The sequence below is a fragment of the Ursus arctos genome, unplaced genomic scaffold (genome assembly GCF_023065955.2).
Source record: "Ursus arctos isolate Adak ecotype North America unplaced genomic scaffold, UrsArc2.0 scaffold_31, whole genome shotgun sequence".
NCBI lineage: Eukaryota > Metazoa > Chordata > Mammalia > Carnivora > Ursidae > Ursus > Ursus arctos.
In genome coordinates, this window is record NW_026622997.1 from 34,518,882 (window position 1) to 34,652,383 (window position 133,502).

The following is a 133,502-nucleotide window of genomic DNA, read 5'->3' on the forward strand; positions in this document are numbered from 1 at the left end:
GACCCGCGGCGCCCCTAGCGGCCCAGGTGGGGACAGTGCGGCAGGGTGAGTCGGGCTCTGGGGCTCTGAGTCACCAATCCCCAGCATTGCAGAGCCAGGCCGCTTGGGATGTCCCCTCAGGGCCGACCTAGGGTTTTGGTTAGCTGCCAGGAGCCCGGCAGGCCCTATCCACCGGCTCTGAAGCAAGCGGTGGGGTGGGCCTAGGTGAGGGCGCTGGCGAGCAGGATCCTGGGAGCCAACGTTTTTGCGCGGGGAGCCTTCAAAGGTCAGCGTGGGCTCGGAGGGCCCTGCCCGATCTCTTGCCCTGATTGACCGGCGGGGCCTCTAGTGGCTCGGGTGGCTGAAGGGCAGCAGGGTGAGTGCGGCACATGAGCTCGGGGTCCCCATCCCCAGCGTTGCGACGCCAGGCCCCTTGGGAAGTGCCCCTCGGTGGCCGACCTATGGTTAGGGTTAGCCTCCAGGAGCCCCGCAGGCCCGATACACCGCCTGTGCGTCGAGCGGAGAGTTGGGCCGAGGCGAGGGTGCTGGTGAACATGAGGCTGGGCCCAAGCGTTTTGGTTCGGTGCGCCTTCGAAGGTCGGCAGGGGTTCGGAGGGCCCTGCCAGTTCTCCCACCCTGAATGAATGGCGGCGCCCCTAGCGGCCTGTGTGGGTTGGGGTGGCAGCGTGCATCCGGCGCTGGGGCTTGGGGGCCCCCAATCCCTGGCGTTGCGGCGCCAGGCCCCTTAGGAAGGGACCTTCAGGGGCTGTCCTAGGGTTAGGGTTAGCTCCCAGGAGGCCGGCAGGCCCGAGTCGCTGGCTCTGCGAAGAGCGGAGGTGCGGGCCGAGTTGAGGGTGATGCAGAGCGGGAGCGTGGTCCCCAGCGTTTTGGGGCCCTGGGCCTTCGACTGTTGCCATGGCTCAAAGGGCCCTGCCCGTTCTCCTGCCCTGAAGAACCAGCGGCGCCCTTAGCAGCTCCCTTGGCGGTGGAGCGGCAGGGTGAGTCCATGCTGCGGCTCGGGGATCCCCAATCCCCAGCGTTGCGGGGCCAGGCCTCTTGGGAGGGGCTCCTCGTGGGCGGACCTAGGTTTAGAGTTAGCACCCAGGAGGCCAGCAGGCCCAATCCTCTGGCTGGGCGGCGAGAGGTGGGCGGCCCGAGGTAAAGGCGCTGGCGAGCGGGAGCGTGGGCCCCTGCATTTTGGCGCAGGAGGCTTCAAATATCGCCGGTTTCTCCAGGGCCCTGTCCCTTCTCCCGCCCTGAATGACGGGCGGCGCCACTAGCGGCCCGGGTGGCGACGTTGCGGCAGGGTGAGTCTGGCTCTGGGTCTTGGGGTCCCTGATCCCCAGTGTAGCGGCACCAGGACCCTTGGGAGGGGCCCCTGGGTGGTTGACCTAGGGTTAGGGTTAGCCCCCAGGAGGCCGGCAGGTGGGATCCGGCCACTGTCCGGGGAGCGGAGGGCGGGGCCGAGGTGAGGGCGTTGGGGAGCGGGAGCGTGGGCACCAGCGTTTTGGCACGGGGAGCCTTTGAAGGCCACCGGGGGCTCGGATGGCCCTGCCCCTTCTCTCGCCCTGAATGACCCGCAGTGCTCCTAGCGGCCCGGGTGGCGGCGTTGCGCTAGGGTGAGTGTGGCTCTGGGGCTTGAGGTTCCCGATCCCCGGCGAAGCGGCACCAGGACCCTTGGGAGGGGCCCCTGGGTGGCCGACCTAGGGTTAGGGTTAGCACCCGGGAGGCCGGCAGGCGGGATCCGCCCGCTGTGCGTGGAGCGGAGGGGCGGGCCGAGGTGAGGGCGCTGGCGAGCAAGAGCCTGGGCCCAAGCGTTTTGGCACCGGGGGCCTTCGAATGTCTCCGGGGACTCGGCGGGCCCTGCCCATTCTCCTCCCTGAATGACCGGCGGCGCCCCTAGCAGCCCAGGTGGCGGCGGGGCGGCATGTAAGTCCGGGCATAGGGCTCGGGGGTCCCCAGTCCACCGCGTTGCGGCGCCAGGCCCCTTGGGAGGGGCCCCTCGGAGGCTGACCTAGGGCTAGGTTTAGCCCCTAGGATGCCGGCAGGCCCTATTCGCCAGCTGTGTGGAGACTGGAGTGGCGGACTGAGGTGAGGGCACTGGTGAGCGGGAGCGTGGGCCCGGGTGTTTTGGCGCGGGGGGGCCTTTGAAGGTCACCGTGTCTTGGAGGGCCCTGCCCGTGCTCCCGCCCTGAATGAACGGCACCACCCCAAGCCCCCGGGTGGCGGCTGGGTGGCAGGGTGAGTCCAGTGCTGAGGCTCGGGGGTCCCCAATCCCCAGCGTTGCGGCGCCAGATCCCTTGGGAGGGGCCCCTCGGGGGTCGATCTAGGGTTCCGGTTAGCCCCCAGGAGGCCGGTGGACCCGATCAGCGGCTGTGCGGCACGCGGAGGGTTGGGCCGAGGTGAGGGCGCTGGCGAGACTGAGCGTGAGCCCAGGCGTTTTAGTGCGGGGGGCCTTCGAAGGTCGGTGGGGGCTCGGAGGGACCTGCCCGTTCTCCCGCTCTGAATGACCGGCGGGGCCCCTAGAGGCTCCGGTGCCTGAAGGGCAGCAGGGTGAGTCCGGCACTTGGGTTGGGGTCCCCATTGCCGGCGTTGTGGCGCCAGGCCACTTGGGAAGGGCCCCTCCGTGGCCGACCTACAGTTAGGGTTAGCCCCCAAGAGGCCAGCAGGCCCGATACACCGCCTGTGCGTCGAGCGGAGAGTTGGGCCGAGGTGAGGGTGCTGGTGAACATGAGCCTGGGCCCAAGCGTTTTGGTTCGGGGCGCCTTCGAAGGTCGGCGGGGCTTTGAAGGGCCCTGCCCGTTCTCCCACCCTGAATGAATGGCGGCGCCCCTAGCGGCACGTGTGGGGCGGGGCGGCAGGGTGCATCCAGCGCTGGGGCTTGGGGGTTCCCAATCCCCGGCGTTGCGGCGCCAGGCCCCTTAGGAAGCGACCCTCGGGGCCGTCCTAGGGTTAGGGTTAGCGCCCAGGAGGCCGGCAGGCCCGATCCGCCGGCTGTGCGAGGAGTGGAGATGCAGGCCGAGTTGAGGGCGATGGCGAGCGGGAGCGTGGGCCCCAGGGTTTTGGCGTCCTGGGCCTTTGAATGTTGCCATGGCTCGGAGGGCCCTGCCCTTTCTCCTGCCCTGAATAACCAGCAACGCCCCTAGCGGCTCCGTTGGCGGTGGGGCGGCAGGGTGAATCCCAGGCTGCGGCTCGGGGATCCCCAATCCCCGGCGTTGTGGTGCCAGGCCCCTTGGGAGGGGCTCCTCGTGGGCCGACCCAGGGTTAGAGTTAGCCCCCATAAGGCCGGCAGGCCAGATCCTCTGGCTGGGCGGTGAGAGGTGGGCGGGCCGAGGTAAAGGCGCTGGGGTGCGGGATTGTGGGCCCCCGCATTTTGGGGTGGGAGGCTTCAAATGTCGCCGGTTTCTCCAGGGCCCTGTCAGTTCTCCCGCCCGGAATGACCGGCGGCGCCCCTCGCGGCCCGGGTGGCAGCGTTGTGGGAGGGTGAGTCTGGCTTTGGGGCTTGGGGTTCCAGATCCCTGGCGTAGTGGCACCAAAACCCGTCGGAGGGGGCCCTGGGGGGCCGACCCAGGGTTAGGGTTAGCCCCCAGGAGACCGTCAGGCCCAACCGCACACTGTGCGGCGAGCCGAGGTGCGGCCCGAGGTGAAGGCGCTGGGGAGCGGGAGCGTGGGCCCCAGCGTTTTGGCACGGGGAGCCTTTGAAGGTCACCGGGCACTCAGAAGGCCCTGCCCTTCTCTCGCCCTCTATGACCCGCGGCGCCCCTAGCGGCCCAGGTGGGGACAGTGCGGCAGGGTGAGTCGGGCTCTGGGGCTCTGAGTCACCAATCCCCAGCATTGCAGAGCCAGGCCGCTTGGGATGTCCCCTCAGGGCCGACCTAGGGTTTTGGTTAGCTGCCAGGAGCCCGGCAGGCCCTATCCACCGGCTCTGAAGCAAGCGGTGGGGTGGGCCTAGGTGAGGGCGCTGGCGAGCAGGATCCTGGGAGCCAACGTTTTTGCGCGGGGAGCCTTCAAAGGTCAGCGTGGGCTCGGAGGGCCCTGCCCGATCTCTTGCCCTGATTGACCGGCGGGGCCTCTAGTGGCTCGGGTGGCTGAAGGGCAGCAGGGTGAGTGCGGCACATGAGCTCGGGGTCCCCATCCCCAGCGTTGCGACGCCAGGCCCCTTGGGAAGTGCCCCTCGGTGGCCGACCTATGGTTAGGGTTAGCCTCCAGGAGCCCCGCAGGCCCGATACACCGCCTGTGCGTCGAGCGGAGAGTTGGGCCGAGGCGAGGGTGCTGGTGAACATGAGGCTGGGCCCAAGCGTTTTGGTTCGGTGCGCCTTCGAAGGTCGGCAGGGGTTCGGAGGGCCCTGCCAGTTCTCCCACCCTGAATGAATGGCGGCGCCCCTAGCGGCCTGTGTGGGTTGGGGTGGCAGCGTGCATCCGGCGCTGGGGCTTGGGGGCCCCCAATCCCTGGCGTTGCGGCGCCAGGCCCCTTAGGAAGGGACCTTCAGGGGCTGTCCTAGGGTTAGGGTTAGCTCCCAGGAGGCCGGCAGGCCCGAGTCGCTGGCTCTGCGAAGAGCGGAGGTGCGGGCCGAGTTGAGGGTGATGCAGAGCGGGAGCGTGGTCCCCAGCGTTTTGGGGCCCTGGGCCTTCGACTGTTGCCATGGCTCAAAGGGCCCTGCCCGTTCTCCTGCCCTGAAGAACCAGCGGCGCCCTTAGCAGCTCCCTTGGCGGTGGAGCGGCAGGGTGAGTCCATGCTGCGGCTCGGGGATCCCCAATCCCCAGCGTTGCGGGGCCAGGCCTCTTGGGAGGGGCTCCTCGTGGGCGGACCTAGGTTTAGAGTTAGCACCCAGGAGGCCAGCAGGCCCAATCCTCTGGCTGGGCGGCGAGAGGTGGGCGGCCCGAGGTAAAGGCGCTGGCGAGCGGGAGCGTGGGCCCCTGCATTTTGGCGCAGGAGGCTTCAAATATCGCCGGTTTCTCCAGGGCCCTGTCCCTTCTCCCGCCCTGAATGACGGGCGGCGCCACTAGCGGCCCGGGTGGCGACGTTGCGGCAGGGTGAGTCTGGCTCTGGGTCTTGGGGTCCCTGATCCCCAGTGTAGCGGCACCAGGACCCTTGGGAGGGGCCCCTGGGTGGCTGACCTAGGGTTAGGGTTAGCCCCCAGGAGGCCGGCAGGTGGGATCCGGCCACTGTCCGGGGAGCGGAGGGCGGGGCCGAGGTGAGGGCGTTGGAGAGCGGGAGCGTGGGCACCAGCGTTTTGGCACGGGGAGCCTTTGAAGGCCACCGGGGGCTCGGATGGCCCTGCCCCTTCTCTCGCCCTGAATGACCCGCAGTGCTCCTAGCGGCCCGGGTGGCGGCGTTGCGCTAGGGTGAGTGTGGCTCTGGGGCTTGAGGTTCCCGATCCCCGGCGAAGCGGCACCAGGACCCTTGGGAGGGGCCCCTGGGTGGCCGACCTAGGGTTAGGGTTAGCACCCGGGAGGCCGGCAGGCGGGATCCGCCCGCTGTGCGTGGAGCGGAGGGGCGGGCCGAGGTGAGGGCGCTGGCGAGCAAGAGCCTGGGCCCAAGCGTTTTGGCACCGGGGGCCTTCGAATGTCTCCGGGGACTCGGCGGGCCCTGCCCATTCTCCTCCCTGAATGACCGGCGGCGCCCCTAGCAGCCCAGGTGGCGGCGGGGCGGCATGTAAGTCCGGGCATAGGGCTCGGGGGTCCCCAGTCCACCGCGTTGCGGCGCCAGGCCCCTTGGGAGGGGCCCCTCGGAGGCTGACCTAGGGCTAGGTTTAGCCCCTAGGATGCCGGCAGGCCCTATTCGCCAGCTGTGTGGAGACTGGAGTGGCGGACTGAGGTGAGGGCACTGGTGAGCGGGAGCGTGGGCCCGGGTGTTTTGGCGCGGGGGGGCCTTTGAAGGTCACCGTGTCTTGGAGGGCCCTGCCCGTGCTCCCGCCCTGAATGAACGGCACCACCCCAAGCCCCCGGGTGGCGGCTGGGTGGCAGGGTGAGTCCAGTGCTGAGGCTCGGGGGTCCCCAATCCCCAGCGTTGCGGCGCCAGATCCCTTGGGAGGGGCCCCTCGGGGGTCGATCTAGGGTTCCGGTTAGCCCCCAGGAGGCCGGTGGACCCGATCAGCGGCTGTGCGGCACGCGGAGGGTTGGGCCGAGGTGAGGGCGCTGGCGAGACTGAGCGTGAGCCCAGGCGTTTTAGTGCGGGGGGCCTTCGAAGGTCGGTGGGGGCTCGGAGGGACCTGCCCGTTCTCCCGCTCTGAATGACCGGCGGGGCCCCTAGAGGCTCCGGTGCCTGAAGGGCAGCAGGGTGAGTCCGGCACTTGGGTTGGGGTCCCCATTGCCGGCGTTGTGGCGCCAGGCCACTTGGGAAGGGCCCCTCCGTGGCCGACCTACAGTTAGGGTTAGCCCCCAAGAGGCCAGCAGGCCCGATACACCGCCTGTGCGTCGAGCGGAGAGTTGGGCCGAGGTGAGGGTGCTGGTGAACATGAGCCTGGGCCCAAGCGTTTTGGTTCGGGGCGCCTTCGAAGGTCGGCGGGGCTTCGAAGGGCCCTGCCCGTTCTCCCACCCTGAATGAATGGCGGCGCCCCTAGCGGCACGTGTGGGGCGGGGCGGCAGGGTGCATCCAGCGCTGGGGCTTGGGGGTTCCCAATCCCCGGCGTTGTGGCGCCAGGCCCCTTAGGAAGCGACCCTCGGGGCCGTCCTAGGGTTAGGGTTAGCGCCCAGGAGGCCGGCAGGCCCGATCCGCCGGCTGTGCGAGGAGTGGAGATGCAGGCCGAGTTGAGGGCGATGGCGAGCGGGAGCGTGGGCCCCAGGGTTTTGGCGTCCTGGGCCTTTGAATGTTGCCATGGCTCGGAGGGCCCTGCCCTTTCTCCTGCCCTGAATAACCAGCAACGCCCCTAGCGGCTCCGTTGGCGGTGGGGCGGCAGGGTGAATCCCAGGCTGCGGCTCGGGGATCCCCAATCCCCGGCGTTGTGGTGCCAGGCCCCTTGGGAGGGGCTCCTCGTGGGCCGACCCAGGGTTAGAGTTAGCCCCCATAAGGCCGGCAGGCCAGATCCTCTGGCTGGGCGGTGAGAGGTGGGCGGGCCGAGGTAAAGGCGCTGGGGTGCGGGATTGTGGGCCCCCGCATTTTGGGGTGGGAGGCTTCAAATGTCGCCGGTTTCTCCAGGGCCCTGTCAGTTCTCCCGCCCGGAATGACCGGCGGCGCCCCTCGCGGCCCGGGTGGCAGCGTTGTGGGAGGGTGAGTCTGGCTTTGGGGCTTGGGGTTCCAGATCCCTGGCGTAGTGGCACCAAAACCCGTCGGAGGGGGCCCTGGGGGGCCGACCCAGGGTTAGGGTTAGCCCCCAGGAGACCGTCAGGCCCAACCGCACACTGTGCGGCGAGCTGAGGTGCGGCCCGAGGTGAAGGCGCTGGGGAGCGGGAGCGTGGGCCCCAGCGTTTTGGCACGGGGAGCCTTTGAAGGTCACCGGGCACTCAGAAGGCCCTGCCCTTCTCTCGCCCTCTATGACCCGCGGCGCCCCTAGCGGCCCAGGTGGGGACAGTGCGGCAGGGTGAGTCGGGCTCTGGGGCTCTGAGTCACCAATCCCCAGCATTGCAGAGCCAGGCCGCTTGGGATGTCCCCTCAGGGCCGACCTAGGGTTTTGGTTAGCTGCCAGGAGCCCGGCAGGCCCTATCCACCGGCTCTGAAGCAAGCGGTGGGGTGGGCCTAGGTGAGGGCGCTGGCGAGCAGGATCCTGGGAGCCAACGTTTTTGCGCGGGGAGCCTTCAAAGGTCAGCGTGGGCTCGGAGGGCCCTGCCCGATCTCTTGCCCTGATTGACCGGCGGGGCCTCTAGTGGCTCGGGTGGCTGAAGGGCAGCAGGGTGAGTGCGGCACATGAGCTCGGGGTCCCCATCCCCAGCGTTGCGACGCCAGGCCCCTTGGGAAGTGCCCCTCGGTGGCCGACCTATGGTTAGGGTTAGCCTCCAGGAGCCCCGCAGGCCCGATACACCGCCTGTGCGTCGAGCGGAGAGTTGGGCCGAGGCGAGGGTGCTGGTGAACATGAGGCTGGGCCCAAGCGTTTTGGTTCGGTGCGCCTTCGAAGGTCGGCAGGGGTTCGGAGGGCCCTGCCAGTTCTCCCACCCTGAATGAATGGCGGCGCCCCTAGCGGCCTGTGTGGGTTGGGGTGGCAGCGTGCATCCGGCGCTGGGGCTTGGGGGCCCCCAATCCCTGGCGTTGCGGCGCCAGGCCCCTTAGGAAGGGACCTTCAGGGGCTGTCCTAGGGTTAGGGTTAGCTCCCAGGAGGCCGGCAGGCCCGAGTCGCTGGCTCTGCGAAGAGCGGAGGTGCGGGCCGAGTTGAGGGTGATGCAGAGCGGGAGCGTGGTCCCCAGCGTTTTGGGGCCCTGGGCCTTCGACTGTTGCCATGGCTCAAAGGGCCCTGCCCGTTCTCCTGCCCTGAAGAACCAGCGGCGCCCTTAGCAGCTCCCTTGGCGGTGGAGCGGCAGGGTGAGTCCATGCTGCGGCTCGGGGATCCCCAATCCCCAGCGTTGCGGGGCCAGGCCTCTTGGGAGGGGCTCCTCGTGGGCGGACCTAGGTTTAGAGTTAGCACCCAGGAGGCCAGCAGGCCCAATCCTCTGGCTGGGCGGCGAGAGGTGGGCGGCCCGAGGTAAAGGCGCTGGCGAGCGGGAGCGTGGGCCCCTGCATTTTGGCGCAGGAGGCTTCAAATATCGCCGGTTTCTCCAGGGCCCTGTCCCTTCTCCCGCCCTGAATGACGGGCGGCGCCACTAGCGGCCCGGGTGGCGACGTTGCGGCAGGGTGAGTCTGGCTCTGGGTCTTGGGGTCCCTGATCCCCAGTGTAGCGGCACCAGGACCCTTGGGAGGGGCCCCTGGGTGGTTGACCTAGGGTTAGGGTTAGCCCCCAGGAGGCCGGCAGGTGGGATCCGGCCACTGTCCGGGGAGCGGAGGGCGGGGCCGAGGTGAGGGCGTTGGGGAGCGGGAGCGTGGGCACCAGCGTTTTGGCACGGGGAGCCTTTGAAGGCCACCGGGGGCTCGGATGGCCCTGCCCCTTCTCTCGCCCTGAATGACCCGCAGTGCTCCTAGCGGCCCGGGTGGCGGCGTTGCGCTAGGGTGAGTGTGGCTCTGGGGCTTGAGGTTCCCGATCCCCGGCGAAGCGGCACCAGGACCCTTGGGAGGGGCCCCTGGGTGGCCGACCTAGGGTTAGGGTTAGCACCCGGGAGGCCGGCAGGCGGGATCCGCCCGCTGTGCGTGGAGCGGAGGGGCGGGCCGAGGTGAGGGCGCTGGCGAGCAAGAGCCTGGGCCCAAGCGTTTTGGCACCGGGGGCCTTCGAATGTCTCCGGGGACTCGGCGGGCCCTGCCCATTCTCCTCCCTGAATGACCGGCGGCGCCCCTAGCAGCCCAGGTGGCGGCGGGGCGGCATGTAAGTCCGGGCATAGGGCTCGGGGGTCCCCAGTCCACCGCGTTGCGGCGCCAGGCCCCTTGGGAGGGGCCCCTCGGAGGCTGACCTAGGGCTAGGTTTAGCCCCTAGGATGCCGGCAGGCCCTATTCGCCAGCTGTGTGGAGACTGGAGTGGCGGACTGAGGTGAGGGCACTGGTGAGCGGGAGCGTGGGCCCGGGTGTTTTGGCGCGGGGGGGCCTTTGAAGGTCACCGTGTCTTGGAGGGCCCTGCCCGTGCTCCCGCCCTGAATGAACGGCACCACCCCAAGCCCCCGGGTGGCGGCTGGGTGGCAGGGTGAGTCCAGTGCTGAGGCTCGGGGGTCCCCAATCCCCAGCGTTGCGGCGCCAGATCCCTTGGGAGGGGCCCCTCGGGGGTCGATCTAGGGTTCCGGTTAGCCCCCAGGAGGCCGGTGGACCCGATCAGCGGCTGTGCGGCACGCGGAGGGTTGGGCCGAGGTGAGGGCGCTGGCGAGACTGAGCGTGAGCCCAGGCGTTTTAGTGCGGGGGGCCTTCGAAGGTCGGTGGGGGCTCGGAGGGACCTGCCCGTTCTCCCGCTCTGAATGACCGGCGGGGCCCCTAGAGGCTCCGGTGCCTGAAGGGCAGCAGGGTGAGTCCGGCACTTGGGTTGGGGTCCCCATTGCCGGCGTTGTGGCGCCAGGCCACTTGGGAAGGGCCCCTCCGTGGCCGACCTACAGTTAGGGTTAGCCCCCAAGAGGCCAGCAGGCCCGATACACCGCCTGTGCGTCGAGCGGAGAGTTGGGCCGAGGTGAGGGTGCTGGTGAACATGAGCCTGGGCCCAAGCGTTTTGGTTCGGGGCGCCTTCGAAGGTCGGCGGGGCTTCGAAGGGCCCTGCCCGTTCTCCCACCCTGAATGAATGGCGGCGCCCCTAGCGGCACGTGTGGGGCGGGGCGGCAGGGTGCATCCAGCGCTGGGGCTTGGGGGTTCCCAATCCCCGGCGTTGCGGCGCCAGGCCCCTTAGGAAGCGACCCTCGGGGCCGTCCTAGGGTTAGGGTTAGCGCCCAGGAGGCCGGCAGGCCCGATCCGCCGGCTGTGCGAGGAGTGGAGATGCAGGCCGAGTTGAGGGCGATGGCGAGCGGGAGCGTGGGCCCCAGGGTTTTGGCGTCCTGGGCCTTTGAATGTTGCCATGGCTCGGAGGGCCCTGCCCTTTCTCCTGCCCTGAATAACCAGCAACGCCCCTAGCGGCTCCGTTGGCGGTGGGGCGGCAGGGTGAATCCCAGGCTGCGGCTCGGGGATCCCCAATCCCCGGCGTTGTGGTGCCAGGCCCCTTGGGAGGGGCTCCTCGTGGGCCGACCCAGGGTTAGAGTTAGCCCCCATAAGGCCGGCAGGCCAGATCCTCTGGCTGGGCGGTGAGAGGTGGGCGGGCCGAGGTAAAGGCGCTGGGGTGCGGGATTGTGGGCCCCCGCATTTTGGGGTGGGAGGCTTCAAATGTCGCCGGTTTCTCCAGGGCCCTGTCAGTTCTCCCGCCCGGAATGACCGGCGGCGCCCCTCGCGGCCCGGGTGGCAGCGTTGTGGGAGGGTGAGTCTGGCTTTGGGGCTTGGGGTTCCAGATCCCTGGCGTAGTGGCACCAAAACCCGTCGGAGGGGGCCCTGGGGGGCCGACCCAGGGTTAGGGTTAGCCCCCAGGAGACCGTCAGGCCCAACCGCACACTGTGCGGCGAGCTGAGGTGCGGCCCGAGGTGAAGGCGCTGGGGAGCGGGAGCGTGGGCCCCAGCGTTTTGGCACGGGGAGCCTTTGAAGGTCACCGGGCACTCAGAAGGCCCTGCCCTTCTCTCGCCCTCTATGACCCGCGGCGCCCCTAGCGGCCCAGGTGGGGACAGTGCGGCAGGGTGAGTCGGGCTCTGGGGCTCTGAGTCACCAATCCCCAGCATTGCAGAGCCAGGCCGCTTGGGATGTCCCCTCAGGGCCGACCTAGGGTTTTGGTTAGCTGCCAGGAGCCCGGCAGGCCCTATCCACCGGCTCTGAAGCAAGCGGTGGGGTGGGCCTAGGTGAGGGCGCTGGCGAGCAGGATCCTGGGAGCCAACGTTTTTGCGCGGGGAGCCTTCAAAGGTCAGCGTGGGCTCGGAGGGCCCTGCCCGATCTCTTGCCCTGATTGACCGGCGGGGCCTCTAGTGGCTCGGGTGGCTGAAGGGCAGCAGGGTGAGTGCGGCACATGAGCTCGGGGTCCCCATCCCCAGCGTTGCGACGCCAGGCCCCTTGGGAAGTGCCCCTCGGTGGCCGACCTATGGTTAGGGTTAGCCTCCAGGAGCCCCGCAGGCCCGATACACCGCCTGTGCGTCGAGCGGAGAGTTGGGCCGAGGCGAGGGTGCTGGTGAACATGAGGCTGGGCCCAAGCGTTTTGGTTCGGTGCGCCTTCGAAGGTCGGCAGGGGTTCGGAGGGCCCTGCCAGTTCTCCCACCCTGAATGAATGGCGGCGCCCCTAGCGGCCTGTGTGGGTTGGGGTGGCAGCGTGCATCCGGCGCTGGGGCTTGGGGGCCCCCAATCCCTGGCGTTGCGGCGCCAGGCCCCTTAGGAAGGGACCTTCAGGGGCTGTCCTAGGGTTAGGGTTAGCTCCCAGGAGGCCGGCAGGCCCGAGTCGCTGGCTCTGCGAAGAGCGGAGGTGCGGGCCGAGTTGAGGGTGATGCAGAGCGGGAGCGTGGTCCCCAGCGTTTTGGGGCCCTGGGCCTTCGACTGTTGCCATGGCTCAAAGGGCCCTGCCCGTTCTCCTGCCCTGAAGAACCAGCGGCGCCCTTAGCAGCTCCCTTGGCGGTGGAGCGGCAGGGTGAGTCCATGCTGCGGCTCGGGGATCCCCAATCCCCAGCGTTGCGGGGCCAGGCCTCTTGGGAGGGGCTCCTCGTGGGCGGACCTAGGTTTAGAGTTAGCACCCAGGAGGCCAGCAGGCCCAATCCTCTGGCTGGGCGGCGAGAGGTGGGCGGCCCGAGGTAAAGGCGCTGGCGAGCGGGAGCGTGGGCCCCTGCATTTTGGCGCAGGAGGCTTCAAATATCGCCGGTTTCTCCAGGGCCCTGTCCCTTCTCCCGCCCTGAATGACGGGCGGCGCCACTAGCGGCCCGGGTGGCGACGTTGCGGCAGGGTGAGTCTGGCTCTGGGTCTTGGGGTCCCTGATCCCCAGTGTAGCGGCACCAGGACCCTTGGGAGGGGCCCCTGGGTGGCTGACCTAGGGTTAGGGTTAGCCCCCAGGAGGCCGGCAGGTGGGATCCGGCCACTGTCCGGGGAGCGGAGGGCGGGGCCGAGGTGAGGGCGTTGGGGAGCGGGAGCGTGGGCACCAGCGTTTTGGCACGGGGAGCCTTTGAAGGCCACCGGGGGCTCGGATGGCCCTGCCCCTTCTCTCGCCCTGAATGACCCGCAGTGCTCCTAGCGGCCCGGGTGGCGGCGTTGCGCTAGGGTGAGTGTGGCTCTGGGGCTTGAGGTTCCCGATCCCCGGCGAAGCGGCACCAGGACCCTTGGGAGGGGCCCCTGGGTGGCCGACCTAGGGTTAGGGTTAGCACCCGGGAGGCCGGCAGGCGGGATCCGCCCGCTGTGCGTGGAGCGCAGGGGCGGGCCGAGGTGAGGGCGCTGGCGAGCAAGAGCCTGGGCCCAAGCGTTTTGGCACCGGGGGCCTTCGAATGTCTCCGGGGACTCGGCGGGCCCTGCCCATTCTCCTCCCTGAATGACCGGCGGCGCCCCTAGCAGCCCAGGTGGCGGCGGGGCGGCATGTAAGTCCGGGCATAGGGCTCGGGGGTCCCCAGTCCACCGCGTTGCGGCGCCAGGCCCCTTGGGAGGGGCCCCTCGGAGGCTGACCTAGGGCTAGGTTTAGCCCCTAGGATGCCGGCAGGCCCTATTCGCCAGCTGTGTGGAGACTGGAGTGGCGGACTGAGGTGAGGGCACTGGTGAGCGGGAGCGTGGGCCCGGGTGTTTTGGCGCGGGGGGGCCTTTGAAGGTCGCCGTGTCTTGGAGGGCCCTGCCCGTGCTCCCGCCCTGAATGAACGGCACCACCCCAAGCCCCCGGGTGGCGGCTGGGTGGCAGGGTGAGTCCAGTGCTGAGGCTCGGGGGTCCCCAATCCCCAGCGTTGCGGCGCCAGATCCCTTGGGAGGGGCCCCTCGGGGGTCGATCTAGGGTTCCGGTTAGCCCCCAGGAGGCCGGTGGACCCGATCAGCGGCTGTGCGGCACGCGGAGGGTTGGGCCGAGGTGAGGGCGCTGGCGAGACTGAGCGTGAGCCCAGGCGTTTTAGTGCGGGGGGCCTTCGAAGGTCGGTGGGGGCTCGGAGGGACCTGCCCGTTCTCCCGCTCTGAATGACCGGCGGGGCCCCTAGAGGCTCCGGTGCCTGAAGGGCAGCAGGGTGAGTCCGGCACTTGGGTTGGGGTCCCCATTGCCGGCGTTGTGGCGCCAGGCCACTTGGGAAGGGCCCCTCCGTGGCCGACCTACAGTTAGGGTTAGCCCCCAAGAGGCCAGCAGGCCCGATACACCGCCTGTGCGTTGAGCGGAGAGTTGGGCCGAGGTGAGGGTGCTGGTGAACATGAGCCTGGGCCCAAGCGTTTTGGTTCGGGGCGCCTTCGAAGGTCGGCGGGGCTTCGAAGGGCCCTGCCCGTTCTCCCACCCTGAATGAATGGCGGCGCCCCTAGCGGCACGTGTGGGGCGGGGCGGCAGGGTGCATCCAGCGCTGGGGCTTGGGGGTTCCCAATCCCCGGCGTTGCGGCGCCAGGCCCCTTAGGAAGCGACCCTCGGGGCCGTCCTAGGGTTAGGGTTAGCGCCCAGGAGGCCGGCAGGCCCGATCCGCCGGCTGTGCGAGGAGTGGAGATGCAGGCCGAGTTGAGGGCGATGGCGAGCGGGAGCGTGGGCCCCAGGGTTTTGGCGTCCTGGGCCTTTGAATGTTGCCATGGCTCGGAGGGCCCTGCCCTTTCTCCTGCCCTGAATAACCAGCAACGCCCCTAGCGGCTCCGTTGGCGGTGGGGCGGCAGGGTGAATCCCAGGCTGCGGCTCGGGGATCCCCAATCCCCGGCGTTGTGGTGCCAGGCCCCTTGGGAGGGGCTCCTCGTGGGCCGACCCAGGGTTAGAGTTAGCCCCCATAAGGCCGGCAGGCCAGATCCTCTGGCTGGGCGGTGAGAGGTGGGCGGGCCGAGGTAAAGGCGCTGGGGTGCGGGATTGTGGGCCCCCGCATTTTGGGGTGGGAGGCTTCAAATGTCGCCGGTTTCTCCAGGGCCCTGTCAGTTCTCCCGCCCGGAATGACCGGCGGCGCCCCTCGCGGCCCGGGTGGCAGCGTTGTGGGAGGGTGAGTCTGGCTTTGGGGCTTGGGGTTCCAGATCCCTGGCGTAGTGGCACCAAAACCCGTCGGAGGGGGCCCTGGGGGGCCGACCCAGGGTTAGGGTTAGCCCCCAGGAGACCGTCAGGCCCAACCGCACACTGTGCGGCGAGCTGAGGTGCGGCCCGAGGTGAAGGCGCTGGGGAGCGGGAGCGTGGGCCCCAGCGTTTTGGCACGGGGAGCCTTTGAAGGTCACCGGGCACTCAGAAGGCCCTGCCCTTCTCTCGCCCTCTATGACCCGCGGCGCCCCTAGCGGCCCAGGTGGGGACAGTGCGGCAGGGTGAGTCGGGCTCTGGGGCTCTGAGTCACCAATCCCCAGCATTGCAGAGCCAGGCCGCTTGGGATGTCCCCTCAGGGCCGACCTAGGGTTTTGGTTAGCTGCCAGGAGCCCGGCAGGCCCTATCCACCGGCTCTGAAGCAAGCGGTGGGGTGGGCCTAGGTGAGGGCGCTGGCGAGCAGGATCCTGGGAGCCAACGTTTTTGCGCGGGGAGCCTTCAAAGGTCAGCGTGGGCTCGGAGGGCCCTGCCCGATCTCTTGCCCTGATTGACCGGCGGGGCCTCTAGTGGCTCGGGTGGCTGAAGGGCAGCAGGGTGAGTGCGGCACATGAGCTCGGGGTCCCCATCCCCAGCGTTGCGATGCCAGGCCCCTTGGGAAGTGCCCCTCGGTGGCCGACCTATGGTTAGGGTTAGCCTCCAGGAGCCCCGCAGGCCCGATACACCGCCTGTGCGTCGAGCGGAGAGTTGGGCCGAGGCGAGGGTGCTGGTGAACATGAGGCTGGGCCCAAGCGTTTTGGTTCGGTGCGCCTTCGAAGGTCGGCAGGGGTTCGGAGGGCCCTGCCAGTTCTCCCACCCTGAATGAATGGCGGCGCCCCTAGCGGCCTGTGTGGGTTGGGGTGGCAGCGTGCATCCGGCGCTGGGGCTTGGGGGCCCCCAATCCCTGGCGTTGCGGCGCCAGGCCCCTTAGGAAGGGACCTTCAGGGGCTGTCCTAGGGTTAGGGTTAGCTCCCAGGAGGCCGGCAGGCCCGAGTCGCTGGCTCTGCGAAGAGCGGAGGTGCGGGCCGAGTTGAGGGTGATGCAGAGCGGGAGCGTGGTCCCCAGCGTTTTGGGGCCCTGGGCCTTCGACTGTTGCCATGGCTCAAAGGGCCCTGCCCGTTCTCCTGCCCTGAAGAACCAGCGGCGCCCTTAGCAGCTCCCTTGGCGGTGGAGCGGCAGGGTGAGTCCATGCTGCGGCTCGGGGATCCCCAATCCCCAGCGTTGCGGGGCCAGGCCTCTTGGGAGGGGCTCCTCGTGGGCGGACCTAGGTTTAGAGTTAGCACCCAGGAGGCCAGCAGGCCCAATCCTCTGGCTGGGCGGCGAGAGGTGGGCGGCCCGAGGTAAAGGCGCTGGCGAGCGGGAGCGTGGGCCCCTGCATTTTGGCGCAGGAGGCTTCAAATATCGCCGGTTTCTCCAGGGCCCTGTCCCTTCTCCCGCCCTGAATGACGGGCGGCGCCACTAGCGGCCCGGGTGGCGACGTTGCGGCAGGGTGAGTCTGGCTCTGGGTCTTGGGGTCCCTGATCCCCAGTGTAGCGGCACCAGGACCCTTGGGAGGGGCCCCTGGGTGGCTGACCTAGGGTTAGGGTTAGCCCCCAGGAGGCCGGCAGGTGGGATCCGGCCACTGTCCGGGGAGCGGAGGGCGGGGCCGAGGTGAGGGCGTTGGGGAGCGGGAGCGTGGGCACCAGCGTTTTGGCACGGGGAGCCTTTGAAGGCCACCGGGGGCTCGGATGGCCCTGCCCCTTCTCTCGCCCTGAATGACCCGCAGTGCTCCTAGCGGCCCGGGTGGCGGCGTTGCGCTAGGGTGAGTGTGGCTCTGGGGCTTGAGGTTCCCGATCCCCGGCGAAGCGGCACCAGGACCCTTGGGAGGGGCCCCTGGGTGGCCGACCTAGGGTTAGGGTTAGCACCCGGGAGGCCGGCAGGCGGGATCCGCCCGCTGTGCGTGGAGCGGAGGGGCGGGCCGAGGTGAGGGCGCTGGCGAGCAAGAGCCTGGGCCCAAGCGTTTTGGCACCGGGGGCCTTCGAATGTCTCCGGGGACTCGGCGGGCCCTGCCCATTCTCCTCCCTGAATGACCGGCGGCGCCCCTAGCAGCCCAGGTGGCGGCGGGGCGGCATGTAAGTCCGGGCATAGGGCTCGGGGGTCCCCAGTCCACCGCGTTGCGGCGCCAGGCCCCTTGGGAGGGGCCCCTCGGAGGCTGACCTAGGGCTAGGTTTAGCCCCTAGGATGCCGGCAGGCCCTATTCGCCAGCTGTGTGGAGACTGGAGTGGCGGACTGAGGTGAGGGCACTGGTGAGCGGGAGCGTGGGCCCGGGTGTTTTGGCGCGGGGGGGCCTTTGAAGGTCACCGTGTCTTGGAGGGCCCTGCCCGTGCTCCCGCCCTGAATGAACGGCACCACCCCAAGCCCCCGGGTGGCGGCTGGGTGGCAGGGTGAGTCCAGTGCTGAGGCTCGGGGGTCCCCAATCCCCAGCGTTGCGGCGCCAGATCCCTTGGGAGGGGCCCCTCGGGGGTCGATCTAGGGTTCCGGTTAGCCCCCAGGAGGCCGGTGGACCCGATCAGCGGCTGTGCGGCACGCGGAGGGTTGGGCCGAGGTGAGGGCGCTGGCGAGACTGAGCGTGAGCCCAGGCGTTTTAGTGCGGGGGGCCTTCGAAGGTCGGTGGGGGCTCGGAGGGACCTGCCCGTTCTCCCGCTCTGAATGACCGGCGGGGCCCCTAGAGGCTCCGGTGCCTGAAGGGCAGCAGGGTGAGTCCGGCACTTGGGTTGGGGTCCCCATTGCCGGCGTTGTGGCGCCAGGCCACTTGGGAAGGGCCCCTCCGTGGCCGACCTACAGTTAGGGTTAGCCCCCAAGAGGCCAGCAGGCCCGATACACCGCCTGTGCGTCGAGCGGAGAGTTGGGCCGAGGTGAGGGTGCTGGTGAACATGAGCCTGGGCCCAAGCGTTTTGGTTCGGGGCGCCTTCGAAGGTCGGCGGGGCTTCGAAGGGCCCTGCCCGTTCTCCCACCCTGAATGAATGGCGGCGCCCCTAGCGGCACGTGTGGGGCGGGGCGGCAGGGTGCATCCAGCGCTGGGGCTTGGGGGTTCCCAATCCCCGGCGTTGCGGCGCCAGGCCCCTTAGGAAGCGACCCTCGGGGCCGTCCTAGGGTTAGGGTTAGCGCCCAGGAGGCCGGCAGGCCCGATCCGCCGGCTGTGCGAGGAGTGGAGATGCAGGCCGAGTTGAGGGCGATGGCGAGCGGGAGCGTGGGCCCCAGGGTTTTGGCGTCCTGGGCCTTTGAATGTTGCCATGGCTCGGAGGGCCCTGCCCTTTCTCCTGCCCTGAATAACCAGCAACGCCCCTAGCGGCTCCGTTGGCGGTGGGGCGGCAGGGTGAATCCCAGGCTGCGGCTCGGGGATCCCCAATCCCCGGCGTTGTGGTGCCAGGCCCCTTGGGAGGGGCTCCTCGTGGGCCGACCCAGGGTTAGAGTTAGCCCCCATAAGGCCGGCAGGCCAGATCCTCTGGCTGGGCGGTGAGAGGTGGGCGGGCCGAGGTAAAGGCGCTGGGGTGCGGGATTGTGGGCCCCCGCATTTTGGGGTGGGAGGCTTCAAATGTCGCCGGTTTCTCCAGGGCCCTGTCAGTTCTCCCGCCCGGAATGACCGGCGGCGCCCCTCGCGGCCCGGGTGGCAGCGTTGTGGGAGGGTGAGTCTGGCTTTGGGGCTTGGGGTTCCAGATCCCTGGCGTAGTGGCACCAAAACCCGTCGGAGGGGGCCCTGGGGGGCCGACCCAGGGTTAGGGTTAGCCCCCAGGAGACCGTCAGGCCCAACCGCACACTGTGCGGCGAGCTGAGGTGCGGCCCGAGGTGAAGGCGCTGGGGAGCGGGAGCGTGGGCCCCAGCGTTTTGGCACGGGGAGCCTTTGAAGGTCACCGGGCACTCAGAAGGCCCTGCCCTTCTCTCGCCCTCTATGACCCGCGGCGCCCCTAGCGGCCCAGGTGGGGACAGTGCGGCAGGGTGAGTCGGGCTCTGGGGCTCTGAGTCACCAATCCCCAGCATTGCAGAGCCAGGCCGCTTGGGATGTCCCCTCAGGGCCGACCTAGGGTTTTGGTTAGCTGCCAGGAGCCCGGCAGGCCCTATCCACCGGCTCTGAAGCAAGCGGTGGGGTGGGCCTAGGTGAGGGCGCTGGCGAGCAGGATCCTGGGAGCCAACGTTTTTGCGCGGGGAGCCTTCAAAGGTCAGCGTGGGCTCGGAGGGCCCTGCCCGATCTCTTGCCCTGATTGACCGGCGGGGCCTCTAGTGGCTCGGGTGGCTGAAGGGCAGCAGGGTGAGTGCGGCACATGAGCTCGGGGTCCCCATCCCCAGCGTTGTGACGCCAGGCCCCTTGGGAAGTGCCCCTCGGTGGCCGACCTATGGTTAGGGTTAGCCTCCAGGAGCCCCGCAGGCCCGATACACCGCCTGTGCGTCGAGCGGAGAGTTGGGCCGAGGCGAGGGTTCCTGTGAACATGAGGCTGGGCCCAAGCGTTTTGGTTCGGTGCCCCTTCGAAGGTCGGCAGGGGTTCGGAGGGCCCTGCCAGTTCTCCCACCCTGAATGAATGGCGGCGCCCCTAGCGGCCTGTGTGGGTTGGGGTGGCAGCGTGCATCCGGCGCTGGGGCTTGGGGGCCCCCAATCCCTGGCGTTGTGGCGCCAGGCCCCTTAGAAAGGGACCTTCAGGGGCTGTCCTAGGGTTAGGGTTAGCTCCCAGGAGGCCGGCAGGCCCGAGTCGCTGGCTCTGCGAAGAGCGGAGGTGCGGGCCGAGTTGAGGGTGATGCAGAGCGGGAGCGTGGTCCCCAGCGTTTTGGGGCCCTGGGCCTTCGACTGTTGCCATGGCTCAAAGGGCCCTGCCCATTCTCCTGCCCTGAAGAACCAGCGGCGCCCTTAGCAGCTCCCTTGGCGGTGGAGCGGCAGGGTGAGTCCATGCTGCGGCTCGGGGATCCCCAATCCCCAGCGTTGCGGGACCAGGCCTCTTGGGAGGGGCTCCTCGTGGGCGGACCTAGGTTTAGAGTTAGCACCCAGGAGGCCAGCAGGCCCAATCCTCTGGCTGGGCGGCGAGAGGTGGGCGGCCCGAGGTAAAGGCGCTGGCGATCGCTATGAAAAGCCTGCTGCAAATATTATTCTCAATGGGGAAAAGCTGGAAGCCTTTCCCTTAAGATCAGGAACTCGACAAGGATGCCCACTCTCGCCACTATTATTCAACATAGTACTAGAAGTCCTTGCAACAGCAATCAGACGACAAAAAGGGATCAAAGGTATTCAAATTGGCAAAGAAGAAGTCAAAATGTCTCTCTTTGCAGATGACATGATACTCTATATGGAAAACCCAAAAGAAGCCACTTCCAAACTATTAGAAGTTATAGAGCAATTCAGTAACGTGGCAGGATACAAAATAAATGCTCAGAAATCAGTTGCATTTCTATACACGAATAACGAGACCGAAGAAAGAGAAATTAGGGAATCCATCCCATTTACAATAGCACCAAAAACCATACGTTACCTTGGAATTAACTTAACCAGAGACGTAAAGGACCTATATTCTAGAAACTATAAATCACTCTTAAAAGACATTGAGGAAGACATAAAAAGATGGAAAGATATTCCATGCTCATGGATCGGAAGAATTAACATAGTTAAAATGTCCATGCTACCCAGAGCAATCTACACTTTCAATGCTATCCCGATCAAAATACCAAGGACATTTTTCAAAGAACTGGAACAAACAGTCCTTAAATTTGTATGGAAACAGAAAAGGCCCCGAATCTCCAAGGAACTGTTGAAAAGGAAAAACAAAGCTGGGGGCATCACAATGCCGGATTTCGAGCTGTACTACAAAGCTGTGATCACAAAGACAGCATGGTACTGGCACAAAAACAGACACATAGACCAATGGAACAGAATAGAGAGCCCAGAAATGGACCCTCGGCTCTTTGGGCAACTAATATTTGATAAAGCAGGAAAAAACATCCGGTGGGAAAAAGACAGTCTCTTCAATAAATGGTGCTGGGAAAATTGGACAGCTACATGCAAGAGAATGAAACTTGACCACTATCTCACACCATACACAAAAATAAACTCCAAATGGATGAAAGACCTCGATGTGAGACAGGAATCCATCAAAATTCTAGAGGAGAACATAGGCAACAACCTCTACGACATCGGCCAAAGCAACCTTTTTCATGACACATCCCCAAAGGCAAGAGAAATAAAAGATAAAATGAATTTATGGGACTTCATCAAGATTAAAAGTTTCTGCACATCCAAGGAAACAGTCAGAAAAACTAAGAGGCAGCCCACGGAATGGGAGAATATATTTGCAAATGACACTACAGATAAAGGACTGGTATCCAAGATCTACAAAGAACTTCTCAAACTCAATACACGAGAAACAAATAAACAAATCAAAAAATGGGCAGAAGATATGAACAGACACTTTTCCAATGAAGACATACAAATGGCTAACAGACACATGAAAAAATGTTCAAAATCATTAGCCATCAGGGAAATTCAAATCAAAACCACACTGAGATACCACCTTACGCCAGTTAGAATGGCAAAAATAGACAAGGCAAGAAACAACAATTGTTGGAGAGGATGTGGAGAAAGGGGATCCCTCCTACATTGTTGGTGGGAATGCAAGTTGGTACAGCCACTCTGGAAAACAGTGTGGAGGTCCCTTAAAAAGTTAAAAATTGAGCTACCCTATGATCCAGCCATTGCACTACTGGGTATTTACCCCAAAGATACAGACGTAGTGAAGAGAAGGGCCATATGCACCCCAATGTTCATAGCAGCAATGTCCACAATAGCTAAATCGTGGAAGGAGCCGAGATGCCCTTCAACAGATGACTGGATTAAGAAGTTGTGGTCCATATATACAATGGAATATTACTCAGCTATCAGAAAGAACGAGTTCTCAACATTTGCTACAACATGGACAGCACTGGAGGAGATAATGCTAAGTGAAATAAGTCAAGCAGAGAAAGACAACTATCATATGATTTCTCTCATCTATGGAACATAAGAACTAGGATGATCGGTAGGGGAAGAAAGGGATAAAGAAAGGGGGGGTAATCAGAAGGGGGAATGAAACATGAGAGACTATGGACTATGAGAAACAAACTGAGGACTTCAGAGGGGAGGGGGGTGGGGGAATGGGATAGACCGGTGATGGGTAGTAAGGAGGGCACGTATTGCATGCTGCACTGGGTGTTATACACAACTAATGAATCATCGAGCCTTACATCGGAAACCGGGGATGTACTGTATGGTGACTAACATAATATAATAAAAAATCATTAAAAAAAAAAAAAAGGCGCTGGCGATCGGGAGCGTGGGCCCCTGCATTTTGGCGCAGGAGGCTTCAAATATCGCCGGTTTCTCCAGGGCCCTGTCCCTTCTCCCGCCCTGAATGACGGGCGGCGCCACTAGCGGCCCGGGTGGCGACGTTGCGGCAGGGTGAGTCTGGCTCTGGGTCTTGGGGTCCCTGATCCCCAGTGTAGCGGCACCAGGACCCTTGGGAGGGGCCCCTGGGTGGCTGACCTAGGGTTAGGGTTAGCCCCCAGGAGGCCGGCAGGTGGGATCCGGCCACTGTCCGGGGAGCGGAGGGCGGGGCCGAGGTGAGGGCTTTGGGGAGCGGGAGCGTGGGCACCAGCGTTTTGGCACGGGGAGCCTTTGAAGGCCACCGGGGGCTCCGATGGCCCTGCCCCTTCTCTCGCCCTGAATGACCCGCAGTGCTCCTAGCAGCCCGGGTGGCGGCGTTGCCCTAGGGTGAGTGTGGCTCTGGGGCTTGAGGTTCCCGATCCCCGGCGAAGCAGCACCAGGACCCTTGGGAGGGGCCCCTCGTGAGCACACCTAGAGTTAGGGTTAGTTCCCAGGAGGCTGGCAGGCCCAATCCGCTGTCTGTGCGGCGAGAGGGGGGGCGGACCGAGGTGAGGGCGCTTGCTAGCGGGAGCGTGGGCCCAAGCGTTTTGGCGTGGGGGGCCTCAAAGGTCGCCAGGGGCTCGGAGGGCCCTGCCCATTCTCCCGCTCTGAATGACTGGTGGCGTCCCTACTGGCCCGGTAGCTGTGGGGCGGAAGGGTGACTCCGGCGCTGAGGCTTGGGGGTCACCAATCCCCGGCGTTGTGGCACCAGGCCTTTGGAAGTGGCCCCTTGGGGTCTGACCTAGGGTTAGTGTTAGCCCCCAGGAAACAGGCAGGCCTGATCCGCTAGCTGTTCATCGAGTGGAGGGGCGGGCCGAGAAGAGGGCGCTGGCGAGTGGGAGCGTGGGCCCAAGCATTTTGGCGCGAGGGGCCTACGAAGGTCGCGGGGGCTCAGAGGGCCCTGCCTGTTCTCCAGCACTGAATGACCGGCGGCGCCCCTAGCGGACTGGGTGGTGGTGGGGTGGCAGGGAGAGTCCAGCACTGGTGCTCGGGGGTCCCCAATCCCCGGCATTGCGATGCCAGGCCCCTTGGGAGGGGCCCCGTGGGGGCAGACCTAGGGTTAGGGTTACACCCAGGGGGCTGACAGGCCCGATCCTAGGGCTGTGCGGCGAGCGGAGGGGCGGGCCGAGGGGAGGGCGCTGGCTAGCGGGAGCGTGGGTCAAGTGTTTTGGTGCGGGGGGCCCTTCGAAGGTCGTGGGGGGATCGGAGGACCCTGCCCGTTCTCCCGCACTGAATGACCGGTGGCGCTCCTAGTGGTGCAGGTGGCAGCGGGGCGGCCGGGTGAGTCCGGCACTGGGGTTCAGGGTTCCCCAATCCCCGGCGTTACGACTCCAGGCCCCTTGCTAGGGGCCCCTCGGGGGCCGACATATGGTTAGGGTTAGCCCCCAGGAGGCCCGCAGGCCCGATCCGCCAGCTCTGCGGTGAGTGGAGGGGTGGTCGGAGGTGAGGCCGCTGGCAATCTGGAGAGTGGGCCCAGTCATTTTGGCGCGGGGGGTCCTTCGAATGTCGCCAGGGGTTCGGACGGCCCTGCCCGTTCTCCCGCCCTGAATGACGGGCGGCTCCCCTAAAAGCCCTGGTGGAGGAGGGGCGGTAGGGTGAGTCGGGCGCTGGGACTCAGGGGTTCCCAATCCCCGGCGTTTTGGCGCCATGCCCCTTGGGAGGGGCCCCTCGGGGACTCACCTAGGGTTAGGGTTAGCTCCGAGGAGGCCGGCAGGCCCGATCCGCCGGCTGTGTGGTGAGCAGAGGGGCAGGCCGAGGTGAGGGCGCTTGTGGGCAGGAGCGTGGGCCCAAGCGTTTTGGCGCGGGGGGCCTTCGAATGTCGCCAGAGGCTCTGAGGGCCCTGCCCGTTGTCCCGCCCTGAATGACCGGCAGCGCCCCTAGTGGCCCATGTGGCAGCGGGGCAGCCGGTTGTGTCCAGCGCTGGAGCTCGGGGTTCTCCAATCCCCGGTGTTGCGGCTCTACGCCCCTTGCTGGGGCCCCTAGGGGGCCGACCTATGGTTCGATTTAGCCCCCAGGAGGCCGGAAGCCCGATCCGCCAGCTCTGCGGCAAGCGGAGAGGCGGGCGGAGGTGAGGCCGCTGGCGAGGGGGAGCGTGGGCTCAGGCGTTTTGGCGCGGGGGTCCTTCCAAAGTCGCTGGGGGCTGGGAGGGCCCTGTACGTTCTTCTGCCCTGAATGACCGGCGGCTCCCCTAGCGGCCCGGGTGGAGGAGGGGTGTTAGGGTGACTTGGGCGCTGGGGCTTGGGGGTCCCCAATCCTCGGCGTTGGGGCGCCAGGCCCCTTTGGAAGGGCTCTAGGGGGCCGACCAAGGGTTATTGTTAGCCCCCAGGGGGCCAGCAGGCCCGATCCGCCGGCTGTGAGGCGAGCGGAGGGGTGGACCCAGGTGAGGGCGCTTGAGAGCAAGAATGTGGACCCAAGCGTTTTGGCACGGGGGGCCTTCGAAGGTCATCGGGGCTTCGGAGGGCCCAACCCGTTCTCCTGCCCTGAATGACCAGCGGCGCTACTAGCGGCCCGGGGGGGGCGGGGCGGCAGGGTGAGTCCGGCACTGGGGCTTGGGGGTCCCCAATCCCCGGCGTTGCGGGGCAGACCCTTGGTACTGGCCCCTCGGGGGCCGACCTAAGGTTACAGTTAGCCCCCAGGAGGCCGGCAGGCCCGATGTGCCAGCTGTGCGGCGAGCGGAGGGGCGGGCCGAGGTGAGGGCGCGGGCGAGCGGGAGCTTGGCCGAAGCGTTTTGGCGCGGGAAGCCTTCGAAGGTCGCCGGGGGATCGGAGGACCCTGCCCGTTTTCCCGCCCTGAATGACCTGCGGCGCCCCTGGGGCCCGGGTGGCGGCAGGGCGACAGGGTGAGTCCATCGCTGGGGTTGGGGGGTTCCCAATCCCCGGTGTTGCGGCACCAGGCCCCTTCGCAGGGGCCCCTCGGAGGCTGACCTAGGGTTATGGTTAGCCCCCAGGAGGCCGCAGGCCCAATCCACCGTCTGTGCGGTGAGCAGAGGGGAGGGCCGAGGTGAGGGCGCTGGCGAGCGGTAGCGTAGGCCCATGAGTTTTGGCGCGGGGGGCCTTCGAAGGTCGCCGGGGCTCAAGAAGCCCTGCCCGTTCTCCCGCACTGAATGTCCGGCGGTGCCCCTAGCGGCTCAGTTGCCGGCGGGGGAGCATGGTGAGTCGGATGCTGGGGCTAGGGGTCCCCAAACCCCGGTGTTGCGGTGCCAGGCCCGTTGGGAGGGGCCTCTCGGGGGCCGACGTAGGGATAGGGTTAGCCCCCAGGAGGCTGGCGGGCCCTATCCGCCGGCTGTGCGGCGAGCGGAGGGGCGGGCCGAGGTGAGGGCACTGGCTACCGGGAGAGTGGGCGCAAGCTTTTTGGCGCGGGGGGCCTTCGAAAGAGGCCGGGGGCTCCAAGGGCCCTTCCCGTTCTCCCGCCCTGAATGACCGGTGGTGCCACTAGCGGCCTGTGTGGCGGCGGGGCAGCACGGTGAGTCCAGCACTGTGGCTCGTGGGTCTCCAATGCCCGGCATTGCCGCTCCAGGCACCTTGGGATGAGCCCCTCCGAGGGTGAGCTAGGGTTAGGGTTAGCCCCCAGGAGGCCGGCAGGCCCGATCTGCCAGCTGTGTGGCGAGCGGAGGGGCAGGCCGAGGTGAGGGCGCTGGCGAGCAGGAGCGTGGGCCCAAGCGTTTTGGTGCGGGGGGCCTTCGAAGGTCATCGGGGGCTCGGAGGGCCCTGCCCGTACTCCCTCCCTGAATGACCGGTGGCGCCCCTAGCGTCCCGGGTGGCGGCGGGGCGGCAGGGTGAGTCTAGAGTAGGGCTCAGGGGTCCAAATGCCCCGGCGTGGCGGCGCCTGGCCCCTTGGGAGGGGTCCCTCGGGGGCCGACCTAGGGTTGAGGTTAGCCCAAAGGAGGCCGGGGCCCGATCCGCCGGCTGTGCAGAGAACGGAGTGGCGGGGCGAGGTGAGGGCGCTGGCGAGCGGGAGCGTGAGCCCAAGCGTTTTGGCGTGGGGGGCCTCAAAGGTCGCCAGGGGCTCGGAGGGCCCTGCCCCTTCTCCCGCCTGAATGACTGGGGGGCGCCCCTAGCGGCCCGGGTGGCGGGGGGCTGCAGGGTGAGTCCAGCGCTGGGGTTTGGAGGTTCCCAATCGCCGGCGTTGAGGCGCCAAGCCCCTTGGGATGGGCCCCTCGGGGACCACCTAGGGTTTGGGCTAGCCCCCAGGAGGCCTTCAGGCCCAATCCCCTGGCTGTGTGGCTCGCAGTGGGGCGGGCCGAGGGGAGGGAGCTGGAGAGCGGGACCGTGGGCCCACAGGTTTTGGCGCGGGGGCCTTCGAAGGAGGTCGGGGATAGGAGGGCCCTGCCCCTTCTCCCGCCTGAATGACCGGCGGTGCCCCTAGCAGCCCGGGTGCCAGGGGGCTGCAGGGTGAGTACGGCCCTGGGGCTAAGACGTCCAGGATCCCCGGCGTGGCTGCGCAAGGCCCCTTGGAGGGGTCCCTCGGGGACCGCCCTAGGGTTAAGGTTACCCCCAGGTGGCCGGCAGGTCCGATCCGCCTGCTGTCTTTCGAGCGGAGGGGCCGCTTGAGGTGAGGGCGCTGACTGGTGGGAACGTGGGCCCAAGCGCTTTGGGGCGGGGGGCCATCAAAGGTCGGCGGGGGCTCAGAGGGCCCTGCCCCTCCTCCAGCCCTGAATGAGCGGCAGCGCCCCTAGTGCCCAGGTGGTGGAGGGGCAGCAGTGTTAGTCTTGCCCTGGGGCTGGGGGTCCCCAATGCCTGGAGTTGCGGTGCCAGGCCCCTTGGGATGGGCTCTTCGGGGGCCCACCTAGGTTTAGGATTAGCCCTCAGGACGCCGGCAGGCAGGATCCACCGGCGGTGTGGCGAGCGGGGGGTGGGGCGGAGGGGAGGGCGCTGGAGAGATGGAGCGAGGGCCCAAGTGTTTTGGCGCACGGGGCCTTCGAAGCTCGCCGGGGACTCGGAGGGCCCTACCAGTTCTCCCGCCCTGAATGACCGGTGGCGCCCCTACGGCCCAGGTGGCGGTGGGCTGCAGGGTGAGTCCAGTGCTGGGGTTTGGAGCTTCCCAATCCCCGGCGTTAGGGCGCCAGGCCCCTTGGATGGGGCCCCTCAGGAGCCCACCTAGAGGTCGGGTTAGCCCCCAGGAGTCCGGCAAGCCCGATCTGCTGGATGTGCAGCGAGCGGAGGGGCAGGCCGAGCTGAGGGCGCTGAGGAGTGGGAACGTGGGCCCAAGCGCTTTGGGGCGGGGGCCATCGAAGGTCCGCGGGGGCTCGGAGGGCCCTGCCCCTTCTCCAGCCCTCAATGAGAGACAGCGCCCCTAGTGGCCCAGGTGGTGGACGGCAGCAGTGGTAGTCTGGCCCTGGGGCTCGGGGGTCCCCAATCCCCAGCGTTGCAGCCCCAGGCCCCTTGTCAGGGGCCTCTCGGGGACGGACCTAGGGTTAGGGTTAGCAAGAAGGATGCCGGCAGGCCCGAAATGCCCGCTTTGCAGCGAGTGGAGGGGCGAGCGGAGTGAGGGCGCTGGCGAGCTGGAGCCTTGGCCCAAACATTTTGGAGCGGGGGGGCCTTTGAAGGTTGCCTGCGGCACAGAGGGCCCTGCCCGTTCTGACGCCCTGAATGACCGGCGGGCCCCCTAGCGGCCCAGGTGGCGGGGGGCTGCAGGGTGAGTCCGGCGCTGGGTCTCGGGTCCCCAATCTCCGGCGTTGAGGCGCCAGGCCCCTTGGGTGGGGCCCCTCAGGAGCCCACCTAGAGTTAGTGTTAGCCCCCGGGAGGCCGGCAAGCCCGACCTGCTGGATGTGCGGCGAGCAGAGGGGTAGGCCGAGCTGAGGGTGCTGAGGAGTGGGAGCGTGGGCCCAACCGTTTTGGCGCGGGGGCCTTCGAAGGTCATCAGGGGCTAGGAGGGCCCTGCTCCTTCTCCCGCCTGAATGACCGGCGGCGTCCCTAGCGGCCGGAGTGGTGGGGGGCTGCAGGGTGATTCCGCCGCTGGGGTTCGGTGGTTCCCAATCCCCGGCGTTGGGTCGCCAAGCCCCTTGGGAGGGGCCCCTCGGGGACCCACCTAGGGTTCGGGTTAGCCCCCAGGAGTCCGGCAGGTCCAATCCGCCTGCTGTGTTTCGAGCGGAGGGGCGGGTTGAGGTGAGGGCGCTGACTAGTGGGAACGTGGGCCCAAGCCCTTTGGGGCGGGGGGGCCGTCGAAGGTCGGCGGGGGCTCGGAGGGCCCTGCCCCTTCTCCCGCCTGAATGACTGGGGGGCGCCCCTAGCGGCCCGGGTGGCGGGGGGCTGCAGGGTGAGTCCAGCGCTGGGGTTTGGAGGTTCCCAATCGCCGGCGTTGGGGCGCCAAGCCCCTTGGGATGGGCCCCTCGGGGACCCACCTGGGGTTTGGGTTAGCCCCCAGGAGGCCTTCAGGCCCAATCCCCTGGCTGTGTGGCTCGCGGTGGGGCGGGCCGAGGGGAGGGAGCTGGAGAGCGGGACCGTGGGCCCACAGGTTTTGGCGCGGGGGCCTTCGAAGGAGGTCGGGGATAGGAGGGCCCTGCCCCTTCTCCCGCCTGAATGACCGGCGGTGCCCCTAGCAGCCCGGGTGCCAGGGGGCTGCAGGGTGAGTACGGCCCTGGGGCTAAGACGTCCAGGATCCCCGGCGTGGCTGCGCAAGGCCCCTTGGAGGGGTCCCTCGGGGACCGCCCTAGGGTTAAGGTTACCCCCAGGTGGCCGGCAGGTCCGATCCGCCTGCTGTCTTTCGAGCGGAGGGGCCGCTTGAGGTGAGGGCGCTGACTGGTGGGAACGTGGGCCCAAGCGCTTTGGGGCGGGGGGCCATCAAAGGTCGGCGGGGGCTCAGAGGGCCCTGCCCCTCCTCCAGCCCTGAATGAGCGGCAGCGCCCCTAGTGCCCAGGTGGTGGAGGGGCAGCAGTGTTAGTCTTGCCCTGGGGCTGGGGGTCCCCAATGCCTGGAGTTGCGGTGCCAGGCCCCATGGGATGGGCTCTTCGGGGGCCCACCTAGGTTTAGGATTAGCCCTCAGGACGCCGGCAGGCAGGATCCACCGGCGGTGTGGCGAGCGGGGGGTGGGGCGGAGGGGAGGGCGCTGGAGAGATGGAGCGAGGGCCCAAGTGTTTTGGCGCACGGGGCCTTCGAAGCTCGCCGGGGACTCGGAGGGCCCTACCCGTTCTCCCGCCCTGAATGACCGGTGGCGCCCCTACGGCCCAGGTGGCGGTGGGCTGCAGGGTGAGTCCAGTGCTGGGGTTTGGAGCTTCCCAATCCCCGGCGTTAGGGCGCCAGGCCCCTTGGATGGGGCCCCTCAGGAGCCCACCTAGAGGTCGGGTTAGCCCCCAGGAGTCCGGCAAGCCCGATCTGCTGGATGTGCAGCGAGCGGAGGGGCAGGCCGAGCTGAGGGCGCTGAGGAGTGGGAACGTGGGCAAAAGCGCTTTGGGGCGGGGGCCATCGAAGGTCCGCGGGGGCTCGAAGGGCCCTGCCCCTTCTCCAGCCCTCAATGAGAGACAGCGCCCCTAGTGGCCCAGGTGGTGGACGGCAGCAGTGGTAGTCTGGCCCTGGGGCTCGGGGGTCCCCAATCCCCAGCGTTGCAGCCCCAGGCCCCTTGTCAGGGGCCTCTCGGGGACTGACCTAGGGTTAGGGTTAGCAAGAAGGATGCCGGCAGGCCCGAAATGCCCGCTTTGCAGCGAGTGGAGGGGCGAGCGGAGTGAGGGCGCTGGCGAGCTGGAGCCTTGGCCCAAACATTTTGGAGCGGGGGGGGGCCTTCGAAGGTTGCCTGCAGCACAGAGGGCCCTGCCCGTTCTCACGCCCTGAATGACCGGCGGGCCCCCTAGCGGCCCAGGTGGCGGGGGGCTGCAGGGTGAGTCCGGCGCTGGGTCTCGGGTCCCCAATCTCCGTTGTTGAGGCGCCAGGCCCCTTGGGTGGGGCCCCTCAGGAGCCCACCTAGAGTTAGTGTTAGCCCCCGGGAGGCCGGCAAGCCCGACCTGCTGGATGTGCGCCGAACGGGGGGTGGGGTGGAGGGGAGGGCGCTGGAGAGATGGAGCGAGGGCCCAAGTGTTTTGGCGCACGGGGCCTTCGAAGCTCGCCGGGGACTCGGAGGGCCCTACCCGTTCTCCCGCCCTGAATGACCGGTGGCGCCCCTACGGCCCAGGTGGCGGTGGGCTGCAGGGTGAGTCCAGTGCTGGGGTTTGGAGCTTCCCAATCCCCGGCGTTAGGGCGCCAGGCCCCTTGGATGGGGCCCCTCAGGAGCCCACCTAGAGGTCGGGTTAGCCCCCAGGAGTCCGGCAAGCCCGATCTGCTAGATGTGCAGCGAGCGGAGGGGCAGGCCGAGCTGAGGGCGCTGAGGAGTGGGAACGTGGGCCCAAGCGCTTTGGGGCGGGGGCCATCGAAGGTCCGCGGGGGCTCGGAGGGCCCTGCCCCTTCTCCAGCCCTCAATGAGAGACAGCGCCCCTAGTGGCCCAGGTGGTGGACGGCAGCAGTGGTAGTCTGGCCCTGGGGCTCGGGGGTCCCCAATCCCCAGCGTTGCAGCCCCAGGCCCCTTGTCAGGGGCCTCTCGGGGACTGACCTAGGGTTAGGGTTAGCAAGAAGGATGCCGGCAGGCCCGAAATGCCCGCTTTGCAGCGAGTGGAGGGGCGAGCGGAGTGAGGGCGCTGGCGAGCTGGAGCCTTGGCCCAAACATTTTGGAGCGGGGGGGCCTTCGAAGGTTGCCTGTGGCACAGAGGGCCCTGCCCGTTCTGACGCCCTGAATGACCGGCGGGCCCCCTAGCGGCCCAGGTGGCGGGGGGCTGCAGGGTGAGTCTGGCGCTGGGTCTCGGGTCCCCAACCTCCGGCGTTGAGGCGCCAGGCCCCTTGGGTGGGGCCCCTCAGGAGCCCACCTAGAGTTAGTGTTAGCCCCCGGGAGGCCGGCAAGCCCGACCTGCTGGATGTGCGGCGAGCAGAGGGGTAGGCCGAGCTGAGGGTGCTGAGGAGTGGGAGCGTGGGCCCAACCGTTTTGGCGCGGGGGCCTTCGAAGGTCATCAGGGGCTAGGAGGGCCCTGCTCCTTCTCCCGCCTGAATGACCGGCGGCGTCCCTAGCGGCCGGAGTGGTGGGGGGCTGCAGGGTGATTCCGCCGCTGGGGTTCGGTGGTTCCCAATCCCCGGCGTTGGGTCGCCAAGCCCCTTGGGAGGGGCCCATCGGGGACCCACCTAGGGTTCGGGTTAGCCCCCAGGAGTCCGGCAGGTCCAATCCGCCTGCTGTGTTTCGAGCGGAGGGGCGGGTTGAGGTGAGGGCGCTGACTAGTGGGAACGTGGGCCCAAGCCCTTTGGGGCGGGGGGGCCGTCGAAGGTCGGCGGGGGCTCGGAGGGCCCTGCCCCTTCTCCCGCCTGAATGACTGGGGGGCGCCCCTAGCGGCCCGGGTGGCGGGGGGCTGCAGGGTGAGTCCAGCGCTGGGGTTTGGAGGTTCCCAATCGCCGGCGTTGGGGCGCCAAGCCCCTTGGGATGGGCCCCTCGGGGACCCACCTGGGGTTTGGGTTAGCCCCCAGGAGGCCTTCAGGCCCAATCCCCTGGCTGTGTGGCTCGCGGTGGGGCGGGCCGAGGGGAGGGAGCTGGAGAGCGGGACCGTGGGCCCACAGGTTTTGGCGCGGGGGCCTTCGAAGGAGGTCGGGGATAGGAGGGCCCTGCCCCTTCTCCCGCCTGAATGACCGGCGGTGCCCCTAGCAGCCCGGGTGCCAGGGGGCTGCAGGGTGAGTACGGCCCTGGGGCTAAGACGTCCAGGATCCCCGGCGTGGCTGCGCAAGGCCCCTTGGAGGGGTCCCTCGGGGACCGCCCTAGGGTTAAGGTTACCCCCAGGTGGCCGGCAGGTCCGATCCGCCTGCTGTCTTTCGAGCGGAGGGGCCGCTTGAGGTGAGGGCGCTGACTGGTGGGAACGTGGGCCCAAGCGCTTTGGGGCGGGGGGCCATCAAAGGTCGGCGGGGGCTCAGAGGGCCCTGCCCCTCCTCCAGCCCTGAATGAGCGGCAGCGCCCCTAGTGCCCAGGTGGTGGAGGGGCAGCAGTGTTAGTCTTGCCCTGGGGCTGGGGGTCCCCAATGCCTGGAGTTGCGGTGCCAGGCCCCTTGGGATGGGCTCTTCGGGGGCCCACCTAGGTTTAGGATTAGCCCTCAGGACGCCGGCAGGCAGGATCCACCGGCGGTGTGGCGAGCGGGGGGTGGGGCGGAGGGGAGGGCGCTGGAGAGATGGAGCGAGGGCCCAAGTGTTTTGGCGCACGGGGCCTTCGAAGCTCGCCGGGGACTCGGAGGGCCCTACCCGTTCTCCCGCCCTGAATGACCGGTGGCGCCCCTACGGCCCAGGTGGCGGTGGGCTGCAGGGTGAGTCCAGTGCTGGGGTTTGGAGCTTCCCAATCCCCGGCGTTAGGGCGCCAGGCCCCTTGGATGGGGCCCCTCAGGAGCCCACCTAGAGGTCGGGTTAGCCCCCAGGAGTCCGGCAAGCCCGATCTGCTGGATGTGCAGCGAGCGGAGGGGCAGGCTGAGCTGAGGGCGCTGAGGAGTGGGAACGTGGGCCCAAGCGCTTTGGGGCGGGGGCCATCGAAGGTCCGCGGGGGCTCGGAGGGCCCTGCCCCTTCTCCAGCCCTGAATGATAGACAGCGCCCCTAGTGGCCCAGGTGGTGGACGGCAGCAGTGGTAGTCTGGCCCTGGGGCTCGGGGGTCCCCAATCCCCAGCGTTGCAGCCCCAGGCCCCTTGTCAGGGGCCTCTCGGGGACTGACCTAGGGTTAGGGTTAGCAAGAAGGATGCCGGCAGGCCCGAAATGCCCGCTTTGCAGCGAGTGGAGGGGCGAGCGGAGTGAGGGCGCTGGCGAGCTGGAGCCTTGGCCCAAACATTTTGGAGCGGGGGGGCCTTCGAAGGTTGCCTGCGGCACAGAGGGCCCTGCCCGTTCTCACGCCCTGAATGACCGGCGGGCCCCCTAGCGGCCCAGGTGGCGGGGGGCTGCAGGGTGAGTCCGGCGCTGGGTCTCGGGTCCCCAATCTCCGGCGTTGAGGCGCCAGGCCCCTTGGGTGGGGCCCCTCAGGAGCCCACCTAGAGTTAGTGTTAGCCCCCGGGAGGCCGGCAAGCCCGACCTGCTGGATGTGCGGCGAGCAGAGGGGTAGGCCGAGCTGAGGGTGCTGAGGAGTGGGAGCGTGGGCCCAACCGTTTTGGCGCGGGGGCCTTCGAAGGTCATCAGGGGCTAGGAGGGCCCTGCTCCTTCTCCCGCCTGAATGACCGGCGGCGTCCCTAGCGGCCGGAGTGGTGGGGGGCTGCAGGGTGATTCCACCGCTGGGGTTCGGTGGTTCCCAATCCCCGGCGTTGGGTCGCCAAGCCCCTTGGGAGGGGCCCCTCGGGGACCCACCTAGGGTTCGGGTTAGCCCCCAGGAGTCCGGCAGGTCCAATCCGCCTGCTGTGTTTCGAGCGGAGGGGCGGGTTGAGGTGAGGGCGCTGACTAGTGGGAACGTGGGCCCAAGCCCTTTGGGGCGGGGGGGCCGTCGAAGGTCGGCGGGGGCTCGGAGGGCCCTGCCCCTTCTCCCGCCTGAATGACTGGGGGGCGCCCCTAGCGGCCCGGGTGGCGGGGGGCTGCAGGGTGAGTCCAGCGCTGGGGTTTGGAGGTTCCCAATCGCCGGCGTTGGGGCGCCAAGCCCCTTGGGATGGGCCCCTCGGGGACCCACCTGGGGTTTGGGTTAGCCCCCAGGAGGCCTTCAGGCCCAATCCCCTGGCTGTGTGGCTCGCGGTGGGGCGGGCCGAGGGGAGGGAGCTGGAGAGCGGGACCGTGGGCCCACAGGTTTTGGCGCGGGGGCCTTCGAAGGAGGTCGGGGATAGGAGGGCCCTGCCCCTTCTCCCGCCTGAATGACCGGCGGTGCCCCTAGCAGCCCGGGTGCCAGGGGGCTGCAGGGTGAGTACGGCCCTGGGGCTAAGACGTCCAGGATCCCCGGCGTGGCTGCGCAAGGCCCCTTGGAGGGGTCCCTCGGGGACCGCCCTAGGGTTAAGGTTACCCCCAGGTGGCCGGCAGGTCCGATCCGCCTGCTGTCTTTCGAGCGGAGGGGCCGCTTGAGGTGAGGGCGCTGACTGGTGGGAACGTGGGCCCAAGCGCTTTGGGGCGGGGGGCCATCAAAGGTCGGCGGGGGCTCAGAGGGCCCTGCCCCTCCTCCAGCCCTGAATGAGCGGCAGCGCCCCTAGTGCCCAGGTGGTGGAGGGGCAGCAGTGTTAGTCTTGCCCTGGGGCTGGGGGTCCCCAATGCCTGGAGTTGCGGTGCCAGGCCCCTTGGGATGGGCTCTTCGGGGGCCCACCTAGGTTTAGGATTAGCCCTCAGGACGCCGGCAGGCAGGATCCACCGGCGGTGTGGCGAGCGGGGGGTGGGGCGGAGGGGAGGGCGCTGGAGAGATGGAGCGAGGGCCCAAGTGTTTTGGCGCACGGGGCCTTCGAAGCTCGCCGGGGACTCGGAGGGCCCTACCCGTTCTCCCGCCCTGAATGACCGGTGGCGCCCCTACGGCCCAGGTGGCGGTGGGCTGCAGGGTGAGTCCAGTGCTGGGGTTTGGAGCTTCCCAATCCCCGGCGTTAGGGCGCCAGGCCCCTTGGATGGGGCCCCTCAGGAGCCCACCTAGAGGTCGGGTTAGCCCCCAGGAGTCCGGCAAGCCCGATCTGCTGGATGTGCAGCGAGCGGAGGGGCAGGCCGAGCTGAGGGCGCTGAGGAGTGGGAACGTGGGCCCAAGCGCTTTGGGGCGGGGGCCATCGAAGGTCCGCGGGGGCTCGGAGGGCCCTGCCCCTTCTCCAGCCCTCAATGAGAGACAGCGCCCCTAGTGGCCCAGGTGGTGGACGGCAGCAGTGGTAGTCTGGCCCTGGGGCTCGGGGGTCCCCAATCCCCAGCGTTGCAGCCCCAGGCCCCTTGTCAGGGGCCTCTCGGGGACTGACCTAGGGTTAGGGTTAGCAAGAAGGATGCCGGCAGGCCCGAAATGCCCGCTTTGCAGCGAGTGGAGGGGCGAGCGGAGTGAGGGCGCTGGCGAGCTGGAGCCTTGGCCCAAACATTTTGGAGCGGGGGGGCCTTCGAAGGTTGCCTGCGGCACAGAGGGCCCTGCCCGTTCTCACGCCCTGAATGACCGGCGGGCCCCCTAGCGGCCCAGGTGGCGGGGGGCTGCAGGGTGAGTCCGGCGCTGGGTCTTGGGTCCCCAATCTCCAGCGTTGAGGCGCCAGGCCCCTTCGGTGGGGCCCCTCAGGAGCCCACCTAGAGTTAGTGTTAGCCCCCGGGAGGCCGGCAAGCCCGACCTGCTGGATGTGCGGCGAGCAGAGGGGTAGGCCGAGCTGAGGGTGCTGAGGAGTGGGAGCGTGGGCCCAACCGTTTTGGCGCGGGGGCCTTCGAAGGTCATCAGGGGCTAGGAGGGCCCTGCTCCTTCTCCCGCCTGAATGACCGGTGGCGTCCCTAGCGGCTGGAGTGGCGGGGGACTGCAAGGTGATTCCACCGCTGGGGTTCAGTGGTTCCCAATCCCCGGCGTTGGGTCGCGAAGCCCCTTGTGAGGGGCCCCTCGGGGACCCACCTAGGGTTCAGGTTAGCCCCCAGGAGGCCGGGAGGTCCAATCCGCTTGCTGTGTTTCGAGCGGAGGGGCGGGTTGAGGTGAGGGCGCTGACTAGTGGGAACGTGGGCCCAAGCGCTTTGGGGCGGGGGCCATCGAAGGTCCGCGGGGGCTCGGAGGGCCCTGCCCCTTCTCCAGCCCTCAATGAGAGACAGCGCCCCTAGTGGCCCAGGTGGTGGACGGCAGCAGTGGTAGTCTGGCCCTGGGGCTCGGGGGTCCCCAATCCCCAGCGTTGCAGTCCCAGGCCCCTTATCAGGGGCCTCTTGGGGACTGACCTAGGGTTAGGGTTAGCAAGAAGGATGCCGGCAGGCCCGAAATGCCCGCTTTGCAGCGAGTGGAGGGGCGAGCGGAGTGAGGGCGCTGGCGAGCTGGAGCCTTGGCCCAAACATTTTGGAGCGGGGGGGCCTTCGAAGGTTGCCTGCGGCACATAGGGCCCTGCCAGTTCTCACGCCCTGAATGACCGGCGGGCCCCCTAGCGGCCCAGGTGGCGGGGGGCTGCAGGGTGAGTCCGGCGCTGGGTCTCGGGTCCCCAATCTCCGGCGCTGAGGCGCCAGGCCCCTTGGGTGGGGCCCCTCAGGAGCCCACCTAGAGTTAGTGTTAGCCCCCGGGAGGCCGGCAAGCCCGACCTGCTGGATGTGCGGCGAGCAGAGGGGTAGGCCGAGCTGAGGGTGCTGAGGAGTGGGAGCGTGGGCCCAACCGTTTTGGCGCGGGGGCCTTCGAAGGTCATCAGGGGCTAGGAGGGCCCTGCTCCTTCTCCCGCCTGAATGACCGGCGGCGTCCCTAGCGGCCGGAGTGGTGGGGGGCTGCAGGGTGATTCCACCGCTGGGGTTCGGTGGTTCCCAATCCCCGGCGTTGGGTCGCCAAGCCCCTTGGGAGGGGCCCCTCGGGGACCCACCTAGGGTTCGGGTTAGCCCCCAGGAGTCCGGCAGGTCCAATCCGCCTGCTGTGTTTCGAGCGGAGGGGCGGGTTGAGGTGAGGGCGCTGACTAGTGGGAACGTGGGCCCAAGCCCTTTGGGGCGGGGGGGCCGTCGAAGGTCGGCGGGGGCTCGGAGGGCCCTGCCCCTTCTCCCGCCTGAATGACTGGGGGGCGCCCCTAGCGGCCCGGGTGGCGGTGGGCTGCAGGGTGAGTCCAGCGCTGGGGTTTGGAGGTTCCCAATCGCCGGCGTTGGGGCGCCAAGCCCCTTGGGATGGGCCCCTCGGGGACCCACCTAGGGTTTTGGTTAGCCCCCAGGAGGCCTTCAGGCCCAATCCCCTGGCTGTGTGGCTCGCGGTGGGGCGGGCCGAGGGGAGGGAGCTGGAGAGCGGGACCGTGGGCCCACAGGTTTTGGCGCGGGGGCCTTCGAAGGAGGTCGGGGATAGGAGGGCCCTGCCCCTTCTCCCGCCTGAATGACCGGCGGTGCCCCTAGCAGCCCGGGTGCCAGGGGGCTGCAGGGTGAGTACGGCCCTGGGGCTAAGACGTCCAGGATCCCTGGTGTGGCTGCGCAAGGCCCCTTGGAGGGGTCCCTCGGGAACGCCCTAGGGTTAAGGTTACCCCCAGGTGGCCGGCAGGTCCGATCCGCCTGCTGTCTTTCGAGCGGAGGGGCCGCTTGAGGTGAGGGCGCTGACTGGCGGGAACGTGGGCCCAAGCGCTTTGGGGCGGGGGGCCATCAAAGGTCGGCGGGGGCTCAGAGGGCCCTGCCCCTCCTCCAGCCCTGAATGAGCGGCAGCGCCCCTAGTGCCCAGGTGGTGGAGGGGCAGCAGTGTTAGTCTTGCCCTGGGGCTGGGGGTCCCCAATGCCTGGAGTTGCGGTGCCAGGCCCCATGGGATGGGCTCTTCGGGGGCCCACCTAGGTTTAGGATTAGCCCTCAGGACGCCGGCAGGCAGGATCCACCGGCGGTGTGGCGAGCGGGGGGTGGGGCGGAGGGGAGGGCGCTGGAGAGATGGAGCGAGGGCCCAAGTGTTTTGGCGCACGGGGCCTTCGAAGCTCGCCGGGGACTCGGAGGGCCCTACCCGTTCTCCCGCCCTGAATGACCGGTGGCGCCCCTACGGCCCAGGTGGCGGTGGGCTGCAGGGTGAGTCCAGTGCTGGGGTTTGGAGCTTCCCAATCCCCGGCGTTAGGGCGCCAGGCCCCTTGGATGGGGCCCCTCAGGAGCCCACCTAGAGGTCGGGTTAGCCCCCAGGAGTCCGGCAAGCCCGATCTGCTGGATGTGCAGCGAGCGGAGGGGCAGGCCGAGCTGAGGGCGCTGAGGAGTGGGAACGTGGGCAAAAGCGCTTTGGGGCGGGGGCCATCGAAGGTCCGCGGGGGCTCGAAGGGCCCTGCCCCTTCTCCAGCCCTCAATGAGAGACAGCGCCCCTAGTGGCCCAGGTGGTGGACGGCAGCAGTGGTAGTCTGGCCCTGGGGCTCGGGGGTCCCCAATCCCCAGCGTTGCAGCCCCAGGCCCCTTGTCAGGGGCCTCACGGGGACTGACCTAGGGTTAGGGTTAGCAAGAAGGATGCCGGCAGGCCCGAAATGCCCGCTTTGCAGCGAGTGGAGGGGCGAGCGGAGTGAGGGCGCTGGCGAGCTGGAGCCTTGGCCCAAACATTTTGGAGCGGGGGGGGGCCTTCGAAGGTTGCCTGCAGCACAGAGGGCCCTGCCCGTTCTCACGCCCTGAATGACCGGCGGGCCCCCTAGCGGCCCAGGTGGCGGGGGGCTGCAGGGTGAGTCCGGCGCTGGGTCTCGGGTCCCCAATCTCCGTTGTTGAGGCGCCAGGCCCCTTGGGTGGGGCCCCTCAGGAGCCCACCTAGAGTTAGTGTTAGCCCCCGGGAGGCCGGCAAGCCCGACCTGCTGGATGTGCGCCGAACGGGGGGTGGGGTGGAGGGGAGGGCGCTGGAGAGATGGAGCGAGGGCCCAAGTGTTTTGGCGCACGGGGCCTTCGAAGCTCGCCGGGGACTCGGAGGGCCCTACCCGTTCTCCCGCCCTGAATGACCGGTGGCGCCCCTACGGCCCAGGTGGCGGTGGGCTGCAGGGTGAGTCCAGTGCTGGGGTTTGGAGCTTCCCAATCCCCGGCGTTAGGGCGCCAGGCCCCTTGGATGGGGCCCCTCAGGAGCCCACCTAGAGGTCGGGTTAGCCCCCAGGAGTCCGGCAAGCCCGATCTGCTAGATGTGCAGCGAGCGGAGGGGCAGGCCGAGCTGAGGGCGCTGAGGAGTGGGAACGTGGGCCCAAGCGCTTTGGGGCGGGGGCCATCGAAGGTCCGCGGGGGCTCGGAGGGCCCTGCCCCTTCTCCAGCCCTCAATGAGAGACAGCGCCCCTAGTGGCCCAGGTGGTGGACGGCAGCAGTGGTAGTCTGGCCCTGGGGCTCGGGGGTCCCCAATCCCCAGCGTTGCAGCCCCAGGCCCCTTGTCAGGGGCCTCTCGGGGACTGACCTAGGGTTAGGGTTAGCAAGAAGGATGCCGGCAGGCCCGAAATGCCCGCTTTGCAGCGAGTGGAGGGGCGAGCGGAGTGAGGGCGCTGGCGAGCTGGAGCCTTGGCCCAAACATTTTGGAGCGGGGGGGCCTTCGAAGGTTGCCTGTGGCACAGAGGGCCCTGCCCGTTCTGACGCCCTGAATGACCGGCGGGCCCCCTAGCGGCCCAGGTGGCGGGGGGCTGCAGGGTGAGTCTGGCGCTGGGTCTCGGGTCCCCAACCTCCGGCGTTGAGGCGCCAGGCCCCTTGGGTGGTGCCCCTCAGGAGCCCACCTAGAGTTAGTGTTAGCCCCCGGGAGGCCGGCAAGCCCGACCTGCTGGATGTGCGGCGAGCAGAGGGGTAGGCCGAGCTGAGGGTGCTGAGGAGTGGGAGCGTGGGCCCAACCGTTTTGGCGCGGGGGCCTTCGAAGGTCATCAGGGGCTAGGAGGGCCCTGCTCCTTCTCCCGCCTGAATGACCGGCGGCGTCCCTAGCGGCCGGAGTGGTGGGGGGCTGCAGGGTGATTCCGCCGCTGGGGTTCGGTGGTTCCCAATCCCCGGCGTTGGGTCGCCAAGCCCCTTGGGAGGGGCCCCTCGGGGACCCACCTAGGGTTCGGGTTAGCCCCCAGGAGTCCGGCAGGTCCAATCCGCCTGCTGTGTTTCGAGTGGAGGGGCGGGTTGAGGTGAGGGCGCTGACTAGTGGGAACGTGGGCCCAAGCCCTTTGGGGCGGGGGGGCCGTCGAAGGTCGGCGGGGGCTCGGAGGGCCCTGCCCCTTCTCCCGCCTGAATGACTGGGGGGCGCCCCTAGCGGCCCGGGTGGCGGGGGGCTGCAGGGTGAGTCCAGCGCTGGGGTTTGGAGGTTCCCAATCGCCGGCGTTGGGGCGCCAAGCCCCTTGGGATGGGCCCCTCGGGGACCCACCTGGGGTTTGGGTTAGCCCCCAGGAGGCCTTCAGGCCCAATCCCCTGGCTGTGTGGCTCGCGGTGGGGCGGGCCGAGGGGAGGGAGCTGGAGAGCGGGACCGTGGGCCCACAGGTTTTGGCGCGGGGGCCTTCGAAGGAGGTCGGGGATAGGAGGGCCCTGCCCCTTCTCCCGCCTGAATGACCGGCGGTGCCCCTAGCAGCCCGGGTGCCAGGGGGCTGCAGGGTGAGTACGGCCCTGGGGCTAAGACGTCCAGGATCCCCGGCGTGGCTGCGCAAGGCCCCTTGGAGGGGTCCCTCGGGGACCGCCCTAGGGTTAAGGTTACCCCCAGGTGGCCGGCAGGTCCGATCCGCCTGCTGTCTTTCGAGCGGAGGGGCCGCTTGAGGTGAGGGCGCTGACTGGTGGGAACGTGGGCCCAAGCGCTTTGGGGCGGGGGGCCATCAAAGGTCGGCGGGGGCTCAGAGGGCCCTGCCCCTCCTCCAGCCCTGAATGAGCGGCAGCGCCCCTAGTGCCCAGGTGGTGGAGGGGCAGCAGTGTTAGTCTTGCCCTGGGGCTGGGGGTCCCCAATGCCTGGAGTTGCGGTGCCAGGCCCCTTGGGATGGGCTCTTCGGGGGCCCACCTAGGTTTAGGATTAGCCCTCAGGACGCCGGCAGGCAGGATCCACCGGCGGTGTGGCGAGCGGGGGGTGGGACGGAGGGGAGGGCGCTGGAGAGATGGAGCGAGGGCCCAAGTGTTTTGGCGCACGGGGCCTTCGAAGCTCGCCGGGGACTCGGAGGGCCCTACCCGTTCTCCCGCCCTGAATGACCGGTGGCGCCCCTACGGCCCAGGTGGCGGTGGGCTGCAGGGTGAGTCCAGTGCTGGGGTTTGGAGCTTCCCAATCCCCGGCGTTAGGGCGCCAGGCCCCTTGGATGGGGCCCCTCAGGAGCCCACCTAGAGGTCGGGTTAGCCCCCAGGAGTCCGGCAAGCCCGATCTGCTGGATGTGCAGCGAGCGGAGGGGCAGGCTGAGCTGAGGGCGCTGAGGAGTGGGAACGTGGGCCCAAGCGCTTTGGGGCGGGGGCCATCGAAGGTCCGCGAGGGCTCGGAGGGCCCTGCCCCTTCTCCAGCCCTGAATGATAGACAGCGCCCCTAGTGGCCCAGGTGGTGGACGGCAGCAGTGGTAGTCTGGCCCTGGGGCTCGGGGGTCCCCAATCCCCAGCGTTGCAGCCCCAGGCCCCTTGTCAGGGGCCTCTCGGGGACTGACCTAGGGTTAGGGTTAGCAAGAAGGATGCCGGCAGGCCCGAAATGCCCGCTTTGCAGCGAGTGGAGGGGCGAGCGGAGTGAGGGCGCTGGCGAGCTGGAGCCTTGGCCCAAACATTTTGGAGCGGGGGGGCCTTCGAAGGTTGCCTGCGGCACAGAGGGCCCTGCCCGTTCTCACGCCCTGAATGACCGGCGGGCCCCCTAGCGGCCCAGGTGGCGGGGGGCTGCAGGGTGAGTCCGGCGCTGGGTCTCGGGTCCCCAATCTCCGGCGTTGAGGCGCCAGGCCCCTTGGGTGGGGCCCCTCAGGAGCCCACCTAGAGTTAGTGTTAGCCCCCGGGAGGCCGGCAAGCCCGACCTGCTGGATGTGCGGCGAGCAGAGGGGTAGGCCGAGCTGAGGGTGCTGAGGAGTGGGAGCGTGGGCCCAACCGTTTTGGCGCGGGGGCCTTCGAAGTTCATCAGGGGCTAGGAGGGCCCTGCTCCTTCTCCCGCCTGAATGACCGGCGGCGTCCCTAGCGGCCGGAGTGGTGGGGGGCTGCAGGGTGATTCCACCGCTGGGGTTCGGTGGTTCCCAATCCCCGGCGTTGGGTCGCCAAGCCCCTTGGGAGGGGCCCCTCGGGGACCCACCTAGGGTTCGGGTTAGCCCCCAGGAGTCCGGCAGGTCCAATCCGCCTGCTGTGTTTCGAGCGGAGGGGCGGGTTGAGGTGAGGGCGCTGACTAGTGGGAACGTGGGCCCAAGCCCTTTGGGGCGGGGGGGCCGTCGAAGGTCGGCGGGGGCTCGGAGGGCCCTGCCCCTTCTCCCGCCTGAATGACTGGGGGGCGCCCCTAGCGGCCCGGGTGGCGGGGGGCTGCAGGGTGAGTCCAGCGCTGGGGTTTGGAGGTTCCCAATCGCCGGCGTTGGGGCGCCAAGCCCCTTGGGATGGGCCCCTCGGGGACCCACCTGGGGTTTGGGTTAGCCCCCAGGAGGCCTTCAGGCCCAATCCCCTGGCTGTGTGGCTCGCGGTGGGGCGGGCCGAGGGGAGGGAGCTGGAGAGCGGGACCGTGGGCCCACAGGTTTTGGCGCGGGGGCCTTCGAAGGAGGTCGGGGATAGGAGGGCCCTGCCCCTTCTCCCGCCTGAATGACCGGCGGTGCCCCTAGCAGCCCGGGTGCCAGGGGGCTGCAGGGTGAGTACGGCCCTGGGGCTAAGACGTCCAGGATCCCCGGCGTGGCTGCGCAAGGCCCCTTGGAGGGGTCCCTCGGGGACCGCCCTAGGGTTAAGGTTACCCCCAGGTGGCCGGCAGGTCCGATCCGCCTGCTGTCTTTCGAGCGGAGGGGCCGCTTGAGGTGAGGGCGCTGACTGGTGGGAACGTGGGCCCAAGCGCTTTGGGGCGGGGGGCCATCAAAGGTCGGCGGGGGCTCAGAGGGCCCTGCCCCTCCTCCAGCCCTGAATGAGCGGCAGCGCCCCTAGTGCCCAGGTGGTGGAGGGGCAGCAGTGTTAGTCTTGCCCTGGGGCTGGGGGTCCCCAATGCCTGGAGTTGCGGTGCCAGGCCCCTTGGGATGGGCTCTTCGGGGGCCCACCTAGGTTTAGGATTAGCCCTCAGGACGCCGGCAGGCAGGATCCACCGGCGGTGTGGCGAGCGGGGGGTGGGGCGGAGGGGAGGGCGCTGGAGAGATGGAGCGAGGGCCCAAGTGTTTTGGCGCACGGGGCCTTCGAAGCTCGCCGGGGACTCGGAGGGCCCTACCCGTTCTCCCGCCCTGAATGACCGGTGGCGCCCCTACGGCCCAGGTGGCGGTGGGCTGCAGGGTGAGTCCAGTGCTGGGGTTTGGAGCTTCCCAATCCCCGGCGTTAGGGCGCCAGGCCCCTTGGATGGGGCCCCTCAGGAGCCCACCTAGAGGTCGGGTTAGCCCCCAGGAGTCCGGCAAGCCCGATCTGCTGGATGTGCAGCGAGCGGAGGGGCAGGCCGAGCTGAGGGCGCTGAGGAGTGGGAACGTGGGCCCAAGCGCTTTGGGGCGGGGGCCATCGAAGGTCCGCGGGGGCTCGGAGGGCCCTGCCCCTTCTCCAGCCCTCAATGAGAGACAGCGCCCCTAGTGGCCCAGGTGGTGGACGGCAGCAGTGGTAGTCTGGCCCTGGGGCTCGGGGGTCCCCAATCCCCAGCGTTGCAGCCCCAGGCCCCTTGTCAGGGGCCTCTCGGGGACTGACCTAGGGTTAGGGTTAGCAAGAAGGATGCCGGCAGGCCCGAAATGCCCGCTTTGCAGCGAGAGGAGGGGCGAGCGGAGTGAGGGCGCTGGCGAGCTGGAGCCTTGGCCCAAACATTTTGGAGCGGGGGGGGGCCTTCGAAGGTTGCCTGCGGCACAGAGGGCCCTGCCCGTTCTCACGCCCTGAATGACCGGCGGGCCCCCTAGCGGCCCAGGTGGCGGGGGGCTGCAGGGTGAGTCCGGCGCTGGGTCTCGGGTCCCCAATCTCCGTTGTTGAGGCGCCAGGCCCCTTGGGTGGGGCCCCTCAGGAGCCCACCTAGAGTTAGTGTTAGCCCCCGGGAGGCCGGCAAGCCCGACCTGCTGGATGTGCGCCGAACGGGGGGTGGGGTGGAGGGGAGGGCGCTGGAGAGATGGAGCGAGGGCCCAAGTGTTTTGGCGCACGGGGCCTTCGAAGCTCGCCGGGGACTCGGAGGGCCCTACCCGTTCTCCCGCCCTGAATGACCGGTGGCGCCCCTACGGCCCAGGTGGCGGTGGGCTGCAGGGTGAGTCCAGTGCTGGGGTTTGGAGCTTCCCAATCCCCGGCGTTAGGGCGCCAGGCCCCTTGGATGGGGCCCCTCAGGAGCCCACCTAGAGGTCGGGTTAGCCCCCAGGAGTCCGGCAAGCCCGATCTGCTAGATGGGCAGCGAGCGGAGGGGCAGGCCGAGCTGAGGGCGCTGAGGAGTGGGAACGTGGGCCCAAGCGCTTTGGGGCGGGGGCCATCGAAGGTCCGCGGGGGCTCGGAGGGCCCTGCCCCTTCTCCAGCCCTCAATGAGAGACAGCGCCCCTAGTGGCCCAGGTGGTGGACGGCAGCAGTGGTAGTCTGGCCCTGGGGCTCGGGGGTCCCCAATCCCCAGCGTTGCAGCCCCAGGCCCCTTGTCAGGGGCCTCTCGGGGACTGACCTAGGGTTAGGGTTAGCAAGAAGGATGCCGGCAGGCCCGAAATGCCCGCTGTGCTGCGAGTGGAGGGGCGAGCGGAGTGAGGGCGCTGGCGAGCTGGAGCCTTGGCCCAAACATTTTGGAGCGGGGGGGGCCTTCGAAGGTTGCCTGCGGCACAGAGGGCCCTGCCCGTTCTCACGCCCTGAATGACCGGCGGGCCCCCTAGCGGCTCAGGTGGCGGGGGAATGCAGGGTGAGTCCGGCGCTGGGTCTCGGGTCCCCAATCTCCGGCGTTGAGGCGCCAGGCCCCTTGGGTGGGGCCCCTCAGGAGCCCACCTAGAGTTAGTGTTAGCCCCCGGGAGGCCGGCAAGCCCGACCTGCTGGATGTGCGGCGAGCAGAGGGGTAGGCCGAGCTGAGGGTGCTGAGGAGTGGGAGCGTGGGCCCAACCGTTTTGGCGCGGGGGCCTTCGAAGGTCATCAGGGGCTAGGAGGGCCCTGCTCCTTCTCCCGCCTGAATGACCGGCGGCGTCCCTAGCGGCCGGAGTGGTGGGGGGCTGCAGGGTGATTCCACCGCTGGGGTTCGGTGGTTCCCAATCCCCGGCGTTGGGTCGCCAAGCCCCTTGGGAGGGGCCCCTCGGGGACCCACCTAGGGTTCGGGTTAGCCCCCAGGAGTCCGGCAGGTCCAATCCGCCTGCTGTGTTTCGAGCGGAGGGGCGGGTTGAGGTGAGGGCGCTGACTAGTGGGAACGTGGGCCCAAGCCCTTTGGGGCGGGGGGCCGTCGAAGGTCGGCGGGGGCTCGGAGGGCCCTGCCCCTTCTCCCGCCTGAATGACTGGGGGGCGCCCCTAGCGGCCCGGGTGGCGGGGGGCTGCAGGGTGAGTCCAGCGCTGGGGTTTGGAGGTTCCCAATCGCCGGCGTTGGGGCGCCAAGCCCCTTGGGATGGGCCCCTCGGGGACCCACCTGGGGTTTGGGTTAGCCCCCAGGAGGCCTTCAGGCCCAATCCCCTGGCTGTGTGGCTCGCGGTGGGGCGGGCCGAGGGGAGGGAGCTGGAGAGCGGGACCGTGGGCCCACAGGTTTTGGCGCGGGGGCCTTCGAAGGAGGTCGGGGATAGGAGGGCCCTGCCCCTTCTCCCGCCTGAATGACCGGCGGTGCCCCTAGCAGCCCGGGTGCCAGGGGGCTGCAGGGTGAGTACGGCCCTGGGGCTAAGACGTCCAGGATCCCCGGCGTGGCTGCGCAAGGCCCCTTGGAGGGGTCCCTCGGGGACCGCCCTAGGGTTAAGGTTACCCCCAGGTGGCCGGCAGGTCCGATCCGCCTGCTGTCTTTCGAGCGGAGGGGCCGCTTGAGGTGAGGGCGCTGACTGGTGGGAACGTGGGCCCAAGCGCTTTGGGGCGGGGGGCCATCAAAGGTCGGCGGGGGCTCAGAGGGCCCTGCCCCTCCTCCAGCCCTGAATGAGCGGCAGCGCCCCTAGTGCCCAGGTGGTGGAGGGGCAGCAGTGTTAGTCTTGCCCTGGGGCTGGGGGTCCCCAATGCCTGGAGTTGCGGTGCCAGGCCCCTTGGGATGGGCTCTTCGGGGGCCCACCTAGGTTTAGGATTAGCCCTCAGGACGCCGGCAGGCAGGATCCACCGGCGGTGTGGCGAGCGGGGGGTGGGGCGGAGGGGAGGGCGCTGGAGAGATGGAGCGAGGGCCCAAGTGTTTTGGCGCACGGGGCCTTCGAAGCTCGCCGGGGACTCGGAGGGCCCTACCCGTTCTCCCGCCCTGAATGACCGGTGGCGCCCCTACGGCCCAGGTGGCGGTGGGCTGCAGGGTGAGTCCAGTGCTGGGGTTTGGAGCTTCCCAATCCCCGGCGTTAGGGCGCCAGGCCCCTTGGATGGGGCCCCTCAGGAGCCCACCTAGAGGTCGGGTTAGCCCCCAGGAGTCCGGCAAGCCCGATCTGCTGGATGTGCAGCGAGCGGAGGGGCAGGCCGAGCTGAGGGCGCTGAGGAGTGGGAACGTGGGCCCAAGCGCTTTGGGGCGGGGGCCATCGAAGGTCCGCGGGGGCTCGGAGGGCCCTGCCCCTTCTCCAGCCCTCAATGAGAGACAGCGCCCCTAGTGGCCCAGGTGGTGGACGGCAGCAGTGGTAGTCTGGCCCTGGGGCTCGGGGGTCCCCAATCCCCAGCGTTGCAGCCCCAGGCCCCTTGTCAGGGGCCTCTCGGGGACTGACCTAGGGTTAGGGTTAGCAAGAAGGATGCCGGCAGGCCCGAAATGCCCGCTTTGCAGCGAGTGGAGGGGCGAGCGGAGTGAGGGCGCTGGCGAGCTGGAGCCTTGGCCCAAACATTTTGGAGCGGGGGGGCCTTCGAAGGTTGCCTGCGGCACAGAGGGCCCTGCCCGTTCTCACGCCCTGAATGACCGGCGGGACCCCTAGCGGCCCAGGTGGCGGGGGGCTGCAGGGTGAGTCCGGCGCTGGGTCTCGGGTCCCCAACCTCCGGCGTTGAGGCGCCAGGCCCCTTGGGTGGGGCCCCTCAGGAGCCCACCTAGAGTTAGTGTTAGCCCCCGGGAGGCCGGCAAGCCCGACCTGCTGGATGTGCGGTGAGCAGAGGGGTAGGCCGAGCTGAGGGTGCTGAGGAGTGGGAGCGTGGGCCCAACCGTTTTGGCGCGGGGGCCTTCGAAGGTCATCAGGGGCTAGGAGGGCCCTGCTCCTTCTCCCGCCTGAATGACCGGCGGCGTCCCTAGCGGCCGGAGTGGTGGGGGGCTGCAGGGTGATTCCGCCGCTGGGGTTCGGTGGTTCCCAATCCCCGGCGTTGGGTCGCCAAGCCCCTTGGGAGGGGCCCCTCGGGGACCCTCCTAGGGTTCGGGTTAGCCCCCAGGAGTCCGGCAGGTCCAATCCGCCTGCTGTGTTTCGAGCGGAGGGGCGGGTTGAGGTGAGGGCGCTGACTAGTGGGAACGTGGGCCCAAGCCCTTTGGGGCGGGGGGGCCGTCGAAGGTCGGCGGGGGCTCGGAGGGCCCTGCCCCTTCTCCCGCCTGAATGACTGGGGGGCGCCCCTAGCGGCCCGGGTGGCGGGGGGCTGCAGGGTGAGTCCAGCGCTGGGGTTTGGAGGTTCCCAATCGCCGGCGTTGGGGCGCCAAGCCCCTTGGGATGGGCCCCTCGGGGACCCACCTGGGGTTTGGGTTAGCCCCCAGGAGGCCTTCAGGCCCAATCCCCTGGCTGTGTGGCTCGCGGTGGGGCGGGCCGAGGGGAGGGAGCTGGAGAGCGGGACCGTGGGCCCACAGGTTTTGGCGCGGGGGCCTTCGAAGGAGGTCGGGGATAGGAGGGCCCTGCCCCTTCTCCCGCCTGAATGACCGGCGGTGCCCCTAGCAGCCCGGGTGCCAGGGGGCTGCAGGGTGAGTACGGCCCTGGGGCTAAGACGTCCAGGATCCCCGGCGTGGCTGCGCAAGGCCCCTTGGAGGGGTCCCTCGGGGACCGCCCTAGGGTTAAGGTTACCCCCAGGTGGCCGGCAGGTCCGATCCGCCTGCTGTCTTTCGAGCGGAGGGGCCGCTTGAGGTGAGGGCGCTGACTGGTGGGAACGTGGGCCCAAGCGCTTTGGGGCGGGGGGCCATCAAAGGTCGGCGGGGGCTCAGAGGGCCCTGCCCCTCCTCCAGCCCTGAATGAGCGGCAGCGCCCCTAGTGCCCAGGTGGTGGAGGGGCAGCAGTGTTAGTCTTGCCCTGGGGCTGGGGGTCCCCAATGCCTGGAGTTGCGGTGCCAGGCCCCTTGGGATGGGCTCTTCGGGGGCCCACCTAGGTTTAGGATTAGCCCTCAGGACGCCGGCAGGCAGGATCCACCGGCGGTGTGGCGAGCGGGGGGTGGGGCGGAGGGGAGGGCGCTGGAGAGATGGAGCGAGGGCCCAAGTGTTTTGGCGCACGGGGCCTTCGAAGCTCGCCGGGGACTCGGAGGGCCCTACCCGTTCTCCCGCCCTGAATGACCGGTGGCGCCCCTACGGCCCAGGTGGCGGTGGGCTGCAGGGTGAGTCCAGTGCTGGGGTTTGGAGCTTCCCAATCCCCGGCGTTAGGGCGCCAGGCCCCTTGGATGGGGCCCCTCAGGAGCCCACCTAGAGGTCGGGTTAGCCCCCAGGAGTCCGGCAAGCCCGATCTGCTGGATGTGCAGCGAGCGGAGGGGCAGGCCGAGCTGAGGGCGCTGAGGAGTGGGAACGTGGGCCCAAGCGCTTTGGGGCGGGGGCCATCGAAGGTCCGCGGGGGCTCGGAGGGCCCTGCCCCTTCTCCAGCCCTCAATGAGAGACAGCGCCCCTAGTGGCCCAGGTGGTGGACGGCAGCAGTGGTAGTCTGGCCCTGGGGCTCGGGGGTCCCCAATCCCCAGCGTTGCAGCCCCAGGCCCCTTGTCAGGGGCCTCTCGGGGACTGACCTAGGGTTAGGGTTAGCAAGAAGGATGCCGGCAGGCCCGAAATGCCCGCTTTGCAGCGAGAGGAGGGGCGAGCGGAGTGAGGGCGCTGGCGAGCTGGAGCCTTGGCCCAAACATTTTGGAGCGGGGGGGGGCCTTCGAAGGTTGCCTGCGGCACAGAGGGCCCTGCCCGTTCTCACGCCCTGAATGACCGGCGGGCCCCCTAGCGGCCCAGGTGGCGGGGGGCTGCAGGGTGAGTCCGGCGCTGGGTCTCGGGTCCCCAATCTCCGTTGTTGAGGCGCCAGGCCCCTTGGGTGGGGCCCCTCAGGAGCCCACCTAGAGTTAGTGTTAGCCCCCGGGAGGCCGGCAAGCCCGACCTGCTGGATGTGCGCCGAACGGGGGGTGGGGTGGAGGGGAGGGCGCTGGAGAGATGGAGCGAGGGCCCAAGTGTTTTGGCGCACGGGGCCTTCGAAGCTCGCCGGGGACTCGGAGGGCCCTACCCGTTCTCCCGCCCTGAATGACCGGTGGCGCCCCTACGGCCCAGGTGGCGGTGGGCTGCAGGGTGAGTCCAGTGCTGGGGTTTGGAGCTTCCCAATCCCCGGCGTTAGGGCGCCAGGCCCCTTGGATGGGGCCCCTCAGGAGCCCACCTAGAGGTCGGGTTAGCCCCCAGGAGTCCGGCAAGCCCGATCTGCTAGATGGGCAGCGAGCGGAGGGGCAGGCCGAGCTGAGGGCGCTGAGGAGTGGGAACGTGGGCCCAAGCGCTTTGGGGCGGGGGCCATCGAAGGTCCGCGGGGGCTCGGAGGGCCCTGCCCCTTCTCCAGCCCTCAATGAGAGACAGCGCCCCTAGTGGCCCAGGTGGTGGACGGCAGCAGTGGTAGTCTGGCCCTGGGGCTCGGGGGTCCCCAATCCCCAGCGTTGCAGCCCCAGGCCCCTTGTCAGGGGCCTCTCGGGGACTGACCTAGGGTTAGGGTTAGCAAGAAGGATGCCGGCAGGCCCGAAATGCCCGCTGTGCTGCGAGTGGAGGGGCGAGCGGAGTGAGGGCGCTGGCGAGCTGGAGCCTTGGCCCAAACATTTTGGAGCGGGGGGGGCCTTCGAAGGTTGCCTGCGGCACAGAGGGCCCTGCCCGTTCTCACGCCCTGAATGACCGGCGGGCCCCCTAGCGGCTCAGGTGGCGGGGGAATGCAGGGTGAGTCCGGCGCTGGGTCTCGGGTCCCCAATCTCCGGCGTTGAGGCGCCAGGCCCCTTGGGTGGGGCCCCTCAGGAGCCCACCTAGAGTTAGTGTTAGCCCCCGGGAGGCCGGCAAGCCCGACCTGCTGGATGTGCGGCGAGCAGAGGGGTAGGCCGAGCTGAGGGTGCTGAGGAGTGGGAGCGTGGGCCCAACCGTTTTGGCGCGGGGGCCTTCGAAGGTCATCAGGGGCTAGGAGGGCCCTGCTCCTTCTCCCGCCTGAATGACCGGCGGCGTCCCTAGCGGCCGGAGTGGTGGGGGGCTGCAGGGTGATTCCACCGCTGGGGTTCGGTGGTTCCCAATCCCCGGCGTTGGGTCGCCAAGCCCCTTGGGAGGGGCCCCTCGGGGACCCACCTAGGGTTCGGGTTAGCCCCCAGGAGTCCGGCAGGTCCAATCCGCCTGCTGTGTTTCGAGCGGAGGGGCGGGTTGAGGTGAGGGCGCTGACTAGTGGGAACGTGGGCCCAAGCCCTTTGGGGCGGGGGGCCGTCGAAGGTCGGCGGGGGCTCGGAGGGCCCTGCCCCTTCTCCCGCCTGAATGACTGGGGGGCGCCCCTAGCGGCCCGGGTGGCGGGGGGCTGCAGGGTGAGTCCAGCGCTGGGGTTTGGAGGTTCCCAATCGCCGGCGTTGGGGCGCCAAGCCCCTTGGGATGGGCCCCTCGGGGACCCACCTGGGGTTTGGGTTAGCCCCCAGGAGGCCTTCAGGCCCAATCCCCTGGCTGTGTGGCTCGCGGTGGGGCGGGCCGAGGGGAGGGAGCTGGAGAGCGGGACCGTGGGCCCACAGGTTTTGGCGCGGGGGCCTTCGAAGGAGGTCGGGGATAGGAGGGCCCTGCCCCTTCTCCCGCCTGAATGACCGGCGGTGCCCCTAGCAGCCCGGGTGCCAGGGGGCTGCAGGGTGAGTACGGCCCTGGGGCTAAGACGTCCAGGATCCCCGGCGTGGCTGCGCAAGGCCCCTTGGAGGGGTCCCTCGGGGACCGCCCTAGGGTTAAGGTTACCCCCAGGTGGCCGGCAGGTCCGATCCGCCTGCTGTCTTTCGAGCGGAGGGGCCGCTTGAGGTGAGGGCGCTGACTGGTGGGAACGTGGGCCCAAGCGCTTTGGGGCGGGGGGCCATCAAAGGTCGGCGGGGGCTCAGAGGGCCCTGCCCCTCCTCCAGCCCTGAATGAGCGGCAGCGCCCCTAGTGCCCAGGTGGTGGAGGGGCAGCAGTGTTAGTCTTGCCCTGGGGCTGGGGGTCCCCAATGCCTGGAGTTGCGGTGCCAGGCCCCTTGGGATGGGCTCTTCGGGGGCCCACCTAGGTTTAGGATTAGCCCTCAGGACGCCGGCAGGCAGGATCCACCGGCGGTGTGGCGAGCGGGGGGTGGGGCGGAGGGGAGGGCGCTGGAGAGATGGAGCGAGGGCCCAAGTGTTTTGGCGCACGGGGCCTTCGAAGCTCGCCGGGGACTCGGAGGGCCCTACCCGTTCTCCCGCCCTGAATGACCGGTGGCGCCCCTACGGCCCAGGTGGCGGTGGGCTGCAGGGTGAGTCCAGTGCTGGGGTTTGGAGCTTCCCAATCCCCGGCGTTAGGGCGCCAGGCCCCTTGGATGGGGCCCCTCAGGAGCCCACCTAGAGGTCGGGTTAGCCCCCAGGAGTCCGGCAAGCCCGATCTGCTGGATGTGCAGCGAGCGGAGGGGCAGGCCGAGCTGAGGGCGCTGAGGAGTGGGAACGTGGGCCCAAGCGCTTTGGGGCGGGGGCCATCGAAGGTCCGCGGGGGCTCGGAGGGCCCTGCCCCTTCTCCAGCCCTCAATGAGAGACAGCGCCCCTAGTGGCCCAGGTGGTGGACGGCAGCAGTGGTAGTCTGGCCCTGGGGCTCGGGGGTCCCCAATCCCCAGCGTTGCAGCCCCAGGCCCCTTGTCAGGGGCCTCTCGGGGACTGACCTAGGGTTAGGGTTAGCAAGAAGGATGCCGGCAGGCCCGAAATGCCCGCTTTGCAGCGAGTGGAGGGGCGAGCGGAGTGAGGGCGCTGGCGAGCTGGAGCCTTGGCCCAAACATTTTGGAGCGGGGGGGCCTTCGAAGGTTGCCTGCGGCACAGAGGGCCCTGCCCGTTCTCACGCCCTGAATGACCGGCGGGACCCCTAGCGGCCCAGGTGGCGGGGGGCTGCAGGGTGAGTCCGGCGCTGGGTCTCGGGTCCCCAACCTCCGGCGTTGAGGCGCCAGGCCCCTTGGGTGGGGCCCCTCAGGAGCCCACCTAGAGTTAGTGTTAGCCCCCGGGAGGCCGGCAAGCCCGACCTGCTGGATGTGCGGTGAGCAGAGGGGTAGGCCGAGCTGAGGGTGCTGAGGAGTGGGAGCGTGGGCCCAACCGTTTTGGCGCGGGGGCCTTCGAAGGTCATCAGGGGCTAGGAGGGCCCTGCTCCTTCTCCCGCCTGAATGACCGGCGGCGTCCCTAGCGGCCGGAGTGGTGGGGGGCTGCAGGGTGATTCCGCCGCTGGGGTTCGGTGGTTCCCAATCCCCGGCGTTGGGTCGCCAAGCCCCTTGGGAGGGGCCCCTCGGGGACCCTCCTAGGGTTCGGGTTAGCCCCCAGGAGTCCGGCAGGTCCAATCCGCCTGCTGTGTTTCGAGCGGAGGGGCGGGTTGAGGTGAGGGCGCTGACTAGTGGGAACGTGGGCCCAAGCCCTTTGGGGCGGGGGGGCCGTCGAAGGTCGGCGGGGGCTCGGAGGGCCCTGCCCCTTCTCCCGCCTGAATGACTGGGGGGCGCCCCTAGCGGCCCGGGTGGCGGGGGGCTGCAGGGTGAGTCCAGCGCTGGGGTTTGGAGGTTCCCAATCGCCGGCGTTGGGGCGCCAAGCCCCTTGGGATGGGCCCCTCGGGGACCCACCTGGGGTTTGGGTTAGCCCCCAGGAGGCCTTCAGGCCCAATCCCCTGGCTGTGTGGCTCGCGGTGGGGCGGGCCGAGGGGAGGGAGCTGGAGAGCGGGACCGTGGGCCCACAGGTTTTGGCGCGGGGGCCTTCGAAGGAGGTCGGGGATAGGAGGGCCCTGCCCCTTCTCCCGCCTGAATGACCGGCGGTGCCCCTAGCAGCCCGGGTGCCAGGGGGCTGCAGGGTGAGTACGGCCCTGGGGCTAAGACGTCCAGGATCCCCGGCGTGGCTGCGCAAGGCCCCTTGGAGGGGTCCCTCGGGGACCGCCCTAGGGTTAAGGTTACCCCCAGGTGGCCGGCAGGTCCGATCCGCCTGCTGTCTTTCGAGCGGAGGGGCCGCTTGAGGTGAGGGCGCTGACTGGTGGGAACGTGGGCCCAAGCGCTTTGGGGCGGGGGGCCATCAAAGGTCGGCGGGGGCTCAGAGGGCCCTGCCCCTCCTCCAGCCCTGAATGAGCGGCAGCGCCCCTAGTGCCCAGGTGGTGGAGGGGCAGCAGTGTTAGTCTTGCCCTGGGGCTGGGGGTCCCCAATGCCTGGAGTTGCGGTGCCAGGCCCCTTGGGATGGGCTCTTCGGGGGCCCACCTAGGTTTAGGATTAGCCCTCAGGACGCCGGCAGGCAGGATCCACCGGCGGTGTGGCGAGCGGGGGGTGGGGCGGAGGGGAGGGCGCTGGAGAGATGGAGCGAGGGCCCAAGTGTTTTGGCGCACGGGGCCTTCGAAGCTCGCCGGGGACTCGGAGGGCCCTACCCGTTCTCCCGCCCTGAATGACCGGTGGCGCCCCTACGGCCCAGGTGGCGGTGGGCTGCAGGGTGAGTCCAGTGCTGGGGTTTGGAGCTTCCCAATCCCCGGCGTTAGGGCGCCAGGCCCCTTGGATGGGGCCCCTCAGGAGCCCACCTAGAGGTCGGGTTAGCCCCCAGGAGTCCGGCAAGCCCGATCTGCTGGATGTGCAGCGAGCGGAGGGGCAGGCCGAGCTGAGGGCGCTGAGGAGTGGGAACGTGGGCCCAAGCGCTTTGGGGCGGGGGCCATCGAAGGTCCGCGGGGGCTCGGAGGGCCCTGCCCCTTCTCCAGCCCTCAATGAGAGACAGCGCCCCTAGTGGCCCAGGTGGTGGACGGCAGCAGTGGTAGTCTGGCCCTGGGGCTCGGGGGTCCCCAATCCCCAGCGTTGCAGCCCCAGGCCCCTTGTCAGGGGCCTCTCGGGGACTGACCTAGGGTTAGGGTTAGCAAGAAGGATGCCGGCAGGCCCGAAATGCCCGCTTTGCAGCGAGTGGAGGGGCGAGCGGAGTGAGGGCGCTGGCGAGCTGGAGCCTTGGCCCAAACATTTTGGAGCGGGGGGGCCTTCGAAGGTTGCCTGCGGCACAGAGGGCCCTGCCCGTTCTCACGCCCTGAATGACCGGCGGGACCCCTAGCGGCCCAGGTGGCGGGGGGCTGCAGGGTGAGTCCGGCGCTGGGTCTCGGGTCCCCAACCTCCGGCGTTGAGGCGCCAGGCCCCTTGGGTGGGGCCCCTCAGGAGCCCACCTAGAGTTAGTGTTAGCCCCCGGGAGGCCGGCAAGCCCGACCTGCTGGATGTGCGGTGAGCAGAGGGGTAGGCCGAGCTGAGGGTGCTGAGGAGTGGGAGCGTGGGCCCAACCGTTTTGGCGCGGGGGCCTTCGAAGGTCATCAGGGGCTAGGAGGGCCCTGCTCCTTCTCCCGCCTGAATGACCGGCGGCGTCCCTAGCGGCCGGAGTGGTGGGGGGCTGCAGGGTGATTCCGCCGCTGGGGTTCGGTGGTTCCCAATCCCCGGCGTTGGGTCGCCAAGCCCCTTGGGAGGGGCCCCTCGGGGACCCTCCTAGGGTTCGGGTTAGCCCCCAGGAGTCCGGCAGGTCCAATCCGCCTGCTGTGTTTCGAGCGGAGGGGCGGGTTGAGGTGAGGGCGCTGACTAGTGGGAACGTGGGCCCAAGCCCTTTGGGGCGGGGGGGCCGTCGAAGGTCGGCGGGGGCTCGGAGGGCCCTGCCCCTTCTCCCGCCTGAATGACTGGGGGGCGCCCCTAGCGGCCCGGGTGGCGGGGGGCTGCAGGGTGAGTCCAGCGCTGGGGTTTGGAGGTTCCCAATCGCCGGCGTTGGGGCGCCAAGCCCCTTGGGATGGGCCCCTCGGGGACCCACCTGGGGTTTGGGTTAGCCCCCAGGAGGCCTTCAGGCCCAATCCCCTGGCTGTGTGGCTCGCGGTGGGGCGGGCCGAGGGGAGGGAGCTGGAGAGCGGGACCGTGGGCCCACAGGTTTTGGCGCGGGGGCCTTCGAAGGAGGTCGGGGATAGGAGGGCCCTGCCCCTTCTCCCGCCTGAATGACCGGCGGTGCCCCTAGCAGCCCGGGTGCCAGGGGGCTGCAGGGTGAGTACGGCCCTGGGGCTAAGACGTCCAGGATCCCCGGCGTGGCTGCGCAAGGCCCCTTGGAGGGGTCCCTCGGGGACCGCCCTAGGGTTAAGGTTACCCCCAGGTGGCCGGCAGGTCCGATCCGCCTGCTGTCTTTCGAGCGGAGGGGCCGCTTGAGGTGAGGGCGCTGACTGGTGGGAACGTGGGCCCAAGCGCTTTGGGGCGGGGGGCCATCAAAGGTCGGCGGGGGCTCAGAGGGCCCTGCCCCTCCTCCAGCCCTGAATGAGCGGCAGCGCCCCTAGTGCCCAGGTGGTGGAGGGGCAGCAGTGTTAGTCTTGCCCTGGGGCTGGGGGTCCCCAATGCCTGGAGTTGCGGTGCCAGGCCCCTTGGGATGGGCTCTTCGGGGGCCCACCTAGGTTTAGGATTAGCCCTCAGGACGCCGGCAGGCAGGATCCACCGGCGGTGTGGCGAGCGGGGGGTGGGGCGGAGGGGAGGGCGCTGGAGAGATGGAGCGAGGGCCCAAGTGTTTTGGCGCACGGGGCCTTCGAAGCTCGCCGGGGACTCGGAGGGCCCTACCCGTTCTCCCGCCCTGAATGACCGGTGGCGCCCCTACGGCCCAGGTGGCGGTGGGCTGCAGGGTGAGTCCAGTGCTGGGGTTTGGAGCTTCCCAATCCCCGGCGTTAGGGCGCCAGGCCCCTTGGATGGGGCCCCTCAGGAGCCCACCTAGAGGTCGGGTTAGCCCCCAGGAGTCCGGCAAGCCCGATCTGCTGGATGTGCAGCGAGCGGAGGGGCAGGCCGAGCTGAGGGCGCTGAGGAGTGGGAACGTGGGCCCAAGCGCTTTGGGGCGGGGGCCATCGAAGGTCCGCGGGGGCTCGGAGGGCCCTGCCCCTTCTCCAGCCCTCAATGAGAGACAGCGCCCCTAGTGGCCCAGGTGGTGGACGGCAGCAGTGGTAGTCTGGCCCTGGGGCTCGGGGGTCCCCAATCCCCAGCGTTGCAGCCCCAGGCCCCTTGTCAGGGGCCTCTCGGGGACTGACCTAGGGTTAGGGTTAGCAAGAAGGATGCCGGCAGGCCCGAAATGCCCGCTTTGCAGCGAGAGGAGGGGCGAGCGGAGTGAGGGCGCTGGCGAGCTGGAGCCTTGGCCCAAACATTTTGGAGCGGGGGGGGGCCTTCGAAGGTTGCCTGCGGCACAGAGGGCCCTGCCCGTTCTCACGCCCTGAATGACCGGCGGGCCCCCTAGCGGCCCAGGTGGCGGGGGGCTGCAGGGTGAGTCCGGCGCTGGGTCTCGGGTCCCCAATCTCCGTTGTTGAGGCGCCAGGCCCCTTGGGTGGGGCCCCTCAGGAGCCCACCTAGAGTTAGTGTTAGCCCCCGGGAGGCCGGCAAGCCCGACCTGCTGGATGTGCGCCGAACGGGGGGTGGGGTGGAGGGGAGGGCGCTGGAGAGATGGAGCGAGGGCCCAAGTGTTTTGGCGCACGGGGCCTTCGAAGCTCGCCGGGGACTCGGAGGGCCCTACCCGTTCTCCCGCCCTGAATGACCGGTGGCGCCCCTACGGCCCAGGTGGCGGTGGGCTGCAGGGTGAGTCCAGTGCTGGGGTTTGGAGCTTCCCAATCCCCGGCGTTAGGGCGCCAGGCCCCTTGGATGGGGCCCCTCAGGAGCCCACCTAGAGGTCGGGTTAGCCCCCAGGAGTCCGGCAAGCCCGATCTGCTAGATGGGCAGCGAGCGGAGGGGCAGGCCGAGCTGAGGGCGCTGAGGAGTGGGAACGTGGGCCCAAGCGCTTTGGGGCGGGGGCCATCGAAGGTCCGCGGGGGCTCGGAGGGCCCTGCCCCTTCTCCAGCCCTCAATGAGAGACAGCGCCCCTAGTGGCCCAGGTGGTGGACGGCAGCAGTGGTAGTCTGGCCCTGGGGCTCGGGGGTCCCCAATCCCCAGCGTTGCAGCCCCAGGCCCCTTGTCAGGGGCCTCTCGGGGACTGACCTAGGGTTAGGGTTAGCAAGAAGGATGCCGGCAGGCCCGAAATGCCCGCTGTGCTGCGAGTGGAGGGGCGAGCGGAGTGAGGGCGCTGGCGAGCTGGAGCCTTGGCCCAAACATTTTGGAGCGGGGGGGGCCTTCGAAGGTTGCCTGCGGCACAGAGGGCCCTGCCCGTTCTCACGCCCTGAATGACCGGCGGGCCCCCTAGCGGCTCAGGTGGCGGGGGAATGCAGGGTGAGTCCGGCGCTGGGTCTCGGGTCCCCAATCTCCGGCGTTGAGGCGCCAGGCCCCTTGGGTGGGGCCCCTCAGGAGCCCACCTAGAGTTAGTGTTAGCCCCCGGGAGGCCGGCAAGCCCGACCTGCTGGATGTGCGGCGAGCAGAGGGGTAGGCCGAGCTGAGGGTGCTGAGGAGTGGGAGCGTGGGCCCAACCGTTTTGGCGCGGGGGCCTTCGAAGGTCATCAGGGGCTAGGAGGGCCCTGCTCCTTCTCCCGCCTGAATGACCGGCGGCGTCCCTAGCGGCCGGAGTGGTGGGGGGCTGCAGGGTGATTCCACCGCTGGGGTTCGGTGGTTCCCAATCCCCGGCGTTGGGTCGCCAAGCCCCTTGGGAGGGGCCCCTCGGGGACCCACCTAGGGTTCGGGTTAGCCCCCAGGAGTCCGGCAGGTCCAATCCGCCTGCTGTGTTTCGAGCGGAGGGGCGGGTTGAGGTGAGGGCGCTGACTAGTGGGAACGTGGGCCCAAGCCCTTTGGGGCGGGGGGCCGTCGAAGGTCGGCGGGGGCTCGGAGGGCCCTGCCCCTTCTCCCGCCTGAATGACTGGGGGGCGCCCCTAGCGGCCCGGGTGGCGGGGGGCTGCAGGGTGAGTCCAGCGCTGGGGTTTGGAGGTTCCCAATCGCCGGCGTTGGGGCGCCAAGCCCCTTGGGATGGGCCCCTCGGGGACCCACCTGGGGTTTGGGTTAGCCCCCAGGAGGCCTTCAGGCCCAATCCCCTGGCTGTGTGGCTCGCGGTGGGGCGGGCCGAGGGGAGGGAGCTGGAGAGCGGGACCGTGGGCCCACAGGTTTTGGCGCGGGGGCCTTCGAAGGAGGTCGGGGATAGGAGGGCCCTGCCCCTTCTCCCGCCTGAATGACCGGCGGTGCCCCTAGCAGCCCGGGTGCCAGGGGGCTGCAGGGTGAGTACGGCCCTGGGGCTAAGACGTCCAGGATCCCCGGCGTGGCTGCGCAAGGCCCCTTGGAGGGGTCCCTCGGGGACCGCCCTAGGGTTAAGGTTACCCCCAGGTGGCCGGCAGGTCCGATCCGCCTGCTGTCTTTCGAGCGGAGGGGCCGCTTGAGGTGAGGGCGCTGACTGGTGGGAACGTGGGCCCAAGCGCTTTGGGGCGGGGGGCCATCAAAGGTCGGCGGGGGCTCAGAGGGCCCTGCCCCTCCTCCAGCCCTGAATGAGCGGCAGCGCCCCTAGTGCCCAGGTGGTGGAGGGGCAGCAGTGTTAGTCTTGCCCTGGGGCTGGGGGTCCCCAATGCCTGGAGTTGCGGTGCCAGGCCCCTTGGGATGGGCTCTTCGGGGGCCCACCTAGGTTTAGGATTAGCCCTCAGGACGCCGGCAGGCAGGATCCACCGGCGGTGTGGCGAGCGGGGGGTGGGGCGGAGGGGAGGGCGCTGGAGAGATGGAGCGAGGGCCCAAGTGTTTTGGCGCACGGGGCCTTCGAAGCTCGCCGGGGACTCGGAGGGCCCTACCCGTTCTCCCGCCCTGAATGACCGGTGGCGCCCCTACGGCCCAGGTGGCGGTGGGCTGCAGGGTGAGTCCAGTGCTGGGGTTTGGAGCTTCCCAATCCCCGGCGTTAGGGCGCCAGGCCCCTTGGATGGGGCCCCTCAGGAGCCCACCTAGAGGTCGGGTTAGCCCCCAGGAGTCCGGCAAGCCCGATCTGCTGGATGTGCAGCGAGCGGAGGGGCAGGCCGAGCTGAGGGCGCTGAGGAGTGGGAACGTGGGCCCAAGCGCTTTGGGGCGGGGGCCATCGAAGGTCCGCGGGGGCTCGGAGGGCCCTGCCCCTTCTCCAGCCCTCAATGAGAGACAGCGCCCCTAGTGGCCCAGGTGGTGGACGGCAGCAGTGGTAGTCTGGCCCTGGGGCTCGGGGGTCCCCAATCCCCAGCGTTGCAGCCCCAGGCCCCTTGTCAGGGGCCTCTCGGGGACTGACCTAGGGTTAGGGTTAGCAAGAAGGATGCCGGCAGGCCCAAAATGCCCGCTTTGCAGCGAGAGGAGGGGCGATCGGAGTGAGGGCGCTGGCGAGCTGGAGCCTTGGCCCAAACATTTTGGAGCGGGGGGGGCCTTCGAAGGTTGCCTGCGGCACAGAGGGCCCTGCCCGTTCTCACGCCCTGAATGACCGGCGGGCCCCCTAGCGGCCCAGGTGGCGGGGGGCTGCAGGGTGAGTCCGGCGCTGGGTCTCGGGTCCCCAATCTCCGTTGTTGAGGCGCCAGGCCCCTTGGGTGGGGCCCCTCAGGAGCCCACCTAGAGTTAGTGTTAGCCCCCGGGAGGCCGGCAAGCCCGACCTGCTGGATGTGCGCCGAACGGGGGGTGGGGTGGAGGGGAGGGCGCTGGAGAGATGGAGCGAGGGCCCAAGTGTTTTGGCGCACGGGGCCTTCGAAGCTCGCCGGGGACTCGGAGGGCCCTACCCGTTCTCCCGCCCTGAATGACCGGTGGCGCCCCTACGGCCCAGGTGGCGGTGGGCTGCAGGGTGAGTCCAGTGCTGGGGTTTGGAGCTTCCCAATCCCCGGCGTTAGGGCGCCAGGCCCCTTGGATGGGGCCCCTCAGGAGCCCACCTAGAGGTCGGGTTAGCCCCCAGGAGTCCGGCAAGCCCGATCTGCTAGATGGGCAGCGAGCGGAGGGGCAGGCCGAGCTGAGGGCGCTGAGGAGTGGGAACGTGGGCCCAAGCGCTTTGGGGCGGGGGCCATCGAAGGTCCGCGGGGGCTCGGAGGGCCCTGCCCCTTCTCCAGCCCTCAATGAGAGACAGCGCCCCTAGTGGCCCAGGTGGTGGACGGCAGCAGTGGTAGTCTGGCCCTGGGGCTCGGGGGTCCCCAATCCCCAGCGTTGCAGCCCCAGGCCCCTTGTCAGGGGCCTCTCGGGGACTGACCTAGGGTTAGGGTTAGCAAGAAGGATGCCGGCAGGCCCGAAATGCCCGCTGTGCTGCGAGTGGAGGGGCGAGCGGAGTGAGGGCGCTGGCGAGCTGGAGCCTTGGCCCAAACATTTTGGAGCGGGGGGGCCTTCGAAGGTTGCCTGCGGCACAGAGGGCCCTGCCCGTTCTCACGCCCTGAATGACCGGCGGGCCCCCTAGCGGCTCAGGTGGCGGGGGAATGCAGGGTGAGTCCGGCGCTGGGTCTCGGGTCCCCAATCTCCGGCGTTGAGGCGCCAGGCCCCTTGGGTGGGGCCCCTCAGGAGCCCACCTAGAGTTAGTGTTAGCCCCCGGGAGGCCGGCAAGCCCGACCTGCTGGATGTGCGGCGAGCAGAGGGGTAGGCCGAGCTGAGGGTGCTGAGGAGTGGGAGCGTGGGCCCAACCGTTTTGGCGCGGGGGCCTTCGAAGGTCATCAGGGGCTAGGAGGGCCCTGCTCCTTCTCCCGCCTGAATGACCGGCGGCGTCCCTAGCGGCCGGAGTGGTGGGGGGCTGCAGGGTGATTCCGCCGCTGGGGTTCGGTGGTTCCCAATCCCCGGCGTTGGGTCGCCAAGCCCCTTGGGAGGGGCCCCTCGGGGACCCACCTAGGGTTCGGGTTAGCCCCCAGGAGTCCGGCAGGTCCAATCCGCCTGCTGTGTTTCGAGCGGAGGGGCGGGTTGAGGTGAGGGCGCTGACTAGTGGGAACGTGGGCCCAAGCCCTTTGGGGCGGGGGGGCCGTCGAAGGTCGGCGGGGGCTCGGAGGGCCCTGCCCCTTCTCCCGCCTGAATGACTGGGGGGCGCCCCTAGCGGCCCGGGTGGCGGGGGGCTGCAGGGTGAGTCCAGCGCTGGGGTTTGGAGGTTCCCAATCGCCGGCGTTGGGGCGCCAAGCCCCTTGGGATGGGCCCCTCGGGGACCCACCTGGGGTTTGGGTTAGCCCCCAGGAGGCCTTCAGGCCCAATCCCCTGGCTGTGTGGCTCGCGGTGGGGCGGGCCGAGGGGAGGGAGCTGGAGAGCGGGACCGTGGGCCCACAGGTTTTGGCGCGGGGGCCTTCGAAGGAGGTCGGGGATAGGAGGGCCCTGCCCCTTCTCCCGCCTGAATGACCGGCGGTGCCCCTAGCAGCCCGGGTGCCAGGGGGCTGCAGGGTGAGTACGGCCCTGGGGCTAAGACGTCCAGGATCCCCGGCGTGGCTGCGCAAGGCCCCTTGGAGGGGTCGCTCGGGGACCGCCCTAGGGTTAAGGTTACCCCCAGGTGGCCGGCAGGTCCGATCCGCCTGCTGTCTTTCGAGCGGAGGGGCCGCTTGAGGTGAGGGCGCTGACTGGTGGGAACGTGGGCCCAAGCGCTTTGGGGCGGGGGGCCATCAAAGGTCGGCGGGGGCTCAGAGGGCCCTGCCCCTCCTCCAGCCCTGAATGAGCGGCAGCGCCCCTAGTGCCCAGGTGGTGGAGGGGCAGCAGTGTTAGTCTTGCCCTGGGGCTGGGGGTCCCCAATGCCTGGAGTTGCGGTGCCAGGCCCCTTGGGATGGGCTCTTCGGGGGCCCACCTAGGTTTAGGATTAGCCCTCAGGACGCCGGCAGGCAGGATCCACCGGCGGTGTGGCGAGCGGGGGGGTGGGGCGGAGGGGAGGGCGCTGGAGAGATGGAGCGAGGGCCCAAGTGTTTTGGCGCACGGGGCCTTCGAAGCTCGCCGGGGACTCGGAGGGCCCTACCCGTTCTCCCGCCCTGAATGACCGGTGGCGCCCCTACGGCCCAGGTGGCGGTGGGCTGCAGGGTGAGTCCAGTGCTGGGGTTTGGAGCTTCCCAATCCCCGGCGTTAGGGCGCCAGGCCCCTTGGATGGGGCCCCTCAGGAGCCCACCTAGAGGTCGGGTTAGCCCCCAGGAGTCCGGCAAGCCCGATCTGCTGGATGTGCAGCGAGCGGAGGGGCAGGCCGAGCTGAGGGCGCTGAGGAGTGGGAACGTGGGCCCAAGCGCTTTGGGGCGGGGGCCATCGAAGGTCCGCGGGGGCTCGGAGGGCCCTGCCCCTTCTCCAGCCCTCAATGAGAGACAGCGCCCCTAGTGGCCCAGGTGGTGGACGGCAGCAGTGGTAGTCTGGCCCTGGGGCTCGGGGGTCCCCAATCCCCAGCGTTGCAGCCCCAGGCCCCTTGTCAGGGGCCTCTCGGGGACTGACCTAGGGTTAGGGTTAGCAAGAAGGATGCCGGCAGGCCCGAAATGCCCGCTTTGCAGCGAGTGGAGGGGCGAGCGGAGTGAGGGCGCTGGCGAGCTGGAGCCTTGGCCCAAACATTTTGGAGCGGGGGGGCCTTCGAAGGTTGCCTGTGGCACAGAGGGCCCTGCCCGTTCTCACGCCCTGAATGACCGGCGGGCCCCCTAGCGGCCCAGGTGGCGGGGGGCTGCAGGGTGAGTCTGGCGCTGGGTCTCGGGTCCCCAACCTCCGGCGTTGAGGCGCCAGGCCCCTTGGGTGGGGCCCCTCAGGAGCCCACCTAGAGTTAGTGTTAGCCCCCGGGAGGCCGGCAAGCCCGACCTGCTGGATGTGCGGCGAGCAGAGGGGTAGGCCGAGCTGAGGGTGCTGAGGAGTGGGAGCGTGGGCCCAACCGTTTTGGCGCGGGGGCCTTCGAAGGTCATCAGGGGCTAGGAGGGCCCTGCTCCTTCTCCCGCCTGAATGACCGGCGGCGTCCCTAGCGGCCGGAGTGGTGGGGGGCTGCAGGGTGATTCCGCCGCTGGGGTTCGGTGGTTCCCAATCCCCGGCGTTGGGTCGCCAAGCCCCTTGGGAGGGGCCCCTCGGGGACCCACCTAGGGTTCGGGTTAGCCCCCAGGAGTCCGGCAGGTCCAATCCGCCTGCTGTGTTTCGAGCGGAGGGGCGGGTTGAGGTGAGGGCGCTGACTAGTGGGAACGTGGGCCCAAGCCCTTTGGGGCGGGGGGGCCGTCGAAGGTCGGCGGGGGCTCGGAGGGCCCTGCCCCTTCTCCCGCCTGAATGACTGGGGGGCGCCCCTAGCGGCCCGGGTGGCGGGGGGCTGCAGGGTGAGTCCAGCGCTGGGGTTTGGAGGTTCCCAATCGCCGGCGTTGGGGCGCCAAGCCCCTTGGGATGGGCCCCTCGGGGACCCACCTGGGGTTTGGGTTAGCCCCCAGGAGGCCTTCAGGCCCAATCCCCTGGCTGTGTGGCTCACGGTGGGGCGGGCCGAGGGGAGGGAGCTGGAGAGCGGGACCGTGGGCCCACAGGTTTTGGCGCGGGGGCCTTCGAAGGAGGTCGGGGATAGGAGGGCCCTGCCCCTTCTCCCGCCTGAATGACCGGCGGTGCCCCTAGCAGCCCGGGTGCCAGGGGGCTGCAGGGTGAGTACGGCCCTGGGGCTAAGACGTCCAGGATCCCCGGCGTGGCTGCGCAAGGCCCCTTGGAGGGGTCCCTCGGGGACCGCCCTAGGGTTAAGGTTACCCCCAGGTGGCCGGCAGGTCCGATCCGCCTGCTGTCTTTCGAGCGGAGGGGCCGCTTGAGGTGAGGGCGCTGACTGGTGGGAACGTGGGCCCAAGGGCTTTGGGGCGGGGGGCCATCAAAGGTCGGCGGGGGCTCAGAGGGCCCTGCCCCTCCTCCAGCCCTGAATGAGCGGCAGCGCCCCTAGTGCCCAGGTGGTGGAGGGGCAGCAGTGTTAGTCTTGCCCTGGGGCTGGGGGTCCCCAATGCCTGGAGTTGCGGTGCCAGGCCCCTTGGGATGGGCTCTTCGGGGGCCCACCTAGGTTTAGGATTAGCCCTCAGGACGCCGGCAGGCAGGATCCACCGGCGGTGTGGCGAGCGGGGGGTGGGGCGGAGGGGAGGGCCCTGGAGAGATGGAGCGAGGGCCCAAGTGTTTTGGCGCACGGGGCCTTCGAAGCTCGCCGGGGACTCGGAGGGCCCTACCCGTTCTCCCGCCCTGAATGACCGGTGGCGCCCCTACGGCCCAGGTGGCGGTGGGCTGCAGGGTGAGTCCAGTGCTGGGGTTTGGAGCTTCCCAATCCCCGGCGTTAGGGCGCCAGGCCCCTTGGATGGGGCCCCTCAGGAGCCCACCTAGAGGTCGGGTTAGCCCCCAGGAGTCCGGCAAGCCCGATCTGCTGGATGTGCAGCGAGCGGAGGGGCAGGCCGAGCTGAGGGCGCTGAGGAGTGGGAACGTGGGCCCAAGCGCTTTGGGGCGGGGGCCATCGAAGGTCCGCGGGGGCTCGGAGGGCCCTGCCCCTTCTCCAGCCCTCAATGAGAGACAGCGCCCCTAGTGGCCCAGGTGGTGGACGGCAGCAGTGGTAGTCTGGCCCTGGGGCTCGGGGGTCCCCAATCCCCAGCGTTGCAGCCCCAGGCCCCTTGTCAGGGGCCTCTCGGGGACTGACCTAGGGTTAGGGTTAGCAAGAAGGATGCCGGCAGGCCCGAAATGCCCGCTTTGCAGCGAGAGGAGGGGCGATCGGAGTGAGGGCGCTGGCGAGCTGGAGCCTTGGCCCAAACATTTTGGAGCGGGGGGGGCCTTCGAAGGTTGCCTGCGACACAGAGGGCCCTGCCCGTTCTCACGCCCTGAATGACCGGCGGGCCCCCTAGCGGCCCAGGTGGCGGGGGGCTGCAGGGTGAGTCCGGCGCTGGGTCTCGGGTCCCCAATCTCCGTTGTTGAGGCGCCAGGCCCCTTGGGTGGGGCCCCTCAGGAGCCCACCTAGAGTTAGTGTTAGCCCCCGGGAGGCCGGCAAGCCCGACCTGCTGGATGTGCGCCGAACGGGGGGTGGGGTGGAGGGGAGGGCGCTGGAGAGATGGAGCGAGGGCCCAAGTGTTTTGGCGCACGGGGCCTTCGAAGCTCGCCGGGGACTCGGAGGGCCCTACCCGTTCTCCCGCCCTGAATGACCGGTGGCGCCCCTACGGCCCAGGTGGCGGTGGGCTGCAGGGTGAGTCCAGTGCTGGGGTTTGGAGCTTCCCAATCCCCGGCGTTAGGGCGCCAGGCCCCTTGGATGGGGCCCCTCAGGAGCCCACCTAGAGGTCGGGTTAGCCCCCAGGAGTCCGGCAAGCCCGATCTGCTAGATGGGCAGCGAGCGGAGGGGCAGGCCGAGCTGAGGGCGCTGAGGAGTGGGAACGTGGGCCCAAGCGCTTTGGGGCGGGGGCCATCGAAGGTCCGCGGGGGCTCGGAGGGCCCTGCCCCTTCTCCAGCCCTCAATGAGAGACAGCGCCCCTAGTGGCCCAGGTGGTGGACGGCAGCAGTGGTAGTCTGGCCCTGGGGCTCGGGGGTCCCCAATCCCCAGCGTTGCAGCCCCAGGCCCCTTGTCAGGGGCCTCTCGGGGACTGACCTAGGGTTAGGGTTAGCAAGAAGGATGCCGGCAGGCCCGAAATGCCCGCTGTGCTGCGAGTGGAGGGGCGAGCGGAGTGAGGGCGCTGGCGAGCTGGAGCCTTGGCCCAAACATTTTGGAGCGGGGGGGGCCTTCGAAGGTTGCCTGCGGCACAGAGGGCCCTGCCCGTTCTCACGCCCTGAATGACCGGCGGGCCCCCTAGCGGCTCAGGTGGCGGGGGAATGCAGGGTGAGTCCGGCGCTGGGTCTCGGGTCCCCAATCTCCGGCGTTGAGGCGCCAGGCCCCTTGGGTGGGGCCCCTCAGGAGCCCACCTAGAGTTAGTGTTAGCCCCCGGGAGGCCGGCAAGCCCGACCTGCTGGATGTGCGGCGAGCAGAGGGGTAGGCCGGGCTGAGGGTGCTGAGGAGTGGGAGCGTGGGCCCAACCGTTTTGGCGCGGGGGCCTTCGAAGGTCATCAGGGGCTAGGAGGGCCCTGCTCCTTCTCCCGCCTGAATGACCGGCGGCGTCCCTAGCGGCCGGAGTGGTGGGGGGCTGCAGGGTGATTCCACCGCTGGGGTTCGGTGGTTCCCAATCCCCGGCGTTGGGTCGCCAAGCCCCTTGGGAGGGGCCCCTCGGGGACCCACCTAGGGTTCGGGTTAGCCCCCAGGAGTCCGGCAGGTCCAATCCGCCTGCTGTGTTTCGAGCGGAGGGGCGGGTTGAGGTGAGGGCGCTGACTAGTGGGAACGTGGGCCCAAGCCCTTTGGGGCGGGGGGCCGTCGAAGGTCGGCGGGGGCTCGGAGGGCCCTGCCCCTTCTCCCGCCTGAATGACTGGGGGGCGCCCCTAGCGGCCCGGGTGGCGGGGGGCTGCAGGGTGAGTCCAGCGCTGGGGTTTGGAGGTTCCCAATCGCCGGCGTTGGGGCGCCAAGCCCCTTGGGATGGGCCCCTCGGGGACCCACCTGGGGTTTGGGTTAGCCCCCAGGAGGCCTTCAGGCCCAATCCCCTGGCTGTGTGGCTCGCAGTGGGGCGGGCCGAGGGGAGGGAGCTGGAGAGCGGGACCGTGGGCCCACAGGTTTTGGCGCGGGGGCCTTCGAAGGAGGTCGGGGATAGGAGGGCCCTGCCCCTTCTCCCGCCTGAATGACCGGCGGTGCCCCTAGCAGCCCGGGTGCCAGGGGGCTGCAGGGTGAGTACGGCCCTGGGGCTAAGACGTCCAGGATCCCTGGCGTGGCTGCGCAAGGCCCCTTGGAGGGGTCCCTCGGGGACCGCCCTAGGGTTAAGGTTACCCCCAGGTGGCCGGCAGGTCCGATCCGCCTGCTGTCTTTCGAGCGGAGGGGCCGCTTGAGGTGAGGGCGCTGACTGGTGGGAACGTGGGCCCAAGCGCTTTGGGGCGGGGGGCCATCAAAGGTCGGCGGGGGCTCAGAGGGCCCTGCCCCTCCTCCAGCCCTGAATGAGCGGCAGCGCCCCTAGTGCCCAGGTGGTGGAGGGGCAGCAGTGTTAGTCTTGCCCTGGGGCTGGGGGTCCCCAATGCCTGGAGTTGCGGTGCCAGGCCCCTTGGGATGGGCTCTTCGGGGGCCCACCTAGGTTTAGGATTAGCCCTCAGGACGCCGGCAGGCAGGATCCACCGGCGGTGTGGTGAGCGGGGGGGTGGGGCGGAGGGGAGGGCGCTGGAGAGATGGAGCGAGGGCCCAAGTGTTTTGGCGCACGGGGCCTTCGAAGCTCGCCGGGGACTCGGAGGGCCCTACCCGTTCTCCCGCCCTGAATGACCGGTGGCGCCCCTACGGCCCAGGTGGCGGTGGGCTGCAGGGTGAGTCCAGTGCTGGGGTTTGGAGCTTCCCAATCCCCGGCGTTAGGGCGCCAGGCCCCTTGGATGGGGCCCCTCAGGAGCCCACCTAGAGGTCGGGTTAGCCCCCAGGAGTCCGGCAAGCCCGATCTGCTGGATGTGCAGCGAGCGGAGGGGCAGGCCGAGCTGAGGGCGCTGAGGAGTGGGAACGTGGGCCCAAGCGCTTTGGGGCGGGGGCCATCGAAGGTCCGCGGGGGCTCGGAGGGCCCTGCCCCTTCTCCAGCCCTCAATGAGAGACAGCGCCCCTAGTGGCCCAGGTGGTGGACGGCAGCAGTGGTAGTCTGGCCCTGGGGCTCGGGGGTCCCCAATCCCCAGCGTTGCAGCCCCAGGCCCCTTGTCAGGGGCCTCTCGGGGACTGACCTAGGGTTAGGGTTAGCAAGAAGGATGCCGGCAGGCCCGAAATGCCCGCTTTGCAGCGAGTGGAGGGGCGAGCGGAGTGAGGGCGCTGGCGAGCTGGAGCCTTGGCCCAAACATTTTGGAGCGGGGGGGCCTTCGAAGGTTGCCTGTGGCACAGAGGGCCCTGCCCGTTCTCACGCCCTGAATGACCGGCGGGCCCCCTAGCGGCCCAGGTGGCAGGGGGCTGCAGGGTGAGTCTGGCGCTGGGTCTCGGGTCCCCAACCTCCGGCGTTGAGGCGCCAGGCCCCTTGGGTGGGGCCCCTCAGGAGCCCACCTAGAGTTAGTGTTAGCCCCCGGGAGGCCGGCAAGCCCGACCTGCTGGATGTGCGGCGAGCAGAGGGGTAGGCCGAGCTGAGGGTGCTGAGGAGTGGGAGCGTGGGCCCAACCGTTTTGGCGCGGGGGCCTTCGAAGGTCATCAGGGGCTAGGAGGGCCCTGCTCCTTCTCCCGCCTGAATGACCGGCGGCGTCCCTAGCGGCCGGAGTGGTGGGGGGCTGCAGGGTGATTCCGCCGCTGGGGTTCGGTGGTTCCCAATCCCCGGCGTTGGGTCGCCAAGCCCCTTGGGAGGGGCCCCTCGGGGACCCACCTAGGGTTCGGGTTAGCCCCCAGGAGTCCGGCAGGTCCAATCCGCCTGCTGTGTTTCGAGCGGAGGGGCGGGTTGAGGTGAGGGCGCTGACTAGTGGGAACGTGGGCCCAAGCCCTTTGGGGCGGGGGGGCCGTCGAAGGTCGGCGGGGGCTCGGAGGGCCCTGCCCCTTCTCCCGCCTGAATGACTGGGGGGCGCCCCTAGCGGCCCGGGTGGCGGGGGGCTGCAGGGTGAGTCCAGCGCTGGGGTTTGGAGGTTCCCAATCGCCGGCGTTGGGGCGCCAAGCCCCTTGGGATGGGCCCCTCGGGGACCCACCTGGGGTTTGGGTTAGCCCCCAGGAGGCCTTCAGGCCCAATCCCCTGGCTGTGTGGCTCGCGGTGGGGCGGGCCGAGGGTAGGGAGCTGGAGAGCGGGACCGTGGGCCCACAGGTTTTGGCGCGGGGGCCTTCGAAGGAGGTCGGGGATAGGAGGGCCCTGCCCCTTCTCCCGCCTGAATGACCGGCGGTGCCCCTAGCAGCCCGGGTGCCAGGGGGCTGCAGGGTGAGTACGGCCCTGGGGCTAAGACGTCCAGGATCCCCGGCGTGGCTGCGCAAGGCCCCTTGGAGGGGTCCCTCGGGGACCGCCCTAGGGTTAAGGTTACCCCCAGGTGGCCGGCAGGTCCGATCCGCCTGCTGTCTTTCGAGCGGAGGGGCCGCTTGAGGTGAGGGCGCTGACTGGTGGGAACGTGGGCCCAAGCGCTTTGGGGCGGGGGGCCATCAAAGGTCGGCGGGGGCTCAGAGGGCCCTGCCCCTCCTCCAGCCCTGAATGAGCGGCAGCGCCCCTAGTGCCCAGGTGGTGGAGGGGCAGCAGTGTTAGTCTTGCCCTGGGGCTGGGGGTCCCCAATGCCTGGAGTTGCGGTGCCAGGCCCCTTGGGATGGGCTCTTCGGGGGCCCACCTAGGTTTAGGATTAGCCCTCAGGACGCCGGCAGGCAGGATCCACCGGCGGTGTGGCGAGCGGGGGGTGGGGCGGAGGGGAGGGCGCTGGAGAGATGGAGCGAGGGCCCAAGTGTTTTGGCGCACGGGGCCTTCGAAGCTCGCCGGGGACTCGGAGGGCCCTACCCGTTCTCCCGCCCTGAATGACCGGTGGCGCCCCTACGGCCCAGGTGGCGGTGGGCTGCAGGGTGAGTCCAGTGCTGGGGTTTGGAGCTTCCCAATCCCCGGCGTTAGGGCGCCAGGCCCCTTGGATGGGGCCCCTCAGGAGCCCACCTAGAGGTCGGGTTAGCCCCCAGGAGTCCGGCAAGCCCGATCTGCTGGATGTGCAGCGAGCGGAGGGGCAGGCCGAGCTGAGGGCGCTGAGGAGTGGGAACGTGGGCCCAAGCCCTTTGGGGCGGGGGCCATCGAAGGTCCGCGGGGGCTCGGAGGGCCCTGCCCCTTCTCCAGCCCTGAATGATAGACAGCGCCCCTAGTGGCCCAGGTGGTGGACGGCAGCAGTGGTAGTCTGGCCCTGGGGCTCGGGGGTCCCCAATCCCCAGCGTTGCAGCCCCAGGCCCCTTGTCAGGGGCCTCTCGGGGACTGACCTAGGGTTAGGGTTAGCAAGAAGGATGCCGGCAGGCCCGAAATGCCCGCTTTGCAGCGAGTGGAGGGGCGAGCGGAGTGAGGGCGCTGGCGAGCTGGAGCCTTGGCCCAAACATTTTGGAGCGGGGGGGCCTTCGAAGGTTGCCTGCGGCACAGAGGGCCCTGCCCGTTCTCACGCCCTGAATGACCGGCGGGCCCCCTAGCGGCCCAGGTGGCGGGGGGCTGCAGGGTGAGTCCTGCGCTGGGTCTCGGGTCCCCAACCTCCAGCGTTGAGGCGCCAGGCCCCTTGGGTGGGGCCCCTCAAGAGCCCACCTAGAGTTAGTGTTAGCCCCCGGGAGGCCGGCAAGCCCGACCTGCTGGATGTGCGGCGAGCAGAGGGGTAGGCCGAGCTGAGGGTGCTGAGGAGTGGGAGCGTGGGCCCAACCGTTTTGGCGCGGGGGCCTTCGAAGGTCATCAGGGGCTAGGAGGGCCCTGCTCCTTCTCCCGCCTGAATGACCGGCGGCGTCCCTAGCGGCCGGAGTGGTGGGGGGCTGCAGGGTGATTCCACCGCTGGGGTTCGGTGGTTCCCAATCCCCGGCGTTGGGTCGCCAAGCCCCTTGGGAGGGGCCCCTCGGGGACCCACCTAGGGTTCGGGTTAGCCCCCAGGAGTCCGGCAGGTCCAATCCGCCTGCTGTGTTTCGAGCGGAGGGGCGGGTTGAGGTGAGGGCGCTGACTAGTGGGAACGTGGGCCCAAGCCCTTTGGGGCGGGGGGCCGTCGAAGGTCGGCGGGGGCTCGGAGGGCCCTGCCCCTTCTCCCGCCTGAATGACTGGGGGGCGCCCCTAGCGGCCCGGGTGGCGGGGGGCTGCAGGGTGAGTCCAGCGCTGGGGTTTGGAGGTTCCCAATCGCCGGCGTTGGGGCGCCAAGCCCCTTGGGATGGGCCCCTCGGGGACCCACCTGGGGTTTGGGTTAGCCCCCAGGAGGCCTTCAGGCCCAATCCCCTGGCTGTGTGGCTCGCAGTGGGGCGGGCCGAGGGGAGGGAGCTGGAGAGCGGGACCGTGGGCCCACAGGTTTTGGCGCGGGGGCCTTCGAAGGAGGTCGGGGATAGGAGGGCCCTGCCCCTTCTCCCGCCTGAATGACCGGCGGTGCCCCTAGCAGCCCGGGTGCCAGGGGGCTGCAGGGTGAGTACGGCCCTGGGGCTAAGACGTCCAGGATCCCCGGCGTGGCTGCGCAAGGCCCCTTGGAGGGGTCCCTCGGGGACCGCCCTAGGGTTAAGGTTACCCCCAGGTGGCCGGCAGGTCCGATCCGCCTGCTGTCTTTCGAGCGGAGGGGCCGCTTGAGGTGAGGGCGCTGACTGGTGGGAACGTGGGCCCAAGCGCTTTGGGGCGGGGGGCCATCAAAGGTCGGCGGGGGCTCAGAGGGCCCTGCCCCTCCTCCAGCCCTGAATGAGCGGCAGCGCCCCTAGTGCCCAGGTGGTGGAGGGGCAGCAGTGTTAGTCTTGCCCTGGGGCTGGGGGTCCCCAATGCCTGGAGTTGCGGTGCCAGGCCCCTTGGGATGGGCTCTTCGGGGGCCCACCTAGGTTTAGGATTAGCCCTCAGGACGCCGGCAGGCAGGATCCACCGGCGGTGTGGCGAGCGGGGGGGTGGGGCGGAGGGGAGGGCGCTGGAGAGATGGAGCGAGGGCCCAAGTGTTTTGGCGCACGGGGCCTTCGAAGCTCGCCTGGGACTCGGAGGGCCCTACCCGTTCTCCCGCCCTGAATGACCGGTGGCGCCCCTACGGCCCAGGTGGCGGTGGGCTGCAGGGTGAGTCCAGTGCTGGGGTTTGGAGCTTCCCAATCCCCGGCGTTAGGGCGCCAGGCCCCTTGGATGGGGCCCCTCAGGAGCCCACCTAGAGGTCGGGTTAGCCCCCAGGAGTCCGGCAAGCCCGATCTGCTGGATGTGCAGCGAGCGGAGGGGCAGGCCGAGCTGAGGGCGCTGAGGAGTGGGAACGTGGGCCCAAGCGCTTTGGGGCGGGGGCCATCGAAGGTCCGCGGGGGCTCGGAGGGCCCTGCCCCTTCTCCAGCCCTCAATGAGAGACAGCGCCCCTAGTGGCCCAGGTGGTGGACGGCAGCAGTGGTAGTCTGGCCCTGGGGCTCGGGGGTCCCCAATCCCCAGCGTTGCAGCCCCAGGCCCCTTGTCAGGGGCCTCTCGGGGACTGACCTAGGGTTAGGGTTAGCAAGAAGGATGCCGGCAGGCCCGAAATGCCCGCTTTGCAGCGAGTGGAGGGGCGAGCGGAGTGAGGGCGCTGGCGAGCTGGAGCCTTGGCCCAAACATTTTGGAGCGGGGGGGCCTTCGAAGGTTGCCTGCGGCACAGAGGGCCCTGCCCGTTCTCACGCCCTGAATGACCGGCGGGCCCCCTAGCGGCCCAGGTGGCGGGGGGCTGCAGGGTGAGTCCGGCGCTGGGTCTCGGGTCCCCAATCTCCGGCGTTGAGGCGCCAGGCCCCTTGGGTGGGGCCCCTCAGGAGTCCACCTAGAGTTAGTTTAGCCCCCGGGAGGCCGGCAAGCCCGGCCTGCTGGATGTGCGGTGAGCAGAGGGGTAGGCCGAGCTGAGGGTGCTGAGGAGTGGGAGCGTGGGCCCAACCGTTTTGGCGCGGGGGCCTTCGAAGGTCATCAGGGGCTAGGAGGGCCCTGCTCCTTCTCCCGCCTGAATGACCGGCGGCGTCCCTAGCGGCCGGAGTGGTGGGGGGCTGCAGGGTGATTCCGCCGCTGGGGTTCGGTGGTTCCCAATCCCCGGCGTTGGGTCGCCAAGCCCCTTGGGAGGGGCCCCTCGGGGACCCACCTAGGGTTCGGGTTAGCCCCCAGGAGTCCGGCAGGTCCAATCCGCCTGCTGTGTTTCGAGCGGAGGGGCGGGTTGAGGTGAGGGCGCTGACTAGTGGGAACGGGGGCCCAAGCCCTTTGGGGCGGGGGGGCCGTCGAAGGTCGGCGGGGGCTCGGAGGGCCCTGCCCCTTCTCCCGCCTGAATGACTGGGGGGCGCCCCTAGCGGCCCGGGTGGCGGGGGGCTGCAGGGTGAGTCCAGCGCTGGGGTTTGGAGGTTCCCAATCGCCGGCGTTGGGGCGCCAAGCCCCTTGGGATGGGCCCCTCGGGGACCCACCTGGGGTTTGGGTTAGCCCCCAGGAGGCCTTCAGGCCCAATCCCCTGGCTGTGTGGCTCGCGGTGGGGTGGGCCGAGGGGAGGGAGCTGGAGAGCGGGACCGTGGGCCCACAGGTTTTGGCGCGGGCCCTTCGAAGGAGGTCGGGGATAGGAGGGCCCTGCCCCTTCTCCCGCCTGAATGACCGGCGGTGCCCCTAGCAGCCCGGGTGCCAGGGGGCTGCAGGGTGAGTACGGCCCTGGGGCTAAGACGTCCAGGATCCCCGGCGTGGCTGCGCAAGGCCCCTTGGAGGGGTCCCTCGGGGACCGCCCTAGGGTTAAGGTTACCCCCAGGTGGCCGGCAGGTCCGATCCGCCTGCTGTCTTTCGAGCGGAGGGGCCGCTTGAGGTGAGGGCGCTGACTGGTGGGAACGTGGGCCCAAGCGCTTTGGGGCGGGGGGCCATCAAAGGTCGGCGGGGGCTCAGAGGGCCCTGCCCCTCCTCCAGCCCTGAATGAGCGGCAGCGCCCCTAGTGCCCAGGTGGTGGAGGGGCAGCAGTGTTAGTCTTGCCCTGGGGCTGGGGGTCCCCAATGCCTGGAGTTGCGGTGTCAGGCCCCTTGGGATGGGCTCTTCGGGGGCCCACCTAGGTTTAGGATTAGCCCTCAGGACGCCGGCAGGCAGGATCCACCGGCGGTGTGGCGAGCGGGGGGGTGGGGCGGAGGGGAGGGCGCTGGAGAGATGGAGCGAGGGCCCAAGTGTTTTGGCGCACGGGGCCTTCGAAGCTCGCCGGGGACTCGGAGGGCCCTACCCGTTCTCCCGCCCTGAATGACCGGTGGCGCCCCTACGGCCCAGGTGGCGGTGGGCTGCAGGGTGAGTCCAGTGCTGGGGTTTGGAGCTTCCCAATCCCCGGCGTTAGGGCGCCAGGCCCCTTGGATGGGGCCCCTCAGGAGCCCACCTAGAGGTCGGGTTAGCCCCCAGGAGTCCGGCAAGCCCGATCTGCTGGATGTGCAGCGAGCGGAGGGGCAGGCCGAGCTGAGGGCGCTGAGGAGTGGGAACGTGGGCCCAAGCGCTTTGGGGCGGGGGCCATCGAAGGTCCGCGGGGGCTCGGAGGGCCCTGCCCCTTCTCCAGCCCTCAATGAGAGACAGCGCCCCTAGTGGCCCAGGTGGTGGACGGCAGCAGTGGTAGTCTGGCCCTGGGGCTCGGGGGTCCCCAATCCCCAGCGTTGCAGCCCCAGGCCCCTTGTCAGGGGCCTCTCGGGGACTGACCTAGGGTTAGGGTTAGCAAGAAGGATGCCGGCAGGCCCGAAATGCCCGCTTTGCAGCGAAAGGAGGGGCGAGCGGAGTGAGGGCGCTGGCGAGCTGGAGCCTTGGCCCAAACATTTTGGAGCGGGGGGGGGCCTTCGAAGGTTGCCTGCGGCACAGAGGGCCCTGCCCGTTCTCACGCCCTGAATGACCGGCGGGCCCCCTAGCGGCCCAGGTGGCGGGGGGCTGCAGGGTGAGTCCGGCGCTGGGTCTCGGGTCCCCAATCTCCGTTGTTGAGGCGCCAGGCCCCTTGGGTGGGGCCCCTCAGGAGCCCACCTAGAGTTAGTGTTAGCCCCCGGGAGGCCGGCAAGCCCGACCTGCTGGATGTGCGCCGAACGGGGGGTGGGGTGGAGGGGAGGGCGCTGGAGAGATGGAGCGAGGGCCCAAGTGTTTTGGCGCATGGGGCCTTCGAAGCTCGCCGGGGACTCGGAGGGCCCTACCCGTTCTCCCGCCCTGAATGACCGGTGGCGCCCCTACGGCCCAGGTGGCGGTGGGCTGCAGGGTGAGTCCAGTGCTGGGGTTTGGAGCTTCCCAATCCCCGGCGTTAGGGCGCCAGGCCCCTTGGATGGGGCCCCTCAGGAGCCCACCTAGAGGTCGGGTTAGCCCCCAGGAGTCCGGCAAGCCCGATCTGCTGGATGTGCAGCGAGCGGAGGGGCAGGCCGAGCTGAGGGCGCTGAGGAGTGGGAACGTGGGCCCAAGCCCTTTGGGGCGGGGGCCATCGAAGGTCCGCGGGGGCTCGGAGGGCCCTGCCCCTTCTCCAGCCCTGAATGATAGACAGCGCCCCTAGTGGCCCAGGTGGTGGACGGCAGCAGTGGTAGTCTGGCCCTGGGGCTCGGGGGTCCCCAATCCCCAGCGTTGCAGCCCCAGGCCCCTTGTCAGGGGCCTCTCGGGGACTGACCTAGGGTTAGGGTTAGCAAGAAGGATGCCGGCAGGCCCGAAATGCCCGCTTTGCAGCGAGTGGAGGGGCGAGCGGAGTGAGGGCGCTGGCGAGCTGGAGCCTTGGCCCAAACATTTTGGAGCGGGGGGGCCTTCGAAGGTTGCCTGCGGCACAGAGGGCCCTGCCCGTTCTCACGCCCTGAATGACCGGCGGGCCCCCTAGCGGCCCAGGTGGCGGGGGGCTGCAGGGTGAGTCCGGCGCTGGGTCTCGGGTCCCCAACCTCCAGCGTTGAGGCGCCAGGCCCCTTGGGTGGGGCCCCTCAGGAGCCCACCTAGAGTTAGTGTTAGCCCCCGGGAGGCCGGCAAGCCCGACCTGCTGGATGTGCGGCGAGCAGAGGGGTAGGCCGAGCTGAGGGTGCTGAGGAGTGGGAGCGTGGGCCCAACCGTTTTGGCGCGGGGGCCTTCGAAGGTCATCAGGGGCTAGGAGGGCCCTGCTCCTTCTCCCGCCTGAATGACCGGCGGCGTCCCTAGCGGCCGGAGTGGTGGGGGGCTGCAGGGTGATTCCGCCGCTGGGGTTCGGTGGTTCCCAATCCCCGGCGTTGGGTCGCCAAGCCCCTTGGGAGGGGCCCCTCGGGGACCCACCTAGGGTTCGGGTTAGCCCCCAGGAGTCCGGCAGGTCCAATCCGCCTGCTGTGTTTCGAGCGGAGGGGCGGGTTGAGGTGAGGGCGCTGACTAGTGGGAACGTGGGCCCAAGCCCTTTGGGGCGGGGGGGCCGTCGAAGGTCGGCGGGGGCTCGGAGGGCCCTGCCCCTTCTCCCGCCTGAATGACTGGGGGGCGCCCCTAGCGGCCCGGGTGGCGGGGGGCTGCAGGGTGAGTCCAGCGCTGGGGTTTGGAGGTTCCCAATCGCCGGCGTTGGGGCGCCAAGCCCCTTGGGATGGGCCCCTCGGGGACCCACCTGGGGTTTGGGTTAGCCCCCAGGAGGCCTTCAGGCCCAATCCCCTGGCTGTGTGGCTCGCAGTGGGGCGGGCCGAGGGGAGGGAGCTGGAGAGCGGGACCGTGGGCCCACAGGTTTTGGCGCGGGGGCCTTCGAAGGAGGTCGGGGATAGGAGGGCCCTGCCCCTTCTCCCGCCTGAATGACCGGCGGTGCCCCTAGCAGCCCGGGTGCCAGGGGGCTGCAGGGTGAGTACGGCCCTGGGGCTAAGACGTCCAGGATCCCCGGCGTGGCTGCGCAAGGCCCCTTGGAGGGGTCCCTCGGGGACCGCCCTAGGGTTAAGGTTACCCCCAGGTGGCCGGCAGGTCCGATCCGCCTGCTGTCTTTCGAGCGGAGGGGCCGCTTGAGGTGAGGGCGCTGACTGGTGGGAACGTGGGCCCAAGCGCTTTGGGGCGGGGGGCCATCAAAGGTCGGCGGGGGCTCAGAGGGCCCTGCCCCTCCTCCAGCCCTGAATGAGCGGCAGCGCCCCTAGTGCCCAGGTGGTGGAGGGGCAGCAGTGTTAGTCTTGCCCTGGGGCTGGGGTTCCCCAATGCCTGGAGTTGCGGTGCCAGGCCCCTTGGGATGGGCTCTTCGGGGGCCCACCTAGGTTTAGGATTAGCCCTCAGGACGCCGGCAGGCAGGATCCACCGGCGGTGTGGCGAGCGGGGGGGTGGGGCGGAGGGGAGGGCGCTGGAGAGATGGAGCGAGGGCCCAAGTGTTTTGGCGCACGGGGCCTTCGAAGCTCGCCGGGGACTCGGAGGGCCCTACCCGTTCTCCCGCCCTGAATGACCGGTGGCGCCCCTACGGCCCAGGTGGCGGTGGGCTGCAGGGTGAGTCCAGTGCTGGGGTTTGGAGCTTCCCAATCCCCGGCGTTAGGGCGCCAGGCCCCTTGGATGGGGCCCCTCAGGAGCCCACCTAGAGGTCGGGTTAGCCCCCAGGAGTCCGGCAAGCCCGATCTGCTGGATGTGCAGCGAGCGGAGGGGCAGGCCGAGCTGAGGGCGCTGAGGAGTGGGAACGTGGGCCCAAGCGCTTTGGGGCGGGGGCCATCGAAGGTCCGCGGGGGCTCGGAGGGCCCTGCCCCTTCTCCAGCCCTCAATGAGAGACAGCGCCCCTAGTGGCCCAGGTGGTGGACGGCAGCAGTGGTAGTCTGGCCCTGGGGCTCGGGGGTCCCCAATCCCCAGCGTTGCAGCCCCAGGCCCCTTGTCAGGGGCCTCTCGGGGACTGACCTAGGGTTAGGGTTAGCAAGAAGGATGCCGGCAGGCCCGAAATGCCCGCTTTGCAGCGAGTGGAGGGGCGAGCGTAGTGAGGGCGCTGGCGAGCTGGAGCCTTGGCCCAAACATTTTGGAGCGGGGGGGCCTTCGAAGGTTGCCTGTGGCACAGAGGGCCCTGCCCGTTCTCACGCCCTGAATGACCGGCGGGCCCCCTAGCGGCCCAGGTGGCGGGGGGCTGCAGGGTGAGTCTGGCGCTGGGTCTCGGGTCCCCAACCTCCGGCGTTGAGGCGCCAGGCCCCTTGGGTGGGGCCCCTCAGGAGCCCACCTAGAGTTAGTGTTAGCCCCCGGGAGGCCGGCAAGCCCGACCTGCTGGATGTGCGGCGAGCAGAGGGGTAGGCCGAGCTGAGGGTGCTGAGGAGTGGGAGCGTGGGCCCAACCGTTTTGGCGCGGGGGCCTTCGAAGGTCATCAGGGGCTAGGAGGGCCCTGCTCCTTCTCCCGCCTGAATGACCGGCGGCGTCCCTAGCGGCCGGAGTGGTGGGGGGCTGCAGGGTGATTCCACCGCTGGGGTTCGGTGGTTCCCAATCCCCGGCGTTGGGTCGCCAAGCCCCTTGGGAGGGGCCCCTCGGGGACCCACCTAGGGTTCGGGTTAGCCCCCAGGAGTCCGGCAGGTCCAATCCGCCTGCTGTGTTTCGAGCGGAGGGGCGGGTTGAGGTGAGGGCGCTGACTAGTGGGAACGTGGGCCCAAGCCCTTTGGGGCGGGGGGGCCGTCGAAGGTCGGCGGGGGCTCGGAGGGCCCTGCCCCTTCTCCCGCCTGAATGACTGGGGGGCGCCCCTAGCGGCCCGGGTGGCGGGGGGCTGCAGGGTGAGTCCAGCGCTGGGGTTTGGAGGTTCCCAATCGCCGGCGTTGGGGCGCCAAGCCCCTTGGGATGGGCCCCTCGGGGACCCACCTGGGGTTTGGGTTAGCCCCCAGGAGGCCTTCAGGCCCAATCCCCTGGCTGTGTGGCTCGCGGTGGGGCGGGCCGAGGGGAGGGAGCTGGAGAGCGGGACCGTGGGCCCACAGGTTTTGGCGCGGGGGCCTTCGAAGGAGGTCGGGGATAGGAGGGCCCTGCCCCTTCTCCCGCCTGAATGACCGGCGGTGCCCCTAGCAGCCCGGGTGCCAGGGGGCTGCAGGGTGAGTACGGCCCTGGGGCTAAGACGTCCAGGATCCTCGGCGTGGCTGCGCAAGGCCCCTTGGAGGGGTCCCTCGGGGACCGCCCTAGGGTTAAGGTTACCCCCAGGTGGCCGGCAGGTCCGATCCGCCTGCTGTCTTTCGAGCGGAGGGGCCGCTTGAGGTGAGGGCGCTGACTGGTGGGAACGTGGGCCCAAGCGCTTTGGGGCGGGGGGCCATCAAAGGTCGGCGGGGGCTCAGAGGGCCCTGCCCCTCCTCCAGCCCTGAATGAGCGGCAGCGCCCCTAGTGCCCAGGTGGTGGAGGGGCAGCAGTGTTAGTCTTGCCCTGGGGCTGGGGGTCCCCAATGCCTGGAGTTGCGGTGCCAGGCCCCTTGGGATGGGCTCTTCGGGGGCCCACCTAGGTTTAGGATTAGCCCTCAGGACGCCGGCAGGCAGGATCCACCGGCGGTGTGGCGAGCGGGGGGTGGGGCGGAGGGGAGGGCGCTGGAGAGATGGAGCGAGGGCCCAAGTGTTTTGGCGCACGGGGCCTTCGAAGCTCGCCGGGGACTCGGAGGGCCCTACCCGTTCTCCCGCCCTGAATGACCGGTGGCGCCCCTACGGCCCAGGTGGCGGTGGGCTGCAGGGTGAGTCCAGTGCTGGGGTTTGGAGCTTCCCAATCCCCGGCGTTAGGGCGCCAGGCCCCTTGGATGGGGCCCCTCAGGAGCCCACCTAGACGTCGGGTTAGCCCCCAGGAGTCCGGCAAGCCCGATCTGCTGGATGTGCAGCGAGCGGAGGGGCAGGCCGAGCTGAGGGCGCTGAGGAGTGGGAACGTGGGCCCAAGCGCTTTGGGGCGGGGGCCATCGAAGGTCCGCGGGGGCTCGGAGGGCCCTGCCCCTTCTCCAGCCCTCAATGAGAGACAGCGCCCCTAGTGGCCCAGGTGGTGGACGGCAGCAGTGGTAGTCTGGCCCTGGGGCTCGGGGGTCCCCAATCCCCAGCGTTGCAGTCCCAGGCCCCTTGTCAGGGGCCTCTCGGGGACTGACCTAGGGTTAGGGTTAGCAAGAAGGATGCCGGCAGGCCCGAAATGCCCGCTTTGCAGCGAGAGGAGGGGCGATCGGAGTGAGGGCGCTGGCGAGCTGGAGCCTTGGCCCAAACATTTTGGAGCGGGGGGGGCCTTCGAAGGTTGCCTGCGGCACAGAGGGCCCTGCCCGTTCTCACGCCCTGAATGACCGGCGGGCCCCCTAGCGGCCCAGGTGGCGGGGGGCTGCAGGGTGAGTCCGGCGCTGGGTCTCGGGTCCCCAATCTCCGTTGTTGAGGCGCCAGGCCCCTTGGGTGGGGCCCCTCAGGAGCCCACCTAGAGTTAGTGTTAGCCCCCGGGAGGCCTGCAAGCCCGACCTGCTGGATGTGCGCCGAACGGGGGGTGGGGTGGAGGGGAGGGCGCTGGAGAGATGGAGCGAGGGCCCAAGTGTTTTGGCGCACGGGGCCTTCGAAGCTCGCCGGGGACTCGGAGTGCCCTACCCGTTCTCCCGCCCTGAATGACCGGTGGCGCCCCTACGGCCCAGGTGGCGGTGGGCTGCAGGGTGAGTCCAGTGCTGGGGTTTGGAGCTTCCCAATCCCCGGCGTTAGGGCGCCAGGCCCCTTGGATGGGGCCCCTCAGGAGCCCACCTAGAGGTCGGGTTAGCCCCCAGGAGTCCGGCAAGCCCGATCTGCTAGATGGGCAGCGAGCGGAGGGGCAGGCCGAGCTGAGGGCGCTGAGGAGTGGGAACGTGGGCCCAAGCGCTTTGGGGCGGGGGCCATCGAAGGTCCGCGGGGGCTCGGAGGGCCCTGCCCCTTCTCCAGCCCTCAATGAGAGACAGCGCCCCTAGTGGCCCAGGTGGTGGACGGCAGCAGTGGTAGTCTGGCCCTGGGGCTCGGGGGTCCCCAATCCCCAGCGTTGCAGCCCCAGGCCCCTTGTCAGGGGCCTCTCGGGGACTGACCTAGGGTTAGGGTTAGCAAGAAGGATGCCGGCAGGCCCGAAATGCCCGCTGTGCTGCGAGTGGAGGGGCGAGCGGAGTGAGGGCGCTGGCGAGCTGGAGCCTTGGCCCAAACATTTTGGAGCGGGGGGGGCCTTCGAAGGTTGCCTGCGGCACAGAGGGCCCTGCCCGTTCTCACGCCCTGAATGACCGGCGGGCCCCCTAGCGGCTCAGGTGGCGGGGGAATGCAGGGTGAGTCCAGCGCTGGGTCTCGGGTCCCCAATCTCCGGCGTTGAGGCGCCAGGCCCCTTGGGTGGGGCCCCTCAGGAGCCCACCTAGAGTTAGTGTTAGCCCCCGGGAGGCCGGCAAGCCCGACCTGCTGGATGTGCGGCGAGCAGAGGGGTAGGCCGAGCTGAGGGTGCTGAGGAGTGGGAGCGTGGGCCCAACCGTTTTGGCGCGGGGGCCTTCGAAGGTCATCAGGGGCTAGGAGGGCCCTGCTCCTTCTCCCGCCTGAATGACCGGCGGCGTCCCTAGCGGCCGGAGTGGTGGGGGGCTGCAGGGTGATTCCACCGCTGGGGTTCGGTGGTTCCCAATCCCCGGCGTTGGGTCGCCAAGCCCCTTGGGAGGGGCCCCTCGGGGACCCACCTAGGGTTCGGGTTAGCCCCCAGGAGTCCGGCAGGTCCAATCCGCCTGCTGTGTTTCGAGCGGAGGGGCGGGTTGAGGTGAGGGCGCTGACTAGTGGGAACGTGGGCCCAAGCCCTTTGGGGCGGGGGGCCGTCGAAGGTCGGCGGGGGCTCGGAGGGCCCTGCCCCTTCTCCCGCCTGAATGACTGGGGGGCGCCCCTAGCGGCCCGGGTGGCGGGGGGCTGCAGGGTGAGTCCAGCGCTGGGGTTTGGAGGTTCCCAATCGCCGGCGTTGGGGCGCCAAGCCCCTTGGGATGGGCCCCTCGGGGACCCACCTGGGGTTTGGGTTAGCCCCCAGGAGGCCTTCAGGCCCAATCCCCTGGCTGTGTGGCTCGCAGTGGGGCGGGCCGAGGGGAGGGAGCTGGAGAGCGGGACCGTGGGCCCACAGGTTTTGGCGCGGGGGCCTTCGAAGGAGGTCGGGGATAGGAGGGCCCTGCCCCTTCTCCCGCCTGAATGACCGGCGGTGCCCCTAGCAGCCCGGGTGCCAGGGGGCTGCAGGGTGAGTACGGCCCTGGGGCTAAGACGTCCAGGATCCCTGGCGTGGCTGCGCAAGGCCCCTTGGAGGGGTCCCTCGGGGACCGCCCTAGGGTTAAGGTTACCCCCAGGTGGCCGGCAGGTCCGATCCGCCTGCTGTCTTTCGAGCGGAGGGGCCGCTTGAGGTGAGGGCGCTGACTGGTGGGAACGTGGGCCCAAGCGCTTTGGGGCGGGGGCCATCAAAGGTCGGCGGGGGCTCAGAGGGCCCTGCCCCTCCTCCAGCCCTGAATGAGCGGCAGCGCCCCTAGTGCCCAGGTGGTGGAGGGGCAGCAGTGTTAGTCTTGCCCTGGGGCTGGGGGTCCCCAATGCCTGGAGTTGCGGTGCCAGGCCCCTTGGGATGGGCTCTTCGGGGGCCCACCTAGGTTTAGGATTAGCCCTCAGGACGCCGGCAGGCAGGATCCACCGGCGGTGTGGCGAGCGGGGGGGTGGGGCGGAGGGGAGGGCGCTGGAGAGATGGAGTGAGGGCCCAAGTGTTTTGGCGCACGGGGCCTTCGAAGCTCGCCGGGGACTCGGAGGGCCCTACCCGTTCTCCCGCCCTGAATGACCGGTGGCGCCCCTACGGCCCAGGTGGCGGTGGGCTGCAGGGTGAGTCCAGTGCTGGGGTTTGGAGCTTCCCAATCCCCGGCGTTAGGGCGCCAGGCCCCTTGGATGGGGCCCCTCAGGAGCCCACCTAGAGGTCGGGTTAGCCCCCAGGAGTCCGGCAAGCCCGATCTGCTGGATGTGCAGCGAGCGGAGGGGCAGGCCGAGCTGAGGGCGCTGAGGAGTGGGAACGTGGGCCCAAGCGCTTTGGGGCGGGGGCCATCGAAGGTCCGCGGGGGCTCGGAGGGCCCTGCCCCTTCTCCAGCCCTCAATGAGAGACAGCGCCCCTAGTGGCCCAGGTGGTGGACGGCAGCAGTGGTAGTCTGGCCCTGGGGCTCGGGGGTCCCCAATCCCCAGCGTTGCAGCCCCAGGCCCCTTGTCAGGGGCCTCTCGGGGACTGACCTAGGGTTAGGGTTAGCAAGAAGGATGCCGGCAGGCCCGAAATGCCCGCTTTGCAGCGAGTGGAGGGGCGAGCGTAGTGAGGGCGCTGGCGAGCTGGAGCCTTGGCCCAAACATTTTGGAGCGGGGGGGCCTTCGAAGGTTGCCTGTGGCACAGAGGGCCCTGCCCGTTCTCACGCCCTGAATGACCGGCGGGACCCCTAGCGGCCCAGGTGGCGGGGGGCTGCAGGGTGAGTCCGGCGCTGGGTCTCGGGTCCCCAGTCTCCGGCGTTGAGGCGCCAGGCCCCTTGGGTGGGGCCCCTCAGGAGCCCACCTAGAGTTAGTGTTAGCCCCCGGGAGGCCGGCAAGCCCGACCTGCTGGATGTGCGGCGAGCAGAGGGGTAGGCCGAGCTGAGGGTGCTGAGGAGTGGGAGCGTGGGCCCAACCGTTTTGGCGCGGGGGCCTTCGAAGGTCATCAGGGGCTAGGAGGGCCCTGCTCCTTCTCCCGCCTGAATGACCGGCGGCGTCCCTAGCGGCCGGAGTGGTGGGGGGCTGCAGGGTGATTCCACCGCTGGGGTTCGGTGGTTCCCAATCCCCGGCGTTGGGTCGCCAAGCCCCTTGGGAGGGGCCCCTCGGGGACCCACCTAGGGTTCGGGTTAGCCCCCAGGAGTCCGGCAGGTCCAATCCGCCTGCTGTGTTTCGAGCGGAGGGGCGGGTTGAGGTGAGGGCGCTGACTAGTGGGAACGTGGGCCCAAGCCCTTTGGGGCGGGGGGGCCGTCGAAGGTCGGCGGGGGCTCGGAGGGCCCTGCCCCTTCTCCCGCCTGAATGACTGGGGGGCGCCCCTAGCGGCCCGGGTGGCGGGGGGCTGCAGGGTGAGTCCAGCGCTGGGGTTTGGAGGTTCCCAATCGCCGGCGTTGGGGCGCCAAGCCCCTTGGGATGGGCCCCTCGGGGACCCACCTGGGGTTTGGGTTAGCCCCCAGGAGGCCTTCAGGCCCAATCCCCTGGCTGTGTGGCTCGCGGTGGGGCGGGCCGAGGGGAGGGAGCTGGAGAGCGGGACCGTGGGCCCACAGGTTTTGGCGCGGGGGCCTTCGAAGGAGGTCGGGGATAGGAGGGCCCTGCCCCTTCTCCCGCCTGAATGACCGGCGGTGCCCCTAGCAGCCCGGGTGCCAGGGGTCTGCAGGGTGAGTACGGCCCTGGGGCTAAGACGTCCAGGATCCCCGGCGTGGCTGCGCAAGGCCCCTTGGAGGGGTCCCTCGGGGACCGCCCTAGGGTTAAGGTTACCCCCAGGTGGCCGGCAGGTCCGATCCGCCTGCTGTCTTTCGAGCGGAGGGGCCGCTTGAGGTGAGGGCGCTGACTGGTGGGAACGTGGGCCCAAGCGCTTTGGGGCGGGGGGCCATCAAAGGTCGGCGGGGGCTCAGAGGGCCCTGCCCCTCCTCCAGCCCTGAATGAGCGGCAGCGCCCCTAGTGCCCAGGTGGTGGAGGGGCAGCAGTGTTAGTCTTGCCCTGGGGCTGGGGGTCCCCAATGCCTGGAGTTGCGGTGCCAGGCCCCTTGGGATGGGCTCTTCGGGGGCCCACCTAGGTTTAGGATTAGCCCTCAGGACGCCGGCAGGCAGGATCCACCGGCGGTGTGGCGAGCGGGGGGTGGGGCGGAGGGGAGGGCGCTGGAGAGATGGAGCGAGGGCCCAAGTGTTTTGGCGCACGGGGCCTTCGAAGCTCGCCGGGGACTCGGAGGGCCCTACCCGTTCTCCCGCCCTGAATGACCGGTGGCGCCCCTACGGCCCAGGTGGCGGTGGGCTGCAGGGTGAGTCCAGTGCTGGGGTTTGGAGCTTCCCAATCCCCGGCGTTAGGGCGCCAGGCCCCTTGGATGGGGCCCCTCAGGAGCCCACCTAGAGGTCGGGTTAGCCCCCAGGAGTCCGGCAAGCCCGATCTGCTGGATGTGCAGCGAGCGGAGGGGCAGGCCGAGCTGAGGGCGCTGAGGAGTGGGAACGTGGGCCCAAGCGCTTTGGGGCGGGGGCCATCGAAGGTCCGCGAGGGCTCGGAGGGCCCTGCCCCTTCTCCAGCCCTGAATGATAGACAGCGCCCCTAGTGGCCCAGGTGGTGGACGGCAGCAGTGGTAGTCTGGCCCTGGGGCTCGGGGGTCCCCAATCCCCAGCGTTGCAGCCCCAGGCCCCTTGTCAGGGGCCTCTCGGGGACTGACCTAGGGTTAGGGTTAGCAAGAAGGATGCCGGCAGGCCCGAAATGCCCGCTTTGCAGCGAGTGGAGGGGCGAGCGGAGTGAGGGCGCTGGCGAGCTGGAGCCTTGGCCCAAACATTTTGGAGCGGGGGGGCCTTCGAAGGTTGCCTGCGGCACAGAGGGCCCTGCCCGTTCTCACGCCCTGAATGACCGGCGGGCCCCCTAGCGGCCCAGGTGGCGGGGGGCTGCAGGGTGAGTCCGGCGCTGGGTCTCGGGTCCCCAACCTCCGGCGTTGAGGCGCCAGGCCCCTTGGGTGGGGCCCCTCAGGAGCCCACCTAGAGTTAGTGTTAGCCCCCGGGAGGCCGGCAAGCCCGACCTGCTGGATGTGCGGCGAGCAGAGGGGTAGGCCGAGCTGAGGGTGCTGAGGAGTGGGAGCGTGGGCCCAACCGTTTTGGCGCGGGGGCCTTCGAAGGTCATCAGGGGCTAGGAGGGCCCTGCTCCTTCTCCCGCCTGAATGACCGGCGGCGTCCCTAGCGGCCGGAGTGGTGGGGGGCTGCAGGGTGATTCCACCGCTGGGGTTCGGTGGTTCCCAATCCCCGGCGTTGGGTCGCCAAGCCCCTTGGGAGGGGCCCCTCGGGGACCCACCTAGGGTTCGGGTTAGCCCCCAGGAGTCCGGCAGGTCCAATCCGCCTGCTGTGTTTCGAGCGGAGGGGCGGGTTGAGGTGAGGGCGCTGACTAGTGGGAACGTGGGCCCAAGCCCTTTGGGGCGGGGGGGCCGTCGAAGGTCGGCGGGGGCTCGGAGGGCCCTGCCCCTTCTCCCGCCTGAATGACTGGGGGGCGCCCCTAGCGGCCCGGGTGGCGGGGGGCTGCAGGGTGAGTCCAGCGCTGGGGTTTGGAGGTTCCCAATCGCCGGCGTTGGGGCGCCAAGCCCCTTGGGATGGGCCCCTCGGGGACCCACCTGGGGTTTGGGTTAGCCCCCAGGAGGCCTTCAGGCCCAATCCCCTGGCTGTGTGGCTCGCGGTGGGGCGGGCCGAGGGGAGGGAGCTGGAGAGCGGGACCGTGGGCCCACAGGTTTTGGCGCGGGGGCCTTCGAAGGAGGTCGGGGATAGGAGGGCCCTGCCCCTTCTCCCGCCTGAATGACCGGCGGTGCCCCTAGCAGCCCGGGTGCCAGGGGGCTGCAGGGTGAGTACGGCCCTGGGGCTAAGACGTCCAGGATCCCCGGCGTGGCTGCGCAAGGCCCCTTGGAGGGGTCCCTCAGGGACCGCCCTAGGGTTAAGGTTACCCCCAGGTGGCCGGCAGGTCCGATCCGCCTGCTGTCTTTCGAGCGGAGGGGCCGCTTGAGGTGAGGGCGCTGACTGGTGGGAACGTGGGCCCAAGCGCTTTGGGGCGGGGGGCCATCAAAGCTCGCCAGTGACTCGGAGGGCCCTACCCGTTCTCCCGCCCTGAATGACCGGTGGCGCCCGTATGGCCCAGGTGGCGGTGGCCTGCAGGGTGAGTCCAGTGCTGGGGTTTGGAGCTTCCCAATCCCCGGCGTTAGGGCGCCAGGCCCCTTGGATGGGGCCCCTCAGGAGCCCACCTAGAGGTCGGGTTAGCCCCCAGGAGTCCGGCAAGCCCGATCTGCTGGATGTGCAGCGAGCGGAGGGGCAGGCCGAGCTGAGGGCGCTGAGGAGTGGGAACGTGGGCCCAAGCGCTTTGGGGCGGGGGCCATCGAAGGTCCGCGGGGGCTCGGAGGGCCCTGCCCCTTCTCCAGCCCTCAATGAGAGACAGCGCCCCTAGTGGCCCAGGTGGTGGACGGCAGCAGTGGTAGTCTGGCCCTGGGGCTCGGGGGTCCCCAATCCCCAGCGTTGCAGCCCCAGGCCCCTTGTCAGGGGCCTCTCGGGGACTGACCTAGGGTTAGGGTTAGCAAGAAGGATGCCGGCAGGCCCGAAATGCCCGCTTTGCAGCGAGTGGAGGGGCGAGCGGAGTGAGGGCGCTGGCGAGCTGGAGCCTTGGCCCAAACATTTTGGAGCGGGGGGGCCTTCGAAGGTTGCCTGTGGCACAGAGGGCCCTGCCCGTTCTCACGCCCTGAATGACCGGCGGGCCCCCTAGCGGCCCAGATGGCAGGGGGCTGCAGGGTGAGTCTGGCGCTGGGTCTCGGGTCCCCAACCTCCGGCGTTGAGGCGCCAGGCCCCTTGGGTGGGGCCCCTCAGGAGCCCACCTAGAGTTAGTGTTAGCCCCCGGGAGGCCGGCAAGCCCGACCTGCTGGATGTGCGGCGAGCAGAGGGGTAGGCCGAGCTGAGGGTGCTGAGGAGTGGGAGCGTGGGCCCAACCGTTTTGGCGCGGGGGCCTTCGAAGGTCATCAGGGGCTAGGAGGGCCCTGCTCCTTCTCCCGCCTGAATGACCGGCGGCGTCCCTAGCGGCCGGAGTGGTGGGGGGCTGCAGGGTGATTCCGCCGCTGGGGTTCGGTGGTTCCCAATCCCCGGCGTTGGGTCGCCAAGCCCCTTGGGAGGGGCCCCTCGGGGACCCACCTAGGGTTCGGGTTAGCCCCCAGGAGTCCGGCAGGTCCAATCCGCCTGCTGTGTTTCGAGCGGAGGGGCGGGTTGAGGTGAGGGCGCTGACTAGTGGGAACGTGGGCCCAAGCCCTTTGGGGCGGGGGGGCCGTCGAAGGTCGGCGGGGGCTCGGAGGGCCCTGCCCCTTCTCCCGCCTGAATGACTGGGGGGCGCCCCTAGCGGCCCGGGTGGCGGGGGGCTGCAGGGTGAGTCCAGCGCTGGGGTTTGGAGGTTCCCAATCGCCGGCGTTGGGGCGCCAAGCCCCTTGGGATGGGCCCCTCGGGGACCCACCTGGGGTTTGGGTTAGCCCCCAGGAGGCCTTCAGGCCCAATCCCCTGGCTGTGTGGCTCGCGGTGGGGCGGGCCGAGGGGAGGGAGCTGGAGAGCGGGACCGTGGGCCCACAGGTTTTGGCGCGGGGGCCTTCGAAGGAGGTCGGGGATAGGAGGGCCCTGCCCCTTCTCCCGCCTGAATGACCGGCGGTGCCCCTAGCAGCCCGGGTGCCAGGGGGCTGCAGGGTGAGTACGGCCCTGGGGCTAAGACGTCCAGGATCCCCGGCGTGGCTGCGCAAGGCCCCTTGGAGGGGTCCCTCGGGGACCGCCCTAGGGTTAAGGTTACCCCCAGGTGGCCGGCAGGTCCGATCCGCCTGCTGTCTTTCGAGCGGAGGGGCCGCTTGAGGTGAGGGCGCTGACTGGTGGGAACGTGGGCCCAAGCGCTTTGGGGCGGGGGGCCATCAAAGGTCGGCGGGGGCTCAGAGGGCCCTGCCCCTCCTCCAGCCCTGAATGAGCGGCAGCGCCCCTAGTGCCCAGGTGGTGGAGGGGCAGCCTTGTTAGTCTTGCCCTGGGGCTGGGGGTCCCCAATGCCTGGAGTTTGCGGTGCCAGGCCCCTTGGGATGGGCTCTTCGGGGGCCCACCTAGGTTTAGGATTAGCCCTCAGGACGCCGGCAGGCAGGATCCACCGGCGGTTGTGGCGAGCGGGGGTGGGGCGGAGGGGAGGGCGCTGGAGAGATGGAGCGAGGGCCCAAGTGTTTTGGCGCACGGGGCCTTCGAAGCTCGCCGGGGACTCGGAGGGCCCTACCCGTTCTCCCGCCCTGAATGACCGGTGGGGCGCCCCTACGGCCCAGGTGGCGGTGGGCTGCAGGGTGAGTCCAGTGCTGGGGTTTGGAGCTTCCCAATCGGCGTTAGGGCGCCAGGCCCCTTGGATGGGGCCCCTCAGGAGCCCACCTAGAGGTCGGGTTAGCCCCCAGGAGTCCGGCAAGCCCGATCTGCTGGATGTGCAGCGAGCGGAGGGGCAGGCCGAGCTGAGGGCGCTGAGGAGTGGGAACGTGGGCCCAAGCCCTTTGGGGCGGGGGCCATCGAAGGTCCGCGGGGGCTCGGAGGGCCCTGCCCCTTCTCCAGCCCTGAATGATAGACAGCGCCCCTAGTGGCCCAGGTGGTGGACGGCAGCAGTGGTAGTCTGGCCCTGGGGCTCGGGGGTCCCCAATCCCCAGCGTTGCAGCCCCAGGCCCCTTGTCAGGGGCCTCTCGGGGACTGACCTAGGGTTAGGGTTAGCAAGAAGGATGCCGGCAGGCCCGAAATGCCCGCTTTGCAGCGAGTGGAGGGGCGAGCGGAGTGAGGGCGCTGGCGAGCTGGAGCCTTGGCCCAAACATTTTGGAGCGGGGGGGCCTTCGAAGGTTGCCTGCGGCACAGAGGGCCCTGCCCGTTCTCACGCCCTGAATGACCGGCGGGCCCCCTAGCGGCCCAGGTGGCGGGGGGCTGCAGGGTGAGTCCTGCGCTGGGTCTCGGGTCCCCAACCTCCAGCGTTGAGGCGCCAGGCCCCTTGGGTGGGGCCCCTCAGGAGCCCACCTAGAGTTAGTGTTAGCCCCCGGGAGGCCGGCAAGCCCGACCTGCTGGATGTGCGGCGAGCAGAGGGGTAGGCCGAGCTGAGGGTGCTGAGGAGTGGGAGCGTGGGCCCAACCGTTTTGGCGCGGGGGCCTTCGAAGGTCATCAGGGGCTAGGAGGGCCCTGCTCCTTCTCCCGCCTGAATGACCGGCGGCGTCCCTAGCGGCCGGAGTGGTGGGGGGCTGCAGGGTGATTCCACCGCTGGGGTTCGGTGGTTCCCAATCCCCGGCGTTGGGTCGCCAAGCCCCTTGGGAGGGGCCCCTCGGGGACCCACCTAGGGTTCGGGTTAGCCCCCAGGAGTCCGGCAGGTCCAATCCGCCTGCTGTGTTTCGAGCGGAGGGGCGGGTTGAGGTGAGGGCGCTGACTAGTGGGAACGTGGGCCCAAGCCCTTTGGGGCGGGGGGCCGTCGAAGGTCGGCGGGGGCTCGGAGGGCCCTGCCCCTTCTCCCGCCTGAATGACTGGGGGGCGCCCCTAGCGGCCCGGGTGGCGGGGGGCTGCAGGGTGAGTCCAGCGCTGGGGTTTGGAGGTTCCCAATCGCCGGCGTTGGGGCGCCAAGCCCCTTGGGATGGGCCCCTCGGGGACCCACCTGGGGTTTGGGTTAGCCCCCAGGAGGCCTTCAGGCCCAATCCCCTGGCTGTGTGGCTCGCAGTGGGGCGGGCCGAGGGGAGGGAGCTGGAGAGCGGGACCGTGGGCCCACAGGTTTTGGCGCGGGGGCCTTCGAAGGAGGTCGGGGATAGGAGGGCCCTGCCCCTTCTCCCGCCTGAATGACCGGCGGTGCCCCTAGCAGCCCGGGTGCCAGGGGGCTGCAGGGTGAGTACGGCCCTGGGGCTAAGACGTCCAGGATCCCCGGCGTGGCTGCGCAAGGCCCCTTGGAGGGGTCCCTCGGGGACCGCCCTAGGGTTAAGGTTACCCCCAGGTGGCCGGCAGGTCCGATCCGCCTGCTGTCTTTCGAGCGGAGGGGCCGCTTGAGGTGAGGGCGCTGACTGGTGGGAACGTGGGCCCAAGCGCTTTGGGGCGGGGGGCCATCAAAGGTCGGCGGGGGCTCAGAGGGCCCTGCCCCTCCTCCAGCCCTGAATGAGCGGCAGCGCCCCTAGTGCCCAGGTGGTGGAGGGGCAGCAGTGTTAGTCTTGCCCTGGGGCTGGGGGTCCCCAATGCCTGGAGTTGCGGTGCCAGGCCCCTTGGGATGGGCTCTTCGGGGGCCCACCTAGGTTTAGGATTAGCCCTCAGGACGCCGGCAGGCAGGATCCACCGGCGGTGTGGCGAGCGGGGGGGTGGGGCGGAGGGGAGGGCGCTGGAGAGATGGAGCGAGGGCCCAAGTGTTTTGGCGCACGGGGCCTTCGAAGCTCGCCTGGGACTCGGAGGGCCCTACCCGTTCTCCCGCCCTGAATGACCGGTGGCGCCCCTACGGCCCAGGTGGCGGTGGGCTGCAGGGTGAGTCCAGTGCTGGGGTTTGGAGCTTCCCAATCCCCGGCGTTAGGGCGCCAGGCCCCTTGGATGGGGCCCCTCAGGAGCCCACCTAGAGGTCGGGTTAGCCCCCAGGAGTCCGGCAAGCCCGATCTGCTGGATGTGCAGCGAGCGGAGGGGCAGGCCGAGCTGAGGGCGCTGAGGAGTGGGAACGTGGGCCCAAGCGCTTTGGGGCGGGGGCCATCGAAGGTCCGCGGGGGCTCGGAGGGCCCTGCCCCTTCTCCAGCCCTCAATGAGAGACAGCGCCCCTAGTGGCCCAGGTGGTGGACGGCAGCAGTGGTAGTCTGGCCCTGGGGCTCGGGGGTCCCCAATCCCCAGCGTTGCAGCCCCAGGCCCCTTGTCAGGGGCCTCTCGGGGACTGACCTAGGGTTAGGGTTAGCAAGAAGGATGCCGGCAGGCCCGAAATGCCCGCTTTGCAGCGAGTGGAGGGGCGAGCGGAGTGAGGGCGCTGGCGAGCTGGAGCCTTGGCCCAAACATTTTGGAGCGGGGGGGCCTTCGAAGGTTGCCTGCGGCACAGAGGGCCCTGCCCGTTCTCACGCCCTGAATGACCGGCGGGCCCCCTAGCGGCCCAGGTGGCGGGGGGCTGCAGGGTGAGTCCGGCGCTGGGTCTCGGGTCCCCAATCTCCGGCGTTGAGGCGCCAGGCCCCTTGGGTGGGGCCCCTCAGGAGTCCACCTAGAGTTAGTTTAGCCCCCGGGAGGCCGGCAAGCCCGGCCTGCTGGATGTGCGGTGAGCAGAGGGGTAGGCCGAGCTGAGGGTGCTGAGGAGTGGGAGCGTGGGCCCAACCGTTTTGGCGCGGGGGCCTTCGAAGGTCATCAGGGGCTAGGAGGGCCCTGCTCCTTCTCCCGCCTGAATGACCGGCGGCGTCCCTAGCGGCCGGAGTGGTGGGGGGCTGCAGGGTGATTCCGCCGCTGGGGTTCGGTGGTTCCCAATCCCCGGCGTTGGGTCGCCAAGCCCCTTGGGAGGGGCCCCTCGGGGACCCACCTAGGGTTCGGGTTAGCCCCCAGGAGTCCGGCAGGTCCAATCCGCCTGCTGTGTTTCGAGCGGAGGGGCGGGTTGAGGTGAGGGCGCTGACTAGTGGGAACGGGGGCCCAAGCCCTTTGGGGCGGGGGGGCCGTCGAAGGTCGGCGGGGGCTCGGAGGGCCCTGCCCCTTCTCCCGCCTGAATGACTGGGGGGCGCCCCTAGCGGCCCGGGTGGCGGGGGGCTGCAGGGTGAGTCCAGCGCTGGGGTTTGGAGGTTCCCAATCGCCGGCGTTGGGGCGCCAAGCCCCTTGGGATGGGCCCCTCGGGGACCCACCTGGGGTTTGGGTTAGCCCCCAGGAGGCCTTCAGGCCCAATCCCCTGGCTGTGTGGCTCGCGGTGGGGTGGGCCGAGGGGAGGGAGCTGGAGAGCGGGACCGTGGGCCCACAGGTTTTGGCGCGGGCCCTTCGAAGGAGGTCGGGGATAGGAGGGCCCTGCCCCTTCTCCCGCCTGAATGACCGGCGGTGCCCCTAGCAGCCCGGGTGCCAGGGGGCTGCAGGGTGAGTACGGCCCTGGGGCTAAGACGTCCAGGATCCCCGGCGTGGCTGCGCAAGGCCCCTTGGAGGGGTCCCTCGGGGACCGCCCTAGGGTTAAGGTTACCCCCAGGTGGCCGGCAGGTCCGATCCGCCTGCTGTCTTTCGAGCGGAGGGGCCGCTTGAGGTGAGGGCGCTGACTGGTGGGAACGTGGGCCCAAGCGCTTTGGGGCGGGGGGCCATCAAAGGTCGGCGGGGGCTCAGAGGGCCCTGCCCCTCCTCCAGCCCTGAATGAGCGGCAGCGCCCCTAGTGCCCAGGTGGTGGAGGGGCAGCAGTGTTAGTCTTGCCCTGGGGCTGGGGGTCCCCAATGCCTGGAGTTGCGGTGTCAGGCCCCTTGGGATGGGCTCTTCGGGGGCCCACCTAGGTTTAGGATTAGCCCTCAGGACGCCGGCAGGCAGGATCCACCGGCGGTGTGTCGAGCGGGGGGGTGGGGCGGAGGGGAGGGCGCTGGAGAGATGGAGCGAGGGCCCAAGTGTTTTGGCGCACGGGGCCTTCGAAGCTCGCCGGGGACTCGGAGGGCCCTACCCGTTCTCCCGCCCTGAATGACCGGTGGCGCCCCTACGGCCCAGGTGGCGGTGGGCTGCAGGGTGAGTCCAGTGCTGGGGTTTGGAGCTTCCCAATCCCCGGCGTTAGGGCGCCAGGCCCCTTGGATGGGGCCCCTCAGGAGCCCACCTAGAGGTCGGGTTAGCCCCCAGGAGTCCGGCAAGCCCGATCTGCTGGATGTGCAGCGAGCGGAGGGGCAGGCCGAGCTGAGGGCGCTGAGGAGTGGGAACGTGGGCCCAAGCGCTTTGGGGCGGGGGCCATCGAAGGTCCGCGGGGGCTCGGAGGGCCCTGCCCCTTCTCCAGCCCTCAATGAGAGACAGCGCCCCTAGTGGCCCAGGTGGTGGACGGCAGCAGTGGTAGTCTGGCCCTGGGGCTCGGGGGTCCCCAATCCCCAGCGTTGCAGCCCCAGGCCCCTTGTCAGGGGCCTCTCGGGGACTGACCTAGGGTTAGGGTTAGCAAGAAGGATGCCGGCAGGCCCGAAATGCCCGCTTTGCAGCGAAAGGAGGGGCGAGCGGAGTGAGGGCGCTGGCGAGCTGGAGCCTTGGCCCAAACATTTTGGAGCGGGGGGGGGCCTTCGAAGGTTGCCTGCGGCACAGAGGGCCCTGCCCGTTCTCACGCCCTGAATGACCGGCGGGCCCCCTAGCGGCCCAGGTGGCGGGGGGCTGCAGGGTGAGTCCGGCGCTGGGTCTCGGGTCCCCAATCTCCGTTGTTGAGGCGCCAGGCCCCTTGGGTGGGGCCCCTCAGGAGCCCACCTAGAGTTAGTGTTAGCCCCCGGGAGGCCGGCAAGCCCGACCTGCTGGATGTGCGCCGAACGGGGGGTGGGGTGGAGGGGAGGGCGCTGGAGAGATGGAGCGAGGGCCCAAGTGTTTTGGCGCATGGGGCCTTCGAAGCTCGCCGGGGACTCGGAGGGCCCTACCCGTTCTCCCGCCCTGAATGACCGGTGGCGCCCCTACGGCCCAGGTGGCGGTGGGCTGCAGGGTGAGTCCAGTGCTGGGGTTTGGAGCTTCCCAATCCCCGGCGTTAGGGCGCCAGGCCCCTTGGATGGGGCCCCTCAGGAGCCCACCTAGAGGTCGGGTTAGCCCCCAGGAGTCCGGCAAGCCCGATCTGCTGGATGTGCAGCGAGCGGAGGGGCAGGCCGAGCTGAGGGCGCTGAGGAGTGGGAACGTGGGCCCAAGCCCTTTGGGGCGGGGGCCATCGAAGGTCCGCGGGGGCTCGGAGGGCCCTGCCCCTTCTCCAGCCCTGAATGATAGACAGCGCCCCTAGTGGCCCAGGTGGTGGACGGCAGCAGTGGTAGTCTGGCCCTGGGGCTCGGGGGTCCCCAATCCCCAGCGTTGCAGCCCCAGGCCCCTTGTCAGGGGCCTCTCGGGGACTGACCTAGGGTTAGGGTTAGCAAGAAGGATGCCGGCAGGCCCGAAATGCCCGCTTTGCAGCGAGTGGAGGGGCGAGCGGAGTGAGGGCGCTGGCGAGCTGGAGCCTTGGCCCAAACATTTTGGAGCGGGGGGGCCTTCGAAGGTTGCCTGCGGCACAGAGGGCCCTGCCCGTTCTCACGCCCTGAATGACCGGCGGGCCCCCTAGCGGCCCAGGTGGCGGGGGGCTGCAGGGTGAGTCCGGCGCTGGGTCTCGGGTCCCCAACCTCCAGCGTTGAGGCGCCAGGCCCCTTGGGTGGGGCCCCTCAGGAGCCCACCTAGAGTTAGTGTTAGCCCCCGGGAGGCCGGCAAGCCCGACCTGCTGGATGTGCGGCGAGCAGAGGGGTAGGCCGAGCTGAGGGTGCTGAGGAGTGGGAGCGTGGGCCCAACCGTTTTGGCGCGGGGGCCTTCGAAGGTCATCAGGGGCTAGGAGGGCCCTGCTCCTTCTCCCGCCTGAATGACCGGCGGCGTCCCTAGCGGCCGGAGTGGTGGGGGGCTGCAGGGTGATTCCGCCGCTGGGGTTCGGTGGTTCCCAATCCCCGGCGTTGGGTCGCCAAGCCCCTTGGGAGGGGCCCCTCGGGGACCCACCTAGGGTTCGGGTTAGCCCCCAGGAGTCCGGCAGGTCCAATCCGCCTGCTGTGTTTCGAGCGGAGGGGCGGGTTGAGGTGAGGGCGCTGACTAGTGGGAACGTGGGCCCAAGCCCTTTGGGGCGGGGGGGCCGTCGAAGGTCGGCGGGGGCTCGGAGGGCCCTGCCCCTTCTCCCGCCTGAATGACTGGGGGGCGCCCCTAGCGGCCCGGGTGGCGGGGGGCTGCAGGGTGAGTCCAGCGCTGGGGTTTGGAGGTTCCCAATCGCCGGCGTTGGGGCGCCAAGCCCCTTGGGATGGGCCCCTCGGGGACCCACCTGGGGTTTGGGTTAGCCCCCAGGAGGCCTTCAGGCCCAATCCCCTGGCTGTGTGGCTCGCAGTGGGGCGGGCCGAGGGGAGGGAGCTGGAGAGCGGGACCGTGGGCCCACAGGTTTTGGCGCGGGGGCCTTCGAAGGAGGTCGGGGATAGGAGGGCCCTGCCCCTTCTCCCGCCTGAATGACCGGCGGTGCCCCTAGCAGCCCGGGTGCCAGGGGGCTGCAGGGTGAGTACGGCCCTGGGGCTAAGACGTCCAGGATCCCCGGCGTGGCTGCGCAAGGCCCCTTGGAGGGGTCCCTCGGGGACCGCCCTAGGGTTAAGGTTACCCCCAGGTGGCCGGCAGGTCCGATCCGCCTGCTGTCTTTCGAGCGGAGGGGCCGCTTGAGGTGAGGGCGCTGACTGGTGGGAACGTGGGCCCAAGCGCTTTGGGGCGGGGGGCCATCAAAGGTCGGCGGGGGCTCAGAGGGCCCTGCCCCTCCTCCAGCCCTGAATGAGCGGCAGCGCCCCTAGTGCCCAGGTGGTGGAGGGGCAGCAGTGTTAGTCTTGCCCTGGGGCTGGGGGTCCCCAATGCCTGGAGTTGCGGTGCCAGGCCCCTTGGGATGGGCTCTTCGGGGGCCCACCTAGGTTTAGGATTAGCCCTCAGGACGCCGGCAGGCAGGATCCACCGGCGGTGTGGCGAGCGGGGGGGTGGGGCGGAGGGGAGGGCGCTGGAGAGATGGAGCGAGGGCCCAAGTGTTTTGGCGCACGGGGCCTTCGAAGCTCGCCGGGGACTCGGAGGGCCCTACCCGTTCTCCCGCCCTGAATGACCGGTGGCGCCCCTACGGCCCAGGTGGCGGTGGGCTGCAGGGTGAGTCCAGTGCTGGGGTTTGGAGCTTCCCAATCCCCGGCGTTAGGGCGCCAGGCCCCTTGGATGGGGCCCCTCAGGAGCCCACCTAGAGGTCGGGTTAGCCCCCAGGAGTCCGGCAAGCCCGATCTGCTGGATGTGCAGCGAGCGGAGGGGCAGGCCGAGCTGAGGGCGCTGAGGAGTGGGAACGTGGGCCCAAGCGCTTTGGGGCGGGGGCCATCGAAGGTCCGCGGGGGCTCGGAGGGCCCTGCCCCTTCTCCAGCCCTCAATGAGAGACAGCGCCCCTAGTGGCCCAGGTGGTGGACGGCAGCAGTGGTAGTCTGGCCCTGGGGCTCGGGGGTCCCCAATCCCCAGCGTTGCAGCCCCAGGCCCCTTGTCAGGGGCCTCTCGGGGACTGACCTAGGGTTAGGGTTAGCAAGAAGGATGCCGGCAGGCCCGAAATGCCCGCTTTGCAGCGAGTGGAGGGGCGAGCGTAGTGAGGGCGCTGGCGAGCTGGAGCCTTGGCCCAAACATTTTGGAGCGGGGGGGCCTTCGAAGGTTGCCTGTGGCACAGAGGGCCCTGCCCGTTCTCACGCCCTGAATGACCGGCGGGCCCCCTAGCGGCCCAGGTGGCGGGGGGCTGCAGGGTGAGTCTGGCGCTGGGTCTCGGGTCCCCAACCTCCGGCGTTGAGGCGCCAGGCCCCTTGGGTGGGGCCCCTCAGGAGCCCACCTAGAGTTAGTGTTAGCCCCCGGGAGGCCGGCAAGCCCGACCTGCTGGATGTGCGGCGAGCAGAGGGGTAGGCCGAGCTGAGGGTGATGAGGAGTGGGAGCGTGGGCCCAACCGTTTTGGCGCGGGGGCCTTCGAAGGTCATCAGGGGCTAGGAGGGCCCTGCTCCTTCTCCCGCCTGAATGACCGGCGGCGTCCCTAGCGGCCGGAGTGGTGGGGGGCTGCAGGGTGATTCCACCGCTGGGGTTCGGTGGTTCCCAATCCCCGGCGTTGGGTCGCCAAGCCCCTTGGGAGGGGCCCCTCGGGGACCCACCTAGGGTTCGGGTTAGCCCCCAGGAGTCCGGCAGGTCCAATCCGCCTGCTGTGTTTCGAGCGGAGGGGCGGGTTGAGGTGAGGGCGCTGACTAGTGGGAACGTGGGCCCAAGCCCTTTGGGGCGGGGGGGCCGTCGAAGGTCGGCGGGGGCTCGGAGGGCCCTGCCCCTTCTCCCGCCTGAATGACTGGGGGGCGCCCCTAGCGGCCCGGGTGGCGGGGGGCTGCAGGGTGAGTCCAGCGCTGGGGTTTGGAGGTTCCCAATCGCCGGCGTTGGGGCGCCAAGCCCCTTGGGATGGGCCCCTCGGGGACCCACCTGGGGTTTGGGTTAGCCCCCAGGAGGCCTTCAGGCCCAATCCCCTGGCTGTGTGGCTCGCGGTGGGGCGGGCCGAGGGGAGGGAGCTGGAGAGCGGGACCGTGGGCCCACAGGTTTTGGCGCGGGGGCCTTCGAAGGAGGTCGGGGATAGGAGGGCCCTGCCCCTTCTCCCGCCTGAATGACCGGCGGTGCCCCTAGCAGCCCGGGTGCCAGGGGGCTGCAGGGTGAGTACGGCCCTGGGGCTAAGACGTCCAGGATCCTCGGCGTGGCTGCGCAAGGCCCCTTGGAGGGGTCCCTCGGGGACCGCCCTAGGGTTAAGGTTACCCCCAGGTGGCCGGCAGGTCCGATCCGCCTGCTGTCTTTCGAGCGGAGGGGCCGCTTGAGGTGAGGGCGCTGACTGGTGGGAACGTGGGCCCAAGCGCTTTGGGGCGGGGGGCCATCAAAGGTCGGCGGGGGCTCAGAGGGCCCTGCCCCTCCTCCAGCCCTGAATGAGCGGCAGCGCCCCTAGTGCCCAGGTGGTGGAGGGGCAGCAGTGTTAGTCTTGCCCTGGGGCTGGGGGTCCCCAATGCCTGGAGTTGCGGTGCCAGGCCCCTTGGGATGGGCTCTTCGGGGGCCCACCTAGGTTTAGGATTAGCCCTCAGGACGCCGGCAGGCAGGATCCACCGGCGGTGTGGCGAGCGGGGGGTGGGGCGGAGGGGAGGGCGCTGGAGAGATGGAGCGAGGGCCCAAGTGTTTTGGCGCACGGGGCCTTCGAAGCTCGCCGGGGACTCGGAGGGCCCTACCCGTTCTCCCGCCCTGAATGACCGGTGGCGCCCCTACGGCCCAGGTGGCGGTGGGCTGCAGGGTGAGTCCAGTGCTGGGGTTTGGAGCTTCCCAATCCCCGGCGTTAGGGCGCCAGGCCCCTTGGATGGGGCCCCTCAGGAGCCCACCTAGACGTCGGGTTAGCCCCCAGGAGTCCGGCAAGCCCGATCTGCTGGATGTGCAGCGAGCGGAGGGGCAGGCCGAGCTGAGGGCGCTGAGGAGTGGGAACGTGGGCCCAAGCGCTTTGGGGCGGGGGCCATCGAAGGTCCGCGGGGGCTCGGAGGGCCCTGCCCCTTCTCCAGCCCTCAATGAGAGACAGCGCCCCTAGTGGCCCAGGTGGTGGACGGCAGCAGTGGTAGTCTGGCCCTGGGGCTCGGGGGTCCCCAATCCCCAGCGTTGCAGTCCCAGGCCCCTTGTCAGGGGCCTCTCGGGGACTGACCTAGGGTTAGGGTTAGCAAGAAGGATGCCGGCAGGCCCGAAATGCCCGCTTTGCAGCGAGAGGAGGGGCGATCGGAGTGAGGGCGCTGGCGAGCTGGAGCCTTGGCCCAAACATTTTGGAGCGGGGGGGGCCTTCGAAGGTTGCCTGCGGCACAGAGGGCCCTGCCCGTTCTCACGCCCTGAATGACCGGCGGGCCCCCTAGCGGCCCAGGTGGCGGGGGGCTGCAGGGTGAGTCCGGCGCTGGGTCTCGGGTCCCCAATCTCCGTTGTTGAGGCGCCAGGCCCCTTGGGTGGGGCCCCTCAGGAGCCCACCTAGAGTTAGTGTTAGCCCCCGGGAGGCCTGCAAGCCCGACCTGCTGGATGTGCGCCGAACGGGGGGTGGGGTGGAGGGGAGGGCGCTGGAGAGATGGAGCGAGGGCCCAAGTGTTTTGGCGCACGGGGCCTTCGAAGCTCGCCGGGGACTCGGAGTGCCCTACCCGTTCTCCCGCCCTGAATGACCGGTGGCGCCCCTACGGCCCAGGTGGCGGTGGGCTGCAGGGTGAGTCCAGTGCTGGGGTTTGGAGCTTCCCAATCCCCGGCGTTAGGGCGCCAGGCCCCTTGGATGGGGCCCCTCAGGAGCCCACCTAGAGGTCGGGTTAGCCCCCAGGAGTCCGGCAAGCCCGATCTGCTAGATGGGCAGCGAGCGGAGGGGCAGGCCGAGCTGAGGGCGCTGAGGAGTGGGAACGTGGGCCCAAGCGCTTTGGGGCGGGGGCCATCGAAGGTCCGCGGGGGCTCGGAGGGCCCTGCCCCTTCTCCAGCCCTCAATGAGAGACAGCGCCCCTAGTGGCCCAGGTGGTGGACGGCAGCAGTGGTAGTCTGGCCCTGGGGCTCGGGGGTCCCCAATCCCCAGCGTTGCAGCCCCAGGCCCCTTGTCAGGGGCCTCTCGGGGACTGACCTAGGGTTAGGGTTAGCAAGAAGGATGCCGGCAGGCCCGAAATGCCCGCTGTGCTGCGAGTGGAGGGGCGAGCGGAGTGAGGGCGCTGGCGAGCTGGAGCCTTGGCCCAAACATTTTGGAGCGGGGGGGGCCTTCGAAGGTTGCCTGCGGCACAGAGGGCCCTGCCCGTTCTCACGCCCTGAATGACCGGCGGGCCCCCTAGCGGCTCAGGTGGCGGGGGAATGCAGGGTGAGTCCAGCGCTGGGTCTCGGGTCCCCAATCTCCGGCGTTGAGGCGCCAGGCCCCTTGGGTGGGGCCCCTCAGGAGCCCACCTAGAGTTAGTGTTAGCCCCCGGGAGGCCGGCAAGCCCGACCTGCTGGATGTGCGGCGAGCAGAGGGGTAGGCCGAGCTGAGGGTGCTGAGGAGTGGGAGCGTGGGCCCAACCGTTTTGGCGCGGGGGCCTTCGAAGGTCATCAGGGGCTAGGAGGGCCCTGCTCCTTCTCCCGCCTGAATGACCGGCGGCGTCCCTAGCGGCCGGAGTGGTGGGGGGCTGCAGGGTGATTCCACCGCTGGGGTTCGGTGGTTCCCAATCCCCGGCGTTGGGTCGCCAAGCCCCTTGGGAGGGGCCCCTCGGGGACCCACCTAGGGTTCGGGTTAGCCCCCAGGAGTCCGGCAGGTCCAATCCGCCTGCTGTGTTTCGAGCGGAGGGGCGGGTTGAGGTGAGGGCGCTGACTAGTGGGAACGTGGGCCCAAGCCCTTTGGGGCGGGGGGCCGTCGAAGGTCGGCGGGGGCTCGGAGGGCCCTGCCCCTTCTCCCGCCTGAATGACTGGGGGGCGCCCCTAGCGGCCCGGGTGGCGGGGGGCTGCAGGGTGAGTCCAGCGCTGGGGTTTGGAGGTTCCCAATCGCCGGCGTTGGGGCGCCAAGCCCCTTGGGATGGGCCCCTCGGGGACCCACCTGGGGTTTGGGTTAGCCCCCAGGAGGCCTTCAGGCCCAATCCCCTGGCTGTGTGGCTCGCAGTGGGGCGGGCCGAGGGGAGGGAGCTGGAGAGCGGGACCGTGGGCCCACAGGTTTTGGCGCGGGGGCCTTCGAAGGAGGTCGGGGATAGGAGGGCCCTGCCCCTTCTCCCGCCTGAATGACCGGCGGTGCCCCTAGCAGCCCGGGTGCCAGGGGGCTGCAGGGTGAGTACGGCCCTGGGGCTAAGACGTCCAGGATCCCTGGCGTGGCTGCGCAAGGCCCCTTGGAGGGGTCCCTCGGGGACCGCCCTAGGGTTAAGGTTACCCCCAGGTGGCCGGCAGGTCCGATCCGCCTGCTGTCTTTCGAGCGGAGGGGCCGCTTGAGGTGAGGGCGCTGACTGGTGGGAACGTGGGCCCAAGCGCTTTGGGGCGGGGGCCATCAAAGGTCGGCGGGGGCTCAGAGGGCCCTGCCCCTCCTCCAGCCCTGAATGAGCGGCAGCGCCCCTAGTGCCCAGGTGGTGGAGGGGCAGCAGTGTTAGTCTTGCCCTGGGGCTGGGGGTCCCCAATGCCTGGAGTTGCGGTGCCAGGCCCCTTGGGATGGGCTCTTCGGGGGCCCACCTAGGTTTAGGATTAGCCCTCAGGACGCCGGCAGGCAGGATCCACCGGCGGTGTGGCGAGCGGGGGGGTGGGGCGGAGGGGAGGGCGCTGGAGAGATGGAGTGAGGGCCCAAGTGTTTTGGCGCACGGGGCCTTCGAAGCTCGCCGGGGACTCGGAGGGCCCTACCCGTTCTCCCGCCCTGAATGACCGGTGGCGCCCCTACGGCCCAGGTGGCGGTGGGCTGCAGGGTGAGTCCAGTGCTGGGGTTTGGAGCTTCCCAATCCCCGGCGTTAGGGCGCCAGGCCCCTTGGATGGGGCCCCTCAGGAGCCCACCTAGAGGTCGGGTTAGCCCCCAGGAGTCCGGCAAGCCCGATCTGCTGGATGTGCAGCGAGCGGAGGGGCAGGCCGAGCTGAGGGCGCTGAGGAGTGGGAACGTGGGCCCAAGCGCTTTGGGGCGGGGGCCATCGAAGGTCCGCGGGGGCTCGGAGGGCCCTGCCCCTTCTCCAGCCCTCAATGAGAGACAGCGCCCCTAGTGGCCCAGGTGGTGGACGGCAGCAGTGGTAGTCTGGCCCTGGGGCTCGGGGGTCCCCAATCCCCAGCGTTGCAGCCCCAGGCCCCTTGTCAGGGGCCTCTCGGGGACTGACCTAGGGTTAGGGTTAGCAAGAAGGATGCCGGCAGGCCCGAAATGCCCGCTTTGCAGCGAGTGGAGGGGCGAGCGGAGTGAGGGCGCTGGCGAGCTGGAGCCTTGGCCCAAACATTTTGGAGCGGGGGGGCCTTCGAAGGTTGCCTGTGGCACAGAGGGCCCTGCCCGTTCTCACGCCCTGAATGACCGGCGGGCCCCCTAGCGGCCCAGGTGGCGGGGGGCTGCAGGGTGAGTCCGGCGCTGGGTCTCGGGTCCCCAGTCTCCGGCGTTGAGGCGCCAGGCCCCTTGGGTGGGGCCCCTCAGGAGCCCACCTAGAGTTAGTGTTAGCCCCCGGGAGGCCGGCAAGCCCGACCTGCTGGATGTGCGGCGAGCAGAGGGGTAGGCCGAGCTGAGGGTGCTGAGGAGTGGGAGCGTGGGCCCAACCGTTTTGGCGCGGGGGCCTTCGAAGGTCATCAGGGGCTAGGAGGGCCCTGCTCCTTCTCCCGCCTGAATGACCGGCGGCGTCCCTAGCGGCCGGAGTGGTGGGGGGCTGCAGGGTGATTCCACCGCTGGGGTTCGGTGGTTCCCAATCCCCGGCGTTGGGTCGCCAAGCCCCTTGGGAGGGGCCCCTCGGGGACCCACCTAGGGTTCGGGTTAGCCCCCAGGAGTCCGGCAGGTCCAATCCGCCTGCTGTGTTTCGAGCGGAGGGGCGGGTTGAGGTGAGGGCGCTGACTAGTGGGAACGTGGGCCCAAGCCCTTTGGGGCGGGGGGGCCGTCGAAGGTCGGCGGGGGCTCGGAGGGCCCTGCCCCTTCTCCCGCCTGAATGACTGGGGGGCGCCCCTAGCGGCCCGGGTGGCGGGGGGCTGCAGGGTGAGTCCAGCGCTGGGGTTTGGAGGTTCCCAATCGCCGGCGTTGGGGCGCCAAGCCCCTTGGGATGGGCCCCTCGGGGACCCACCTGGGGTTTGGGTTAGCCCCCAGGAGGCCTTCAGGCCCAATCCCCTGGCTGTGTGGCTCGCGGTGGGGCGGGCCGAGGGGAGGGAGCTGGAGAGCGGGACCGTGGGCCCACAGGTTTTGGCGCGGGGGCCTTCGAAGGAGGTCGGGGATAGGAGGGCCCTGCCCCTTCTCCCGCCTGAATGACCGGCGGTGCCCCTAGCAGCCCGGGTGCCAGGGGGCTGCAGGGTGAGTACGGCCCTGGGGCTAAGACGTCCAGGATCCCCGGCGTGGCTGCGCAAGGCCCCTTGGAGGGGTCCCTCGGGGACCGCCCTAGGGTTAAGGTTACCCCCAGGTGGCCGGCAGGTCCGATCCGCCTGCTGTCTTTCGAGCGGAGGGGCCGCTTGAGGTGAGGGCGCTGACTGGTGGGAACGTGGGCCCAAGCGCTTTGGGGCGGGGGGCCATCAAAGGTCGGCGGGGGCTCAGAGGGCCCTGCCCCTCCTCCAGCCCTGAATGAGCGGCAGCGCCCCTAGTGCCCAGGTGGTGGAGGGGCAGCAGTGTTAGTCTTGCCCTGGGGCTGGGGGTCCCCAATGCCTGGAGTTGCGGTGCCAGGCCCCTTGGGATGGGCTCTTCGGGGGCCCACCTAGGTTTAGGATTAGCCCTCAGGACGCCGGCAGGCAGGATCCACCGGCGGTGTGGCGAGCGGGGGGTGGGGCGGAGGGGAGGGCGCTGGAGAGATGGAGCGAGGGCCCAAGTGTTTTGGCGCACGGGGCCTTCGAAGCTCGCCGGGGACTCGGAGGGCCCTACCCGTTCTCCCGCCCTGAATGACCGGTGGCGCCCCTACGGCCCAGGTGGCGGTGGGCTGCAGGGTGAGTCCAGTGCTGGGGTTTGGAGCTTCCCAATCCCCGGCGTTAGGGCGCCAGGCCCCTTGGATGGGGCCCCTCAGGAGCCCACCTAGAGGTCGGGTTAGCCCCCAGGAGTCCGGCAAGCCCGATCTGCTGGATGTGCAGCGAGCGGAGGGGCAGGCCGAGCTGAGGGCGCTGAGGAGTGGGAACGTGGGCCCAAGCGCTTTGGGGCGGGGGCCATCGAAGGTCCGCGAGGGCTCGGAGGGCCCTGCCCCTTCTCCAGCCCTGAATGATAGACAGCGCCCCTAGTGGCCCAGGTGGTGGACGGCAGCAGTGGTAGTCTGGCCCTGGGGCTCGGGGGTCCCCAATCCCCAGCGTTGCAGCCCCAGGCCCCTTGTCAGGGGCCTCTCGGGGACTGACCTAGGGTTAGGGTTAGCAAGAAGGATGCCGGCAGGCCCGAAATGCCCGCTTTGCAGCGAGTGGAGGGGCGAGCGGAGTGAGGGCGCTGGCGAGCTGGAGCCTTGGCCCAAACATTTTGGAGCGGGGGGGCCTTCGAAGGTTGCCTGCGGCACAGAGGGCCCTGCCCGTTCTCACGCCCTGAATGACCGGCGGGCCCCCTAGCGGCCCAGGTGGCGGGGGGCTGCAGGGTGAGTCCGGCGCTGGGTCTCGGGTCCCCAACCTCCGGCGTTGAGGCGCCAGGCCCCTTGGGTGGGGCCCCTCAGGAGCCCACCTAGAGTTAGTGTTAGCCCCCGGGAGGCCGGCAAGCCCGACCTGCTGGATGTGCGGCGAGCAGAGGGGTAGGCCGAGCTGAGGGTGCTGAGGAGTGGGAGCGTGGGCCCAACCGTTTTGGCGCGGGGGCCTTCGAAGGTCATCAGGGGCTAGGAGGGCCCTGCTCCTTCTCCCGCCTGAATGACCGGCGGCGTCCCTAGCGGCCGGAGTGGTGGGGGGCTGCAGGGTGATTCCACCGCTGGGGTTCGGTGGTTCCCAATCCCCGGCGTTGGGTCGCCAAGCCCCTTGGGAGGGGCCCCTCGGGGACCCACCTAGGGTTCGGGTTAGCCCCCAGGAGTCCGGCAGGTCCAATCCGCCTGCTGTGTTTCGAGCGGAGGGGCGGGTTGAGGTGAGGGCGCTGACTAGTGGGAACGTGGGCCCAAGCCCTTTGGGGCGGGGGGGCCGTCGAAGGTCGGCGGGGGCTCGGAGGGCCCTGCCCCTTCTCCCGCCTGAATGACTGGGGGGCGCCCTTAGCGGCCCGGGTGGCGGGGGGCTGCAGGGTGAGTCCAGCGCTGGGGTTTGGAGGTTCCCAATCGCCGGCGTTGGGGCGCCAAGCCCCTTGGGATGGGCCCCTCGGGGACCCACCTGGGGTTTGGGTTAGCCCCCAGGAGGCCTTCAGGCCCAATCCCCTGGCTGTGTGGCTCGCGGTGGGGCGGGCCGAGGGGAGGGAGCTGGAGAGCGGGACCGTGGGCCCACAGGTTTTGGCGCGGGGGCCTTCGAAGGAGGTCGGGGATAGGAGGGCCCTGCCCCTTCTCCCGCCTGAATGACCGGCGGTGCCCCTAGCAGCCCGGGTGCCAGGGGGCTGCAGGGTGAGTACGGCCCTGGGGCTAAGACGTCCAGGATCCCCGGCGTGGCTGCGCAAGGCCCCTTGGAGGGGTCCCTCGGGGACCGCCCTAGGGTTAAGGTTACCCCCAGGTGGCCGGCAGGTCCGATCCGCCTGCTGTCTTTCGAGCGGAGGGGCCGCTTGAGGTGAGGGCGCTGACTGGTGGGAACGTGGGCCCAAGCGCTTTGGGGCGGGGGGCCATCAAAGCTCGCCAGGGACTCGGAGGGCCCTACCCGTTCTCCCGCCCTGAATGACCGGTGGCGCCCGTATGGCCCAGGTGGCGGTGGGCTGCAGGGTGAGTCCAGTGCTGGGGTTTGGAGCTTCCCAATCCCCGGCGTTAGGGCGCCAGGCCCCTTGGATGGGGCCCCTCAGGAGCCCACCTAGAGGTCGGGTTAGCCCCCAGGAGTCCGGCAAGCCCGATCTGCTGGATGTGCAGCGAGCGGAGGGGCAGGCCGAGCTGAGGGCGCTGAGGAGTGGGAACGTGGGCCCAAGCGCTTTGGGGCGGGGGCCATCGAAGGTCCGCGGGGGCTCGGAGGGCCCTGCCCCTTCTCCAGCCCTCAATGAGAGACAGCGCCCCTAGTGGCCCAGGTGGTGGACGGCAGCAGTGGTAGTCTGGCCCTGGGGCTTGGGGGTCCCCAATCCCCAGCGTTGCAGCCCCAGGCCCCTTCTCAGGGGCCTCTCGGGGACTGACCTAGGGTTAGGGTTAGCAAGAAGGATGCCGGCAGGCCCGAAATGCCCGCTTTGCAGCGAGTGGAGGGGCGAGCGGAGTGAGGGCGCTGGCGAGCTGGAGCCTTGGCCCAAACATTTTGGAGCGGGGGGGCCTTCGAAGGTTGCCTGAGGCACAGAGGGCCCTGCCCGTTCTCACGCCCTGAATGACCGGCGGGCCCCCTAGCGGCCCAGGTGGCGGGGGGCTGCAGGGTGAGTCCGGCGCTGGGTCTCGGGTCCCCAATCTCCGGCGTTGAGGCGCCAGGCCCCTTGGGTGGGGCCCCTCAGGAGCCCACCTAGAGTTAGTGTTAGCCCCCGGGAGGCCGGCAAGCCCGACCTGCTGGATGTGCGGCGAGCAGAGGGGTAGGCCGAGCTGAGGGTGCTGAGGAGTGGGAGCGTGGGCCCAACCGTTTTGGCGCGGGGGCCTTCGAAGGTCATCAGGGGCTAGGAGGGCCCTGCTCCTTCTCCCGCCTGAATGACCGGCGGCGTCCCTAGCGGCCGGAGTGGTGGGGGGCTGCAGGGTCATTCCGCCGCTGGGGTTCGGTGGTTCCCAATCCCCGGCGTTGGGTCGCCAAGCCCCTTGGGAGGGGCCCCTCGGGGACCCACCTAGGGTTCGGGTTAGCCCCCAGGAGTCCGGCAGGTCCAATCCGCCTGCTGTGTTTCGAGCGGAGGGGCGGGTTGAGGTGAGGGCGCTGACTAGTGGGAACGTGGGCCCAAGCCCTTTGGGGCGGGGGGGCCGTCGAAGGTCGGCGGGGGCTCGGAGGGCCCTGCCCCTTCTCCCGCCTGAATGACTGGGGGGCGCCCCTAGCGGCCCGGGTGGCGGGGGGCTGCAGGGTGAGTCCAGCGCTGGGGTTTGGAGGTTCCCAATCGCCGGCGTTGGGGCGCCAAGCCCCTTGGGATGGGCCCCTCGGGGACCCACCTGGGGTTTGGGTTAGCCCCCAGGAGGCCTTCAGGCCCAATCCCCTGGCTGTGTGGCTCGCGGTGGGGCGGGCCGAGGGGAGGGAGCTGGAGAGCGGGACCGTGGGCCCACAGGTTTTGGCGCGGGGGCCTTCGAAGGAGGTCGGGGATAGGAGGGCCCTGCCCCTTCTCCCGCCTGAATGACCGGCGGTGCCCCTAGCAGCCCGGGTGCCAGGGGGCTGCAGGGTGAGTACGGCCCTGGGGCTAAGACGTCCAGGATCCCCGGCGTGGCTGCGCAAGGCCCCTTGGAGGGGTCCCTCGGGGACCGCCCTAGGGTTAAGGTTACCCCCAGGTGGCCGGCAGGTCCGATCCGCCTGCTGTCTTTCGAGCGGAGGGGCCGCTTGAGGTGAGGGCGCTGACTGGTGGGAACGTGGGCCCAAGCGCTTTGGGGCGGGGGGCCATCAAAGGTCGGCGGGGGCTCAGAGGGCCCTGCCCCTCCTCCAGCCCTGAATGAGCGGCAGCGCCCCTAGTGCCCAGGTGGTGGAGGGGCAGCAGTGTTTTCTTGCCCTGGGGCTGGGGGTCCCCAATGCCTGGAGTTGCGGTGCCAGGCCCCTTGGGATGGGCTCTTCGGGGGCCCACCTAGGTTTAGGATTAGCCCTCAGGACGCCGGCAGGCAGGATCCACCGGCGGTGTGGCGAGCGGGGGGTGGGGCGGAGGGGAGGGCGCTGGAGAGATGGAGCGAGGGCCCAAGTGTTTTGGCGCACGGGGCCTTCGAAGCTCGCCGGGGACTCGGAGGGCCCTACCCGTTCTCCCGCCCTGAATGACCGGTGGCGCCCCTACGGCCCAGGTGGCGGTGGGCTGCAGGGTGAGTCCAGTGCTGGGGTTTGGAGCTTCCCAATCCCCGGCGTTAGGGCGCCAGGCCCCTTGGATGGGGCCCCTCAGGAGCCCACCTAGAGGTCGGGTTAGCCCCCAGGAGTCCGGCAAGCCCGATCTGCTGGATGTGCAGCGAGCGGAGGGGCAGGCCGAGCTGAGGGCGCTGAGGAGTGGGAACGTGGGCCCAAGCGCTTTGGGGCGGGGGCCATCGAAGGTCCGCGGGGGCTCGGAGGGCCCTGCCCCTTCTCCAGCCCTCAATGAGAGACAGCGCCCCTAGTGGCCCAGGTGGTGGACGGCAGCAGTGGTAGTCTGGCCCTGGGGCTCGGGGGTCCCCAATCCCCAGCGTTGCAGCCCCAGGCCCCTTGTCAGGGGCCTCTCGGGGACTGACCTAGGGTTAGGGTTAGCAAGAAGGATGCCGGCAGGCCCGAAATGCCCGCTTTGCAGCGAGAGGAGGCGCGAGCGGAGTGAGGGCGCTGGCGAGCTGGAGCCTTGGCCCAAACATTTTGGAGCGGGGGGGGCCTTCGAAGGTTGCCTGCGGCACAGAGGGCCCTGCCCGTTCTCACGCCCTGAATGACCGGCGGGCCCCCTAGCGGCCCAGGTGGCGGGGGGCTGCAGGGTGAGTCCGGCGCTGGGTCTCGGGTCCCCAATCTCCGTTGTTGAGGCGCCAGGCCCCTTGGGTGGGGCCCCTCAGGAGCCCACCTAGAGTTAGTGTTAGCCCCCGGGAGGCCGGCAAGCCCGACCTGCTGGATGTGCGCCGAACGGGGGGTGGGGTGGAGGGGAGGGCGCTGGAGAGATGGAGCGAGGGCCCAAGTGTTTTGGCGCACGGGGCCTTCGAAGCTCGCCGGGGACTCGGAGGGCCCTACCCGTTCTCCCGCCCTGAATGACCGGTGGCGCCCCTACGGCCCAGGTGGCGGTGGGCTGCAGGGTGAGTCCAGTGCTGGGGTTTGGAGCTTCCCAATCCCCGGCGTTAGGGCGCCAGGCCCCTTGGATGGGGCCCCTCAGGAGCCCACCTAGAGGTCGGGTTAGCCCCCAGGAGTCCGGCAAGCCCGATCTGCTGGATGTGCAGCGAGCGGAGGGGCAGGCCGAGCTGAGGGCGCTGAGGAGTGGGAACGTGGGCCCAAGCGCTTTGGGGCGGGGGCCATCGAAGGTCCGCGGGGGCTCGGAGGGCCCTGCCCCTTCTCCAGCCCTCAATGAGAGACAGCGCCCCTAGTGGCCCAGGTGGTGGACGGCAGCAGTGGTAGTCTGGCCCTGGGGCTCGGGGGTCCCCAATCCCCAGCGTTGCAGCCCCAGGCCCCTTCTCAGGGGCCTCTCGGGGACTGACCTAGGGTTAGGGTTAGCAAGAAGGATGCCGGCAGGCCCGAAATGCCCGCTGTGCTGCGAGTGGAGGGGCGAGCGGAGTGAGGGCGCTGGCGAGCTGGAGCCTTGGCCCAAACATTTTGGAGCGGGGGGGCCTTCGAAGGTTGCCTGCGGCACAGAGGGCCCTGCCCGTTCTCACGCCCTGAATGACCGGCGGGCCCCCTAGCGGCTCAGGTGGCGGGGGAATGCAGGGTGAGTCCGGCGCTGGGTCTCGGGTCCCCAATCTCCGGCGTTGAGGCGCCAGGCCCCTTGGGTGGGGCCCCTCAGGAGCCCACCTAGAGTTAGTGTTAGCCCCCGGGAGGCCGGCAAGCCCGACCTGCTGGATGTGCGGCGAGCAGAGGGGTAGGCCGAGCTGAGGGTGCTGAGGAGTGGGAGCGTGGGCCCAACCGTTTTGGCGCGGGGGCCTTCGAAGGTCATCAGGGGCTAGGAGGGCCCTGCTCCTTCTCCCGCCTGAATGACCGGCGGCGTCCCTAGCGGCCGGAGTGGTGGGGGGCTGCAGGGTGATTCCACCGCTGGGGTTCGGTGGTTCCCAATCCCCGGCGTTGGGTCGCCAAGCCCCTTGGGAGGGGCCCCTCGGGGACCCACCTAGGGTTCGGGTTAGCCCCCAGGAGTCCGGCAGGTCCAATCCGCCTGCTGTGTTTCGAGCGGAGGGGCGGGTTGAGGTGAGGGCGCTGACTAGTGGGAACGTGGGCCCAAGCCCTTTGGGGCGGGGGGCCGTCGAAGGTCGGCGGGGGCTCGGAGGGCCCTGCCCCTTCTCCCGCCTGAATGACTGGGGGGCGCCCCTAGCGGCCCGGGTGGCGGGGGGCTGCAGGGTGAGTCCAGCGCTGGGGTTTGGAGGTTCCCAATCGCCGGCGTTGGGGCGCCAAGCCCCTTGGGATGGGCCCCTCGGGGACCCACCTGGGGTTTGGGTTAGCCCCCAGGAGGCCTTCAGGCCCAATCCCCTGGCTGTGTGGCTCGCAGTGGGGCGGGCCGAGGGGAGGGAGCTGGAGAGCGGGACCGTGGGCCCACAGGTTTTGGCGCGGGGGCCTTCGAAGGAGGTCGGGGATAGGAGGGCCCTGCCCCTTCTCCCGCCTGAATGACCGGCGGTGCCCCTAGCAGCCCGGGTGCCAGGGGGCTGCAGGGTGAGTACGGCCCTGGGGCTAAGACGTCCAGGATCCCTGGCGTGGCTGCGCAAGGCCCCTTGGAGGGGTCCCTCGGGGACCGCCCTAGGGTTAAGGTTACCCCCAGGTGGCCGGCAGGTCCGATCCGCCTGCTGTCTTTCGAGCGGAGGGGCCGCTTGAGGTGAGGGCGCTGACTGGCGGGAACGTGGGCCCAAGCGCTTTGGGGCGGGGGGCCATCAAAGGTCGGCGGGGGCTCAGAGGGCCCTGCCCCTCCTCCAGCCCTGAATGAGCGGCAGCGCCCCTAGTGCCCAGGTGGTGGAGGGGCAGCAGTGTTAGTCTTGCCCTGGGGCTGGGGGTCCCCAATGCCTGGAGTTGCGGTGCCAGGCCCCTTGGGATGGGCTCTTCGGGGGCCCACCTAGGTTTAGGATTAGCCCTCAGGACGCCGGCAGGCAGGATCCACCGGCGGTGTGGCGAGCGGGGGGTGGGGCGGAGGGGAGGGCGCTGGAGAGATGGAGCGAGGGCCCAAGTGTTTTGGCGCACGGGGCCTTCGAAGCTCGCCGGGGACTCGGAGGGCCCTACCCGTTCTCCCGCCCTGAATGACCGGTGGCGCCCCTACGGCCCAGGTGGCGGTGGGCTGCAGGGTGAGTCCAGTGCTGGGGTTTGGAGCTTCCCAATCCCCGGCGTTAGGGCGCCAGGCCCCTTGGATGGGGCCCCTCAGGAGCCCACCTAGAGGTCGGGTTAGCCCCCAGGAGTCCGGCAAGCCCGATCTGCTGGATGTGCAGCGAGCGGAGGGGCAGGCCGAGCTGAGGGCGCTGAGGAGTGGGAACGTGGGCCCAAGCGCTTTGGGGCGGGGGCCATCGAAGGTCCGCGGGGGCTCGGAGGGCCCTGCCCCTTCTCCAGCCCTCAATGAGAGACAGCGCCCCTAGTGGCCCAGGTGGTGGACGGCAGCAGTGGTAGTCTGGCCCTGGGGCTCGGGGGTCCCCAATCCCCAGCGTTGCAGCCCCAGGCCCCTTGTCAGGGGCCTCTCGGGGACTGACCTAGGGTTAGGGTTAGCAAGAAGGATGCCGGCAGGCCCGAAATGCCCGCTTTGCAGCGAGTGGAGGGGCGAGCGGAGTGAGGGCGCTGGCGAGCTGGAGCCTTGGCCCAAACATTTTGGAGCGGGGGGGCCTTCGAAGGTTGCCTGTGGCACAGAGGGCCCTGCCCGTTCTCACGCCCTGAATGACCGGCGGGCCCCCTAGCGGCCCAGGTGGCGGGGGGCTGCAGGGTGAGTCTGGCGCTGGGTCTCGGGTCCCCAACCTCCGGCGTTGAGGCGCCAGGCCCCTTGGGTGGGGCCCCTCAGGAGCCCACCTAGAGTTAGTGTTAGCCCCCGGGAGGCCGGCAAGCCCGACCTGCTGGATGTGCGGCGAGCAGAGGGGTAGGCCGAGCTGAGGGTGCTGAGGAGTGGGAGCGTGGGCCCAACCGTTCTGGCGCGGGGGCCTTCGAAGGTCATCAGGGGCTAGGAGGGCCCTGCTCCTTCTCCCGCCTGAATGACCGGCAGCGTCCCTAGCGGCCGGAGTGGTGGGGGGCTGCAGGGTGATTCCGCCGCTGGGGTTCGGTGGTTCCCAATCCCCGGCGTTGGGTCGCCAAGCCCCTTGGGAGGGGCCCCTCGGGGACCCACCTAGGGTTCGGGTTAGCCCCCAGGAGTCCGGCAGGTCCAATCCGCCTGCTGTGTTTCGAGCGGAGGGGCGGGTTGAGGTGAGGGCGCTGACTAGTGGGAACGTGGGCCCAAGCCCTTTGGGGCGGGGGGGCCGTCGAAGGTCGGCGGGGGCTCGGAGGGCCCTGCCCCTTCTCCCGCCTGAATGACTGGGGGGCGCCCCTAGCGGCCCGGGTGGCGGGGGGCTGCAGGGTGAGTCCAGCGCTGGGGTTTGGAGGTTCCCAATCGCCGGCGTTGGGGCGCCAAGCCCCTTGGGATGGGCCCCTCGGGGACCCACCTGGGGTTTGGGTTAGCCCCCAGGAGGCCTTCAGGCCCAATCCCCTGGCTGTGTGGCTCGCGGTGGGGCGGGCCGAGGGGAGGGAGCTGGAGAGCGGGACCGTGGGCCCACAGGTTTTGGCGCGGGGGCCTTCGAAGGAGGTCGGGGATAGGAGGGCCCTGCCCCTTCTCCCGCCTGAATGACCGGCGGTGCCCCTAGCAGCCCGGGTGCCAGGGGGCTGCAGGGTGAGTACGGCCCTGGGGCTAAGACGTCCAGGATCCCCGGCGTGGCTGCGCAAGGCCCCTTGGAGGGGTCCCTCGGGGACCGCCCTAGGGTTAAGGTTACCCCCAGGTGGCCGGCAGGTCCGATCCGCCTGCTGTCTTTCGAGCGGAGGGGCCGCTTGAGGTGAGGGCGCTGACTGGTGGGAACGTGGGCCCAAGCGCTTTGGGGCGGGGGGCCATCAAAGGTCGGCGGGGGCTCAGAGGGCCCTGCCCCTCCTCCAGCCCTGAATGAGCGGCAGCGCCCCTAGTGCCCAGGTGGTGGAGGGGCAGCAGTGTTAGTCTTGCCCTGGGGCTGGGGGTCCCCAATGCCTGGAGTTGCGGTGCCAGGCCCCTTGGGATGGGCTCTTCGGGGGCCCACCTAGGTTTAGGATTAGCCCTCAGGACGCCGGCAGGCAGGATCCACCGGCGGTGTGGCGAGCGGGGGGTGGGGCGGAGGGGAGGGCGCTGGAGAGATGGAGCGAGGGCCCAAGTGTTTTGGCGCACGGGGCCTTCGAAGCTCGCCGGGGACTCGGAGGGCCCTACCCGTTCTCCCGCCCTGAATGACCGGTGGCGCCCCTACGGCCCAGGTGGCGGTGGGCTGCAGGGTGAGTCCAGTGCTGGGGTTTGGAGCTTCCCAATCCCCGGCGTTAGGGCGCCAGGCCCCTTGGATGGGGCCCCTCAGGAGCCCACCTAGAGGTCGGGTTAGCCCCCAGGAGTCCGGCAAGCCCGATCTGCTGGATGTGCAGCGAGCGGAGGGGCAGGCCGAGCTGAGGGCGCTGAGGAGTGGGAACGTGGGCCCAAGCCCTTTGGGGCGGGGGCCATCGAAGGTCCGCGGGGGCTCGGAGGGCCCTGCCCCTTCTCCAGCCCTGAATGATAGACAGCGCCCCTAGTGGCCCAGGTGGTGGACGGCAGCAGTGGTAGTCTGGCCCTGGGGCTCGGGGGTCCCCAATCCCCAGCGTTGCAGCCCCAGGCCCCTTCTCAGGGGCCTCTCGGGGACTGACCTAGGGTTAGGGTTAGCAAGAAGGATGCCGGCAGGCCCGAAATGCCCGCTTTGCAGCGAGAGGAGGGGCGAGCGGAGTGAGGGCGCTGGCGAGCTGGAGCCTTGGCCCAAACATTTTGGAGCGGGGGGGCCTTCGAAGGTTGCCTGCGGCACAGAGGGCCCTGCCCGTTCTCACGCCCTGAATGACCGGCGGGCCCCCTAGCGGCCCAGGTGGCGGGGGGCTGCAGGGTGAGTCCGGCGCTGGGTCTCGGGTCCCCAATCTCCGTTGTTGAGGCGCCAGGCCCCTTGGGTGGGGCCCCTCAGGAGCCCACCTAGAGTTAGTGTTAGCCCCCGGGAGGCCGGCAAGCCCGACCTGCTGGATGTGCGCCGAACGGGGGGTGGGGTGGAGGGGAGGGCGCTGGAGAGATGGAGCGAGGGCCCAAGTGTTTTGGCGCACGGGGCCTTCGAAGCTCGCCGGGGACTCGGAGGGCCCTACCCGTTCTCCCGCCCTGAATGACCGGTGGCGCCCCTACGGCCCAGGTGGCGGTGGGCTGCAGGGTGAGTCCAGTGCTGGGGTTTGGAGCTTCCCAATCCCCGGCGTTAGGGCGCCAGGCCCCTTGGATGGGGCCCCTCAGGAGCCCACCTAGAGGTCGGGTTAGCCCCCAGGAGTCCGGCAAGCCCGATCTGCTAGATGGGCAGCGAGCGGAGGGGCAGGCCGAGCTGAGGGCGCTGAGGAGTGGGAACGTGGGCCCAAGCGCTTTGGGGCGGGGGCCATCGAAGGTCCGCGGGGGCTCGGAGGGCCCTGCCCCTTCTCCAGCCCTCAATGAGAGACAGCGCCCCTAGTGGCCCAGGTGGTGGACGGCAGCAGTGGTAGTCTGGCCCTGGGGCTCGGGGGTCCCCAATCCCCAGCGTTGCAGCCCCAGGCCCCTTGTCAGGGGCCTCTCGGGGACTGACCTAGGGTTAGGGTTAGCAAGAAGGATGCCGGCAGGCCCGAAATGCCCGCTGTGCTGCGAGTGGAGGGGCGAGCGGAGTGAGGGCGCTGGCGAGCTGGAGCCTTGGCCCAAACATTTTGGAGCGGGGGGGCCTTCGAAGGTTGCCTGCGGCACAGAGGGCCCTGCCCGTTCTCACGCCCTGAATGACCGGCGGGCCCCCTAGCGGCTCAGGTGGCGGGGGAATGCAGGGTGAGTCCGGCGCTGGGTCTCGGGTCCCCAATCTCCGGCGTTGAGGCGCCAGGCCCCTTGGGTGGGGCCCCTCAGGAGCCCACCTAGAGTTAGTGTTAGCCCCCGGGAGGCCGGCAAGCCCGACCTGCTGGATGTGCGGCGAGCAGAGGGGTAGGCCGAGCTGAGGGTGCTGAGGAGTGGGAGCGTGGGCCCAACCGTTTTGGCGCGGGGGCCTTCGAAGGTCATCAGGGGCTAGGAGGGCCCTGCTCCTTCTCCCGCCTGAATGACCGGCGGCGTCCCTAGCGGCCGGAGTGGTGGGGGGCTGCAGGGTGATTCCACCGCTGGGGTTCGGTGGTTCCCAATCCCCGGCGTTGGGTCGCCAAGCCCCTTGGGAGGGGCCCCTCGGGGACCCACCTAGGGTTCGGGTTAGCCCCCAGGAGTCCGGCAGGTCCAATCCGCCTGCTGTGTTTCGAGCGGAGGGGCGGGTTGAGGTGAGGGCGCTGACTAGTGGGAACGTGGGCCCAAGCCCTTTGGGGCGGGGGGCCGTCGAAGGTCGGCGGGGGCTCGGAGGGCCCTGCCCCTTCTCCCGCCTGAATGACTGGGGGGCGCCCCTAGCGGCCCGGGTGGCGGGGGGCTGCAGGGTGAGTCCAGCGCTGGGGTTTGGAGGTTCCCAATCGCCGGCGTTGGGGCGCCAAGCCCCTTGGGATGGGCCCCTCGGGGACCCACCTGGGGTTTGGGTTAGCCCCCAGGAGGCCTTCAGGCCCAATCCCCTGGCTGTGTGGCTCGCGGTGGGGCGGGCCGAGGGGAGGGAGCTGGAGAGCGGGACCGTGGGCCCACAGGTTTTGGCGCGGGGGCCTTCGAAGGAGGTCGGGGATAGGAGGGCCCTGCCCCTTCTCCCGCCTGAATGACCGGCGGTGCCCCTAGCAGCCCGGGTGCCAGGGGGCTGCAGGGTGAGTACGGCCCTGGGGCTAAGACGTCCAGGATCCCTGGCGTGGCTGCGCAAGGCCCCTTGGAGGGGTCCCTCGGGGACCGCCCTAGGGTTAAGGTTACCCCCAGGTGGCCGGCAGGTCCGATCCGCCTGCTGTCTTTCGAGCGGAGGGGCCGCTTGAGGTGAGGGCGCTGACTGGTGGGAACGTGGGCCCAAGCGCTTTGGGGCGGGGGGCCATCAAAGGTCGGCGGGGGCTCAGAGGGCCCTGCCCCTCCTCCAGCCCTGAATGAGCGGCAGCGCCCCTAGTGCCCAGGTGGTGGAGGGGCAGCAGTGTTAGTCTTGCCCTGGGGCTGGGGGTCCCCAATGCCTGGAGTTGCGGTGCCAGGCCCCTTGGGATGGGCTCTTCGGGGGCCCACCTAGGTTTAGGATTAGCCCTCAGGACGCCGGCAGGCAGGATCCACCGGCGGTGTGGCGAGCGGGGGGTGGGGCGGAGGGGAGGGCGCTGGAGAGATGGAGCGAGGGCCCAAGTGTTTTGGCGCACGGGGCCTTCGAAGCTCGCCGGGGACTCGGAGGGCCCTACCCGTTCTCCCGCCCTGAATGACCGGTGGCGCCCCTACGGCCCAGGTGGCGGTGGGCTGCAGGGTGAGTCCAGTGCTGGGGTTTGGAGCTTCCCAATCCCCGGCGTTAGGGCGCCAGGCCCCTTGGATGGGGCCCCTCAGGAGCCCACCTAGAGGTCGGGTTAGCCCCCAGGAGTCCGGCAAGCCCGATCTGCTGGATGTGCAGCGAGCGGAGGGGCAGGCCGAGCTGAGGGCGCTGAGGAGTGGGAACGTGGGCCCAAGCGCTTTGGGGCGGGGGCCATCGAAGGTCCGCGGGGGCTCGGAGGGCCCTGCCCCTTCTCCAGCCCTCAATGAGAGACAGCGCCCCTAGTGGCCCAGGTGGTGGACGGCAGCAGTGGTAGTCTGGCCCTGGGGCTCGGGGGTCCCCAATCCCCAGCGTTGCAGCCCCAGGCCCCTTGTCAGGGGCCTCTCGGGGACTGACCTAGGGTTAGGGTTAGCAAGAAGGATGCCGGCAGGCCCGAAATGCCCGCTTTGCAGCGAGAGGAGGGGCGAGCGGAGTGAGGGCGCTGGCGAGCTGGAGCCTTGGCCCAAACATTTTGGAGCGGGGGGGGCCTTCGAAGGTTGCCTGTGGCACAGAGGGCCCTGCCCGTTCTCACGCCCTGAATGACCGGCGGGCCCCCTAGCGGCCCAGGTGGCGGGGGGCTGCAGGGTGAGTCCGGCGCTGGGTCTCGGGTCCCCAATCTCCGTTGTTGAGGCGCCAGGCCCCTTGGGTGGGGCCCCTCAGGAGCCCACCTAGAGTTAGTGTTAGCCCCCGGGAGGCCGGCAAGCCCGACCTGCTGGATGTGCGCCGAACGGGGGGTGGGGTGGAGGGGAGGGCGCTGGAGAGATGGAGCGAGGGCCCAAGTGTTTTGGCGCACGGGGCCTTCGAAGCTCGCCGGGGACTCGGAGGGCCCTACCCGTTCTCCCGCCCTGAATGACCGGTGGCGCCCCTACGGCCCAGGTGGCGGTGGGCTGCAATGTGAGTCCAGTGCTGGGGTTTGGAGCTTCCCAATCCCCGGCGTTAGGGCGCCAGGCCCCTTGGATGGGGCCCCTCAGGAGCCCACCTAGAGGTCGGGTTAGCCCCCAGGAGTCCGGCAAGCCCGATCTGCTAGATGTGCAGCGAGCGGAGGGGCAGGTCGAGCTGAGGGCGCTGAGGAGTGGGAACGTGGGCCCAAGCGCTTTGGGGCGGGGGCCATCGAAGGTCCGCGGGGGCTCGGAGGGCCCTGCCCCTTCTCCAGCCCTCAATGAGAGACAGCGCCCCTAGTGGCTCAGGTGGTGGACGGCAGCAGTGGTAGTCTGGCCCTGGGGCTCGGGGGTCCCCAATCCCCAGCGTTGCAGCCCCAGGCCCCTTGTCAGGGGCCTCTCGGGGACTGACCTAGGGTTAGGGTTAGCAAGAAGGATGCCGGCAGGCCCGAAATGTCCGCTGTGCTGCGAGTGGAGGGGCGAGCGGAGTGAGGGCGCTGGCGAGCTGGAGCCTTGGCCCAAACATTTTGGAGCGGGGGGGCCTTCGAAGGTTGCCTGCGGCACAGAGGGCCCTGCCCGTTCTCACGCCCTGAATGACCGGCGGGCCCCCTAGCGGCCCAGGTGGCGGGGGAATGCAGGGTGAGTCCGGCGCTGGGTCTCGGGTCCCCAATCTCCGGCGTTGAGGCGCCAGGCCCCTTGGGTGGGGCCCCTCAGGAGCCCACCTAGAGTTAGTGTTAGCCCCCGGGAGGCCGGCAAGCCCGACCTGCTGGATGTGCGGCGAGCAGAGGGGTAGGCCGAGCTGAGGGTGCTGAGGAGTGGGAGCGTGGGCCCAACCGTTTTGGCGCGGGGGCCTTCGAAGGTCATCAGGGGCTAGGAGGGCCCTGCTCCTTCTCCCGCCTGAATGACCGGCGGCGTCCCTAGCGGCCGGAGTGGTGGGGGGCTGCAGGGTGATTCCACCGCTGGGGTTCGGTGGTTCCCAATCCCCGGCGTTGGGTCGCCAAGCCCCTTGGGAGGGGCCCCTCGGGGACCCACCTAGGGTTCGGGTTAGCCCCCAGGAGTCCGGCAGGTCCAATCCGCCTGCTGTGTTTCGAGCGGAGGGGCGGGTTGAGGTGAGGGCGCTGACTAGTGGGAACGTGGGCCCAAGCCCTTTGGGGCGGGGGCCGTCGAAGGTCGGCGGGGGCTCGGAGGGCCCTGCCCCTTCTCCCGCCTGAATGACTGGGGGGCGCCCCTAGCGGCCCGGGTGGCGGGGGGCTGCAGGGTGAGTCCAGCGCTGGGGTTTGGAGGTTCCCAATCGCCGGCGTTGGGGCGCCAAGCCCCTTGGGATGGGCCCCTCGGGGACCCACCTGGGGTTTGGGTTAGCCCCCAGGAGGCCTTCAGGCCCAATCCCCTGGCTGTGTGGCTCGCGGTGGGGCGGGCCGAGGGGAGGGAGCTGGAGAGCGGGACCGTGGGCCCACAGGTTTTGGCGCGGGGGCCTTCGAAGGAGGTCGGGGATAGGAGGGCCCTGCCCCTTCTCCCGCCTGAATGACCGGCGGTGCCCCTAGCAGCCCGGGTGCCAGGGGGCTGCAGGGTGAGTACGGCCCTGGGGCTAAGACGTCCAGGATCCCCGGCGTGGCTGCGCAAGGCCCCTTGGAGGGGTCCCTCGGGGACCGCCCTAGGGTTAAGGTTACCCCCAGGTGGCCGGCAGGTCCGATCCGCCTGCTGTCTTTCGAGCGGAGGGGCCGCTTGAGGTGAGGGCGCTGACTGGTGGGAACGTGGGCCCAAGCGCTTTGGGGCGGGGGGCCATCAAAGGTCGGCGGGGGCTCAGAGGGCCCTGCCCCTCCTCCAGCCCTGAATGAGCGGCAGCGCCCCTAGTGCCCAGGTGGTGGAGGGGCAGCAGTGTTAGTCTTGCCCTGGGGCTGGGGGTCCCCAATGCCTGGAGTTGCGGTGCCAGGCCCCTTGGGATGGGCTCTTCGGGGGCCCACCTAGGTTTAGGATTAGCCCTCAGGACGCCGGCAGGCAGGATCCACCGGCGGTGTGGCGAGCGGGGGGTGGGGCGGAGGGGAGGGCGCTGGAGAGATGGAGCGAGGGCCCAAGTGTTTTGGCGCACGGGGCCTTCGAAGCTCGCCGGGGACTCGGAGGGCCCTACCCGTTCTCCCGCCCTGAATGACCGGTGGCGCCCCTACGGCCCAGGTGGCGGTGGGCTGCAGGGTGAGTCCAGTGCTGGGGTTTGGAGCTTCCCAATCCCCGGCGTTAGGGCGCCAGGCCCCTTGGATGGGGCCCCTCAGGAGCCCACCTAGAGGTCGGGTTAGCCCCCAGGAGTCCGGCAAGCCCGATCTGCTGGATGTGCAGCGAGCGGAGGGGCAGGCCGAGCTGAGGGCGCTGAGGAGTGGGAACGTGGGCCCAAGCGCTTTGGGGCGGGGGCCATCGAAGGTCCGCGAGGGCTCGGAGGGCCCTGCCCCTTCTCCAGCCCTGAATGATAGACAGCGCCCCTAGTGGCCCAGGTGGTGGACGGCAGCAGTGGTAGTCTGGCCCTGGGGCTCGGGGGTCCCCAATCCCCAGCGTTGCAGCCCCAGGCCCCTTGTCAGGGGCCTCTCGGGGACTGACCTAGGGTTAGGGTTAGCAAGAAGGATGCCGGCAGGCCCGAAATGCCCGCTTTGCAGCGAGTGGAGGGGCGAGCGGAGTGAGGGCGCTGGCGAGCTGGAGCCTTGGCCCAAACATTTTGGAGCGGGGGGGCCTTCGAAGGTTGCCTGCGGCACAGAGGGCCCTGCCCGTTCTCACGCCCTGAATGACCGGCGGGCCCCCTAGCGGCCCAGGTGGCGGGGGGCTGCAGGGTGAGTCCGGCGCTGGGTCTCGGGTCCCCAATCTCCGGCGCTGAGGCGCCAGGCCCCTTGGGTGGGGCCCCTGAGGAGCCCACCTAGAGTTAGTGTTAGCCCCCGGGAGGCCGGCAAGCCCGACCTGCTGGATGTGCGGCGAGCAGAGGGGTAGGCCGAGCTGAGGGTGCTGAGGAGTGGGAGCGTGGGCCCAACCGTTTTGGCGCGGGGGCCTTCGAAGGTCATCAGGGGCTAGGAGGGCCCTGCTCCTTCTCCCGCCTGAATGACCGGCGGCGTCCCTAGCGGCCGGAGTGGTGGGGGGCTGCAGGGTGATTCCACCGCTGGGGTTCGGTGGTTCCCAATCCCCGGCGTTGGGTCGCCAAGCCCCTTGGGAGGGGCCCCTCGGGGACCCACCTAGGGTTCGGGTTAGCCCCCAGGAGTCCGGCAGGTCCAATCCGCCTGCTGTGTTTCGAGCGGAGGGGCGGGTTGAGGTGAGGGCGCTGACTAGTGGGAACGTGGGCCCAAGCCCTTTGGGGCGGGGGGGGCCGTCGAAGGTCGGCGGGGGCTCGGAGGGCCCTGCCCCTTCTCCCGCCTGAATGACTGGGGGGCGCCCCTAGCGGCCCGGGTGGCGGGGGGCTGCAGGGTGAGTCCAGCGCTGGGGTTTGGAGGTTCCCAATCGCCGGCGTTGGGGCGCCAAGCCCCTTCGGATGGGCCCCTCGGGGACCCACCTGGGGTTTGGGTTAGCCCCCAGGAGGCCTTCAGGCCCAATCCCCTGGCTGTGTGGCTCGCGGTGGGGCGGGCCGAGGGGAGGGAGCTGGAGAGCGGGACCGTGGGCCCACAGGTTTTGGCGCGGGGGCCTTCGAAGGAGGTCGGGGATAGGAGGGCCCTGCCCCTTCTCCCGCCTGAATGACCGGCGGTGCCCCTAGCAGCCCGGGTGCCAGGGGGCTGCAGGGTGAGTACGGCCCTGGGGCTAAGACGTCCAGGATCCCTGGCGTGGCTGCGCAAGGCCCCTTGGAGGGGTCCCTCGGGGACCGCCCTAGGGTTAAGGTTACCCCCAGGTGGCCGGCAGGTCCGATCCGCCTGCTGTCTTTCGAGCGGAGGGGCCGCTTGAGGTGAGGGCGCTGACTGGTGGGAACGTGGGCCCAAGCGCTTTGGGGCGGGGGGCCATCAAAGGTCGGCGGGGGCTCAGAGGGCCCTGCCCCTCCTCCAGCCCTGAATGAGCGGCAGCGCCCCTAGTGCCCAGGTGGTGGAGGGGCAGCAGTGTTAGTCTTGCCCTGGGGCTGGGGGTCCCCAATGCCTGGAGTTGCGGTGCCAGGCCCCTTGGGATGGGCTCTTCGGGGGCCCACCTAGGTTTAGGATTAGCCCTCAGGACGCCGGCAGGCAGGATCCACCGGCGGTGTGGCGAGCGGGGGGGTGGGGCGGAGGGGAGGGCGCTGGAGAGATGGAGCGAGGGCCCAAGTGTTTTGGCGCACGGGGCCTTCGAAGCTCGCCGGGGACTCGGAGGGCCCTACCCGTTCTCCCGCCCTGAATGACCGGTGGCGCCCCTACGGCCCAGGTGGCGGTGGGCTGCAGGGTGAGTCCAGTGCTGGGGTTTGGAGCTTCCCAATCCCCGGCGTTAGGGCGCCAGGCCCCTTGGATGGGGCCCCTCAGGAGCCCACCTAGAGGTCGGGTTAGCCCCCAGGAGTCCGGCAAGCCCGATCTGCTGGATGTGCAGCGAGCGGAGGGGCAGGCCGAGCTGAGGGCGCTGAGGAGTGGGAACGTGGGCCCAAGCGCTTTGGGGCGGGGGCCATCGAAGGTCCGCGGGGGCTCGGAGGGCCCTGCCCCTTCTCCAGCCCTCAATGAGAGACAGCGCCCCTAGTGGCCCAGGTGGTGGACGGCAGCAGTGGTAGTCTGGCCCTGGGGCTCGGGGGTCCCCAATCCCCAGCGTTGCAGCCCCAGGCCCCTTGTCAGGGGCCTCTCGGGGACTGACCTAGGGTTAGGGTTAGCAAGAAGGATGCCGGCAGGCCCGAAATGCCCGCTTTGCAGCGAGTGGAGGGGCGAGCGGAGTGAGGGCGCTGGCGAGCTGGAGCCTTGGCCCAAACATTTTGGAGCGGGGGGGCCTTCGAAGGTTGCCTGTGGCACAGAGGGCCCTGCCCGTTCTCACGCCCTGAATGACCGGCGGGCCCCCTAGCGGCCCAGGTGGCGGGGGGCTGCAGGGTGAGTCTGGCGCTGGGTCTCGGGTCCCCAACCTCCGGCGTTGAGGCGCCAGGCCCCTTGGGTGGGGCCCCTCAGGAGCCCACCTAGAGTTAGTGTTAGCCCCCGGGAGGCCGGCAAGCCCGACCTGCTGGATGTGCGGCGAGCAGAGGGGTAGGCCGAGCTGAGGGTGCTGAGGAGTGGGAGCGTGGGCCCAACCGTTTTGGCGCGGGGGCCTTCGAAGGTCATCAGGGGCTAGGAGGGCCCTGCTCCTTCTCCCGCCTGAATGACCGGCGGCGTCCCTAGCGGCCGGAGTGGTGGGGGGCTGCAGGGTGATTCCGCCGCTGGGGTTCGGTGGTTCCCAATCCCCGGCGTTGGGTCGCCAAGCCCCTTGGGAGGGGCCCCTCGGGGACCCACCTAGGGTTCGGGTTAGCCCCCAGGAGTCCGGCAGGTCCAATCCGCCTGCTGTGTTTCGAGCGGAGGGGCGGGTTGAGGTGAGGGCGCTGACTAGTGGGAACGTGGGCCCAAGCCCTTTGGGGCGGGGGGGCCGTCGAAGGTCGGCGGGGGCTCGGAGGGCCCTGCCCCTTCTCCCGCCTGAATGACTGGGGGGCGCCCCTAGCGGCCCGGGTGGCGGGGGGCTGCAGGGTGAGTCCAGCGCTGGGGTTTGGAGGTTCCCAATCGCCGGCGTTGGGGCGCCAAGCCCCTTGGGATGGGCCCCTCGGGGACCCACCTGGGGTTTGGGTTAGCCCCCAGGAGGCCTTCAGGCCCAATCCCCTGGCTGTGTGGCTCGCGGTGGGGCGGGCCGAGGGGAGGGAGCTGGAGAGCGGGACCGTGGGCCCACAGGTTTTGGCGCGGGGGCCTTCGAAGGAGGTCGGGGATAGGAGGGCCCTGCCCCTTCTCCCGCCTGAATGACCGGCGGTGCCCCTAGCAGCCCGGGTGCCAGGGGGCTGCAGGGTGAGTACGGCCCTGGGGCTAAGACGTCCAGGATCCCCGGCGTGGCTGCGCAAGGCCCCTTGGAGGGGTCCCTCGGGGACCGCCCTAGGGTTAAGGTTACCCCCAGGTGGCCGGCAGGTCCGATCCGCCTGCTGTCTTTCGAGCGGAGGGGCCGCTTGAGGTGAGGGCGCTGACTGGTGGGAACGTGGGCCCAAGCGCTTTGGGGCGGGGGGCCATCAAAGGTCGGCGGGGGCTCAGAGGGCCCTGCCCCTCCTCCAGCCCTGAATGAGCGGCAGCGCCCCTAGTGCCCAGGTGGTGGAGGGGCAGCAGTGTTAGTCTTGCCCTGGGGCTGGGGGTCCCCAATGCCTGGAGTTGCGGTGCCAGGCCCCTTGGGATGGGCTCTTCGGGGGCCCACCTAGGTTTAGGATTAGCCCTCAGGACGCCGGCAGGCAGGATCCACCGGCGGTGTGGCGAGCGGGGGGTGGGGCGGAGGGGAGGGCGCTGGAGAGATGGAGCGAGGGCCCAAGTGTTTTGGCGCACGGGGCCTTCGAAGCTCGCCGGGGACTCGGAGGGCCCTACCCGTTCTCCCGCCCTGAATGACCGGTGGCGCCCCTACGGCCCAGGTGGCGGTGGGCTGCAGGGTGAGTCCAGTGCTGGGGTTTGGAGCTTCCCAATCCCCGGCGTTAGGGCGCCAGGCCCCTTGGATGGGGCCCCTCAGGAGCCCACCTAGAGGTCGGGTTAGCCCCCAGGAGTCCGGCAAGCCCGATCTGCTGGATGTGCAGCGAGCGGAGGGGCAGGCCGAGCTGAGGGCGCTGAGGAGTGGGAACGTGGGCCCAAGCGCTTTGGGGCGGGGGCCATCGAAGGTCCGCGGGGGCTCGGAGGGCCCTGCCCCTTCTCCAGCCCTCAATGATAGACAGCGCCCCTAGTGGCCCAGGTGGTGGACGGCAGCAGTGGTAGTCTGGCCCTGGGGCTCGGGGGTCCCCAATCCCCAGCGTTGCAGCCCCAGGCCCCTTCTCAGGGGCCTCTCGGGGACTGACCTAGGGTTAGGGTTAGCAAGAAGGATGCCGGCAGGCCCGAAATGCCCGCTTTGCAGCGAGTGGAGGGGCGAGCGGAGTGAGGGCGCTGGCGAGCTGGAGCCTTGGCCCAAACATTTTGGAGCGGGGGGGCCTTCGAAGGTTGCCTGCGGCACAGAGGGCCCTGCCCGTTCTCACGCCCTGAATGACCGGCGGGCCCCCTAGCGGCCCAGGTGGCGGGGGGCTGCAGGGTGAGTCCGGCGCTGGGTCTCGGGTCCCCAATCTCCGGCGCTGAGGCGCCAGGCCCCTTGGGTGGGGCCCCTGAGGAGCCCACCTAGAGTTAGTGTTAGCCCCCGGGAGGCCGGCAAGCCCGACCTGCTGGATGTGCGGCGAGCAGAGGGGTAGGCCGAGCTGAGGGTGCTGAGGAGTGGGAGCGTGGGCCCAACCGTTTTGGCGCGGGGGCCTTCGAAGGTCATCAGGGGCTAGGAGGGCCCTGCTCCTTCTCCCGCCTGAATGACCGGCGGCGTCCCTAGCGGCCGGAGTGGTGGGGGGCTGCAGGGTGATTCCACCGCTGGGGTTCGGTGGTTCCCAATCCCCGGCGTTGGGTCGCCAAGCCCCTTGGGAGGGGCCCCTCGGGGACCCACCTAGGGTTCGGGTTAGCCCCCAGGAGTCCGGCAGGTCCAATCCGCCTGCTGTGTTTCGAGCGGAGGGGCGGGTTGAGGTGAGGGCGCTGACTAGTGGGAACGTGGGCCCAAGCCCTTTGGGGCGGGGGGGCCGTCGAAGGTCGGCGGGGGCTCGGAGGGCCCTGCCCCTTCTCCCGCCTGAATGACTGGGGGGCGCCCCTAGCGGCCCGGGTGGCGGGGGGCTGCAGGGTGAGTCCAGCGCTGGGGTTTGGAGGTTCCCAATCGCCGGCGTTGGGGCGCCAAGCCCCTTCGGATGGGCCCCTCGGGGACCCACCTGGGGTTTGGGTTAGCCCCCAGGAGGCCTTCAGGCCCAATCCCCTGGCTGTGTGGCTCGCGGTGGGGCGGGCCGAGGGGAGGGAGCTGGAGAGCGGGACCGTGGGCCCACAGGTTTTGGCGCGGGGGCCTTCGAAGGAGGTCGGGGATAGGAGGGCCCTGCCCCTTCTCCCGCCTGAATGACCGGCGGTGCCCCTAGCAGCCCGGGTGCCAGGGGGCTGCAGGGTGAGTACGGCCCTGGGGCTAAGACGTCCAGGATCCCCGGCGTGGCTGCGCAAGGCCCCTTGGAGGGGTCCCTCGGGGACCGCCCTAGGGTTAAGGTTACCCCCAGGTGGCCGGCAGGTCCGATCCGCCTGCTGTCTTTCGAGCGGAGGGGCCGCTTGAGGTGAGGGCGCTGACTGGTGGGAACGTGGGCCCAAGCGCTTTGGGGCGGGGGGCCATCAAAGGTCGGCGGGGGCTCAGAGGGCCCTGCCCCTCCTCCAGCCCTGAATGAGCGGCAGCGCCCCTAGTGCCCAGGTGGTGGAGGGGCAGCAGTGTTAGTCTTGCCCTGGGGCTGGGGGTCCCCAATGCCTGGAGTTGCGGTGCCAGGCCCCTTGGGATGGGCTCTTCGGGGGCCCACCTAGGTTTAGGATTAGCCCTCAGGACGCCGGCAGGCAGGATCCACCGGCGGTGTGGCGAGCGGGGGGTGGGGCGGAGGGGAGGGCGCTGGAGAGATGGAGCGAGGGCCCAAGTGTTTTGGCGCACGGGGCCTTCGAAGCTCGCCGGGGACTCGGAGGGCCCTACCCGTTCTCCCGCCCTGAATGACCGGTGGCGCCCCTACGGCCCAGGTGGCGGTGGGCTGCAGGGTGAGTCCAGTGCTGGGGTTTGGAGCTTCCCAATCCCCGGCGTTAGGGCGCCAGGCCCCTTGGATGGGGCCCCTCAGGAGCCCACCTAGAGGTCGGGTTAGCCCCCAGGAGTCCGGCAAGCCCGATCTGCTGGATGTGCAGCGAGCGGAGGGGCAGGCCGAGCTGAGGGCGCTGAGGAGTGGGAACGTGGGCCCAAGCGCTTTGGGGCGGGGGCCATCGAAGGTCCGCGGGGGCTCGGAGGGCCCTGCCCCTTCTCCAGCCCTCAATGAGAGACAGCGCCCCTAGTGGCCCAGGTGGTGGACGGCAGCAGTGGTAGTCTGGCCCTGGGGCTCCGGGGTCCCCAATCCCCAGCGTTGCAGCCCCAGGCCCCTTGTCAGGGGCCTCTCGGGGACTGACCTAGGGTTAGGGTTAGCAAGAAGGATGCCGGCAGGCCCGAAATGCCCGCTTTGCAGCGAGTGGAGGGGCGAGCGGAGTGAGGGCGCTGGCGAGCTGGAGCCTTGGCCCAAACATTTTGGAGCGGGGGGGCCTTCGAAGGTTGCCTGCGGCACAGAGGGCCCTGCCCGTTCTCACGCCCTGAATGACCGGCGGGCCCCCTAGCGGCCCAGGTGGCGGGGGGCTGCAGGGTGAGTCCGGCGCTGGGTCTCGGGTCCCCAATCTCCGGCGTTGAGGCGCCAGGCCCCTTGGGTGGGGCCCCTCAGGAGCCCACCTAGAGTTAGTGTTAGCCCCCGGGAGGCCGGCAAGCCCGACCTGCTGGATGTGCGGCGAGCAGAGGGGTAGGCCGAGCTGAGGGTGCTGAGGAGTGGGAGCGTGGGCCCAACCGTTTTGGCGCGGGGGCCTTCTAAGGTCATCAGGGGCTAGGAGGGCCCTGCTCCTTCTCCCGCCTGAATGACCGGCGGCGTCCCTAGCGGCCGGAGTGGTGGGGGGGCTGCAGGGTGATTCCGCCGCTGGGGTTCGGTGGTTCCCAATCCCCGGCGTTGGGTCGCCAAGCCCCTTGGGAGGGGCCCCTCGGGGACCCACCTAGGGTTCGGGTTAGCCCCCAGGAGTCCGGCAGGTCCAATCCGCCTGCTGTGTTTCGAGCGGAGGGGCGGGTTGAGGTGAGGGCGCTGACTAGTGGGAACGTGGGCCCAAGCCCTTTGGGGCGGGGGGGCCGTCGAAGGTCGGCAGGGGCTCGGAGGGCCCTGCCCCTTCTCCCGCCTGAATGACTGGGGGGCGCCCCTAGCGGCCCGGGTGGCGGGGGGCTGCAGGGTGAGTCCAGCGCTGGGGTTTGGAGGTTCCCAATCGCCGGCGTTGGGGCGCCAAGCCCCTTGGGATGGGCCCCTCGGGGACCCACCTGGGGTTTGGGTTAGCCCCCAGGAGGCCTTCAGGCCCAATCCCCTGGCTGTGTGGCTCGCGGTGGGGCGGGCCGAGGGGAGGGAGCTGGAGAGCGGGACCGTGGGCCCACAGGTTTTGGCGCGGGGGCCTTCGAAGGAGGTCGGGGATAGGAGGGCCCTGCCCCTTCTCCCGCCTGAATGACCGGCGGTGCCCCTAGCAGCCCGGGTGCCAGGGGGCTGCAGGGTGAGTACGGCCCTGGGGCTAAGACGTCCAGGATCCCCGGCGTGGCTGCGCAAGGCCCCTTGGAGGGGTCCCTCGGGGACCGCCCTAGGGTTAAGGTTACCCCCAGGTGGCCGGCAGGTCCTATCCGCCTGCTGTCTTTCGAGCGGAGGGGCCGCTTGAGGTGAGGGCGCTGACTGGTGGGAACGTGGGCCCAAGCGCTTTGGGGCGGGGGGCCATCAAAGGTCGGCGGGGGCTCAGAGGGCCCTGCCCCTCCTCCAGCCCTGAATGAGCGGCAGCGCCCCTAGTGCCCAGGTGGTGGAGGGGCAGCAGTGTTAGTCTTGCCCTGGGGCTGGGGGTCCCCAATGCCTGGAGTTGCGGTGCCAGGCCCCTTGGGATGGGCTCTTCGGGGGCCCACCTAGGTTTAGGATTAGCCCTCAGGACGCCGGCAGGCAGGATCCACCGGCGGTGTGGCGAGCGGGGGGTGGGGCGGAGGGGAGGGCGCTGGAGAGATGGAGCGAGGGCCCAAGTGTTTTGGCGCACGGGGCCTTCGAAGCTCGCCGGGGACTCGGAGGGCCCTACCCGTTCTCCCGCCCTGAATGACCGGTGGCGCCCCTACGGCCCAGGTGGCGGTGGGCTGCAGGGTGAGTCCAGTGCTGGGGTTTGGAGCTTCCCAATCCCCGGCGTTAGGGCGCCAGGCCCCTTGGATGGGGCCCCTCAGGAGCCCACCTAGAGGTCGGGTTAGCCCCCAGGAGTCCGGCAAGCCCGATCTGCTGGATGTGCAGCGAGCGGAGGGGCAGGCCGAGCTGAGGGCGCTGAGGAGTGGGAACGTGGGCCCAAGCGCTTTGGGGCGGGGGCCATCGAAGGTCCGCGGGGGCTCGGAGGGCCCTGCCCCTTCTCCAGCCCTCAATGATAGACAGCGCCCCTAGTGGCCCAGGTGGTGGACGGCAGCAGTGGTAGTCTGGCCCTGGGGCTCGGGGGTCCCCAATCCCCAGCGTTGCAGCCCCAGGCCCCTTCTCAGGGGCCTCTCGGGGACTGACCTAGGGTTAGGGTTAGCAAGAAGGATGCCGGCAGGCCCGAAATGCCCGCTTTGCAGCGAGTGGAGGGGCGAGCGGAGTGAGGGCGCTGGCGAGCTGGAGCCTTGGCCCAAACATTTTGGAGCGGGGGGGCCTTCGAAGGTTGCCTGCGGCACAGAGGGCCCTGCCCGTTCTCACGCCCTGAATGACCGGCGGGCCCCCTAGCGGCCCAGGTGGCGGGGGGCTGCAGGGTGAGTCCGGCGCTGGGTCTCGGGTCCCCAATCTCCGGCGCTGAGGCGCCAGGCCCCTTGGGTGGGGCCCCTGAGGAGCCCACCTAGAGTTAGTGTTAGCCCCCGGGAGGCCGGCAAGCCCGACCTGCTGGATGTGCGGCGAGCAGAGGGGTAGGCCGAGCTGAGGGTGCTGAGGAGTGGGAGCGTGGGCCCAACCGTTTTGGCGCGGGGGCCTTCGAAGGTCATCAGGGGCTAGGAGGGCCCTGCTCCTTCTCCCGCCTGAATGACCGGCGGCGTCCCTAGCGGCCGGAGTGGTGGGGGGCTGCAGGGTGATTCCACCGCTGGGGTTCGGTGGTTCCCAATCCCCGGCGTTGGGTCGCCAAGCCCCTTGGGAGGGGCCCCTCGGGGACCCACCTAGGGTTCGGGTTAGCCCCCAGGAGTCCGGCAGGTCCAATCCGCCTGCTGTGTTTCGAGCGGAGGGGCGGGTTGAGGTGAGGGCGCTGACTAGTGGGAACGTGGGCCCAAGCCCTTTGGGGCGGGGGGGCCGTCGAAGGTCGGCGGGGGCTCGGAGGGCCCTGCCCCTTCTCCCGCCTGAATGACTGGGGGGCGCCCCTAGCGGCCCGGGTGGCGGGGGGCTGCAGGGTGAGTCCAGCGCTGGGGTTTGGAGGTTCCCAATCGCCGGCGTTGGGGCGCCAAGCCCCTTCGGATGGGCCCCTCGGGGACCCACCTGGGGTTTGGGTTAGCCCCCAGGAGGCCTTCAGGCCCAATCCCCTGGCTGTGTGGCTCGCGGTGGGGCGGGCCGAGGGGAGGGAGCTGGAGAGCGGGACCGTGGGCCCACAGGTTTTGGCGCGGGGGCCTTCGAAGGAGGTCGGGGATAGGAGGGCCCTGCCCCTTCTCCCGCCTGAATGACCGGCGGTGCCCCTAGCAGCCCGGGTGCCAGGGGGCTGCAGGGTGAGTACGGCCCTGGGGCTAAGACGTCCAGGATCCCTGGCGTGGCTGCGCAAGGCCCCTTGGAGGGGTCCCTCGGGGACCGCCCTAGGGTTAAGGTTACCCCCAGGTGGCCGGCAGGTCCGATCCGCCTGCTGTCTTTCGAGCGGAGGGGCCGCTTGAGGTGAGGGCGCTGACTGGTGGGAACGTGGGCCCAAGCGCTTTGGGGCGGGGGGCCATCAAAGGTCGGCGGGGGCTCAGAGGGCCCTGCCCCTCCTCCAGCCCTGAATGAGCGGCAGCGCCCCTAGTGCCCAGGTGGTGGAGGGGCAGCAGTGTTAGTCTTGCCCTGGGGCTGGGGGTCCCCAATGCCTGGAGTTGCGGTGCCAGGCCCCTTGGGATGGGCTCTTCGGGGGCCCACCTAGGTTTAGGATTAGCCCTCAGGACGCCGGCAGGCAGGATCCACCGGCGGTGTGGCGAGCGGGGGGGTGGGGCGGAGGGGAGGGCGCTGGAGAGATGGAGCGAGGGCCCAAGTGTTTTGGCGCACGGGGCCTTCGAAGCTCGCCGGGGACTCGGAGGGCCCTACCCGTTCTCCCGCCCTGAATGACCGGTGGCGCCCCTACGGCCCAGGTGGCGGTGGGCTGCAGGGTGAGTCCAGTGCTGGGGTTTGGAGCTTCCCAATCCCCGGCGTTAGGGCGCCAGGCCCCTTGGATGGGGCCCCTCAGGAGCCCACCTAGAGGTCGGGTTAGCCCCCAGGAGTCCGGCAAGCCCGATCTGCTGGATGTGCAGCGAGCGGAGGGGCAGGCCGAGCTGAGGGCGCTGAGGAGTGGGAACGTGGGCCCAAGCGCTTTGGGGCGGGGGCCATCGAAGGTCCGCGGGGGCTCGGAGGGCCCTGCCCCTTCTCCAGCCCTCAATGAGAGACAGCGCCCCTAGTGGCCCAGGTGGTGGACGGCAGCAGTGGTAGTCTGGCCCTGGGGCTCGGGGGTCCCCAATCCCCAGCGTTGCAGCCCCAGGCCCCTTGTCAGGGGCCTCTCGGGGACTGACCTAGGGTTAGGGTTAGCAAGAAGGATGCCGGCAGGCCCGAAATGCCCGCTTTGCAGCGAGTGGAGGGGCGAGCGGAGTGAGGGCGCTGGCGAGCTGGAGCCTTGGCCCAAACATTTTGGAGCGGGGGGGCCTTCGAAGGTTGCCTGTGGCACAGAGGGCCCTGCCCGTTCTCACGCCCTGAATGACCGGCGGGCCCCCTAGCGGCCCAGGTGGCGGGGGGCTGCAGGGTGAGTCTGGCGCTGGGTCTCGGGTCCCCAACCTCCGGCGTTGAGGCGCCAGGCCCCTTGGGTGGGGCCCCTCAGGAGCCCACCTAGAGTTAGTGTTAGCCCCCGGGAGGCCGGCAAGCCCGACCTGCTGGATGTGCGGCGAGCAGAGGGGTAGGCCGAGCTGAGGGTGCTGAGGAGTGGGAGCGTGGGCCCAACCGTTTTGGCGCGGGGGCCTTCGAAGGTCATCAGGGGCTAGGAGGGCCCTGCTCCTTCTCCCGCCTGAATGACCGGCGGCGTCCCTAGCGGCCGGAGTGGTGGGGGGCTGCAGGGTGATTCCGCCGCTGGGGTTCGGTGGTTCCCAATCCCCGGCGTTGGGTCGCCAAGCCCCTTGGGAGGGGCCCCTCGGGGACCCACCTAGGGTTCGGGTTAGCCCCCAGGAGTCCGGCAGGTCCAATCCGCCTGCTGTGTTTCGAGCGGAGGGGCGGGTTGAGGTGAGGGCGCTGACTAGTGGGAACGTGGGCCCAAGCCCTTTGGGGCGGGGGGGCCGTCGAAGGTCGGCGGGGGCTCGGAGGGCCCTGCCCCTTCTCCCGCCTGAATGACTGGGGGGCGCCCCTAGCGGCCCGGGTGGCGGGGGGCTGCAGGGTGAGTCCAGCGCTGGGGTTTGGAGGTTCCCAATCGCCGGCGTTGGGGCGCCAAGCCCCTTGGGATGGGCCCCTCGGGGACCCACCTGGGGTTTGGGTTAGCCCCCAGGAGGCCTTCAGGCCCAATCCCCTGGCTGTGTGGCTCGCGGTGGGGCGGGCCGAGGGGAGGGAGCTGGAGAGCGGGACCGTGGGCCCACAGGTTTTGGCGCGGGGGCCTTCGAAGGAGGTCGGGGATAGGAGGGCCCTGCCCCTTCTCCCGCCTGAATGACCGGCGGTGCCCCTAGCAGCCCGGGTGCCAGGGGGCTGCAGGGTGAGTACGGCCCTGGGGCTAAGACGTCCAGGATCCCCGGCGTGGCTGCGCAAGGCCCCTTGGAGGGGTCCCTCGGGGACCGCCCTAGGGTTAAGGTTACCCCCAGGTGGCCGGCAGGTCCGATCCGCCTGCTGTCTTTCGAGCGGAGGGGCCGCTTGAGGTGAGGGCGCTGACTGGTGGGAACGTGGGCCCAAGCGCTTTGGGGCGGGGGGCCATCAAAGGTCGGCGGGGGCTCAGAGGGCCCTGCCCCTCCTCCAGCCCTGAATGAGCGGCAGCGCCCCTAGTGCCCAGGTGGTGGAGGGGCAGCAGTGTTAGTCTTGCCCTGGGGCTGGGGGTCCCCAATGCCTGGAGTTGCGGTGCCAGGCCCCTTGGGATGGGCTCTTCGGGGGCCCACCTAGGTTTAGGATTAGCCCTCAGGACGCCGGCAGGCAGGATCCACCGGCGGTGTGGCGAGCGGGGGGTGGGGCGGAGGGGAGGGCGCTGGAGAGATGGAGCGAGGGCCCAAGTGTTTTGGCGCACGGGGCCTTCGAAGCTCGCCGGGGACTCGGAGGGCCCTACCCGTTCTCCCGCCCTGAATGACCGGTGGCGCCCCTACGGCCCAGGTGGCGGTGGGCTGCAGGGTGAGTCCAGTGCTGGGGTTTGGAGCTTCCCAATCCCCGGCGTTAGGGCGCCAGGCCCCTTGGATGGGGCCCCTCAGGAGCCCACCTAGAGGTCGGGTTAGCCCCCAGGAGTCCGGCAAGCCCGATCTGCTGGATGTGCAGCGAGCGGAGGGGCAGGCCGAGCTGAGGGCGCTGAGGAGTGGGAACGTGGGCCCAAGCGCTTTGGGGCGGGGGCCATCGAAGGTCCGCGGGGGCTCGGAGGGCCCTGCCCCTTCTCCAGCCCTCAATGATAGACAGCGCCCCTAGTGGCCCAGGTGGTGGACGGCAGCAGTGGTAGTCTGGCCCTGGGGCTCGGGGGTCCCCAATCCCCAGCGTTGCAGCCCCAGGCCCCTTCTCAGGGGCCTCTCGGGGACTGACCTAGGGTTAGGGTTAGCAAGAAGGATGCCGGCAGGCCCGAAATGCCCGCTTTGCAGCGAGTGGAGGGGCGAGCGGAGTGAGGGCGCTGGCGAGCTGGAGCCTTGGCCCAAACATTTTGGAGCGGGGGGGCCTTCGAAGGTTGCCTGCGGCACAGAGGGCCCTGCCCGTTCTCACGCCCTGAATGACCGGCGGGCCCCCTAGCGGCCCAGGTGGCGGGGGGCTGCAGGGTGAGTCCGGCGCTGGGTCTCGGGTCCCCAATCTCCGGCGCTGAGGCGCCAGGCCCCTTGGGTGGGGCCCCTGAGGAGCCCACCTAGAGTTAGTGTTAGCCCCCGGGAGGCCGGCAAGCCCGACCTGCTGGATGTGCGGCGAGCAGAGGGGTAGGCCGAGCTGAGGGTGCTGAGGAGTGGGAGCGTGGGCCCAACCGTTTTGGCGCGGGGGCCTTCGAAGGTCATCAGGGGCTAGGAGGGCCCTGCTCCTTCTCCCGCCTGAATGACCGGCGGCGTCCCTAGCGGCCGGAGTGGTGGGGGGCTGCAGGGTGATTCCACCGCTGGGGTTCGGTGGTTCCCAATCCCCGGCGTTGGGTCGCCAAGCCCCTTGGGAGGGGCCCCTCGGGGACCCACCTAGGGTTCGGGTTAGCCCCCAGGAGTCCGGCAGGTCCAATCCGCCTGCTGTGTTTCGAGCGGAGGGGTGGGTTGAGGTGAGGGCGCTGACTAGTGGGAACGTGGGCCCAAGCCCTTTGGGGCGGGGGGGCCGTCGAAGGTCGGCGGGGGCTCGGAGGGCCCTGCCCCTTCTCCCGCCTGAATGACTGGGGGGCGCCCCTAGCGGCCCGGGTGGCGGGGGGCTGCAGGGTGAGTCCAGCGCTGGGGTTTGGAGGTTCCCAATCGCCGGCGTTGGGGCGCCAAGCCCCTTGGGATGGGCCCCTCGGGGACCCACCTGGGGTTTGGGTTAGCCCCCAGGAGGCCTTCAGGCCCAATCCCCTGGCTGTGTGGCTCGCGGTGGGGCGGGCCGAGGGGAGGGAGCTGGAGAGCGGGACCGTGGGCCCACAGGTTTTGGCGCGGGGGCCTTCGAAGGAGGTCGGGGATAGGAGGGCCCTGCCCCTTCTCCCGCCTGAATGACCGGCGGTGCCCCTAGCAGCCCGGGTGCCAGGGGGCTGCAGGGTGAGTACGGCCGTGGGGCTAAGACGTCCAGGATCCCCGGCGTGGCTGCGCAAGGCCCCTTGGAGGGGTCCCTCGGGGACCGCCCTAGGGTTAAGGTTACCCCCAGGTGGCCGGCAGGTCCGATCCGCCTGCTGTCTTTCGAGCGGAGGGGCCGCTTGAGGTGAGGGCGCTGACTG